At 44.3% G+C, this 143,052-nt stretch overlaps 4 protein-coding genes across 8 annotated transcripts in view; 1 reads left to right on the top strand and 3 right to left on the bottom strand.

Moving 5' to 3' along the window:
- The window catches only part of INIP (INTS3 and NABP interacting protein), a 21,780-nt gene extending 15,724 nt beyond the window's left edge, over positions 1–6,056 (bottom strand). For all 3 annotated transcript variants that reach the window (XM_057722676.1, XM_057722673.1, XM_057722675.1), the window contains exons 1-2: positions 5,910–6,056; positions 4,766–4,849 (exon numbers count right to left, since the gene is read on the bottom strand). Coding sequence is in view for 2 of the 3 variants with exons in the window: in XM_057722673.1 (XP_057578656.1) it covers positions 4,766–4,790 (25 nt within the window). In the remaining variant the exon portion in view is untranslated. The remainder of the gene's footprint in view (positions 1–4,765; positions 4,850–5,909) is intronic.
- Positions 6,057–21,366: 15,310 nt separating this feature from the next.
- SNX30 (sorting nexin family member 30) lies at positions 21,367–123,144 on the top strand. Of its 3 annotated transcripts, none has more exons than XM_057720285.1 (9): positions 21,367–21,811; positions 70,169–70,360; positions 78,895–79,005; positions 89,508–89,666; positions 94,160–94,277; positions 96,492–96,691; positions 107,910–107,996; positions 118,513–118,665; positions 122,288–123,144. In XM_057720285.1, exons 1-9 carry the CDS (start codon positions 21,656–21,658, stop codon positions 122,345–122,347), a joined length of 1,236 nt encoding a protein of 411 aa, XP_057576268.1. In that variant the 5' UTR covers positions 21,367–21,655; the 3' UTR covers positions 122,348–123,144. The 3 variants fall into 3 exon arrangements, with proteins under 3 accessions (XP_057576268.1, XP_057576267.1, XP_057576269.1); XM_057720284.1 differs by having other exon boundaries at positions 94,160–94,355; XM_057720286.1 differs by lacking the exon at positions 21,367–21,811 and adding an exon at positions 70,006–70,023 and having other exon boundaries at positions 94,160–94,355.
- LOC130846588 (fibroblast growth factor 13-like) lies at positions 47,175–47,909 on the bottom strand. Its single transcript, XM_057724919.1, has one exon. It carries the CDS (start codon positions 47,682–47,684, stop codon positions 47,175–47,177), a length of 510 nt encoding a protein of 169 aa, XP_057580902.1. The 5' UTR covers positions 47,685–47,909.
- A 10,019-nt stretch (positions 123,145–133,163) lies between the features above and the next one.
- SLC46A2 (solute carrier family 46 member 2) overlaps positions 133,164–143,052 on the bottom strand; it is a 12,609-nt gene continuing 2,720 nt past the window's right edge. The window contains exons 3-4 of the mRNA XM_057720282.1: positions 142,514–142,670; positions 133,164–136,268 (exon numbers count right to left, since the gene is read on the bottom strand). Coding sequence (XP_057576265.1) covers positions 136,211–136,268; positions 142,514–142,670 — 215 coding nt within the window. The 3' untranslated portion in view covers positions 133,164–136,210. The remainder of the gene's footprint in view (positions 136,269–142,513; positions 142,671–143,052) is intronic.

Raw genomic sequence — 143,052 nt, 5'->3', positions numbered from 1 at the left:
GCGCATGGGCTTAGCTGCTCTGTAGCATGTGGGATCTTCCCGGACCAGGGATCGAACCCATGTCCCCTGCATTGGCAGGCGAATTCTTAACCACTGCGTCACCAGGGAAGTCCTATTAGAATGTTCTAACCCTCCAGCCAAAGTGCAGTATGGGAAAACAGTGAACAGGGGACTTGGACACAGATTCAGTCTGGGTTCTCATCTCAGTATCACCCGTTACTACTTAATATTGGGAAAATTACCTCACTATGCAGGACTGAGGAACATGACAGTGACAACTTTGAAGGGTGGTTATATGAAATATAGAAAATATAAATAAAATACCTAGCACACTGCCTGCCACGTGTTAGCTGCTTAAAAAATACTAGCTATTCCTGTTATCATTACTTAGTGTTCTCTATCATTTAGATTGTTAACCTCACTAGAGTCTTGTCGGCCCCATTCTGACAATTCTCTTTCAGTAAATAGTTTTCCATTACACAGGGTACAACTGATTAGCACAGCTTTCTAGGTTACACTCACATGACAGACTTCCCAGGCCAGTCTGAATGGGGATCACAAGCTCTCCTCTACTATACAAACAATCTCATGTTAATTCACATCATATTCTCCCTCAACTCAGTTTCACTCCTATTTGAACCTAGGCCTACAGATCAGTCCTAGCAACAGAAAACTACTGTACTCTCTCTGCCATGGCAATGAAAAAATGAGACAAAAAGAAATCTAGCTTTAAAAAACCCAACTCCAAACTGTCTTTGCATCCACATTCTCATCTTTAAAAAGGTACAAATACAAGAATTTTAAGATGATTTTTATGTACCACTAGGATAAATTCTTAATTGAGAGGTAGCCTACCTTAGTACAAGCCTGAGGGTAAATCTGCTTTCCTTCTGGACCAAAGTGGTTTAGGTAAGACTTGTACTTGGGCCTGAGGTCAAGTAAGATACCTCCCAGGAACTATACTACTCCATTCTTACACACTACCCTGAAATCACAGCTAAGAGCATCCAAAGTAGCCCCAAATCAATAGTTCCCACCACTTGATCTGCAGGGCTTATAGTTATTACTCTAAACATTTTGAGATAACTATAATATAAAAGAATCAAAAGAATGTACATTCTTTACTCAGCTTTCTCTGTGTATCTGAGAGCAGGTTAGACCAGCCTCCCAACTGCCACATATCATCACAGGATCTCGATATTTACCAATAATGAGAGCCTCTTTACATAGGCATGGTACCCTGGCCAAATTCCAGTCTGACAATCTGCCTCTACATATAAAATTCTCAAGATGTTACTTCTTATCAGTCAAATAATTATTATGAACCTATCATATGTTCCACACTATGATGGATGCTAAGAAGAATATGACACTTCAGTAACTGTCTGCCAAGAGCTTGTGAAATTTAGCAGTTTAGATTACTACTATAGTATGAGAGGCTGCTAGATATGAAAGAGGGCCTGTCCCCTACACCAGAGACATTAATACATAAATTACAACACATGGATAAAGATTTTTTAAAAGTCATTGTTCTTTCAGTTATCACTATAATTATGGAACCTGGCATTCAATCCTCATTAATAAGTAGTTCCAATACACATAAATAGTACAGAAATAATTTAATATAGAGAGTAAAACGCAATAGATCCAAATAAATAAAAAATTTAAATTGTACTGAGAGTCTAGGAGTCTATCGAACATCATGTGGACTCCCTCTGCTGGCGTCCAACAGCAGCAGCTCCATGACACAAACAAAATCACTGACAAATAGCAACAAAAGCCAAAGGACTGACCTAAATTCGCTTCTATTTAGATTAGGGGATGTTTCATAGTGGATTTGACTATGGATCAATCAAACACAACAGTAAAAATGACTGTGCTTTATTGCAACTGCTAAGAAAAAAAAAGAGTAGCAAATTGTAAATCTCAAATATCTGTGCTATTAAAACAAATGGATAAAAATTTTTAATTTCTTTTTCATTTGGACTGCATTGTGTGATTTTTAGCAGCATATTTTCTCTCCAAAATAGATTTCCCTTAGTCTCATTTTGGTTCAAATTAAATTATTTTTAATCCGAATCCTTATAACTTGGTGAAAAGAAGAGGTCAAAGACCACAGGGGAATGCTGACCTGTGATTAGTCCACAGAGCACATAAATCACATTTGGTTATTTGAGAGAACACAATAGTATTAGCTGGTTACAATCAGAAAGGCTGTCACCACAGCTAGCTTTTTTTTTTTAATTAATTAATTTACTGATTGATTGCCTGCGTCGGGTCTTCATTGCTGCACAAAGGCTTTCTCTAGTTGTGGCACACGGGCTCAATAGTTGTGGCTTGTGGGCTTAGTTGCTCCGTGGCATGTGGGATCTTCCTGGCCCAGGGATCGAACCCAAGTCCCCTGCATTGGCAGGTGGATTCTTAACCACTGCGCCACTAGGGAAGTCCCCACAGCTAGCTTTTTACAAAATCACACTTCTATAAAACTCATGTAACCTTTAGTTTGTCCTAAATGCAACCAAAATACTAAAATAGATTCAGCAAGCTTCCAGCTTCCAGTACTAGCAGAATAGTTTGGTTAGAGTAATCCTGCCACAAATATAAATAAGTTCTAGGCAAAATATTAAACATGGTTTATTTGAAGGCAGTAGAGACTAACCAAAATCAGGCAGAAACTGCAACTGGTGGAATTTGGGAACTGGTGGCATTTTGCACTCCTCAATCCACCAAGAGCTTGCATAGCCTCGCCTTACTGGCTTGAGGTGTTAGAGGATGGAGTTCAGGTCTAGCAGAGTAACCAGAAGATTAGGGGAGAGACTTGAGAGGGAAAGGCAGAAGAAGTAAAGCCCAAGACATGTCTATAAAATCCACTCAAAGTTTTCACTTTCTGCTAAACGACACATACATGGGGGAGACAAATAAAGCACTGAAGCAGCAACTGGAAGCTGAAAAGAATAAGCTGCTGCCCCACGTTAAGGGAGACAAGAGTTTGGAGGACGAATTAAGCCAAGCCATCCACTAGAGCAAAAATCACATTTCAGAGGAATATAACAGAATCAGAGTCTCTACAATGTATTAGTCATAATATCCTGTATTCAATAATGAATCACTAAGTATAGTAAGAAAAAGGAAAATGTGACCCATTCTCAAAAAAAAAGCAGTCAACAGAACCAACTCCAAAATGATCTAGATGATGCAATTAGCAGTGACACAGGACCTGTATCTAGAGTCTTTAAAAAAAATTGATAATAAAAATAACCCGAAGTTTAAAAAATGAGCAAGGAGCTTGAACAAACACTTCACAAAGGAAGATTTGCATTGGCCAATAAGCACATAAAAAAGTGCTCAACATCTGTCATCAGGGAAATTCAAGTTAATACTACAATGAGATGTCACTTTACACCCTCTAATATAGCTAAAATGGAAAAGACCAACAATGCTATATACGAAACAACCAGAATTCTCACACTTTACCAGAGGGTATGTAAAGTACAACCACTTTGGGAAAAGGTCTGGCAGTTTTTCATGAAGTAAACTATACACTCAGCTGCTCCATTCCTAAATATCTATCCAAATGTCAGCAAAAAGACTTACAAAGGAATATTCAAAGCAAGCTTTACTCACAATGGCCAAAATTGATACAACCCCAAAGCCTCCAAAAAGGAGAATGAATAAATAAATTGTGGTAAATTCATACAATGGAATACTAGCCTGCAATAAGAAAGAATGAACTATTAATACACGGCACAACACGGATGATTCTCACAGACAGTACAGTGAGTGTAAGAAGCTGGACACAAACAAGTTTATGTGACGTTTAAAATAAAACAAGACTAAGGACTTCCCTGGTGGCGCAGTGGTTAAAAATCCACCTGCCAGTGCAGGGGACACGGAATCAAGCCCTGCGCTGGGAAGATCCCACGTGCCATGGAGCAACTAAGCCCGTGCGCCACAACTATTGAGCCCGTGTGCCTCAACTATTGCAGCCCATGTGCCTAGAGCCCGTGCTCCACAACAAGAGAAGCCACTACAATGAGGAGCCCGTGCACCACAATGAGGAGTAGCCGCCGCTCTGAGCAACTAGAGAAAGCCTGTGTGCAGCAATGAAGACCCAACGCAGCCAATAAATAAACTTATTAAAAAAAAAAAAAACCTTTGTTCCCAGCTTTTAAAAAAAAAAACAAGACTAAGATTAATTTAAAAATATGATGCGTCAAATAGCAGTTTAGACTTGATATGGAGAGGAAACAGAAGTTTGCTTCAAGTTTTTAAGCAGGAAACAACTTACAAATTGGAATTTAATACTTTCTAGAGATTAAATTTTTACTTTTGAAAACTTATTTTTAAATAAAAACTCCTTGTTTGGGATATATCTAACTTGATTTGCTTTTTACCTTTTAACACAGGTAAAACATGTATGAAAGTTCTTCAAGCAAATTAAAAGGCATGGAAATTGCCTAGTGACAATATAATTTGTTTAAAAGTGGTTCTGATCTCAAGTAAAAGAGCAAGAGAACACGAATGTCAGAGGAGGTCCTAAGGGTTACAATGTGAATAATATTAACACAGATTAACATATAGGGTTAATACCTATTAAGGATGTTACATATCTGATGAAACATTGGACTTGCTTCAAATACAGGGTTTTACTTGCTACTTTTAATTCTGGCTACAGTAACTGCCCTATGCTAAATTTTCTATCAAAATACTTTACTATATGGGGGAAAAGTTCCTAGTAATATAAGAAATTTCAGCACACATTTACCTTGTCCTGAAGGGTTTGCTGCCATCTTCCTATTTTCTGTTTCAACTATGTTCTGTGGGCAAGTGATCAGCACTTTGCAATCACCTGTAAAAAATAACGTGTAGACATATATCTTCATCTCTTCTGAAACATATGTCCGAAAGGCACACAGACTTAAACCAAGTGCCTCAAGTTATTTAATTAGAGGTGAAGGTTAAATGTTTATACTTGCAGATGGTGATACCAACATTTACCATTACTGTCTTTAACTACATCATTAGGTTGTGTTTACCAAATACTACCAAATGGATCAAATAATTGATAGCATCAGTATGAGCACAGGGCTAAGGAAGAAAAATCACTCATCTGTAGTGCCTCTCGAGTCATTTAAAAAACGTACCCAGCCACTACTGTGTATACTGAAAGAGAAAAAGGGCCAAATATGTATTGGGCACATACTTCACATCATACACTGTGTAAGATGATTGAAATTAGTTATTTATCCCCACTTTACAGATGGGGAGATCGTGCCCAAGGTCACAAAGCTAGTGCGAAAACTTTGGGCTGTTTCCAAACTTCGTGCTTTTGTACTGGGCCTTAGGGAGATCCCAAATGAGCAAGGCCCTACTCCTGCTCTCCACAAACACATAATCCGATGGGAAAACAGAGCCTCATTCAAGAAACCAGACTAAAAAAGTTTAACAAACGCGCTCTTTACAAGGCGTAAACAGTGCTCCAGAAGCAGAGAGGAATTGATTCTACTGGCGTGACGAGGGGATACCTTCTGGGGTGAGCGGGAAAGCACAAAACCTAGCAAACAGATGTCGGTTTCGAACGAGATAATGTTCAGTGTCTTCTGCGGCTGAAGCACAGGGCGAGCGAAGCCAGGTTAGGATAGGAGGGACAAGCGGGCCATCTTGTGACGGGGAACGACAAGCAGGGGTACGACAGGGCTAGGCTTGCGTCTCACAAGGGTCCCCGGGGCGTACGCAGAGGGCACGCCGAGCGGGGGCTGCGACCGAGGCCAAGGAGAGCAGGGCGAGTGAGAGATGCTGGGAGGCAAGGCTGGCGGGAAAGCCGCTGCCCAGTGGCAAAGGATGGCAGCAGCAGGTCAGCGCCAGGGCCACACACCTCCACCCCGGGGCCGCCAGGCGGACCTACTTACCGCGAGGCGAGAGAGCCCGGGAACGCCTCGCCCTCTGGTCGCGTTCTCCAAGGGGGCGCGACCACTTAAAGACCAGCAGCTCGAGCTCAACATGCAGCTCTACAACCTTCCCGCCCCCGCGGCGCTTCCGCCTCGTGATGACTTACACCCGAGTGAGCGGAATTCCCGCCTCCCGTCTGGACCCAACGGCCGCTGCTCACGGCGATTCGTACTTGAACTGCTAACCTCCTGCATACGCCACTTCCCTTCCAAAGAGTGGCAGCCGGAGAGGCTCATGGAACTTGCAGGCAGGGGCCCGAGTGGGCGGGGCGGGGCGGAGCCGGGGCGGGGCGGGGCGGGGCTGGGCGGGGCCGAGCGGGGCGCAGCGGCGTATCCTGCTGGCTCGGCTAGGTAGGGGCGGGGCAGAGACCAGCTGGGTCCCTAGCACCGCAAATGGCCTTTTCGTCCAGGCCGCTGGGGGGAGAAAAAAGCCACCAGTGCAGCCGGTCATGCGACGGTATGGGACGGAGGCAGAGCTGCGGGTGGGACTTGGAGAGCGAGCTTTAATAACCTCGGGTTGTGCGTCTTACACAAATCTCGGAAATACTTTTAAAGTTTAAATAATCATATGTAAGAAAAGCACTAAACTTGTAGAATTACAAGGTTAATAAAAGTGTGCAATAATCTGTATTTAAGAAATGGATATGCCACATCTCAGAACACGAAGTCTCTCCTAGTGGGATCGCCAAATGGCCTGATTCCAGCGCAACAGAGCTACGTATCTACGTTGAGCAATAACCTTGTATTGATGTGTCACCTGTTCTGTGATCGTTAACCATCTTAATGTCGTTCTTAATAATCGATATTTGCTCAGTAATAAATGTTTATGATGCACAATTTTGTTGCCCATGGGTCCGAGACTGAAATAATATGACTACCAAGCATTTATTAAGCACCTTGTACGTGTGAGGTGCTTACAGTGCATCATCTCGGGTCCTGTCAATCCCCGATTTATATATGACTTATATTTATTTATATATGTGTGTGTGTGTGTGATTTATTCATAAATTTCTTTATGATTTCTATATCAGACTCAAAAAGATTCAGTTATTTTATGTCCTTAGTTGAATTTCAGTGACTAAAGTTCTTTCTGATGCAAAGGTCCATGTTCTTAAATCTCACACATTGTCTCTGCTCTGGAGAAAAGAATTCCTTTGAGACCAGCTCAGGGAGCTCAGTAGTCGGCTGACTACTTTCTTTTATTTATTTTATATTTATTTTTAAATCTTTTTTTCTTAATATTTATGTATTTATCTTGGCTGCACCAGGGTCTTAGTTGCCACATGAGGGATCTAGTTCCCTGACCAGGGATTGAATCCAGGCCCCCTGCATTGGGAGCGCAGAGTCTTACCCACTGGACCACCAAGGAAGTCCCTGAGTACTTTAATCTAGGTATAAAGTGAGCATTTTGGTAGTTGACCAGGACCTCTTTTCAGTTTAGAGACCTTTCTGAGTTCTGGCCTGGCTAAAATGATGACTGGAATGTATATGGCTGACAGAACCTTAGGAGAATTTCTTGGGTTTAGGCTGCCTGACTAGACAATACAGAAACTAGGGCATAAGAAAACTCCAGTCTAAGTCCCAAATGGACATTATGAACAAACTTAGTTAAGCTGAAAAAAAGAGTTCTACCCCAGAACAATATTTTGTAATTTCCTAGTAAATTCAGCCTCCCAGGTTTCGAAGAACATTAGCAGGAGAAAGATAACTGTAACTTGCTGCTGATTGTTTTCTCTTGGTTTTTTTTTTTTGAGGAGACATCAATGTCTTCAAGAATCTTTTTTTAAATTAATTAATTAATTAATTAATTTTGGCTGCATTGGGTCTTCCTTGCTGTGTGTGGGCTTTCTCTAGTTGTGGCGAGCAGGGGCTAGTCTTTGTTGCAATGCGTAGGCTTCTCATTGCAGTGGCTTTCCCTTGTTGCAGAGCAGGGCTCTAGGCATGTGGACGTGGTGCGTGGGCTCAGTAGTTGTGGCTCGAAGGCTCTAGAGCGCAGGCTCAGCAGTTGTGTCCCACAGGCTTAGTTGCTCCGCGGCATGTGGGATCTCCCTGGACAAGGGATCGAATTCGTGTCCCCTTCATTTGCAGGCAGATTCTTAACCACTGCACCACCAGGGAAGTCCCACTGCATGTCGTTTTACCCTTTATTTGGGGGAGTGTTAGCTCTTGAACCCCCCTGTCTTCTTCTTGAGACATTTTGGGACTTCAGCCTTACAAGAATTTTAACATATTGGTTAATAGTGGGTCAGTTTACCTGAGTTCAGATCCCAGCTCTGACACTTAATGATTGTGAGCCCTAGTTTAATCTTTTGGTGCTTCAGTTCTATTATCTATAAAAAGGAAATAAAAATAAATGAGTGACTGCTTCATATCTGTTAGATGGCTACTATTGGGGAAAAAGAAAAAACAAAACAGAAAATAAAATAAGGTGTGTTGGCAGAGAAATTGGAACCCTTGTGCACTGTTGGTGGAAATGTAAAATGATACAGCCACTAGTAGAAAACAGTATAATGGTTACCCCCCCAAAATTAAGGTTTTTGGGGTTTATACACAAAAGAACTGAAAGCAAGACCTCAGAGAGATATGTAAACACCCACGTTCATAGCAGAACTATTCACAGTAGCTAAGTGGTGGAAGTGACACAAGTATCCTTGAACAGATGAATGGATAAGCAAAATGTAGCATATACATACAATGAAATATTATTCACCTTTTAAAAAGAAGGAAATTCTGATGTGTGCTACAGTATGCATGAACCTTGAGGATATTATGCTAAGTGAAATAAGCCAGTCACAAAAGGACAAATACTGTATGATTCCACTTATATGAAGTACTTAGTCAAAATCATAGAGACAGAAAGTAGAATGATGGTTGCCAGGTGCTGGGGGAAAGGGGACAATGAAGAGTTGTTATTTAATGAGTATAGTGTTTCAGTTTTATAAAATGAAAAGAGTTCGGGAGATGAATGGTGGCATGGGGGTAATTATGAAAGAGCTGTGTTTTACTGGATATCTTGGTACTTGATCAATAAGTCTGCTGATTAAGTATGTAGATCCTATATATCTGCTAGGGGAAAGTGCAAGACAAAAGGGATGCGTGTGACAGTCCTGTGCTCTGTTAACTGATAAGGAAATGCCAGGTAACAGTCTGTGACATGCTTACTCCTGAAGCCATTATGATTATTACAGACCTTCAACATCAAAGTAGAGAGCTGAGAATAGTCCCCAGATTCCAGTTGGAGCCACCCTAACCCTCTCTTGCTATTTTGTGATTAATTATTTATGGGAAATGCATTACGCCAGACAGCCTTTAAAATCCAAGTGCGTAGGAATTTGAGACAATTACTGTACAAGTTATCTCTTGCTTGTAACAAATTATCTCCAAACTTGGCAGTTTAAAACAACAAATATTTATTCTCTTACAGTTTCTGAGGAACTGGAATTAAAGCAGCATAGACACCATGCTTCTCTGTTCCTCAATTTCTTCATCTATGGAAAAGGGTAATAAAAGCATCCCCTACCATGATATGTATGGTTGGACACAAGAGCATTTTCTACCTTACAGGAGTACAAGGGAAGCTACCCTTGAAGGAGAAGGGGGTTTCAATTAAGTCAGGAGATAGACAGGTGATTCGATGGTTTGGTTAAGGAGAATTTGCTTACCATGGAACGAAACCTCTAGAAACTATATGGCAAACTTGGTCACTATGCATAGTGTGAAGAGGATGCCCTTAGGAACAGCATGCATTTCTTCGACTTTCCTTGCCTCTCCCACCAGTTTTCTCTATTCAAGACTGTAGCGCTTCCCTGGTGGCACGGTGGTTGGGAGTCTGCCTGCCTATGCAGGGGACACTGGTTCGATCCCTGGTCCGGGAGGATCCCACGTGCTAAGGAGCAACTAAGCCCATGCGCCACAACTACTGAGCCTGCACACTAGAGCCTGAGAGCCACAACTATTGAGCCCATGTGCCACAACTGCTGAAGCCCGAGCACCTAGAGCCCATGCTCCACAACAAGAGAAGCCACCGCAGTGAGAAGCCTGCGCACTGCAACAAAGAGTAGCCCCCGCTCTCTGCAACTAGAGAAAGCCTGTGTGCAGCAACGAAGACCCAACACAGCCAATAAATTAATGAATGAATGAATTTTCAAACAAATTGTAAACTTTCATCTGCGTGGTGCAGTGTGAAGTCATTTGGCTTTCATTAGGCCCAGGACTACCCTTAGGCCCAGGCAAAAGGAGCTGCTTCCCCTACATATTAGAGGGTCTCGCATAACACACATGTGTACACACACACACACACACACACACACACACACACTCACCCACATTTGTTAAGGAACAGATGAGAACCTCTGTCACTTGGCACTGGCCCAGCACAACTTAGAACCTTGAATATCTGCTCCTGACGCTACTTGGGCCCCATGGAAACACTTCATGTCTCTTGCCCTCTTTTCTTAAAGCAAAAGGCAGTTGGGGTGGAATTCTGTAAAGGTTTATGGGTTATGCCCCCATTGAGGTCTGGGTTGGAGAGAAACCCAGCCTTCCTCCTGTGTGTCTCCTTTACACAACGATCACACTCACAACACTCTGACACCAGAGGTGGGAGGGGGGGTTCCACAAAAGCCTGAGGCACTGGGTGAGTGTCCTACAATTTAACTCAATTCTGACACCATCCACCTGGAGATAGCATTAGATCCTACAGGTGAAGGGCTCAGTCCCATGAGACAGCCCTCCCCGCCTTCAGGTGTCAACTGTAAGCAGTAGGTCCTCAGGTTACCCACAACTTCTGTCTGACTTGGCTACAAACTGGAAATTCCAGGACCTCTTTTTTTTTTTAATTTTTACTTATTTATTTATTTATTTATTTATTTATTTATTTATTTATTTATGTTTTTATTTATTGGCTGTGTTGGGTCTTCATTGCTGCCCGTGGGCTTTCTCTAGTTGCAGAGAGTGGGGGGCTACTCTTCGTTGCAGTGCACAGGCTTCTCATTGAGGTGGCTTCTCTTGTTGCAGAGCACCAGCTCTAGGCACGCAGGCTTCAGTAGTTGCGGTGCGTGGGCTCAGTAGTTGTGGCTCGAGGGCGCTAGAGCACAGGCTTGGTAGTTGTGGCACATGGGCTTAGTTGCTCCACGGCACGTGGGATCTTCCCGGACCAAGGCTCAAACCCATGTCCCCTGCATTGGCAGGCAGATTTTTAACCACTGTACCACCAGGGAAGTCCCCCCGCCCCAAGACCTCTTTTCCACATGGATTCAATTATATGCTAGAACAACTCACAGAACTCAGGGAAACATCTATGTTTAGCAGTGTATTAAAGGATATGATAAAGGATACAGATGAGCCGCCAGATGAAGACATACATAAGGCGGGGTCTGAGAGGGCCCCAAGTGCAGGAGCTTCTGTCACTGTAGAGTTGGGGGGGCTCACCCTCCTGGTATGTGTGTGGGGGGCTGTTCACCAAGCTGGAAGCCCTCCAAACCCCATCCTTTGGGATTTTATGAGGCTTCATCATGAAGGCATGATGGATCATTAACTCCATTTCCAGCCCCCCTCCCCTCTCTGGAGACGGGGGAATGGGTCTGAAAATTCCAAGCTTCTGTTCATGACTTGGTCTTTCTGGTGGTGATTAGCTGCCATCCAGGAGCTCACCCAGAATCGCAAAAACTACTTCTATTACCCAGGAAGTTCCAGTGGATTTAGGAACCCTGTTTCAGAAAGCAGGGCCAAAAGCCAGCTGTTAGCACAGAAGATGCTCTACTGTTCTTAGCACTTAGGAATTCACAAGGGCTTCAGCGGCTCTGTGCCAGGGATGAGGTGGGGAGTGGAAGGCAGAAACCAATATATATTTTTCCTATTTTCTCACAAGGTCAAAAATGAACACTGCTTTTTAGCGCAAGGAAGAGCTGAGCAGCAGAAGTACTTAGGTAAGAAAAAAACCTAATTATTAACTTCTAAATACTTTCTGTCAGATCAGAGGAATTCAATAAATTCTTTTTTTTAACTATTTTATTTATTTAGTTAGTTGCGTCATATTTTAGTTGCAGCAGGCAGGCTCCTTAGTTGTGGCTTGTGGACTCCTTAGTTGCAGCATGCATGCGGTATCTAGTTTCCTGACCAGCGATCAAACCCGGGCCTCCTGCTCTGGGAGCACAGAGTCTTATCCACTGCGCCACCAGGGAAGTCCCGAATTCAATAAATTCTTGAACAACCAACAATTATTCCTCTTTAGTGCTAAAAGTCCATTCTCTTGCTTTTCTTCTTATTCTCATTTGTGATTCTGGAGTTGCTCATGAATTAGTACACTTAGACTGGTGGCTGAGGAATATTTCTGTAATATTAAGCAATTGGTATTTCTCTCATATTTGTATATATGTCAGTTTATATATACCATGACTGAAACATAATACTGATTCTTTACTGTATGACTCTAGATATAGCTTTAAGAGATGGTAAAAGTTGTAATATAAGTGATAATTTATGATAAAATTAAAATATATTCTATGATAATAATTTATGATATGTATCCCTATTTCAGTGTTTTAATATGACATATAAAGTTTGTGATTCACTTCTGAATCTATTACCTTAAGAATTTAATTGGCAATTTCAGTTGTTTACTTAGCAAAGAACACATTTTCTCCAAGTTGAAAGTAAAAAAAAACTAAGAAGTAGAATCACTTAAGAAACTTTGTCCAATTTGACATTACTGTTGTTAAATTAATTAAACAAGGAGGCCATTAGACTGAGGTGGCTCAAATGCCTTGGCAAACCCAAACCTAAGCCTGTAAATGACTCAAGGTTATGAAATTGAACAACCAGTCACTAACCGCCAAGTAGGCCTTAAGCCATAGACAATCCATCGTTTCTTTACTTTGCTTCTGCCCTTTCTCTACAGAAGTCTCTCCCCAGCTCCTGTCCATGGAGCACTCCTAACCACTTCTGGTTTGGCACTGCCTGCTTCAAACTGATTTTTGCTCAAATAAGCTCTTACAATTTTTAAGATGCCTCAGTTTATCTTTGAACACAACATTTATGTGAAAAATCTTATAACCTTATAATGCAAATAATTATTTTGCTTCTATACAGGCAAGAAAAAGAAACTTTATGAACTTTTATGTATCAATATTTATTTTATTACTCAGATCAAATATCAACAGACCACCCAGACATGAAAAATAAAGTTAGTTGTCTTTGATATTTAGCCAGCTTTCAGTCATTTCAAAGCCTGAGCTTTACACATATTTTTAGCTGGATGTATAACTTTTAAATATTTAGACATATGGAATGTGAGCCCGCATTTGTACTCTGGTCCAGGCCCCACAAATGCTCAGATGGGCGTGACTGGGCACAAGTTTCCATGTGTTAAGCCTGCTGCTATTCATTTGTCATTAACATAAGAAAATTGAAATTGAAATATTTGGTAGTTTCTTGATCTTAAACAAATGTAAATGTAGGAACCTGATATCTATTTCATTAGTCAATTAAATAGTGGTCATCCAGTCAACTCCAAATATGCTATGTTACAATCTATATTCAGAATGTATTCAGAATATTAAAAACACTTAAGATCATCATCAAAAGGAAGATGCTGGGAACATAAAAGTGCCAGTAAAAATACACATTATATATACAGTTAACAGCAAACAGGCACATAATTCTGAAGTGTGAAAAAGAATTCTGATAAGAAGTAAAATAGAAATTTTTTCTAAAATTGTAAATGCTTTTGTAGTGTGCCTCAAAATATATGACATGAATTCAATCTCGCTTGTTAACACGTTTCTCAAGACACATCTGACAAAAGTGAAGCTAGGACAGAAAGGAGTGAGGGGAACACAGCCGTAAGGGAGAAGTCTAGGGCTGTGCCTGAAAATTCTCTTTGTTGCCGTTGCAAAGCATATAAATATAATTTGAAATAGAAAGTGACATGTGATAAAGTTTTTTTTTTTAAGTGCTAAGGCTTGTTAATTGGGGTATAATGGAGGTTTCTTAAAATTCTTCCTGTCATTATATCACTTTAGGAGTGGAGAAAGGTAAGCAAAACATTGGCTTATAAAAGAATGTTGCTTAGTCTTGGAAAAGAAGTAGGAGACATTGTAAATATATTTAACTCAGGTGTTTCATATGTTTTGATTTAAAATTTTTCTTTATTAGAATTTTTAAATTACGAAAGAAATGAATGCTCATTTTAACGTGTGAAAATTAACAATATGAGGTTGTGGAAAGATAATGTTAATCCAGCCTGAACTTGCCCTGCTGTCCCATCAACCCAAGATGTAAACCTCAATAGCCCAGTGCATATTCTACCAAGCATTTTCCTACTTTCGTATAAACATATACACATATACATTCATATGTGTATAAACATATACATGTATACATTTACACATATGTATGTTCATATATAGTGATCCCACTATACATGTTACTTTACCACTTGCCTTTTTAATTTTTAATTCTTAAAATTTATTTTATTGAAGTATAGTTGATTTACAGTGTTGTATTAGTTTCCAACGTATACAACTTGCCTTTTTAAATTTAATATATCATAGACCTCCCAACAGGTAAAGCTCTAATTCATTTTTTATTGCTGCCTAATACAGTGTGTTTGTATTATAATTTGTTCAACATTTTCCTTTGTGATGTACATGTAGTTTTCCACTTTCCTTCTTTCTACAATGTTGCAATGAACATCTTTGCCCATATATCCTTAGATTAGGAGTGCTTTGGGTGAGGGGTATGTGAGAATTCTCTGTACTATGTTTGCAACTTTTCCATAAGTCTAAAAGTATCCAAAAATAAAACTTTTAAGTAAAAAGGGGGAGGGAAAAGTATTTTTGCTAGCCACATCCTTCCTGAAGGAGTTTATCTAAGGCCAAGAAAGCATCCTGCCTTCAGAAACACAGAGCTGGTATCTCTAAAACCTAGTGCTTAATTTGAACAAATTATGTGCATGGGTCAGAAAGGAGTTTTTGAGAAGTCATTTCCCCATCCAGATTCCCCCAGTTAGCTGAGAGAAGCCTTCCAGAACAGTCGATTCTGGATGTTCTAGTCATTCTGTGCATCCCATCCCAGAAAGCGCATGATTTACAATGACCACAGCACCCTGCCCCCACCCCCAAGATGCTGCTCAGGATCATTTTTAAGGGAGTAGAGACATGATTCAGTTTCTGGTGTCCCCTTAACGTTTCCTGATCCCCAGACAGTACTGGCCATGTGTCCGGATACCAACACTCCAGGCGGTTCTGGGGAGTAGTGGTGCGGATGGATGGTCTGAAGTCAGCAAAGCAGACCTAAATTCTGAGGCTGTACTGAACTCCAGTGGTCGAGGTGAGCCTAGAGCTCTGCCCTCATTTGTGTTAAATTACTTTCCTTGTCTCATCAATAACCTCTGAAGGCCCCATCCGGAGTGACTGGATGTGTGGCTTTTCCTAGAGGGAACTTAGGTCTGCCTTGACGACAAGAAGCTATCAAATGAGTTCATGTGGAAGACTTTACAAGGTCGGGAATCTGGAGGAGCCAAGATACACCATCCGCACTAGAAACTGGGAGCTGAACAAACCCCATTCTAGTGTGGGACAGGATGGCTTAAGAAGTCTCACAGAGGACTGGGTTTGAGTTTGGAGAAAATGAGTGTTCCTACAGATGAGACTTCTAGAAGTGTCCATTTATGGGCCCCAGCTCAAAGGCTGCTATTCCAGCAAGCCGAGAGAGTCAGATTAATGGCTGTGTGGTGAGTGCAGCTTCCTGCATCTCTCATTTTCTTCATGAGTATGGGGATAGTGTTCTGGCAACCATATCGCAGGAAGGCCTGAGTGCGGCACAGGGAATACCAAGCCTCCTGCTGGGCCAATCACAGAATCCTGGAACTCCAGAATAATGAACAACATTATCCAGCTGCGGTGGGCAGAAGCCCTGTCTCTAGCAAGTCACCTCACCTGGATCTATACTCTGGGTACTGAGTGTAACGTTCTTGCTGTGACCCCAGCATCGTCTTGCTACACTGCCCACCACTTATACAGAAAGACAAGACCTCGTGCCCGTGTAGTCTCACTACCTCTGTATTAGGAGGATGAGCCTGTGGGCCTGCGTGATCATTTTATCACCCCATTTACAAAGCACAGGAGGGGCTGGGCAGAGCAGGCCTGCCCGGAGCTACCACAGGGCCAAGGATCTGGGAAGATCCGCTGGAATTTCAAGGCTTTGGGGAGGCTCAGGAACTGTACTCTCCTTGGGTTTTAGAGCTTTTCCTGTATCTTTAGAGATTAGTATTTCTCCACCTTTCCCCCCCCCCCATTATTACTGCTCCTCTGTGGGAAAGGTTGATTAGGTTTACATTTTCCCTAACAAGAAAAATTAAATACTAAGGAAGCAGATTTTGTTGGGTGGGGCCGAACTTTGCAGAGCCACAGACATTGTGATATCGAAGACCTTTTTGCTCCTCTCATCTCCACCCCAAGGACCAGTTTTCACCTTGCCCCTTCTGAGAATGCCCGTTATTGAAGGATGCTGCCACTGCTGGGAACGCTGCTTCCCACAAAGGGGCACTCTCTTCTTAGACTTTCTCCTGCCTGCTTGCAGTCCTCGTCTTCTGGATTCCTAAAGATGAGTTCGACTGCATGTTAGCAGAGAGCCCCATTAAACTGCCTGAGGCCATAGGGATGTGTATTTTTTATTTAAGAAGTCTGGAGTTAGGTGCAGTGGCTCAATGACGCCATCAAAGCCAATGTCATGTTCCATGTATGCGCTCAGCTATCCTCAGGGAGTTGGGAATGTCTCACTCGTGGCCACCAGATGGCTGTAGTAGCTCCAGGCATCAGGGTCTCCCAAGGCTGTATGTGAAGGCAGAGCGAGGAAGAGAGACGGGACAACAGGCAGTCGATAGGGGCAAAGGAGTGGTAGGCAACTAACAGTTGCTCACACATCTTTCTCTTATTTCCTCACTCCTTTACCTTTTGGCTTTACCTGAACTAGCGTTCCCCAAACCCACATTGCACTGGTACGCATCCAGGTAGGAGGGAGCGTGGGCAGTAGAACTCGCTGGCTGACCTCAAGCAAGTTACTTAACACAGCTGGGCTTCAGCTTCCTCACTTATGAAGTGGGGGGTCGCAGACTAGATGCCTTACGTATACGTACACTTTTTATTGAAGTATCATATAAAGGCTCACAGGTCAGAAACGTACTGCTTGATGAAGTTTTACAAAGAACCAGCCCCCAGATTAAGAAACAGAATATTATCAGTACTTCAGAAACCCCCACAAAGGTACCAATGGTCGACATTTAGCTCAATACATTAGTTTTGCCTGTTTTTGAACTTTATGCAAATGGGATCAGCGGGAGACATTCTTTCATATCTGGCTTTTTTCACTCAACACTGTGAAATTCATTCACCACATTGTTTCTTTTTTTTTTCTTTTTCTTTTTTTTGGCTTCGCCATGCAGTTTGTGGGATCTCAGTTCCCCAACCAGGGATTAAACCCTGGCCATGGCAGTGAAAACCTGGAATCCTTACCACTGGACCACCAGGGAACTCCCCATCACGTTGTTTCTTCATTCTCCTTGTGGTATAATGTTCCATTGTGTGACTGCACCACTGTTGACAGTCACGTGAGTTTTTTTTCTAGTTTTGGGTACTATAAATCTCTGCTGCTGTGGACATTCTGGAATCCATCTTTTGATGAACATACATATGCATTTCTGTTGTGTTCTGGAAGTGGAATTGTTGGGCCATATGATGTCTGAATGTTCATCTTCTAGATGCCTTTAAAGATCATTCCTAGTGATGGAACCAAACACTGTGATGGGCACACAGCCAATAAACAGGCTTTCCATCCTATCCAGAGATTCACTAGTGAGATTCAATGCCAAGGCCTCCAGTACTTGTCAGCTCGATACCTTCTCCAGCCCAACCTCTGTAATGGGTTGCTACCACAAAGGAGTATATACACACCCACACACTCCAGAGCCAGCTTGTGAAGAAAGCCAGGTAACAGGTAGCCCTCTGTGCTGGCAGTAAATTATATTTCTGTGGCCAGATGAGGCCCAGCTCTTAGGAGCCTGCAGGGCCAACCAAAGAAGTCCGGGGGGATTTGGAAAACATCTACTCCGCTGTGAGGCTCTTTACAGCTAGAGCTAGGACATGAAGCTGTCAACAGATAGTTTAGCTCATCTGAACTCTTCTCCCAAATTTTAAGCAGATTCTGGGTCCCATCCCTGAATCAGAATCTCTTTGGTGTGTCTAGAAATTTGCATTTTCACAAGCTCACAGGTGGTTCTTAGGCACTGACTCCATGATCTGTACTGCATTCCCTGCTGCAGAGGGTCTCTATGCTTTCGAGGCCAGGAGCTTCTATAAGGAAAGGTAAAATGGTCCTATCACTTACCCACAAACTTCTCTGCTGGTTCTGGGGCAAATTCTAATTTCTTGTTTGCAAAACTCCTCAGATCCTGGCCTCAAGTGGAACTGCTGGCTTTTGCTTTTTCCTGGAACATCACTGGCTGAATTAAACGTGCACACAATTTTGCCTCTGTTGGCGATAGTGCCTTCTCAGTTGCCCCTCTTGTTTGAGGCAGCCCTCTGTGGCTTTCTACATGTCACTCTGAATGCTCTTTGAAAACCTCCTTTGTCCTCATCAGCCGTCCACTTCAGAAGCGGTGGTTTTATTTTGAGGCAGGGTTTGGGATGCCATATAAAATAAAGCTATGATTGTATTAAAAACCAGAAGAGGATAAGCAGCTAACACAAACATGAATAAGGCCTAAGCACATGCTGTACCAGGAGAAAGAAAGAGAGAATGCTTCGTTGTGACTCTGCTTTGTTTCTAAGGTCTGGGTGCTCATGTAAAGCCCTGATAGACTTGCTATGTAAGGTTTCAGGATTCTGGCTTGGCACACACAATGGAATTCTGGGGCCCAAGGCCCTGTCTTCTGAAAGGTTCCAGCCTAAGTGCCTAAGATTCCTTATGGACAGGAATGGGGGGTTGGGAGATAGGAGGTGGGGGAGGGTCCCATGCTGTGTTCTTAGGTTCTGGGGGCATCTCCCCCATACCCCATGCATACACATCCAGTGCATTTGCCTCAGAGTGGAGCCCTAGAAACCCAAGCTTCCCTCCATACATTCCAATAACACTACAACCTTTTGCTCTGATACAGAAACTTCACGTTTCCTCCTCACCACCATGTTGCTTTGAAAACTTTTAGTTGCAGTACAGTCACACAGTCTGGGACACTTGCTCTATTTCAGTGACAATTTCCCACCACAAGGAACAATGAAATACAACAGGAAATGGTGAATATGAATAGGCAGTCCTGGGCTAAATTTGAATGGTGGAAACTTTATCCCCAAATGTTTTCCATAGAAGTTCACTTTCTTTAGTTTTGATGACTATCCACTGGATCATTGTGGCCACATGCCATTGACCAAGGAGGAAACTGGAAAATAAACTGTTTCCTATGACCTTTTAGGAACTCTGTTTTGTTTTTGTTTTTTAAATGGTGGGAGCATAGAAAAATGATACTCTGACCCAAATGAGCAAACAGAGGAGCCTGGAGAGTAGCGTGTTTATTTATGAGAAATATACGATTATCATTTCATAAGAATAGTAGAGAAAGCAGGGACAGAGAGGGAAAGGAAGGGAATTAACATTCAGGGAGTGTGTATTCAAGGGTAGCATTTTGCTGGGAATGTTACATAGCGAATACTATTTTGTTCTCACAACCACCAAGTAAGATAAGTATTATTACCTGCTCCCTGTCCTTTTTGGGTTAGGAAGCGGGTTCATTTAGGTTAGGTAACTTGCTCACGGTCACCCAATTCTAGTTAGCAATCAGGAATTCAAATGTGGCTCTCTTTTTCACTCTTCCCTGGCATCTTGAGGTTAAAGTTATGTGGAATCTTAATAAAATAAGATCTTGATCGCGGGAAGGTGGCCTGGCTGTTAAAATAAATAACACCATTCAGTAAAAAATACCTATGTTATAACATGTATAGAACACTCATTTCTAGTTATATTCATGCTATTTGTTTTAATCGGAAGGACAGATAATAGGGTCTGTCATAGTTGTAAGCAGCCCTTGAATATAAAAGTATTCATTTTACTCAACTCCAAGAGGACTGGACACTGGCATTTCTGTGAGGGAGATGTAGCGTTTAAAATTGTTCCCAATGCCCTCGGAGTCGTGTTCTCCCCAACCAAGGCAGGCCCACGTGGGGGAGTGAGAAGACGGTAACTTGGGGACTAAGGTTGGATGACTTACACCAGGGGAAATAAGGGAAGGTCTCTGAAGCGCAGGGAATCCCTGGGTGATGTCTTGGGTCAGCTTCGACTCTCGGCCTTCTCCTCTTGCTGAAGTACCACTTGTTTCTTTAGAAAAAAAAGTGTGGTGGAGACCGCAGTGAATCCCTACTTCAAGATTAGCCACGTAAAAGTGGAGGAAGCTAAAGAGTTTGGGAACAGGTCGCGAAAACGTGCTGACAACAGGCCCCCTCCCCACTACTCTGCCAGCATCAACCTGTGCTTACACGGCCTGACGACCTCTACTGCCCTGGCCCTGAGCACAGAAGCGGTGAAGCCAGCTAAGATGGGAAAAGGTGAGCTTCCACCCTCAGATAGCCAAGTTACACCTTGACTATCTCCACCCTGCTCGCAAACAAAAGCTCAGAATCCAGCCCAGCCAAAGGCCTGGAAAGGAAGCAAAGCGGCACCAACAATAACAACGGGAACCTCACGATTCTTTCAAACGGCAGTTGGGTCAAGGTGTGAGTTTCCGAGTCACAGAGGATGTGTAGCACTCCCTCTTTACGTACGGGTGCTCACTTTCCTGAAGCTTCACCTTACGTAAACCCGGCGAACTGCGGAAGCAAGCCGGCAGGGGATCTCAGCGTGCATCTGAAGAAACTCCAGTGTCTCCTTGAATTCCCTTCTAGGTTCCCCGCCCGATGTTCTCTATCTCCTGCGAGCCTCCTAACCTTTTCTGTCACTCATAAAATGCGTCGTAAATCCTTCTGTCTTGGGTTTATTTTAGAGGCCTGAAGATCCCGACTCACGTGCGTGTCCTAAAGCCCCCAGCCCCCCGCGTGGCTGCCCCTGGCCGCAGCAGTGCACGCGGGTGGGACGGAACAGGATCCCCCAGCGTCTTCTTCCACCTCGGATCTCCGTTAAACATCAGCTCCGGGGTCTGCGCGCAGCCCCCGAGGGGCCGGCCTCCCGCAGGCGAGCTTGGGCGCCCGGCGGAGCGCGGCGGCGGGCCCCGGGCCCCGGGCGCACTTCCTGCGGGACCGCGGGCGGGGGCGGAGCTGCCCGCCCCCCCTCCCCCCGCGCCCGCTCTCCCCGCCCCCTCCCCTCCCCCTCCCGGGGCGGCCGGGCGCCGCGGGGGCGGGGCCGCGAGCGGGCTGGGCGGCGTGGCGGTGCGGGCTGGGCGCCCGGGCTGCGGTGCGAGCGGACCCGCCGCGGGCTCGGGTGCGGAGCAGGGGCGCGCGGCGCGGTGCAGAGCGGAGCGGCCCGGCCCGGCTCGGCCCAGCCCAGCCCGGCGCGGGCAGCCGCGAGCCGGCGGGTGGCGGTAGAGGCGGCGGCGGCTTCCAGCCCCGCTGGTGCTGGGCCTCCGACCGAGCCGCGGCCGAGCGGGGCCTCGGCCCGGGCGCTGGGGGAGCCCGCGGCGGCGGGCTGCAGGAGGAAGCGGCGGCGGCGCGTCCCGAGGCGTGCGCGCCATGTCGGGTGGGCCCCCCAAGGCCCTGCCGTCCACGGGGCCCCACTCCCTGCGCGACATGCCGCACCCGCTGGCCGGCTCCAGCAGCGAGGAGGCCGTGGGCGGCGACAGCACGCCCAGCCCGGACCTGCTGATGGCCCGCAGCTTCGGCGACAAGGTGGGGCGCGCGGCGCTGGGGATCGGGAGGCTCGTCTCGCTCCCCAGGGGGGTGGGGGATCTGGAGCCCCGCTGGGCACCGGGCCGCGCCCACCCTGGCGCCCCTTTCCGGGGGGCAGGCGTGCCCTCGCCCCAGAGCCTTGGGCAAGAGCCTCTCCTCTCTGCCGCCCCCGCGGGGTCGCAGCCGCCAGGGGAGCGGCCACAAGGGACGGGCTTGCCCGGCCGTGGCTGGCCGCGAGCGCCAGTGACAGCTGGTGGGGAGGGGTCCCGCCTGCCGGTTTTGGCTGGAGACGTGTGTGCAGTGCTCGGCGCCTGTGTCCTGGGATGGGGTCCCGGTTCCTTGAGATGCATCTCTGAAGGCTGAGCTGCCGAGTCACTTGTAGCTCCTTCAGTTTGCTGGGACTGCAGAGAAGCAAGAGTTAATGGTTTTCCGTGGTCTTTCTGCCAAAGAGGTTTCTCACCCCCGTCTGTCTTGTGGGGAGTGATCTTTAAGTTTGCTGGGTGCCCTGGGGAGTCACCTGACTCAGACGCCGTCGGCTGCGGGAAGAGAGTGCCCTTGTGGTTTTCTGTCTGGGGCTCCGTTTACCTCTGACGGTCTCCCCGCTGTTTAGGTTTGGCAGAGGCTGATTTTGTGGCTATTGGAAAGAAAGGTCGCCCTTTGACCTTCTTTGTGTCGAGGGAGGCTCCTGATTTTCTTAGAGCAGCGTGACCCTCCTGCTGCATGGAGAGACAGCAGAGGCCAGTGAGGGGTTAGGGGCGGCTTCTCCCCTCTCCCCACTGCCATTTCAGCTGTGATCAGGACTTGAGCTGTGATTGTATCAGCGCTGCTGTTGCCGTTTAGTCGCTAATTGCAGAAATTAGACTTGTTCTCAACACCTGTGATCAGGATTTTCTCCTGGTAAAAATACTAAGTGAATGACTCCTTGTCCCAATACTGAATGGAATCAGGGGACCCAGATTTCTTTCCCCCTTAGATAGGAGGGCATGTGGTACAGTAAAGATGAGCGTGAGTGCACTGAACAGTCAAAATAGCCAGGGAGTGGGACTTGATGTACCTTCCCAAGAGGGTTTGTGAAAGCAAAGAGTGGGGCAAGTGTGGGCGAGGGGCAAAGCATTAGGCGCGAGGAAACTTGAAAAGCTAATGAAATCAGTGGACTGAGCGGCTGGAGAGGGGTGTGTGTGTGTGTGTGTGTGTTTGTGTTTGTAAGTGTTTCTCTTTATAGAAGATTGTAAACTATATGAAGGCTTAAGTCTCTTGGAAATACCTTAACCATATTTGATATTCAATAAGTAATTGTTGAGTGACTGAATAATTTGTTGCTTTCTTATGGACAGAGAATTTGGTTCTGTGTGCATGTAGGAGAGGAATTGAGGTTACATTTCTGATTTCTTTCTCAGATCTGTGTAGGATAGTGAATTAATTATCTATTGCTGTGGAACCAATTACTCCAACATTTAGCATCTGAAAATAGTGTCTGTGGGCCAGAAATCTGGGAGCAGCTTAAATCTGGGTGGTTCTGACTCAGGTCTTTCATAAGCTTGCATGCAAGTTTTGAGTAGGGCTGCAGTCACTGAAGACTGGATTGGGGGTAGATAGGCTTCCAAGCTCACTTACTTGGCTATTGGCAGGCGTTAGTTCCTCTCCATAGGGCTGCTTGATGTGGCACCTGGTTTCCCCCAGAGCAAGTGATCCAGGAGATGGAGAGATCCCAAGATTCAAGCCACAGCCCTGTATAATCTAATCTCGGAAGCAACATACCTCTGCCATATTCAGTTGGTCACACTGGCCATCACTGGTGCAACCTGGGAAGAGGGTATGAATACCAGGAAGCGGGAATCATTGGGGCCGTCTTGGAAGCTGGATGCTACAGGTGGCTCTTTTAAATATCTGCTTAATTATCCACTCTTGGAGGACACCTGACTCAAAAGTGTGGGCATTTTGCTACTAAGTACTGGGAGGATAAATGCCCTATACCCCCAAGATCTAGTTGGTGGACAGGAAGTCAAGCCTAAGTCTAATTACTTCTGGCTTCCTTTATAGGGACAGTTCCATGAGATGGTCTTGAAGGCATTATTATTAATTATTGAATATTTAATGAGTCAGAGCTGTGAGGAGCATCAAAATGACATCACCCCCAAGGGCCTGATTTAAGTAAGCCACTTTTCCTTAGAGGCTTATAGAGCAATATAATTTCTTTCTCTGACTGGGCGTAACATTTTCCTTAAATCTTGGCATACCCATTTTCTCGTAACTGGGGAAATTTCTGCAGAGAGAAGCTACCAAGCAACAGAAGTGAGTCAGGACCAGTAGAAGAAAGCCTTCTCTTTGCTATGCTTTCTCTTGCCCAGGAAGTATGGGGGTCACTGGAGGGGAGGTCGGAGCGTTGAGTGCTATGGTCTGTCTTTAAAAAGAAGCCTGTGTCTTCTTGCCTTTTATAATGGACATTGGGGTTGTGATCCTGGATGCCTGATTCAGAGTCAGTTCTAGGTCTGGAGAACGAGGGTTTGACAGGCTGCTCATAGTGCAGGGTTATTGTGCAGAGGGGAATTGCTTTCTGAGGTGCCATGAACAGGCAACCCTTGTGTCTCAGTCCAGCAGGCATTTCTCAGTGGCCTCTGGGGTCCTGGGAAGGAGCGAAAGACCAAATATGATGGCCTCTTCATCCACAAAATCAAAAATCATTCAAACCATGGCACGAAGGGAAGAATCCTTTCCATCTACCAAGGGTTGCTAGGAATTCTTTTGATGCTGGCTAAACTCCCCCAGGCCTTCTAGCGCTGTATCTTTCATCTCCACCTGAAATGTAAATACACCACTTGGCCCATCCCTCTTTTTTACTTTCATCTGCAAACCACTTTGGGCTTGCTTCTCCCCTGACTCAGCCTCTGACTCCTGTGTACCTCCCAAAACTTAACACCAAGCCCTCTCAAGCCCCACCTATGGTTAACACCTCTACCCACATCCTCAACCTCTTCACTGAACTCATCCACCTACTTCCTGCCCCCTTAGGTCACTGCTTTCCCCGAAGTCTTCAAAATGGAGGTGTCTTTTCCTCCTATACTCCATTTATTTCAAGTTCAGGAGATGGGGTTCAATGTCTTTCTCTCCACTGCCCTTTTTTTTTTTAATTAAAAAAAATTTATTTATTGGCTGCATTGGGTCTTCGTTGCTGCAAGTGCGCTTTCTCTAGTTGCGGTGAGCGGGGGCTACTCTTTCTTTGTGGTGCGAGGGCTTCTCATTTTGGTTGCTTCTCTTGTTGTGGAGCAGGGGCTCTAGGCTCGTGGGCTTCAGTAGTTGTAGCATGGGGGCTCAGTAGTTGTGGCTCGAGGGCTCTAGAGCACAGGCTCAGTAGTTGTGGCGCACGGGCTTAGTTGCTCCTGGGCGTGTGGAATCTTCCCAGACCAGGGCTCGAACCCGTATCTCCTGCATTGGCAGGCGGATTCTTAATGTCTGTGCCACCAAGGAAGCCCTCCACTGCCTTTTAAAAACCGAGTGCTGCCCCTTTGAGGCTCATGTCATTGTATTTGCTCACTCAGCAAATATTTGAGGGCCTCCTACAAGCCAGGCACTGTTCTAGGAACTGGAATCGACCAGGTGAAAACCCCTGCCCTCGTTGGGCATATTTTAATGAGTACATAGTATTTTATGTAATGCTGTGAAAGGAAGGGAAAGTGGCGGGGGGGTAGTGTTCAGGATCACTGGCTGTAGGGAGGGGGCTTCGGTTAGACCTTGCTGAGAACTTGAGATTTGAACAGAGACTTGAAGGAGGTGAGGGAGGTAGTGAGCGGGTGTCTAGAGGAGTGTCCAGGTGGAAGGAACTGCCAAAGCAGAGGCCTGAAGAAGGCGCCTGCCCAGTGTGTCAGGGACTACCCTAGAAGCCAGTGTGGTTGGGGCAGAGTGAGCAGTGGGAAACCTTGGCCAAGGGCAGAGAGGGAGGGGGCCAGATGGTCTGGGGCCTGGAGGCCACTCAGAACTTTGGCCTTTACTTTGAGTGGCATTGCAGGGACTTGAGTAGGAGGGTGTGATTTGACTTACATACTGAAAGGATCACACGGGCTATTGAATTGAGAATCCTGTATTTGACTGTTCCACTGAATTAGGTTTCTTTTTAGTCAAAAGGACATAAACCGAATGCAGAGTGGTTGAAGAAGAGAAAAAATCTATTGGCTCGTGCTGAAAAGCCCCAGGTATTTTGGTTTCCGGAATGGCTAGAACTAGATATTCGAATGATGTTGGGAGTTTGTCATTTTCCGTCTCTTGGCTTTGCTTTCTTCTTTCTGTGTTAGCTCTATTCTCAAGCTGGTGAAGGGATATACTCTACAAACAAGCTTTGCAACTCCAGCAGAAAGAGAGTACTTCTTTCCTGATAATTCCAGCAAAAGCTCTGGGCCGCTGTCTCCTGGGCCTAAATTGGGTCAGGTGCTGCAGCCAATCTTTGTAACTCTGATTGCCCAAGACCTGGACTGGATCCTTATCTCTGGAGGGTGGAGAAGGGAATTTTTTGTGTGTTTGTTTTAACTGTGAAATATAAATATGTGAAGTATTGACATGTATCTGTATTGATAAAATGTATCTATACAGTTTAAAGAACAACAGAATGAACACAGACATGGAGTTAAGGCATAGACCCTTACCTGTGTTTTGGAAGCCCCCCTATGCCTAGAGAGGAAGGAGGTGTTTTCCAAAGCAAAGTCAGTGTGCTACTACTAGAAGGAGGAGGAATGAATCATTGTTGGACAGCATCTGTTGTTTCACAAATGTCCATTACAGACCTTCCACTACCACCTTCTTCCCGATCACTTCGTAACTTCCCTGCTTCTCTTATTCATTACAATCTTTAAACCCCCAACGAACTATCTTCTCAAATCGTGCCTTTACCTCAGGGGACTCTGTCCAGATCTCTAAAACTGTTAGTGTCTTGACCTTATATCTAGTCACCTTCACCTTCTTTTCTCAATTCCGTTGCCCTCTTCCATGGCCACACCCTTGTATTATAATACCCACAGCTGTTCCCACTCTGAAATAAATCAGATAGCTGTCTTGCCTTGCCCTCCTCCGAGTCAGTAAGAACTGCCTACACCTGTTCCCGGACCGCTTGTCTTCACCTGCCTCCTTTAGATTCCACGGCTCAACTTGTCAGTTGCCACTGCCACTGTCCTCTATGCAGTTCCCTTGCCCTCCTTCTTTTACATTCAGCTTGAGTCATTCCATTGGTTCCTGTCTTTTGCCTGCACCTCGGGTCCGGAGGTACCTTGAGGGTTGCTGCCACTGTACACTCACAGCTTGCAAGCACAGTCGGGGCCTCGGTGGTGCTAGACCATCCTTTCTTCCTCCCTCCCTCCCTCCCTTCCTTCCGCCATGGGGCATGTGGGATCCTATTCCCCTCATCCGCTGCATTGGAAGCGCAGAGTCTTAACCACTGGACTGCCAGGGAAGTCCCATGGGCCATCGTTTCTTTCCACAGAGGCTCGCATTCTGTCCTGTGGCTGATCTGAGCAAGCTTTTCCCTGCTCCTCACACCTTCCACACCCCCTGCTTCACCCTCCTGTTCTGCTGACGGCCTCACTTTCTACCTTAGAGAAGATGGAAGCCGCCGTGAAGAAACTTCCTTTCACCAAACTCAAAATCTGAATCTGTGGCCACCCTTTCCTTGCCAGCGGTCGCTAAGGCAGGTCCTGGAGTATATGGCCCGCCGCCTCTGGCCTCTCAGAGACCCTGCTCCCTTTGTCAGCCTAGCTCACGCGTGTGTCTTCAGACTCTGTCAACTGGCTCGTTCCCATCAAATTTTAAAAAAATTTTTAAATTGAAGTGTGGTTGAGTGACAATGTTGTGTTAGTTTCAGGTATACAACATAGTGATTCAGTTTTACATAGATATATATAGATAAAAAATGGAGTCACTTTGCTGTACACCTGGTGTGTGTGTGTATATATATGAGATATATATAAGATATATATAAATCTTTCAGATTTTTTACAAGTTATTACAAAGCATTGAGTATAGTCCCCTGTGCTATACAGTATGTCCTTGTTGGTTATCTCCTTTATATATACTAGGGTATATGTTAATCCCAACATCCTAATTTATCTCTCCCCCTGCTGCTTTCCCCTTTGGTAACCATAAGTTTGTTTTCTATGTCTGTGGGTCTATTTCTGTATTCCCATTAATGTTTAAACATGCTCAAGTTGCTCTCATTTCTAAAACAAACCAAGAGTAAAAACTCTTGGGATGCTCCCTTCTCCTCCGTATCATGCCCTGTTTTTATTTATTTATTTATTGGCTGCTTTAGACTGTGTTGGGTGTTCATTGCTGCGCACGGATTTTCTCTAGTTGTGGCGAGCAGGGGCTACTCTTTGTTGCGGTGCGCAGGCTTCTCATTGCGGTGGCTTCTCTTGCTGTGGAGCACCGACTCTAGGCGAGCAGGCTTCAATAGTTGCAGTATGTGAGCTCAGTAATTGTGGCTCGCAGGCTCTAGAGCACAGGCTCAGTAGTTGTGGTGCACGGGCTTAGTTGCTCCATGGCATGTGGGATTTTCCCGGCCCAGGGATTGAACCCGTGTCCCCTGCATTGGCAGGTGGATTCTCAACTGTGCCACCAGGGAAGTCCCTCATGCCCTATTTTGTGACTCCTCTTCACAGCCAAACCTTTTGAAAGAAAGGTTTGCTCCTCTTGTCTCTACTTCCTAACCTCTGGCTTACTTCTCAGCATACTGTTGTCTGGTTTCTGGCTTTACTACTCAAGGTTCCTCGTGACTTCCTTATTGCTAAATCCAGTAGACGCTTCACATCCTTGTCTTCCCTGACCTCTTGGTAGGTAACACTTGATCCTGTTGAGTAACCCCCTGCTTGAAACTCTCCTCCCTGGGATTTATGTTTTAGAGTGTGCACTCTGGAGCCAGGTTGTCTGGATTTGAATCCCAGCTCCACTACTTACAGTCTTTGTGACAGTAAATTATTTAGCCTCTCTGAGCCTCAGTTTCCTCCTCTGTGGAAAGGGGACAACAGAAGTACCTACATCACAGGGTTGACATGAAGATCCAGTGAGTTCATACTTAAAGTAGTGCCTGATGCATGGTGTGCCTTTAATAACTGGGAGGTGGTGGTGGTGGTGGTTGTTCTTCCCTGATATTGACCTCCCCACGTTTTTTTGGTACTTTTTTTTTTAAAGATGGCATTTCTTTTCTTTTTTTAAAATAAATAAATAAGTTTATTTATTGGCTGCATTGGGTCTTGCTGCATGCGGGCTTTCTCTAGTTGCAGCAAGTGGGGTCTACTCTTTGTTGTGGTGTGCGGGCTTCTCACTGTGGTGGATGGCTTCTCTTGTTGCGGAGCATGGGCTCTAGGCATGTGGGCTTCAGTAGTTGTGGCATGTGGGCTCAATAGTTGTGGCTCATAGGCTCAATAGTTGTGGCTCATGGGCTCTAGAGTGCAGGCTCAGTAGTTGTGGTGCATGGGCTTAGTTGCTCCATGGCATGTGGGATCTTCCTGGAGCAGGGCTCAAACCTGTGTCCCCTGCATTGCCAGGCAGATTCTTAACCACTGCACCACCGGGGAAGCCCTTTGGTACATTTTTGCCCATTCTTTGACAATTGCAGTATTGGTTGTGGTCTGGTCAGGGAATAAAAACCACTGTAGGTTTTTCAAACTGAGAGACTGTAATACAGGGAATTAGTTACATAGATGCTGGAAGACGTGCAAAGTCAAGCGGAGGACAGGAGGTAACCCAGAGAGTAGCAGTAGCGGGAAACCGCAGTCACCCTTTGGGCTGGAGGGTCAGTGGCAGGAGGGGAGGTTAGCAGAATCCTGAAGCTTCTGTGGGAACTAGAACCATGGCAGGGCTGCTCAACAAGAGCAGGGACCACAGGGGGAGGGAGCCCTGGAGAGGAAGCAGCTGTGGCCAGGGATGCAGTCTGAACCAGAGAGGAGGGGGTTGGGTAGGGGAGAAACACCCTGGCTTCTCTCCTTCTCTGCTCTTTCATCTGTATTGTCCATTGGCCCAAATAGCTTCCTCGGTGGACACATGACCCCAGCAGAGCCAAATAGCCAGACAGATTTGCTCAGGTGGCTGCTGGGGGAAAGGATCCCTCTTTTTGCTATATTGTGAGCTTTTGTTTCCTGTGATGTGGAGAGTGCCTGCTGAAGAATGAAGCCGGAGAGGAATGTGGAGCTGGAGAGGAATGGGGGGCACAGGCCCTGGAAGTCTCTTGAATCCCGGATCCACCTGTGTTAGAAGCTAGCACTGCTCTTGGGCATCCTGGGTACAGGAGGTCATGAATGCCCTTCTGTTTATACTGTTCTCAATTTGATTTTTCACTTGAAACTTAAAAAAAAAAAGATCAATATGTCGACCTTAAAATGCAAAGTGGAAATTAAGTTTTACTTTGGGAGCATCAAGAGGAGGGTGCTTAGTTCCTGTTGGTCAGCCCACTACCAGAGTGTATTATCTGCAGATCAGCTTTGATGGCCAAGGTGTGTTTTCACCAGGTCCTTGAAGTTTGAGGAGGCTTTCAGGTGCAGAGTGAAGAAGGCATCATGGGCTGAGGGAGCAGCTTGAGCAAAGCACCTGAGATGGAAAAGACTTGTGTCCCCTGGGGTTGCGTTGGGTCTGGTCATGTATGGGGAGAGGCTTTGGAGAGTCTGGAGGTGGGGATTAGTGAGAGGAGGTGGGAAGACACGGCAGGAGGAGGCTGAGACTGCTTTGGGTCCTCCGATGTGGAGGTTAGCTTTTATTCTTTAGGCAGTCGCCAGCCCTAGAGGGTTTTTGAGCAGGGAATGTGCGATCAGTGCTTGGGATGGGGAGAGACTGGCAGTGAAAGAGGTAGGTTAGAAAGGTGTCAGTTTGGTTTAGGTTGGAGTTGCTGCCTGAAAGAAGAAAGAACAGAAAATGTAAAGATGACTAGTTTTGGAGTGGTGGGGATGGTTTTCTAGTCTAGGAGACTGGTGGCTACTGGTGTCCTCATGGAGAGGAGGAACACAGGTTGGGAAGCAAGTGTGAGCAGGTGTAAAGATGACTAGACAGCAGTGTGAGGAGTCGGGACAGAGTTTGTCTGAACTCTGCTGTTGAAAGCCCACTCAGACTTCAAGGCTTAGCACACGTGCTGCCTATGGGCAGCCCTTCTGTGTTATATAAATGTGTAGCCCTGATAGATCCAGAGAGAGATGGGAGTGGAAGTTGCAGAGGTTGAGGTCAGAATTTAAACAAAGTGAATAGTAACAATCAAATGGAAGGCAGGAGGTTCTAGCAGTTTGTAGTAAGAAGGGTGGTAGCTTGGGGGTAAAACAGGGTTGAGGGAAGGTCTTTAGGAAGGGGAGAGTCAGAGGTTGGTGGAGGTTACAGGGAAGAAGACTGATGCAAGTCTCTCAAAATAAGTACATAAATAACAGCTTGGCGAAGGTGCAGTAATTCACACATGAGCAATTAGGTTTGTTTGCTAGTTAGTAGAGGGGTCGTATGCCGTCTGCTGTTTGCCTTGCCTCACAGAATTCTTCATTTTGGCTGCCACAGAGCAGGGATCAGGAGCGTGTGTGTTTGTGTTGGGGGCAGGAGGGGACAAGGGCAAGAGCGACATGCAGAAAAGGTGTTTCAGGGCTCCTATTTGAGAAAAGGCACCGAGGCAGGAAAAGCACATGACATGTTTGGATGGCAGAGCGCAGGCACTTTTCAGAACCTGAGTCTGTTGAGCATCTGCCACATGCCTGGCTCTGTGCTGGATGCTGGGGACGCTGAGAAAGATAAAAAAAAAGTTTTCCTCTTGAGAGGGTCATGGTCCAGCACAGAAGAGAGACATATACCCAGATGGTTGCAATAGAATGTGAAAAATGCTACAGGTATTTACTAGCTCTGAGGCCTTGGGCAAGTTTCTTAACCTTGTAATGCCTCAGTGTCTCCCTAGTTAAATTTTGGATTATTTTTCAGTGGTGTTCTGAAGATTAAACGAGTGTTTTGTTTTCTTTTTTAATGTTTGTTTATTTATTTGGCTGCGCCAGGTCTTAGTTGCAGCACGGGGGATCTTTGTTGCTGCATGTGAGATCTTTTAGTTGCGGCATGTGAACTCTTAGTTGCAGCATGTGGGATCTAGTTCCCTGACCAGAGATTGAACCCAGGGCCCCTGCATTGGGAGCACGGAATCTTAGCCACTTGACCACCAGGGAAATCCCTTAAATGAGTGTTTATTTTTTTTTAAGTTTTTAATCATTTATTTATTTATTATTTTATTTATTTTGGTTGCACTGGGTGTTAGTTATGGCAGGCAGGCTCCTTTAGTCGTGTCTTGCGGGCTCCTTAGTTGCAGCTTGCTGGCTTCCCAGCTGCAGCACATGTGCTCCTTAGTTGCGTATGGTCGACGGGCTCCTTAGTTGCGGCTCACTGGCTCCTTCGTTGTGGCATGTGAACTCTTAGTTGCAGCATACATGTGGGATCTAGTTGCCTGACCAGGGAATGAACCCACGTTCCCTCCACTGGAAGGCGGACTCTTAACGACTGCACCACCAGGGAAGTCCCATGAGTGTTTAGAATGGTGTCTGGCACACAGTAAGTACCGTGAAAATGCTCGGTGTTATTATTACCTTAGAAGTAATAACTGGGACCTCCGGAAGCCTGTACAGAACACGCGTCTCGATTATCCCCACCCCAGTGAGGGAGCTGGGGTCTTCAAACAGCAGCCCTTGTCAGTCATTGGTTGAGCGCTGCTTGGATGGGGTGTTTGGGCACTAATCCCTGGGCACTTTCCAGCCTACCCCATGGATGGGCGAAGCAGGTTGAGCAGCAGGGGAAGCAGTCGGGCCAAGAAGTGTGGGCACTGGCAGTTGGAAGTCAGGCCAGTGGGCGCTGAACTGGCCAGCGAGAGGGGATAGGTGGGCACTGATGACATCTACACGGTTATTATGGAAATAACATATGGGGGTGGGGTAGCGAGTGACCGTGCTCAGGAGGGTGGTGACTTTTCCGAAGGAGGTGATGTTTGAGCTGGAGAGTGAGGAAGTAGATGTTTCCCAAATGGACAGAGGAAGGAGGAGCAACTGGAGCAGAAGAACCAGCCTGTGTCAAAGCTTGGCAGTGTCAATTTGCAGGTGCGGCGGGCGAGGGGGAGGCAGTTTCAGTGGGGCTTTGACTCGCCCGATTCAGGGGGTGTACTGGTCAGGAGTTTCACTTGCAAACAACAGAAATCCAACTCATGCTACTTTAAGCAATACCCTACGCACACACCGTAAACTCCACCTTTAAAGCGTACAATGCCGTGATCTTTAGTGTGTGGCTTATCTAATTCCAGAGCGTTCTGTCACCGCAGACAGACGCTTCATACCTATTACTAGATGCTCCATTTTCCCCACTCCCGACCGCTGGCAGTCACTAATCTGTTTTCGTTCTCTATGAATTTGCCTATTCTGGGTATTTCGTAAAAATGGAATCATAGAATATATGGCCTTTTGTGTCTGGCTCCTTGCACTCAGCCTGATGTTTTCAAGGTTTATCCATGTTGTGTGTGTCAGCACTCTGTCCCTTTTTATGGGTGAATAATATTCCATTGTATGGATAGACTGCATTGTTTATCCATTCATCGATCGATGGGCATTGGGGTTGTTTCTTAGGTATATACAGTTGACCCTTGAACAGTTTGGGGGTTAGGGGTGCTGACTCTCAACACAGTTGAAAACCCACGGATAACTTTAGAGTCAGCACAGTTCTACATCCACAGTTTCAGTCCACCTCATCGTGTACTGCTGTAGTATGTATTTAGTGAAAAAAAATCAGAGAATAAGTGGACCCACGCAAACCCATGTTGTTCAAGGGCCTACTGTATACTTAAAAGAAAAGACATGGAATACAATTTATTTAATTTTCTACAATAATTTTGACATTTGAGGTTAATAGCTATTTTAGACATGAATGTATAAGATGGTTGTAAATAGCCTGATTTTTTTTTTTAACCATCTCAGTCATTTTTAGATATATAGTTTGGTAGTGTTAAGTATATAGTATTCATATTGTTGTGAAACAGATCTCCAAAGTTTTTCATCTTGCAAACCTGAAGCTCTGTACCCATTAAATAACAACTCCCATTTTCTTCCTCCTTCCCCCCTGCCCACCGTCCCTGGTAACCACTATTCTGCTTTCTGTCTTTATGAATTTGATACCTCTACTTTAGATTCCTCATATAAGTAGAATCATACAGTATCTGTCTTTTTGTGACTGGCTTATTTCACTTAGAATATTGTCCTCAAGGTTCATCCATGTTGTAGCATATAATGGGATATTCTTTTTTAAAACTGAAAAATATTCCATTGTGTGTATATACCACCTTTTTTTTAATCGGTTATTTACTGATGGACATTTAGGTTGCATCTACTTCTTGGCTATTGTGACTAATGCTGCAGTGGACATGGATGTGCAAATCTCTCTCCGAGATCCTGTTTTCAGTTTTTTTTGGACACATAAACCCAAAAGTTTACATATAAGAACTGGGTCATATGGTAATTCTCTTTTTAAATTTTTGAGGAGCTTCCGTACTGTTTTATATAGTGACTGCACCATTTTACAATCGCACCAACAGTGCACAAGGATTCCAATTTCTCTGCATCCTCACCAACACTTATTTTCTATTCTTTTGATAGTGGCCATCGTAATGGGTATGAGGTTATATCTCATTGTGGTTTTGATTTGTGTTTCTCTGATGACTAAGGTTGCTGAGCATCTTTTCATATGTTTGTGGGCTACTTGTATATCATCTTCGGAGAAATGTCTGTTCAAGTCCTTTGCTCATTTTAAAATCAGATTATTTGATTTCTTTTTATTGTTGAATTGTACGAGTTCTTTTATATTCTTTTATATTTATAACCCCTTATCAGATACATGATTTGCAAATGTTTTGTCTCATTACATAGTTTGCCTTTTAACTCTCTTATATCCTTTGCACAGAAGTTTTTAAGTTTGATGTAGTCCTATTTGTCTATTTTTGCTTGTGTTGCCTGTGTTTCTAGTGTCATATCCAAGAAATCACTGCCAAGTCCAATGTCATGAAGCTTTCCCCCCTATGTTTTCTTCTAGAAGTTTTATAGTTTGGGGTCTTAGGTTTAGGTCTTTAATTCATTTTGAATTAATTCTTGTATATAGTATAAGATGAGGGTGCAATTTCATTCTTCTGCATGTGGATATCCAATTTTCCCAGTATCACTTGCTGAAAAGACTGTTTTTTCCCCCTTTGAGGGTGTATATACTTTTAAATCTAATTTCTTACTAGTATTGGTAAACCATATTAGTACTTGAAGTGCTAACATGAATATTGTACACGCATTTGAGTGACTTCTCTATACTGTGTACTGTGTGAGGCATTATGTTCCTTGGGAGTTCAGATATCTACATTTTGGAAGTAGCGTTAGCCTGGGACAGGTCAGGTCTCAGACGTTCCAGGTGAAAGATATTTTACTGTGATGAGGATAAAAATGGTTGTGGAATAGTTGTTTTATCGCAAAAATGGAAACCTAGACCTCCTTTTGGGCTCTTTAATTAGGGCAGAGGTATGTTCTAAGGAATTGGGCTTGTTATTATCTTGCTGCATCAGCATCTGTGCTGCAAAAATGCAGCGTAGCAGCCTTTTTCTGCACTGTCCGGTCCAGTAAATCTTGTTTATTTCATGACTTGCATCAGCAATTGTGAAGGACACTTGGACTTTTTGTTCATTCCTCAAAGATGTATGTGGGCCTCTCATGTGCCATGTTCGGGGGTTATACAGATGAACAGATGGCCTTACCTTCTAGCCATCCAAGGTCCAGGGAGGGAGGCAGAGAAGTGCAAGTGAGTCGTTGCTGTTTAACGTGATGACAGGGGTGTGTGCAGAATGCCCTGCGGTAATCAGAGTGATTTATTAGCGGTAAAGACATTTTTGAGTGAAGCACATTGGAAGGAGGTCTTGGGTTACCTATTATAGGTGACAACTACATTTTGTCTTTTAAGTTAATGGTTAATGTTGAGATTTCAATGAGAATTTGAATAATTGTTTTCTGGTCTGAAATAATAATTGTTTTCAGCCCTTTAGCTTTTATTACATGTATGTTAATGCAATGACTGGTCTTTACCAGTGTATAGCTAGGATTGGCCACACAATTTGTGGGACCCAGTGCAAAATTAAAATTCTTATCCCCTTGTTAAGAAAATTATTAAGAATTTTACGATAGCCACAGCAGAGCAATAAACCTAGTGTGGAACCCCTCCGAGCGTAGGATCCTCATGAAGCTGGCCCTGAGCGTGTCCTTTGGAGGTACTGGTTTCCAGGTGCTGTTAAAATCACCTCTTACCCATCTCCGTGTTCTGGGTCAGGACTGCTGCCATCCTGTGGCAGTGCTTGCAGTGGGTCAGGGTCCTCAGGGCTTGCTTCTCGTATGGGTTGACTGTGGGGCTTGCCTGGAACATTCTGTCCCCCGTCAGCATCTAGACAGACTTAACATGGTCTCCTGTACGCCCGGCTTTTCATGTTTAACATATGCTTGGGACTGTTGTCATTTCCCTAACTGCTGGTTCTCTTTTCCTTTTGTTCTTCCCCATCGAGAGTGTCCAGCATATGCCCCCTCAGTTTTCCTTACCTTTACCCAGAGATAACAGTAATGTGTGTTTGCGATCCTTGTGACCCTTTTAGGGACCACATCCTTTGGTTGCGAGCTGTACTACGTCATCTTGGAGCACTCCTTAAAGTTACTGTCTCCTTCCCCTTCGCCCGCTGGGGAAATGCAGGTGAGAGTAACTTGGTCAAGGTCATAGAACTAGAAGAGAGTGGGGCTGGGATTTGAACTTGGGTCTGTCCGACTTTAGAGCCCACTGTCTTCACCACTGCTACAAATTGGCATCCTTTTCCAAACCCGCTCCCCACTTTTTCCAGCACATACATGCGTTAGGCACTGTAGGTTGTGTTTCTTGCGCAAAGCACAGTTTCAGGCCAAGGGAAATGAAACCAACCCCTTCTGTATCTTAACGTGTGTCTCTTCCCTCATCTCAGTTTCTGGTTTTTTCAGCCTCTTCCTCCTCACTGTACCAGTTTCCCTTGTGAGAGACGTTTCCCAAGGCTCGCTGCCTTCTGCGCGCTCACTCTCCCATCACCGCCAGGCTCCTTGGATGAGCGGTCTTTGTGCACCGCTTCCATCTGCCTCGCCATCTGCCTCCTCTTGCCTCAGCATTGAGCCCCAAGGGGCCAGGCCCTGCCTCTACCACTCATGGCTCATGGAGAACTGCAGTGACAGTTTTTCCGCTGTAGCATCCCAGACTTCTGCAGAGGGCTCAGTGGTCGCTCCCTCTAAGACCCTCTTTTTTCAAGGGAGGAAACTTGTGGTCCATAGAAAGAAGTGATTTATCAGGTCAGGGTCACCCAGCTGGTTTGTGGCAGAGCTGAGGTTAGGACCCAGGTTTCCAGATCTCTGGTTCAGTACTCGTTTCCCTTGACTGACATCATTAACCGACTTCTCCTCAATGCTTTTTTTTTTTTTCCTCTGTCTTTTTTCTGAGGGTCCTACTCTGTTCACTGCTGTATTCCCCAGCCCAGCGCCTGGCACATAGCAGATGCTTCATTCACGGAATGAACTGACTTGCTTCTCCCCCTTCGTCTGCCCCAGCTCCTCTGGACCCTCCTTTTTTTCCTCCTAAGCTCTAACTATGAGCCCACCCAGGCACTTGCTAATTCCTTATGTACCATCTCTGGATGGACTTTACTACTGCATCAGGGCTTGTGATTCCCAGATCCTCATTTCTAGCTTTAAACCCATCTTTCCAAGTATTTCTGTGATTCTTGTTTTTAGCACTGTATAGTCACTCTATGGTTGTTATTTAAAACCATATCTTCCACTGCCTTTCCTTTTAAATACCCCATTTTTGTATATAACGTCACTGTTCTTTAATGTCTCTTTTTGTTTTCATTGTTGTTGTGAATATTCTCATCAAGATGTATGATTGTCTAACTGGCTTTCCTGCTTTCAGCCTGTCAGGTCCCTCCTCCCCAATCTAATTTATTCTGAACACTGTAGCCAGAACCCGCTTCCTAAAATACTACCTTGTATGTTTCAGTCCCCTCTTTGGAGACCTGCAGCAACTTCCCATTGCTTACACAGTGATGGGCTGAGCCCTTAACCTCGCCTTCTGTGATCAGGTACCTGTTTACCTCTCTGATCCTCTCCTAGGAAGTTACGTCCCTGCCAAAGGATTATGCTTGTGAGCTGCCTGGCGTGTCACGTGAATTCTTGCCTGCCCGCCTTTGCTCCACTTGCGTCCTCCGTGTGCGTTTCCAGCTGCCTCTTGCTATTGCTGTAGACCTTTGCTGTTCAAAGCGTGGTCCGTGGACCAGTGGCATTTCCAGCTTGTTGGAAAGACAGAGTCTCAGGCCTGATTCCAGACCTCCTCAATCAGAACCTGCATTGTGACATGATCCCTAAGTCATTTGTATGCGCATTAAAAATAGAGAAGTACTGTTTTAGAACAAGGTTACCAGATTTAGGTAAATACTCATATCATTCGAGGACGCTGTTGCCTGGGCCTCACATCAAGAAATTTGGGTCTGATGAAGCCTAGGATGGCCCAGGGACCAGTATTTCCTAAAAAGGTTTTTCCAGGTAATTCTAACATGCAGCCAAGGTTGAGATCAATTGCCTTAAGAGAATTCTGATTCGCTCAGAGGGGATGTGCCATCAGACACGTGTATCTCCTGCACTGCTGTAAACGCCTTGAGGGCAGGGGCTCTATCTGATTGCTTATTGCTGTAATGTTAGTTCACGAGCAAAGCCTAGGGTGGGGTGAGTACCCAAATATTTGTTGCCTCAATCAATGGACATGTGCACAAAGGTATTTGTTGCAAGGTAATTTTTAATGGCAAAAGATAAGAGGGAGCCTACACATCACCAATAGGGAGCTAGTTTTGTAAACTATGGTCATTTTTAAAATGTAGTGTTAGAAAGAATATATATACATACACACACATACTGATATGCAATAATAGCAAGATATAGTAAGTAAAAAAAGAAAAATTACAAACCATGTGTGGTCTGCTATCATTCGTGTGCACGTATAAGAGTAGTACAGGTGTGAATGTGTACACTAGCCTTGGAAGGATGCACCGTTGCCTCTCAAAAGGGTAATTTTCTTCCTTCCTCCCTCCCTCCCTTCTTCCCTTCCTTTATTTTTGTAGCTCTTTATTGCAGTATAATTGCTTTACACTGTTGTGCCAGTTTTTGCTGTACACCAAAGTGAATCAGCTGTATTTATACATATATCCCCTCCCTCCTGCGACTCCCTCCCACTTTCCCTATCCCAGCCCTCTAAGTCATCACCAACACCAGTTGATCTCCCTGTGTTATTCAGCAACTTCCCAGTAGCTATTTTACATTTGGTAGTGTATATATGTCAATGGTCCTGGCTTCCCCGCCCCCCCCCCCCCCGCCCCCCGCCAACCCCGTGTCCTCAAGTCCATTCTCTACATCTGCATCTTTATCAGAAGGGTAATTTTCTGATCCTTTGAAAGTGTAGTCTTCCTTCCTTGGAGGCTCTTTGACCAAATTAGAGACCTCCTCCTCTCTTCCTAATTTGGTTAGTAATAGTATTGATTAAAAAGGAAAAACATGATTAACCAACCCCCGAGTAACTCTAATCATATTTCAAATAGACAAACAAGAAAATTGGGTCTCTCGCTTGTAGTCCTGTGGGGTGGGATGTGTATGTTGTTCTTCCGGAAAACTGAGTTGGAACTGCTCAGACCTAAAGAGGATATAGCTAAGCTATTAACTGAGGGGACAGAAGAGACAATGCTCTTCTGGTAGGTTTTTTTTTTTTTTTTTGAATTGTGATAAAGGACTTTATTGGACAATTGTAAATCCATGGAAAGGCTTGTAGATTAGGTAATAGTATTGTATCAATGTTAAGTTTCCTTAATTTTTTTTTAAATTTTAAAAAATTAATTTATTGGTTGTGCTGGGTCTATGTTGCTGCACGTGGGCTCTCTCTAGTTGCGATGAGCAGGGGCTCCTCTTCCTGGCTACTCTTCCTTGCAGTGCATGGGCTTCTCATTGCGGTGGCTTCTCTTGTGGAGCATGGTCTCTATGCGTGTGGGCTTCAGTAGTTGTGGCACATGGGCTCAGTAGTTGTGGCTTGGCTCTGGAGCGCAGGTTCAGTAGTTGTGGAGCACGGGCTTAGTTGCTCTGTGGCATGTGGGATCTTCCCGGACCAGGGCTTGAACCCGTGTCCCCTGCATTGGCAGGCAGATCCTTAACCATGGTGCCACCAGGGAAGCCCTTCTGGTAGGTTTTGATCCATTCTGATCAAATGTGGGTGAATACTGGCTCAGAGTGAGCCTTTACGCTTTTCTCCTGAAGGTCAGGGAATATTTTGAACTATCTTTTCTTCCCCTGGGTTAAGAAATTTTTTCTCCCCTGATTCAAGTCACTGAGGAGTGGCAAGACCTTCCCTTGTTTCACCAGTTGTCTGGACCTTCGTTTCACACTTTTGCCTCTGCCCTTCCTGACCAAAGGGCTGCCATGGGCCTTGCCTGTCTCCATGAAAAGAGAACGGGCGTTTTCAGCCAGTGACAGACATCAGCTCTTCTCCCTTCCAGTTTTCCTCATAGCAGTCCTGATCGTGGTGAGGGGTTCTGGGCTTCACTGCAGCTTCTTAGAGAGAGGTGTAGCCAGCTTTCAAACAAGTGGAAATGGAAGAAGTGGTACTCGGAGGTGGTTATGTTAGGGATAGACTGACCTTTTTCTAAGTGCATTTGACTCTTTTGTTGTAACCAAATTCTCCTCCCCAGGTCTACTGGGAGGCTTGGCACATTACTGTAGGTGTCTGTGGAGCTTTTTAAGTAACCTAGGAAGTACTTCTTTTTTTTTTTTTTTTAATATTTGTTTGTTTCCGCCAGGTCTTAGTTGTTGCACGTGGGCTCCTTAGTTGCAGCATACGTGTGGGATCTAGTTCCCTGACCAGGGATCAAACCCGGGCCCCCTGCATTGAGAGCATGAAGTCTTATCCACTGTGCCACCAGGGAAGTTCTGGAAGTACTTTATATAGTATTTTAGACCAGACTGTTTAGACTTTTAGATTGAATGAGATCCAGATTGGGGGCTAACGTGCATCTACAGATTTCTAAGCATGTCTCAAGTGCTGTGGTTTGAGCAAAATGGTCACCTCTCCACTTTCAACCTGACTGAAGAAGAAGGTAACCGCTTTTATTTTGTTTTTCTCAAATCAGTCTTCTCTTGGACATGTGAGTGGAAAAGGGTAACGTTTATTAAAGACACATTGCAGTGCTCCAAGATTATAAATTGTAGAACCAGTGTTTGCATTTTACATAAACCAGTTTTACATAAACCACAGGTGAATGTGTTTTTAGGTGTTGACCTTGGCAGGCTGGCTATTTATTTAAAACAAAAGCAGGGCACTGTCTATTTTAAACTCTCTTAGTGGTTAAATCATGATGAAACTGACAGAAAAGTCTTGCTGTTGACTTATTCATGAATCAAGGAAACTTCATTGATCTATAGGTTTATGCTGTTGCAGGAAACAGTAAAGAGGATCTGGTCCATCGAGAGAAACAATGTTGCTAGCAGAAGAAGGAATAAAGTTTATTCGCTCCCTTTGGTTCCAAATCAAGGAAGTACACTATATAAAGTAATTTAGAACTGTTACATTAGAGGGGTTAGAGTAATATGGTGTAGGTTTGAAGCAGGCACAGCTGATTAGAAAAAAAATGCAGCCTTTAGAGTCAGCCAAGGTAGTCCTAATACAATCACTTACTGGCTGGGAAGTCACTTACCTGCCCTGAACTCTATTATCCTGTCAATAAAATGGGAATTAGAGTAGTACCTGCCTAATAAGGTTGTTCTGATAACTTAATGAGATGTGCCTAGTAGGCCCCAAAAGCTGTTCTCATAACTGGTATGAACATTTTTTGGATGGCCACAAAGATTCCTTGCCTGTTTTTGATAGGTACCGATGTTAGGCACGCGTGCATCTGTGCATCGTGTGATATGTTAACATTCAGAACATTGCAGATGAAACAAAGGAAAAATGCTTCCTAGAATATAGCAAGGTTGTATAGATAAGATTATTATAAGACTGAACAGAAAAAGGAAGAGGAAGCAGACCCAGTTCTGCAGAAAGAATACATACATTGTGGGAAAGAGAATCTTGAGTCAGCCTCTAGGCTTGCTTTCTACAGTTCAAGGCCAGGTTATGGATAGCTTTAATAAATAAACAGCCCACAGTAAACATTCACAATCATATTTATGTTACCATTGATCTGATTATTACCATGATTTGATTATGGTAGATATTTTCACTTCCTCTCCTTTATTTGATTTTCATTTTATTTGAATAAGAGTAAATTACTCTTGGCTCATTCAGCTAAAAAGGAAAAGAGGAATCTTTCTGATATATGAGTTATATACCTTGAAAAGAAATGTCTGTTTCAACTGGCAAGAAAACAGAATTCCCTCCCAAAGGAAATCGATAAGAGGAACCAGACCTAATCAGAAAGTTCATATTCCATTCATTTATTCATCAAATATTTATCAAGTGCCCAACACTGTTCTAGGTGTTTCTAGCCAAATCCCCTTTAGACAGACCATTGCATTTCAGGGCTTTTCAGGTTCCTGTTTCTATTCCTCTGCCCCAAGATTAAAAGATAAATTTTTAAAATAAAAATTATTGTTCTTTGCAGTTTCTTATTGCCAGTATATAGGGAGGCTGGGTTTTTTTTTGTAATTTCATCATGCATTTAGCCACCTTACTGAATAACTAACAGGTCTTGAATCATTTTTCAGTTATCTTCTACTTAGAAATCCAAGAGAATCATATTTTGCTTCTTTTCAAAAATACATATTTTTTTCATTTTATTGCATTGGCCAAGACCTATGGAAATTCTTAAAATAATGAGGGCATTTTTATCTTGTTCCTTGTTGAAGGGACTATATTGAGTATTTTTTCATTAGATATGTTTGCTGTCGTTTTCTTATCAAGTTAAGAAAGTTTTTTTTTATTCATAGCTTACTAATTAAAAATATTAGGAATGGAATTTGGGTTTAATAAAATTCCTTAGCAGCTATGGAAATTATTTAATTTTTCTGCATTAGTATTTTAATGTAATTAATTTCTTAATACTGAACCATACTTACATTTATACTTAGGATAAGTCCTACTTAGTCTTGGGTTCAGTTTGCTGATGTTTTATGTGGAATTTTAGTTTTATTCTTTATTTTCTGTTTATTATGCTGTTTTTTTCTCCTTTTCTCCATTTCCTGACTCTGGATACATTGATCAAGTGTGCTTTGTTCAATTTTATTTTACCCCAGGTTCTATTTCCTGTTTCTGTTTGACTAATGTTTGTATTTTTCTACCACAATCAAGATTTAATTAGTATCTGTAACTTTCTCCAGAACAAAGAGAGACCTTAGGTTAGCATCTCCTTCCCCTTTCAGGCTTCAGTGAAATTACTGAGTTTGAGCTCCTGATGGTGACCCTTTGTTGTTTGTTTTTTTTTTTTTTAATTAACACCCCTTCTATTTTATGAAAATTTTTTTTTAACAGTTGAGTCAGATTTCACAGTAACATCAACTCTCCCTTAAACTAATGTTTTCTTTCTGGAACAAATCTTTATTCTGATTTATTTTTCAGTGTGCTGTATCCTGTCTGAAAGTAACTTAAGGAAAAACACACAACCACCCTGGATAGTATACCTTGTATAACAACACCTGAGTGATATTATGTTATTCTTTTCTTGTCTGAATGGTAATCTGGCTGAGTATTTCCCCTTGAGACATAGATAGAGACTTCCCCGTTGCCTTCTTTTACACTTTAAAAACATTTAAGAAGGTTAAAGAGTTGTTGAGAATTAACTTCTTGGGGTATAGTTTATAACTGTGTCATTTAAGTGTGGAATTCAGTGAATTTTGGCAGTCGCATACACCTGTGAAACTGTCACAATGCAGCTGTGGGACATCACCTATAAAAGTTTTCATACATTTTTGTAGTCTATACTTTCCTCCACCGTTGGCCTAGGCAACCAAACCACTAATCTGCTTTGTCACTGTTCGTTTGCATTTTCTAGAATTTTGTACAGTTGAAATCATAAAATATATACTCTTTAGTGTCTAGTTTCTATCACTCAACATGATGACTTTATATTGTTGCTATATCCATAGTTATTTAAAAAAAAATTACTGAATATATTCATTCATTCATTGAATGAATATATCACCATTTGCTTGTCTGTTCACTTATTAAAATGAACATGTAGGTTGTTTCCACCTTTGGGCTATTACAAATTAAGCGACTACGCTGAAAAAAGGAAGAGCAAACTAAGCTTAAAGCAAGCAGAAGGAAGGAAATAAAAATTAGAGTGGAAATTAATAGAATAGAGGATACAAGAACGATAGAGTAAATTAATGTGGCGAAAATTTTATTCCTTGAAAAAATCAACAAAATTGACAGACCTTTAGCTGAATTGAATTACTGAAGAGAAGATTTGAATTACTAAAATCAGAAATGAAAGAGTAGATATTCTGACCTTACAGAAATAATAAAGGATTATAAAAGAATACTGTGAACAATTCTTTGTCAATAAATTGTATGACTTAAATGGAATGGGCAAATTCTTAGACACAAATGAAGCTGCTGTGAACATTCATGTGCATGTCTTCACTTGACATGTTTTCATTTCTCTTGGGTAAATACCTAATAGCAGTGTACAAGAGTTCCAGTAGCTCCATCTTTGCCAAGACTTGGTATTGTTTGATCAGTTCTAGTGGATGCATAGTAGTATCTCATTGTGGTTTTAATTTGCTTTTACGTGGTTACTAATGATGTTGAACTTATTTTCGCATGCTAGTTGGCCATTTCTATATGTTTTGTGAAGTATCTTCAAATCTTTTGCCTACTTTTATTGGGTTGTTTTTCTTATTGAGATATATACATATCTATCTATATATTGAATATAACATATATACTGAATTATTTACATATTCTTCTTTTAAAACAATCACTTTGTTGAGGTATAATTGACATACAAAAAGCTGTGTATGTTTAATGTATACAACTTGATGAGCTTGGAGATGTGTCTGTTGAAACTGTCACCACAATCTACGCTGTAAACATGTCCATCACGTCCAAAAGTTTCCTCCTACCCTCTTTATATTATTATTACTAATATTATTATTTGTAATAAGACCTACTCTCTTAGCAAATTTTAAAGTATACAATACAATACTGTTAACTGTGGATACTATGCTGTACATTAGATCTCTAGGACTTCCCAACTGGCATAGTGGAAACTTTGTACCCTTTGATGAATACGGCCCCATCTTCCCCTTCCCCAGCCCCTGGCAATCACCATTCTGCTCTTTGCTTCTATGAAATGGACTATTTTAGATTCCACAGATAAGTGGAATCATGCAGTATTTGTCCTTTTGTGACTGGCTTATTTCGCTTCGCATAATGTTCTCCATGTTCATCCGTGTTGTTGCAAATGGCAGAATTTTCTGTTTTAAGGCTGAATAACATTCCATTGTATGTATATACCACATATATTCATATGAAGAGTTTTTGATATATTCTGGATACAAGTGCTCATCAGAGATATGTATTGTGTTTTCTCCCATTCTGTGGCTTATCTTTTTAAGGGAGAGAGGGAGAGAGAGGGACAGCGAGAGAGAGAGACAGCGAGAGACAGTGAGAGAGAGAGAGACAGCGAGAGAGAGACAGTGAGAGAGAGAGAGACAGCGAGAGAGAGACAGTGAGAGAGAGAGAGAGACAGCGAGAGAGAGAGAGAGAGAGAAAATTTTTGGTGTGTGGTGTAGCCAATGCATTCCCATGGCACAAAATTCAGAAGATACAAAATTTTATCTGGTGAAAAGTCTCCCCTTTGCCCAGGCCCCATCATTTCCCTTCCTCTGGCAGGAGGTTTCCCTCCCCAGAAGCAACCAGTGTTATCAGTTTCTGGAGAAACTTTCTGGAGATAGATGTTATGCATAAATATGAAAGCGCCTGCATGTAATCCTTTTAAAAGTCCCATGACAGCATCCTGTACGCAGAGTCTTGTACCTTGCTGTACGCTTAGTCATAGATCTTGGAGATCATTCCGTATGGTACGTAAAGCTCTTCCTTCCTTTCCCTCCACTCCCTTCCTTTTCTTTTAATGACCCCATAGTATTCCTTTGTTTCAGTTAGTTCAGCACTTACAGTCCCAGATGAGAAGTTTATGCCAGTGATTCTTTTTCTTCTTTACCCAGTCTTCCACATATGCCTAGAGTTTTCTTCTTAAATTGAGAAATTTACCAGCCAGCTTGTATTTAGGTGTGTATTTTTTCTTAGGTCTTTCTACTTTAAACACCTGAAGTTTTACTGCTTCGTCTACATCCTTCTTATTCTTCATTTCTCTTTTTTTAGGAGAAAGGACTTGTGGATATTTGGATTTTAGTCTGTCCTTTTTGGGGCTTCACTTTTTCTGGGCTTATTTTGTCAGGTTATATTTTCATTCTTTATGTTGCGAGATTTCCTTGATTTGATCTTCTGCATGATGAATTTATTTTTTATTTCATTCCATTCCATTATTTCTACTTCTCTATTTAATTTAAATTTAGTCTCACTTATGTTTATTTTAGCAATCATGTTTTCTTGCTCTCAGAACGTGATGTCCAAGATGATGATCCTGGCTTAAGGCAGGAGCTGACCACCTTTAGATGGCAGTGCACTGACCTTCTGGTCTGCACTCGTGGGCTCTACTGCTTCTCCCTTCTTGGGGAGGCACATGCTGTTGTCCTAAGAAGTGAGGTTTGCCCTTGGGCCTCCTCTGGGGCGTGTATTTGTGTGACCACATATACGTATGTTTGTGTATAAACATGAACATATGTGCACATAAGCAGTGCACAAGGACCCTGGAGTCGGCCTTTGTCTGACTTCAGTGGTTGGGATTGGGATGGGATGTGGTAAGAAGAGAAAGGAGAATAGATCCTTGGAATTGCTCTTGGGTAGGCTTCCTGTTGGGGTGTGTGACTGATAACAGGACAATAGGCTGAATGGACCCTTCTTTTTTTTTTTTTTTTTTTTTTATTTTTTGGTTTATTTATTGTCACAAAATATACCTATTTTGACTTTGCATTTAATTCAGCGGTACAACATCGTAATCCAAGTACAGCAGTTTTTCTTGATTGTTTGTTACATACACATACTGTGATGCAAGCAACAGGGCTAGGAAAGAAGAAATCACCATATTTGATATTATTTATTTTGATTTTATTATTACACTGGGTTGTCTCTATAATGCTACCCTTGGAGTCCTAGGGACAGGAAAAACAGAAAGAAAATTCCTTTTATAACAAAATTTCTTTTCCATGACACAAACCAAATTCTCTCAAATGGGATCCTCCTTTTCAGAAAGAGCACATTTATACCAAGGGTCCCCCATGAACTTTTGACTCCTCATGGTTTCTGGAAAAGCAGCTCTGTTTACGGCAGCTTCCGAGGTGTACAGGTATCCCTCGCTGTTCATTGCCAAATACAGCTTGGTTTGAACTCCTTGAATAGCCACCACTCGAAGACCCACAGGGATGAGGTTAAACAGAGTGTAAGTGCTGTCCTCATCTTTCGTGCCATCAATGGTTCCATCTGCCTGCAGCTGCAAGTGGTAACCTTGTCGGCTGTATAGTTTGGTAACTATACCCTTAAGCTGAGGCTCTGGTCTCCTTCTGCGCCTCTTCTTGGAGCCGAAGAGTTTGACCCGGGAAAAGACGTTTAACTTGTTTTTGTCGCAGCTGGTCTTGCCTTTACTGGGGCTGCTAACACACTTGCAGGCGTTCGATTTCTCGCGCTCCCGGGCTTGTCGCTTCTGCCGGATGAGCGAGCTGGCGATAGCCGCCGCCATGGCCACGACGCCCACCACCACCACTTCTTTCGCGGCCCCTCTCCGCGTTCGCCTCCTCCTCCTGCTCCGCCGCCGCTTGCCCGCTGGGTCTCGCGCCTCCGCCGCTTTCGCCTCCGGAGCCGGCGCTCGCCCGGGCTTCTCCGCGCTCGGGCTTCAGCCGAGGAGGGGGCTCAGCATGCCGGCCGAGCTCCTCCGGCGGTGCTCCGGCTCTCGCGCGGGCTGCCGGCTGCCTGGGTCGAGCAGACGCCACAGCCCCGGGCCGGGATCGCGGGCGAGACTGGCAGGCGGAGGCAGAGCTGCGCGAGTGCGTGCGCTCGGCCCCTGCGCCCCGAGGACACTGTGCGAGTCCAAGTGGCTCGGGTCGGAGTTTGGCGGCACCCCCCGCCCGGTGCCGCGCGGAGGGGGCCGGAGGAGGGAGGCGGGCGGAGGGAGGGAGCGCGGGCGGGAGAGAGGCCTGGAGCCTGGACCCTTCTTAATTGAGGAAGTGGGGAAAGAGTTGCCCTGAAGATGGAGAACTTCACAGCTGACCCAAAAATACACTTCCTCTTTTCTTTCTTCAAGTTGCACTAGAAACTCAGCACTCCACGGCCCTTTCCTCACCGCACCTGCCACCTCAGTGCCCTGCTCCTGTTCTCAGTCACTCAGTTCTGAACTGGGGGTTTTCTCAGACCCTCCCCATATCCAGCATTTCCCACGTGGCCCAATTAGATTTTGATTTCTCAACTCTGGATAATTTTTTCTGTAAATTTGATCCTATCTGTCACATTTCTTCCAGAAATTCTGCCAAAAAAAAAAAATTTTTTTTTTTGACTGATGGCATCCATCCCCATTTTACGGATTTTAAAAATAGATTTGTTCTTAATTTTGTATTTCTTTTGTCATTTCTGTGGAATTGGGAGGAACATGAGAGTCAAGCCCAGGGCTCAGCCCATCCCCACTGTGGACCTAGTGGATTTATTTTTCACTGGCAGGGAGGTAACGGCCTCTTTTACCAGTTTCTCTCTTTGTTCCCCCTCCGCATAATTTCAGTAATAGCAGCAGCTATTAAATTGAGGGCTTTGTGCCCTGTCTCATGTCAGAGCTGATTTAATTGTTCTTTCGCTTTGTACCCCCTGAGTATGAGGCGGACGTTGTTTTGGTTATACACTACTGCTTAACAAACCACCCCAAAAGGAGGTAGGTTAAAAGACACATTTATTCTTATCCCTCAGGACTCTTTGAGGGCCTGGCCTCAGCTATATGGTTCTTGCTTGGAGTCTCTCGTGGTCATCTGAAGGCTTAACTGCACTGGGCGCCTGAGTTAACTTGTGGCTGGCAGTTGACTCGAGTGACATCTCCATTGTAGTTTGGGCTGCTCACGGCAGGCTGGATGGGTTCCTGGAGGATGTGTCCCAAGAATGAGCATCCCAAGAGACAGGAGATGGAAGCTACCGGACCACGTGAGAGCTGTGTCCAGAATCAGCACAGCATCACTTCTGCTATATTCTTTTGTTCAAAGCATTCATAGAGCCTGCCCGGATTCCATAGGGTGGATTGATAGACTCCGTCTCTTGATGGGGAAGCGGCCAGGGCCCATTGCAGATAAACATGCAGGATGGGAGATATGGCCATCCTTTAAAATATATGAACTGACATAGACACCATACTGCAGATACAAAGATGACTGATCGCAGGACCATAGATCCCCAGACCTTATGGGGCAGAGGCAGGTATATAAACAGGCAACAACAGCACAGGTGATAAGTATTTTGAGAGGACTAGGCACAGGGGCATGACAAGAGCAGTGGGGGGGGGGGGGGGTATCTAACCCAGACTGGGCAAGTGCTGACAAGGATGGGCGTGTATGGGCAGGTCTGTTGAGAAAGAAGTCATCTTAGCGGGGGTATCTTTGGAGCTGAGTCTTGAAGCACAAGGGGACATTAGCTAGGTGAACAAGGAGGGAGGAGGCATCCCAGGGAGAGGAAACATCCCTCTCTGAGACGCGATGGGGTGTATGAGAGCTCATGGCACTTTGGGGGAATTGCTGGTAGACTGAGGATTGGCAAGTGATTGGGTGCTGCTGGCACATGTGTTGGGAGGTGAAACTATAGCAAAGATAGGTATGTTCTACCTTCAGATTCTGTGAATCCTTGGCCTGGGCTGTGAGCCCTCAATTGGTTCTGTATCCAAAGTATGTTAGGGGTGAGGGATGGGCTGCTGAGGAGGATGGTTGGAAGAGCAAGCCTCAGCAGCTCCACTCTGGGGATCCTCCCCTGGGTCCTCTCCATTCTCCATCGTTCAGTTCCCCTGTTCAGTTCCTTACGTGGTTCTTCCCTTCTCAACCTGTAGCTTAAGTGAGCATGTAGATAAGGATTATGTTCGCTGTTGAAGGATAAGGGCAGACACGGGAGGAGGAGATGGGAGCTGGAGCACCGTGGTGCTTGGCTAAACATTTTATTTTATTTTGGCTGCGTGGCGTGTGGGATCTTAGTTCCCCAACCAAGGATCAGACCCACACCCCCTGGATTGGAAGCACGGAGTCTTAACCACTGGACCACCAGGGAAGTCCCTTGGCTGAGCATTTTAGATTCTCTCTCATTTAACGCTCTCCAAGGCAGGCAGATGATAAAATATACATTATCTCTGTTTCACAGATGGACTTTCTCAGCTCATGAGGAGTAGACGTGGGACAGGGTTACTTGTCACTGTACCCCCAGTGCCTTCAGACACATGATTATCTGCATCCTGTGTGTCCAAGGTGATGATCCTGGCTTAGGGCAGGAGCTGACCACCTTTAGACGGGTGTGTGCAGACTTTCTGGTCTGCGTGTGTGGGCTCTGTTACTTCTCCCTTCTTGGAGAGGCACATGTTGTTGTCCCAAGCAGTGAGGCTTATTCTTGTGCCACCTGGGGTGTGTGTTTGTGTGTATAAACGTGTGTGGTTAAACACGCACGTGTGCACAGCAGGCAGCCTTGGGCTAGGGAGCACGTCCAATCATAGCCCCAAACTCCTTTGGTTAGAAAGAGAAGGTTCTGAAAAGAGTTCTGGAGATCGACTGTACAGCAGTGTGAATGTACTTATTTGAACTGTACACTTTAAAATGACTGAGACAAGTAAGTTTTATGTTATGTGTATTTTACCACAGTTAAAAAAAGAGAGAAAACGAAGGTTATAATCCCTGTTTGGCACAGCCAAAGGAAATCATTCTAGAGTCCTGAAAACACTTGATGTGTGGGCTCGCTGATGGCAGCTGGAAGGAGATCTGTAAGCCTTTTACTTGCATTTTTGGAAGCTGTTATCTTTGCACCAAAACCCAGGAAGAATGGATTTCCTGCCTTCTTTACATGGCCTCCTCCCTAGGTGTAGTATCACCATTGTACATGGAATTAAACATGTTCCTTACACCGAGTATTAGCACAGCATTTGGCTGGCCGCTCTTTGTGTCCTTTGCTTCTTTGGGTGATTTGGAAGACTGTGTGCTTTCCTGGGGCTTGAATTTCATAGGAAGATGAAATTCACTGGGTATAAATATTACCATCTGCTGTTAATCCCAAATGACAGAGGAAAAGCACTTGGGTCATTGAAGACAAATACATGTGGGTCATGTCTCCTGCAGCTTTGTTCTTGGCAAAGGCATTGAAGGCACCTAGGCATGGCTGAAGGTGAAGGAGGGGAAACCAGTTCTATTACCAACATTTTCTCGAAGCTAATGAAGGTAGTTCAGCCAGTCACAGAGTCCCTGAATCATAGTGTTGTCACCCAGCCCACAGTCTCTCTTCTTGTTTACAGAGTCCTTCCTTGCTCTTCTGGCTCTGAACAGAGCTTTGAAAAAGCCATTTTATTTTGTGTTATCCTAAAATTTTTTTTAGTGTGGTATAGTAGAAACACTGTGGCTTTAGACCCAGAGGTAATCTTTTTAACCTTTACCAATTTGATAGGAGAAATGATACCTCATTTTCATTTTCATTTTATTGTTTGCTGTTGAAGTTGAACAATTATTGTTATTTTTAAATTGAAATATAGTTGATTTACAGTGTTGTGTTAATTTCAGGTGTACAGCAAAGTGATTCAGTTTTATATATATGTGTGTGTATATATATATATATATCTCGTTTTTCAGATTCTTTTCCCTTATAGGTTATTACAAAATATTGAGTATAGTTCCCTGTACTATACAGTAGGTCTTTGTTATTTCTTTTATATGTAGTAGTATGTATATGTTTATCTCAAACTTCTAATTTATTCCCCCCCCCAACCTTTCCCCTTCGGTAACCATAAGTGTGTTTTCTGTGTCTGTGAGTCTATTTCTGTTTTGTTTATGAATTCCTTTGTATCTTTTTTTTTTAGATTCCACACGTAAGTGATATCATATATTTGTCTTTGGTTTACTTCACAAAGTACGATAATCTCTAAGTCCATCCATGTTGCTGCAAATGGCATTATTTCGTTCTTTTTTTATGGCTGAGTAATATTCCAGAACAATTATTATTTATTAGCCACATTTACTGTATTTGTCCATTTTTATGTCAGGCTCTGTCTTTAATATTGATTTTCAAAACCCTTAATATTTTAAAGCAAACAACCTGTGGTCATATATGTTCAAATCCTCTCCCCAATTTGCTATTCCTCTTTTCACTTTTATTGTTTTCTTGACATAGAGAAAAAATTGTTAAATCTGTTATTCTTCCTGTATGGATTCTGCTTTTGGTTTAGAAAGTTTTTCCCAAGCACAGGGTTTTATATACTATTCATCTAAATGAGCAATCAGCAAATGAATAGTAGGAATCAGCAGATGAAGTTCAAGAGGCTAAATCTGGCCAGCTACCTTGTTTTTGTACAACTCACGAGTAAAGAATTACTATTATTATTATTAATATTATTAACTTTTAAGTTTGAAATAATTATAGATTCACCAAAAATGTGTATAAGAAGGTGCCAGGTGCTCTTTCTCCAGTTTCCTCCAGTGGTAGCATCTTGCATAACAATACCAGCAAGTTGACATTGGTGCAATCCATAGAACGCCTCCAGATTTCACCCAGTTTACGAGCACTCATCTGTGAGTGCATGCGTGTGTGTAGCTTGTCCTGTGCGATTCTATCAGGTATGTAGATTTCTGTAACAGGCATCACCACGGTCAACATACAGACTGCTCCACCACAAGCATCCCATCCTCCATCCCCAATCCCCAACACCCATAGTCCTAAGAGTTTTCTAATGGCATTTTTAAGTGACTGAAAAAAAAAGATTTATATTTCATAACATGTGAAAGCTAGTGAAATTCAGACTTCTGTGTCCATAACTAAAGTTTTATGTGGCCACACCCGTTGGCCTACCTACTGTCTGGCTGCTTTTCCACATCAGCAGACTCTATTTGTTGCAACAGAGACTGTGACCCGAAAAGCCAGAAATATTTACTGTCTAGTCCTTTACCAAAAAAGCTTGTCAACCCCTGATATAAATCATCATCTATTTTTTTTTAATCTTGTGTTTCATTTTTTTTTTAAATTGAGGTATAGTTGATGTGTTGCATTTAATTCTTTACATGACCGGATATTTATTTTTGCATTTGGCATTAGAAAAGGATATAACTTACTTGTTTGCTAATTGTTTAACCAAATCCTCCATCAGTATTTATTGACTATTCTCTCCTCACTATTTGAGTTCCATAGGTATCGTATACTAAAGACTCAGCTGTTCCATCAATTTAGGAAATGACAGGGTGAATCAGACAGGGTGAATCATCAAGCTGATTGGGCAGGACATATATCACCCAAGAGCTCTGTGGGCATGAGTAGCCCTCACTCCAGGCATTGACACTAAATGTTGAAGCCAGGTGTGCCCGTGCACAGTGGCATCTGAGCACGCAGGTATATTTCTATGTGCAGACACTGTGGGGAGGTCTAGCTCTATTTTTCTGGAGTCCATGGAGATTGCTGATGGCCAAATGGAGCTGCTGGTTAATGGTTTCTGGTTCTTTATGTTGGATCTTCTCTGGAGCTGGCTGGCTCTTAAAAATCCTTTGAGAGGCGAGGTGACTTGGTTTATTTCTCTGGTACTGGTGGATCAGGAATTTAATTGTTTGAAGGAACACATGTGAAGGGTTGCTCAAGACCAGGCCCTACTGCAGATGCCGAGGTGAATGTCACGGTAGTGGGGGCGGGGTCTCTTGTTGGGTGGGTGCTTGTTCCGTGAAGTCTCCTGTGATAAGGGGGCAGGTGGTGAACAGCCACTAGCTCTGCTCTGGACTCTTGGGGCTGGGCTCCAGTTGTGCCTCTGCTTGTTACTGGCTGAGTGACCAGGGAGGTTAGAGGTCACTCTAACCTCCCTGGACCTGTTCTCTTAGTAGGAACATGGATAATAAAGCTCACCTCACACACCTCCACCCCTGTGCTGTTTTAAGGGTTGAGACATACTGTGTAACGTTTGCATAGTGTTCAGCAGAGAGTATGAGTTTAAAATATTTAATTTCTTTATTTTCCCTCGACTTAGAGGTGTGTGTGTGTAGATCGCTGTGGAAAGTATGGATTTTTGTCTCCAAGTCCTGTAATCTTTCTTAGCCCCAAGAATTTGCTTTCTATTCTGGAATTTTGTTGTGTTTTGAGTCACTTCATAGCGCAGGCTCCCAGGGCACTGAGCTGGCCACCTTCTGCTCTCTGTCAAAGGTGGGTTCAGAGGACAGGGAGAACCCTCTGGCCAGGTGCTGACGGCCTGTGGGCTCTTTGTTCATCTGGCCTTAGATGGACGGTGGTGCGCGATTCCCCACGTGAGTTCCTGCTGTGAGGGTGCTGGCTGTGATAGTGGACAAAACGATTTGAATCAGATATCCCTGAAGCAGGTGATGGAAGGTGAGTGTGAGGAGTCTGATCTAGAGCAGCTCCCATCTGGGTAAGAATGTCAAGTCCCTGGTGCCCTCGGTGTCAGCCTTTGCTGAGCACAGTCATTTTGACAGGACCTGCCCTCTCATCCCAAGGATGGGCTCTGTGGATTTAACCACAGCACACAGGGCTGTTGAACTTGTGTTTACTCGATTTTGCTAGAACTGCAGGAGTTTCTAATCCTCTGTAGTTTACCTGTGTTTGAAACATGACCCCCCAGTGTGGCCAGACTCTGTTTTTTTCTGCTGAGGAGACATTCCTCAGAGTCTCCCAGGCCACCCAACCTTACTGTTGGTGACACTTCTCGCCTGTCCTTTCCTCTCTGTGGCAGCTACCCCCTGGCTCAGGTAACATTCGGGGAAGGGGGGAGGTGTGCCTGGACAATTACAGTAGCTCCCCACATGATCCCTCTCTTGTCTCCTATTTCTTCTCCTTCCTATTTGATCTGTGTATTTTTTTTTATAAAGTCTTTTTGAAAAACTTACGTATGATTGCCACTTTCCTGCTTAAAAGCTTAGTCACTGCCTATGGGGCACACCTCAGATTCTTAAGTCTGTTATTTAAGATCCCTCAGAGTCTGGAGCTCATCGGCCCCCCAGGCCTTGTTTCCAGCCACTGTGCCGGGCGGCTCACGTTCCGTTCACCGTGTGGGTCCGCAGCTGTGCCCTCTGCACCTCATCCTGCGGCAGTCCTGCTGAGGCCGCGCTCCACGCCAAGAGCGCCTTTTCCCTGTCGCGGGTGGCTCTTCACTGTGGACAGGGGCTTTCATAGACGTTCTCCATACTCTCCGTGCGGCCTGGCCACTTTCCAGCGAACGTTGGTGAATTTAAGTGTTTTTTTGTTTGTTTGTTTGTTTGTTTTTAACTGCCACACAGCTGATACGAGAGCTGGAATGTAAGGCCAGGCCTTGTGCAGTCAGGTTGCCTCTCTGGAGCCGTCCTCAGAGGGCAGAGTTACTCGTACTTTCCCTGGACTGCAGCACAGCAGTATCTCCTTATTCATGTTTTTCATCTCATTATGTCATGTTGCTGTTTGTCCTGGGTCCATGCCACACCCGTGCGCCACCCCAAAACTTGATTCCTCAAATAAATCCCTTATTGCTTGGTTTCCCCTGCATCTCGAATAGTACCTGGCACTCAGTGGGAACTCGATAAATGTTTGTTTGGATGAATACATGAATGCGTAGATTTTTCTTTCCGTATCCTCTAATTTGTGGTTTGAGGGAGGATAGTACCCTGGTAATTAGGCTACTCAAAACTCCTGTGTGTTGGGAAACATCTCTCTTTTGGTCTCTAGAAGAAATAGAAAGTGATAATTACTTTGTCCCATTCCCTCTGCCATCTCATAGAGATTCCTTGAAGAAAGATGCTGAAAACATATTTAATTATATATATTGTAGGAATGTGATCTTTTAGCTACATTTTGTCAAGCAACAGCTGTCCCTAGGAGTGGCTTTGGGGAAAGCTAACTCTCCCTTCATCTGTCAGCCTCTGCCCCCCCCCCCCCCCCCCCCCGACGACAACCATCTTAACTAAAAAATTATAATCTTCACTTTGGAAAGTTGACACTTTTCTCTGTCATGTGTGAAGTGTAAATGAACGCATCTTGAGAAATCCTTGCTGTGTATTGATCTCTTGTATACTGGCTTCAAGGCAAGCCTCCACGCCTCCCCGTGGGGATGGATGGATACCCCACAGCCGCTGCGACACTGCTGTGTGGGGGCCGCCTCCTTTCTGACTTTTCTTATCCTCATAGTTTACAGGCAAATAAGGCTGCAAGGTTTTTTCCCTCATTCATTCCTTGACTTCCTTTATCTGTTTCTGCCCCCCTGCCGTTTGTACCTGGCCTGAACTCCTTCCACCCACCCTCAGACACAGGGCTCGTGTCTGCCTCTGAACTCAGAACACGCCTGTGAGAGGGCCAGAGTGACTGCTGTGACGCCAGAGCCCTTTTCTTGTTTGTCCTTGCTTCCTGCCTTTTTCCCACCTTCCTTGTCGGGTTACTTCCTTGTGAAACTCCTTTGAGCTGTTTTGGTTTAGGACATCCTGTTCCTGCTTTTTCTTTCCCTCCTTATTGTTTAAACTCTGATCAGACTCTTGGTTGTTGAGTGCTGCCTTCTTTTCCAATAAATCAGTTCACCGTGGAAATAAATTCCCCACATCCAGTCTGAGTTGTGTCAGTAGGAATGTGGGAATTAGATCTGGAGCAAACAGGTAGCCAGATGAGTCTCAAGCCCAGAAATCCATCTGCAGTTTTGGGTGGGAGGCGGGCACGCTTCAGGCTTCTAAAAATGATGTCATGGGGGGGGAAGGGGGGAGGCTGTGTCTCTGGCTTCAAAGAATTTCACAGAAAAACATCTCTTTTAGCTCCTTTGAGGTAAGATGCGGATTCCTGAATCAACACAACACTGTTTAATGCCACAAGAGAGACAATCCTATCGGGTGAAAACTTGTTTGAAGCAAGTGTCGCCTATTTGAATATAGTCACATATTTCATTCTAATTTAACAAATTCTCATCTCAGGTTAGTTTTAGGTTTGGACTGATGGTTTAAGGACATCCCTACCCTTAAAGGTAGAGTCTGTATGTCACAAATCATTGAATGTGAGAGTGCTCGACTAAGGGGCAATTTGAATTTGAGGAGCTCGTGGAAGTTCAAATATACTTCTGCTTCCTTTTTAAATTTAGAGAGACAGTTTAGAATCAGCAGTGCTTAACTTTTCTCCCCCATGGGTATTTTTGGGACTCTCAAAATGATAGGTTCTCTCCAAAGGAAGATTCAAATTCACAAGTGCACGTGCAGAATCTTGCACGTGATTTTTGGCATGAGGTGTCTTTGGATTCTAGAGAAAGAGTCCCTGTTATAGAGGAACGGTGAGCTTCAGGTAATTTTTGAGGCAAGGACACTTTCAGGCTTGCTCAACGCACAAGGCTTTGTAAAGCACAGCCGAGCGGTGTGGCCATAAGTGTGGCCTTCACAGTAACCACTTCACGCGAATTGGTCGTGGAGTCCTGCCCCTTCCTCACTTGATTGGTTTTTGCCCTTGAAAAGATTTGGTTTGAGGTGATGATTAATCAACAAGTATTTGATCACCTAGTAGATATTCAGCACTGTATAGTGTATTATTTTGTTTAGGTTCTTGTTCTGAAAACCAAAATGCTCTTTCTTTTAAACTTTCCATAAGCATCTGGCTCTTCTCATCAGACACCGAGTGCATTCCACACATGCAGTGCTGTGTCAGATGGTGGCACAAACACATGTCAGTTAGGACCAGGTTTGTAAGATGAGGAAATGGTACAGTTAAGGAGTGTCACATGAAAGGATGGGAAAGAACTGACATATGTTAAGGGATTATAGTAGCACATTATTTGTGTGTTTTCTTTAATCCTTACATCCTCTGTGTCATTGCTGGAGAAACTAGGGCTCAGAGAGACTGAGTACCTTACTCCAGGCCTGGTGAGGAACAAAGCCAGGATTCAGGCCCAGTCATTTGGACTCTAAGCCCAGATCTTCCTTCCTTCCTTGCCTCTTCTGTTAAAGACCAGAGGTGGGTGGAATGGGTTAGGGTTGGGGGAGCATAGAAATGAGACCCTTAGAGTATCCCCAGTAGGTTAACTTCATGGTCTTTATGAAACATCATTTCTTCTCTGTTGATTACTATCTGTCATGGAACTTTTTCTTAGTCTTTTCGAATTCTTTATCTGCTTGTGTGTATCACTCACCTTCTGCTGTGTAAGATACAAGGAGGGGCGTCTGGGTTGTGGTGTACCACAGCCCTAGGTGAGAGGCCAGAGACCTGGGGTTCTCATGTTACCACCTGAGTGACCTCATGCATACAGCTTCTCAGTCTTTTCTTGTAAGTGACACAGACAACTTGGATGATCTGAGGGGTTCTCTGCCCCAAACCCTTGTGTGATTTTGGTGCAGAAATGTCAAGAGGAATGCCTTTATTACTTAGCTTTCAATTGGCAGAATGCACCAAGGTGAAAAGGAGAGAGAGCAGGTCTTTAATTAGAGTCACGTGCTCTTTGTTGTGTATTTTTGGGGAAGGTTTAATTTGTGTCTTTAGAAAGTTGTCTGCTTGAGCTTTTGAGTCCTCCAGATCGTGCACGTACTTGACCAGCAACAGAGGCAGAACCTTTGTGCTGTGGGTCTTAGTTACCATTCAGTTAGGGACAAGCTTTTGGAAATACCTCTCCTCCTTCAGAGGTAGTGATATCTCAGCCTGGAACGTCCATGCCCAGTTCTCCCACCATCTTGTTTTTCCATTTGGCAAATTTTCTTGGTCTTCTCAGGTTGCCCCAGCATCCTTTGCTCGCCTCCCTCATCTTGTGTTTACCTCCGTTATAACCCATGTTGAGTTGCATCATAGGTAGACGTTTTTGTGTCCACATACCCAGCCAGGCTGAGTCATTTAAAGACAGGTGTCACATCCTGGTAGCTCTGTGTGAGCACTTTGGCTAATGTGTGTTAGGTGTGTCACTTTTTGGTTTAAACAAATATATTCTCTTTAGAAAGATGAAAAGAGAGATTGTTTAAATTCATCTGAGAGTGGGAGAAAAATCTTTGCTCCCAGGAATCACAAAAATGTCTGGAGAGCTGACTGCTAGTCTGGAGATTCTTAGAAAAAGCTAGTAATAGACGTTGGAAACTGAGCCAAGGAATGTGGATTTGCGTTTTCACTTCGTTTGTGATCTGGTCGGAGGGTCGTCTTTTGCATCAGGCCAATGGGTGAATTTTACTTGAAGGGGGGTTTCCTAGTAGAAATGCTGGGGAAACAGTTTTTTGTTTTTTTTTTTTCAAAATGACTTTATTAACCTACAAATAACTGAAGGTGATCTCTTAACCTATGTCTAAAGAAGAAGAAGATTTCCCTCCTAAGTGATGGTCTAGATTCGAAAGTGGGAAAATGTAAAACTGTTCAGAGAAGATGCTAACCTAGAAACCACAGACTGCTGGGCCTTGGGAACTTGGAAATACTTGTGCAAGCAATCTTGGAGGTTTTGGAGAATACTGGAGATGGGATTCTGGGGCAGGAGCTGGAAGGGAGGAAGATTGAACTTCTACTGATAAGCAAGTAGGGTCCTAGGACTTAGGACATATGGTTAAGATGCATTTTGAATGGAAAAAAAATAAATAAATCCTTACATCTTAAAATTCCATATTGTTTACTCACTATTTCCTACCTAGACTTTAAAAATTACATAGACATTTTAATAATTAGCTGTATTAGCCTTGCCATGGTAATAAATGACTCCAGAAATAGAAAGGTTTGCAGCGAACGTTAATTTCTAGGTCGAGTTATGTGTCAATTGCTATGGCTCTTTTCCACAAGTCTCCCCTCCTGAAGGTACAGCCATGTTTGGGACGTGCTAGTTTCAGGGCAGAGGAGAGAGAACATGAGAGCTGATGGAAACATGCAGTGGCTCTTAAAGTGTCTGCTCCCACCTGGTGTAGGTCACATTCGTTCATGTGCCATTGTAGCCAACAGTCACTGGAGTGGGGATGTGCCCTCCTGTGCAGTCACTTGGCGATAGAGAGCACGTTTAATCCTCTTAAAGGTACAGAGTTAATAATGGCAAACAATACTGCAGTCCACCGTATGGTTTGTGTCCTCTCCTTTTGTCACTGAACCTTATATAGTAAATACCTCCCATCAGTTTAAATTTGTCATTTTTCAAATATTTTAAATACATTTTCTTCCTATTATGTGTATTACAATTTTAGATTAATTTTGGAAGAAACCAGCCTCTTGCCAGGAAGCGATGTGGTAGATCACTGTGCATTTCTTCTTGAGTGATTGCAGCACACGGAGCTCTGTTGTACACCATTGCACTAGCTCAAGTCTCCAGAACGATTTGAATAATGGGGTCATGTTAGATATCAGTCTTGTTTCTGAATGTAGTAGACACGCCTCCAGTGTTTCTTATTACTTCCTGCTTAAAAAATATGTTATTGAGATCTAATTCACATACCCTGAAATTCACCATTTTAAACTATATTTACGGTTGAGTGGTTTTTAGGATACTCACAGCATTGTGCAACCATTGTTAACATCTAATTCCAGATTATTTGGTCACCCGAGAAAGGAACCTCATAGTTGTTAAGTGTTCACTCCCATTTCCCCTTCCCTCCAGCCCCTGGCAACCGAAAGTCTGCTTTCTATCTCTGTGGCTTTGCCTGTCTGGAGTCTTCATATAAATGGAATTATGTATGTGGCCTTTCATGTCTGGCTTCTTTCACTTAGAGCAGTGTTTTCAAGGTTCATTGCTGATGTTTTCTGATGTATACTCTTTAACATATTTAGGAATCTGCCTTTTATTTCTTAATTATACTTAGAGATTTTAATGGAGTGGCTGATATTTACCAATGAATGATACCAACAAACATTTTGGTAGTCGTGGACATAATTATATCCCACAAGGATTCTGTGATCAGTTAATGTAATAAATTGCATTGATAAATTTCTTAATGTTAAATCATTTTTGATTTCTTGGAGTATGTTTGACTCAATCCTGGTATATTATTTTTCTTTCTTTTTAAAAAAATTCTCCTAATGTACCATCTGCTGTTACTTTACCAACGAAGTTTACACTTACATCTAATTTCCCTTTTTGTCTTACTATTTTGATATCAGATATAGGAAAACTTATAAAATGATTTGAAAGATTTTTCATTTCTTAATGTGTCTTACAGTGTTGGAGTAAAGCAGGACTTGCTCCTCGAGGTTCGTTAGAGCTCAGCTGTAAAGCCATTGGGGCTTAGCTCACCTTTCAGGGAAAGTTCTCTGACAACAGTTCTGAGGTTATTTATTTGTTTAGGTTTTCTACCTCAGTTTAATTTCAGTTTGGCCATACATTTTCCTGCAAAGCTATCTAACCCGTAGAGACTTCCAGGTTTATTAGCATAGCCATTCATAGCACAGCCTTATAATTTGTAATCATACACAGAGGTAAGATTTAAATAGTTACTGCCTGTTCATTTCCCCCCTCCCTCTTTCTATGTTGATCCGGCTTCCTAAGCTTTACTTTGTCTAATTCATCCTTTAAAAGAATTAAATTTTGGTTTTGTTTATAACTTTTTTCTATTTTCAGTTTATACTTTGATTTTTCTATTCCCTCTTCCAGTTTCTTTTGACTTTTTTTATTTAGAAATGGAAGCACAAAGTAGATGTGCACTAAAGTGTAGAGTTTCAGAGGATAAATCTTTTTTTTTGAAAAAAAATTTTTTAATAAATTTATTTATTTTTATTGGCTGCGGTGGGTCTTTATTGCTGCCCGCAGGCTTTCTCTAGTTGAGATGAGTGGGATCTACTCTTCCTGGTGGTGCATGGGCTTCTCATTGCGGTGACTTCTCTTGTTGCGGAGCACAGGCCCTAGGCCCGAGGGCTTCAGTAGTTGCGGCACATGGGCTCAGTAGTTGCGGCACATGGGCTCAGTAGTTGTGGTGCGTGGGCTTAGTCGCTCCGTGGCATGTGGGATCTTCCCGGGCCAGGGATCGAACTGTGTCCCCAGCATTGGTAGGTGGGTTCTTAACCACTGTGCCACCAGGGAAGTCCCTAGGGGATAAATCCTTTCAAATGTATATATTTATCTGCTCTTAAGGACTGTGCTACTTTCCTCGTGTTTTGGTTTTCTTGGGTCTGAATGATGGGTCAATATAGGCTGGTATATTTTTTGGTTTTCTTGTGTCTGATGAGGTAATACAGGCCTGCTATTTGCCTCTCACCAGAGCAAGTGAATTATCGGATCCCCTGTTTCTACTTGACGTTACAGTTGTCTTCTCGGATCTTAGGCTGAGTTGAGTAATCAGTTGACAAATCAGTTGAGTGCTCTCTCCATGGGAAAAGGAATCAGAAGAAAGAAAGCCAGGGTCAGGGACAGTCAGTCAAGAAGACTTGGCCTGGTTCTTCTCTGTTCCAGTGAAGCCTGGCTTCCTTCTTGTTTTAGGTGCTCTCCCCATCTTGGTAGGGTCCAGCCTTTTCAACATTTGCGGTCTTGCCTCCTTTGTGCTTGGTGGACCCAGGAGGGCAGCTGACTTCACAAAGGGGTGAACAGGTACCTTCCTGTTCCTCTGACCTTTTTTTTTGCATCTCTACCCCTCCTGGCGAGATGAAGCCCTGGGGGCAGGGCACCCTCTGCTGGTGGTCCTCACGTGGTGCATCTGCCTGTGCTGACATCCCCTCGCTCACAGCAGGCAGGCACTCTGGGGTCCTCCTCTGCCCCACTGCGGGTCCTTCCACACCCTCGTCCCTTCAGGTGATTGCAAGTTCAACTTAGAGTGTCTGTGAGGGTTTGGGCCATTTCTACTGCTTAGGTAACTTTGATAACCCTGAGTAACCTCAGTGACAGGGGTTAAGGGTACCTCTCCCTCTTAGTTCTTTTCTCAGTTGCATCCCAGTCATGCCCAGCAGGAAGTCTTCGGAAGTTTTAGCATTTGGATGACACCCCTTCCTGGTTTCTAATCTGGTATGATGCCAGTCACTGTGGGTGTCCCCCCCGCCCCCCTGCTGCGCCTTCTCTCCCGTTCTCTAGGTGGCTATCATCTGGAAGGTGGAAAGAGGGAGCAACCAAAGGCGTATGCTTATTAATTCGCTGTGTTTATCTAAAAGTCTAGGTTTATAATTTTTCAGTGAGGATGTAACATTCTTATTAATGTAAACGATCATTTCCTGGTTAGTGCACCTTTGGAGATTTTCCAGGGTTCACTCTGTGTTCTTTGCTCTGTTATGAATGTCTTTGAACAGAACAGTTTTGAGATTTTCCCTTTGAATTTATTGTCCGAAGTTGGCCCAAATTTAACTGTACAGCAAAGTAAGTCGAGTGTTCTGTTCAGTTTGTGTAGGGCACATTCATTCTTCAGAATCTCCTGTGTGCCTGGCAGGAGGGAGGTCCGTTAAGACAAGTCAGGTACAGTCTGTGCATTCAAGAGGCTTCATTCTCCTGTAACTGTCAGGATGCTTTGAGAGGCTTTGGCCGGCTCTTCTGAAACGAGATCATTGTGTTGCCCACATTCCTCTAATAGCAATAAAAAAAGAAATTAGAGTGTTATAGCGTGACTTGTTTTCTATTAAGTCCATACTGGCTCCTGACATATACCACTTTCTTTTTATAAACCCTGTGTTTAATGTAGTATAGAATTTTGCTGGTGACTTACTCTAACTTAATAATCTAACTTGTGGCTGGCTGACCACGATGGTGGATCTTATAGCTGAAATTCTTTGAATGAGGGGAGTTTCCAAAGTGACCTAGTTATGCATTTCTCTTCCAAGGTAAAAAAGGGTGGTGGGGGGAAGAAATTCCCTTATAACTGAAACTGCATAGTAAGAATTGATACTTTGGAGCAACAAGGAGTTTTCATTTATTTATCAACTATGTAGTTGTAACTCTCACAAAGACTACTGTGGATATATCTATTGCTACAGTGAAATCATTAAGAAAGATATGGTTTAGTCACCGACTATGATTCTAGGTGCAATTTTAATTTTCAGCAGCATTTATGTCTACTGTGAACCCAGCCCTATAGTGTAAGGGCATGCAGGAATGCTTGCAGACAAGCTGACTTTTTGTGTGTGTGTGTGTGTGAGTATTTTAAGAGTGATATATCACCTACCATGTTCCAGACACGGTTCCAGTTGCTCCATATGCTAACTCAGTCCCATCATACCCATTTTATAAATGAGGAAACTGGGGCAGAGAGAGATTAGGGAATTTGCTTAAGTCACGCTGCTAGTAAATAGTGGAACCTGGGTTCAAAACAGGGCAGTCCAGCCAGGTTAGCCTCAGTTTCATTGTCATTCAGCAGGCATTTATTGAGTACCTTATATTGGCAAGAGATTGAGTTGGGTCCTTTCCAAAACTCATTCATCCATCAGATACTTACTGAGTGCCTGCTATGTGCCAGAGGCTAGAGGGGTGAACAAGCTACAGTCTCTGCTCTTGTGGACTTTACGCCCTGGTGGGGGGTCAGACATATAAGCAGTCCGTTCATATATAATACACTTTCAGACGGTGGTTAAGTCCTACGACGAAAATAAAGCCAGGGAAGGGACTGGAGAGTTATGGAGGGGTGCAGGGTATTTTTAGATTTTTGTGGGCTGAGAACACCTCTCTGAGTAGGTGTCATTTGAGCAGAAACCTGTTGAGGAGAAGAGCCAGCCCGGTGGCCGTTGGAGGGGAGAGCAGTGTTCCAGGGAGAGTGAGCCGCACGTGGGAAGGCCCTGAGGTCAGGACAGGCCGGGGCCAGAGCGTGCAGAGCAGGGCGAGCTGGGGTGGGCGGGGAGGATGTCTGCGCGGTGGTCCGAGATGGTGATCAGATCATGGTGGCCCTTGTGGGTTATGGGAGGGAGCCTGTGTTTTATTCTGAATGTGATTGGATGGATGTCTTGGAGAGTTTTGAGCGGGGGTGGAGGTGGGGGTGACATATGTTGATTGACATTTTTTAGAGAGCACTCCGGCTGCAGGAAGGAGGACTGCCTGTAGGACAACGACCGTGAAACAGGAGGCTTTTGTGTTCAACCGAGGGATTCTCTCACTTCTCAGGTTCCATAGTTCGTGTTAGCTGTACAGGTGCTGCTTTCCCACGATCCCTGCTCTAGAACCCCAGTCTCAGTGGAGCAAACTGACTGCGGGAGGATTCTGAGCGCAGAGGAGCCTGGGTCACGCTCCCCTTTCCTCCTAAGATTTTCCTGCATTCCCTCCATGTTTGTTTCTTTTAGGGACCTTATCTTGAGGTGAGTTATCTGGGAAATAACTTGTATTCAGACCCTACGGGAAAATGTTAGCATTCTTTGACCGGCTTTAAACACAGAAACTTCGTGTTACCCGAAAGGATTAATGGCCAGAGGATGGAGACGAGGGACAGTGTCGGGTTGAGAAACACCACGCCGAGGGGATTCAGCTTGATAACACCCTTGAACTAGGAACCGGAAACCTGGGCTCCACTCAGCAGAACGATGACTGGCTTCGTGGCGTTGACGTGGTTCTTAACCGTTTCGAGTCCGCTTCCTCGTCGGTAGAGACGGCACCCGTCTGCTGACCTCTGTCCGCTCACCTCACAGGGTTAACGTAGGGAGGAGTGAAATAAGAATGTGGAAGCCCTGTGTACAGATGTGCCGTGGAAATGGGAGATGGTAGCATCCCTTTCTAGGAAATTCCAGGCCCCTGAAGCGCGTTAGCTATTGATATATGCTCAGATAACAGTCTGGGAAACACCATGTAGTAAGGGTGCAGGTGTTTCCCAGGTCGTGCAGTCCTAAAGGAAAGAATCTGCTGTGTGAGAAGGTCTGGTATACTCTGTCCTCCCCAGTCGCCACTAACTGGTTTAGGAACTAGTTAAGTTCCCACTGTCTGGCCAAGACTTCTTAGACCTTTTTGTGGGCTGTTCCTGGAGGGGTATTGGCTGAGGTCCCCAGAGCAAAGGTTAGGGAGGTTGGCCTGGAGTCACTGGGAGACCTGCAAACGGACAGATAATTACACACACACACACACACATGAACAAGGCGCAGTTACAGTTGTTGGGGATACACAGTGCTTGTGGATAAGTTATATGTGTAAATAAATGATTAGAGCTGTGAAACTTGCTTCAGTGGAAGTATCTTCAAGATATTGAGAAGTCAGTGACTAATTCTGCCAGGGGGTGGATCCAGGGAGGATTCCAGGAGGAGGGGGCATTTGAGCAAATTCCTGTGAGATCCTTGGAGCCCTCCACATAAAGAAGAGGGGTGTGTGCTCTGTAAGCAACGATGAGGAATGTGAAACAGCGTAGTGGGTTCCAGGATCAGTTCAGGACAGACTGTGGAAAATTGCTGTCTGAGTGGATGTTGGCTTATCTGACTAAAGGTTTTGAATTCTTTCTTCTTTGTGTGTGTGTGTACAATGTTTAACCATTGGTGATGGAGCCCTTCTGCGGCCCAGTGAGCTAGTGTTAAAATGTAAGGGCAGGCCCCTCAGTAGTTAGCATGGTGCATTGCCTGAGGTCAGTGTTTAAATATTTACTGAAATGATGAAGAAATGATGTTTGTCTCAGAGCTCCAGAGAAGATGTCCCCTTGCCGATCCCTAGACCCTAGCGTGTGGACACCGCACGCCCTGTGACGTCAGTGTGCCGAGGAGGCAGATGGCCAGATGCTGCTGGAGCTAGGCTCTGTGGTCCACATGGAAAGCAGCTGTTGAGGGGCTTGTCTTCCACACTGACAAGGCCCTGGGCTGAGGAGACGTGGAGGGGTGGGGTCCACTGCCATGAGTACCTTCTGTTAAATGGTACCCTGCCAGTAATTACAGAAGTATTTTTGATATTGCATAAGTTAGGATGTGATTAAGTATCTGTGGTCAGGGAGACAAAGGAAGGTGCCTTTTTTGTTTACTTTGCATCACCCATTGAGTTGGGCGATATTGCCCTTGACCCCAGGCCATGCTCCCCTCTGTCTTGTTGCAGACCCTCTTCCCAGATGTGCCGTGTCCAGCTGGAGCTCTTGGATGTCACTGCTAGCTTGACTTCCCATTTCTTGTAAGTTCTTTTCTCTGGGGGCTAAGTCATAGCCAGCCTGCAAACAAGAAGAGATCATTCTGGGGAAAGCACCTCTCCACCCAACCTTGGTCAGAAATGTTTTCTGCATTCCTGACCAAGGACCTTTGCTTAGTATTGTGTCACTTTCTTGCCATATTCCTTAGTCTTTGGCATCTAATGATTCCATGGTGACGTTCAGAGCTTTTCACATCTACTGCTAGACACGGCTTTGTTCTCTCTCTCTCTCTTTTTTTTGTGGCTGTTTTGGGTCTTTGTTGCTACGCTTAGGCTCTCTCTAGTTGTGGCGGTCAGGGGCTGCTTTTTGTTGAGGTGCACGGGCTTCTCATTGTGGTGGCTTCTCTTGTTGCAGAGCACAAGCTCTAGGCTCGTGGGCTGCAGTAGGTGTGGCACCTGAGCTCAGTAGTTGTGGCACTCAGGCCCTAGGGTGTACAGGCTTCAGTAGTTGTGGCGCGCGGGCTCAGTTGCTCCACAGCATGCGGGATCCTCCCAGACCAGGGATCGAACTCGTGTTCCCTGCATTGGCAGGCGGATTCTGAACCACTGTGCCACCAGGGAAGTCCCTGTTCTCTTGGCAAATCTTAAAACCAGAAAAGGTAACTGGAAGACTGCATCTTTTTTGGATATTGTAGGGACATAACTGATTCAAGTGGCTTCTTACTGAGGCCTAAGAATAAAGAGGTCCAGAAATTTTTAATCTTTCCTTCTCTTTCTTTTCTGGTATTCGTTCCCCCCTCCCCTTTTAAACTTTTTATTTTGGAAATTTTAAACAAATACGAAAGAGGAGAGAATTTATAATGAACCTGCAGGTACCAGCTTCAACAGTGGTCACCTTTGGGGCATCTTGTATCGTCTATATCCCAACTATCCGACCTTAATTATTTTGAAGCAAATACCATACATCCTATCATTTCATCTGTGCGTACTTTAGTTACGTGTTACTAAAAGATGAAGACTTTATAAAATCATCATACTTCATTGTATGCTAACTCACATATACGGAATCTAAAAATGGTACTGATGAACTCAGTGACAAGAACAAGGATGCAGATGCAGAGAATGGACTGGAGAACTCGAGGTTTGGGGGGGCGGGGGGTGAAGGGGAAGCTGAGACGAAGTGAGAAAGTAGCACAGACATATATATAGTACCAACTGTAAAATAGATAGCCAGTGGGAAGTTGTTGTATAACAAAGGGAGTCCAACTCGAGGATGGAAGATGCCTTAGAGGATTGGGACGGGGAGGGTTGGGGGGGACTCGAGGGAGGGTGGGGGAGGAGTCGAGGGAGGGAGGGAATATGGGGATATGTGTATAAAAATAGATGATTGAACTTGGTTCACCCCCCAAAAAATAATAAATTAAAAAAAAACACTAAAAAAAAATCATCATACTTCCATTATCACACCTAATAATTCCTTCATGTCATCAAATAATTGATCAATATTCAGATTTTCCTGAATATCTCTAAATCTTTTAACCCCATGTTTTAATCAGGACCCATTGCAGTTGTTGATATATCTCTTAAGTTTTTTTACATTTATAGGTGCTCTTTTCATCTCTCTCTTTTTTTTTAATTTGTTTATTTTTTTTGGCTGCGTCGGGTATTAGTTGCGGGACTCCAGATCTTCGTTGAGGCATGCAGGATCCTTCGTTGCGGCACTCAGGCTTCTCTCTAGTTGTGGTCTGTTTTTTTTTCTCTCTCTGGTTGTGGCACGTGGGCTCTCTCGTTGGGGCACTCGAGCTCAGTAGTTGTGGCACTAGGGCTTAGTTGCCTGGTGGGATGTGGGTTCTTAGTTCCCCGGCCAGGGATTGAACCCATGTCCTCTGCATTGGAAGGTGGATTCTTTACCACTGGACCACCAGGGCAGTCCCTCTATCTCTCTTCTTTCCTTGCAGTTTATTTATTGAAGAAACTGAGTCTTTGGTTCTCTTTAGTTTCACATGGTGTAGATTCTGCTGATTGCATCCTTGTAGTAGTATTCATTTAACATGTTCCTTACTCCTCTGTATTTCCTAAAAATTGGTGTTGTGTCTAGAGATTTGTTTAGGATTTAGATTCAATTTCCTGGCCAGCATACTTCATAGCTGGTGATGTGAACTTATTCCAGGAGGCACATAATGTTTAGTTGTCTCTTTGTGACGGTTAAGTTTTTTTTTTGGGGGGGGGGGGGCAGGGGAGGCAGACAAAAATAAACTTTCATTTTTGACTATTAATATAAATCTAATTTTATCTTCAATGTGCTTTAATCTGTGATTATATACACAATGCCAGGTATTTTATATATGTGTCTTATTTGACCCTTACATGAATTTTCCTTAAATGAGTTACAATCTCTTGTTTAGATCCCATATATATACATGTTGTTTGAATTGTTTAAGTGGTGTGTATTAGTCAGTGTGTACAAGGTTATGCTGCAATAACAAACAACCACAAAGCTCTTTGGCTTATAGTAAAGAAGGCTTATTCCTCATTTGTGTGTCTGCTCTGAGTTATCTTTGACTTTACTCTACACATTGTCTTCATTCTGGGATCCAGACTGAAGAATATGCCCCTTTTGGGGATTATGATTTGTTCTATCCTTGTGGCAGAGCAAAAGAAAAAGATGCAAAACCTAGCAATGATCCCTAAAACTTCTGCAATAAACTTCACCCGTTAATACCTAACTGGCATATGTGATGGTTAAGTTTTTAAATATGTTAGGTATTTAAGAGTGTTCCAGCCCCTTAATGTTTACCTGGGCCCAAGTGGCGAGCTTGAGAAAGCAGGGAAAAGAGACAGTGTGGTGTGCTCAGGGGTTCGTTCTTTGTCAAAGTCTGATGATGTTGGTGGTTGTTATGTTCTCTGTCCCTGAACTGTTGGTTCCTGCAGCGCTTGCTGGCAGATGAATCGACAGGATTTGGTGTAGAAAATTGCCTGTTGTGCGTTTCTCTTGGTTATAAAAGACTCGTTCACTTAAGAAATGGTAAGTAAGGAGAGAATCAGATTCTTTGAAAGTTATTTTTGTATTTGGAGGTGTTTCTTGGTTTGGCTAAACCAGCCACTTTGGCTGGTATTCTCCAGGTGTGTGTTTTCAGCTAATATGGAAGGTGATTCTTTTCTTCTTTCAGGATCTCATTTTGCCCAACGGCGGTACTCCAGCAGGCACTGCAAGTCCGGCGTCTTCATCTTCCCTTCTCAACAGACTTCAACTTGATGATGACATTGATGGTGAGACCAGAGACCTCTTTGTCACGGTTGATGATCCCAAGAAGCATGTCTGTACAATGGAGACCTACATCACCTACAGGATCACCACCAAAGTAGGTCCCTTTGTTATCTTCTGCCCGTGTGGAATGTCGTAGAGAATTGGAGTCTTGCTGCCATGATTCCTGCCTTTGCTTTTTCGCTCCATTTATACAACTCTGTTCATCTTTATGACAACTGTGGGTATAGCTTTTTGGGAGAGTGGTTATATTCATACTTAAGAGGATTATATGTAAGTTTAAAAAAAATCTTAAAATGAAGGAGAAATTGTGACGTCTTTTTTTAAATTAATTAATTGGCTGCATTGGGTCTTCGTTGCCGCACACGAGCTTTCTCTAGTTGCAGTGGACAGGGGCTGCTCTTCATTGTGGTGCACAGGTTCCTCATTGCAGTGGCTTTTCTTGTTGCAGAGCATGGGCTCTAGGCGCACGGGCTTCAGTAGTTGTGACACATGGGCTCAGTAGTTGAGGCGCATGGGCTTAACTGCTCCGAGGCACGTGGGATCTTCCTGGAGCAAGGATGGAGCCCGTGTCCCTGGCATTGGCAGGCAGATTCTTAGCCACTGTGCCAGCAGGGAAGTCCGTGACTACAGTCTCTCAAATGAAACAATCCCTATACTTTCACTTTTCTATCGTGATACTGTTTAACATGTTAATATTTCATTACTCTTGAAATTTATGAATCATTGTCTCAATGATCACGGCTCTGTGATGAGACTGTGATTATAAGCTGGTGTAATTAGACTTGATGTCAGGGAAAGAAGCAGTAAGAGAAGGATGGGAACTAGTATTTATTGACTTTCTGCCACGTGCCGTTATATCACTGCCTTGTCTTTTCCACACCTGGCTCACATTTGAAAATATGTACATGTGCACACGCGTGTGCGCTCACACAGTCTGCCCCTGTCCCTTTTGGCACTGGTAATATTTCTCAGCATCGCTAGGTACTTAGATGTGTATTATAGCCCAGAGGTCCCAGGTGGATATATATATTCCCGTGCATCATTTCTAGTTACTTATTTTTCCCCCCCTAGGGTCAGCTTATTTTTTTACCCTGTAGTCAGTGAAGTGCAAAACCTCGTTTTCTTGAATTTGTGCTCTAAACAGCCGAATGACAAGGTGACCACCTCTCTGGCACAGCGGTGCCCGCCTGTCTTGATGTTTCCCCACCCCCGCTTGTCCTCCACCCCGCAGTTTCCCTCCCCTTCAGTGGATTGTCAGGCTGGGGCGGTGCTGCAGCTCACCACTCTCTCCTCTGCCACCTCCCTGTCCTTCTTTCCCCTTTCTTCTTTGTGCGCTTATTTCTATCTCTTTTCTTGGGGTTGTTTGATTTCCTCTAAGTCAGATAATATCTTAGGGTAATCTTTTCCAAGTACCAATCCCACATTTTCACTTGGCTTTGAGGACAACACCTCAAGGGTAAACTTGTTGCAGGATTAAGTTTTACTTCTTACTGTGAATTCCACTTCTGATCTCAAACCAGAGTCCGATTCTTTTCCTGTTTCAAATAGCGACACCAAGTTTAATACCTTGGCGATGCATCTGGAGCCTTCTTTCTGAGTGTTGTATTAAAGGATGGGTAGAGATGCGTGGGGATGAGAGAGAGGACAGATGGGAATACAGGGTCCCAAACACCTGATCTTGTCCCAGGACCCTCACTCCTGCTGAGGTTCTCGAGCAAAGTTAGTGGTCAGAGGACGAGGTTGTACAAATACTTACTTTATTACTTTGAGCTTTGACTCCCAGGCCTAATTCAGATTCCTGATGACAAAAGCTGGACAAAGTACAGAGCTGCTTTTGGCTGAGCTAAAATGAGCCTAGAGCCAAGAGCCAATGCAGGGAAAGGGTCCCCCCCCACCATCCCACCTTGGTCTAAGTCGTGGGTACCTTTTCTCTCCAGTGGTGGAGACAGGCCTTTTCAGGGCTGGCAGATCCTGGCTGTTTTCTCTGCAGCTTCTAGAAAATAACATCATAATAATAGTGAATAATTGAGCATTTACCACATGCTATACTTTTTTTTTTTTGCAGTAGAAACCCTTTAAATTTTATTTTATAGAAGTAATATGTGCTGATTGTAGAGAAATCAGAAAACTCAAGCTAAAACAATAAAAGAACACATAAGCTCACCAGCTAGAAATCATCATTTATAATTCTCTGAACTATTTGTCTCTATTCATTCACAAAAATGAGTATTTTGCATGCTGCCAATTCACTTAGTATGTTGCAAATGTCTTTCTCTGCTAGTAAATGCCTGTGAGCACACTTTTATGCCATCATTTCTGAGACCGCAGTAGTGTTCCGCTGTGTGGATGAGCTGTCATTTATTCTGTGCTCAGTGCTTTAAATGTGTCATCAGTTAATCCTCACACTCAGTGAAGCAGGTACTGGTAGTTTCTTACTTTTGCAAATGAGGAAACTAAGGTATTAAGCAATATTAAGAAAATTGCTCAAAGACATGCAGCTAATCCATGTTAGGACTTGAACCCAGATCTGTTTTGTGCTGTGCTTTCAAAAGACATGATTTTCAAGAAGGGTCCCCCCAACCCCTAGCACTGTGGCCTCTACCATGGCCTGACTGTTGAAATTGATGGTGGTGTGCAGGTAGACTGGAGGCTGGGGAAACAGAGGGGAGCCTTCAGCTCCCTTTAGAAGCCATCCTCCTCTTGTCTTTTAACCCATTTAGATAGTCATCACCAAGGCTTGTGCCCCAGTTCCTCTTTTCCGGTATCTCAGTGGTCAGTGGAGGCCTAACTGCTGCTGAGGTCAAGCTATATGTAAGGATTACAAAGTGAATGTTGGATTTAATGGCGAGAAGATTGTTGATGACTATGGTGAGAGCAGTTTCATTGGGGTGATGTTAGGATGAGTGGGAAGTGAGAAAGAAAAGACATGGTGAGTGTTGGTAGTTTGGCAATGAAAGTGCCAAAGAACAGTAGCTGGAAGGGGGGTTGTGGCTTTGAGGCGGAGAGGCATTTTGTTTGTTTTTTAAGGGTGAAAGAGACTTAAATGCCATGTGGCCAGTGTAGAGAAGGAGACACTGGGTTGAAGATTGGAGAGTAGGATGGAAGCCTCTGAGAAGGTGGGAGGAGAGTGTCCCCGCAGAAGTGGAGGGAGGGAGTGGCCTCTGATGAGGGAGGTGTACTTTTTCCATTGTTTCTGGAGGAAGAAGGGGAGTGTTTTTTTTTGTTTGGTTTGGTTTGGTTTGTTTTGGCGGGGAGGGGGCAGGAAATTGAGGGGTTCTTTGCTTATATCTGCAGTTTTCTCTATGAATAGATGATGAGGTCTTTATGAAGAGTGAAGGGGGAGGTTTTGAAGTTGGGCTTAGAAGCTTTCAAAACTTCTACAGACTTTGCATTAACTCATGGAAAATGGGGAAGTGAGTTGACTAAGGAAGTATCAAGAGATTGCTTGGCAGCGTTGAGGGTCCACTTGTAGAATTTACTGTTTCAGTCAGTGTGTTTCCCTGATTTTGTTTTTGCTGCAGACCGTGCCTAAGTCTAGAAAAGCAGGCAGCCAGTGGTTGCATTTTCGCCAGAGTTGTGTGAATACCAGTGCGGAAGGGGCATTAGGGTATCGGCTAGTCAGAGGTTGGAGTGATGGATCGCGGAATTGATGCTGAGTAAGGAAGAAAGTAAAGACAGGAGTGGGTGGATTGTCAGGAGCTGTGGGTCCTGGGAAATGGAAGAGTGTGAAATATAGGAGGTGCTGGTTAGAGAAGCAGATGTCTGAACTCCTGCGTGATGACAGAGTCTGGGGAGAGGCCATGGGAGCGGAGTGAGGTGGTGTTGGCTTAGAGGTGGGTGCTGTGTGTGGGAACCACCTGGGTCCGGAGGGCACCCAGATTATGAATCCTGAGAACCAGGTGCCCTCAGGGGAATCAGGAGAAAGGCCTGAGCTGTCAAGCAGATGACAGGTGTGAGGAGGGGTAGAGATGTTTATATCCCAACAACCATGAGCCTCAAAAGGCCTTCCTGGGGCTGTGGAGGAGCTGCGGGAGGGCTGGTGTGGAGTGGGCAGGATGTCCACAGCAGCTCTCGGTCTTGGTCTTAGAGGTTTGTGAAATGTAAGAAAACCAGCAGCTTTCCACTTGATGGGACAGGAAGGGGCTGTATTTGCAGGGGAGAGCCGGCTTTCAGAATTTTGAGCAAGTTGAGGAACTACAGGACTTTCTTACTTATGGGACGGGTGTTCCGGAGAGCTGGGTGGGAAGATCTGAGGAGGAAGAGATAAATGGAAGCTCATGTAAGAAGAAGGAGGCCAGAGACCTTTTCAGGCATCACTGTCGGGTGCTCTTAGAGCTGCGGGGCTTTGAAACAGAATGGGATTAGCCAGCCAGTATTTGATAAGGGAAAAGGTTCTTTTGGGGGGCAAGGGGGTTACTCAGACGTCTTCGGATCCAGCTGTGGCCTGGATGGATGGCATTTCTGACAAAGACAAAATCTCTCTAGAGTGAGTTGACTGTGTATTTTGGATTAAATGAAAATTCTTGGGAAGGGCTTCAGGCCACAGTGACTGGGCCGGTCAGCTCCTAGGGAATAAAGAGGAGTTCTTCTGTGGGAGGGTGAGGCCCAGGGGACTGAGTGTGCTCCTGGGTGATTGATTTCACTGTGGGTCTGTGCTGGGTCTTCCAAAGTGTTACACTTCACAGAATTTGGCAGAGATGCCAAGAGATGACCAAGGAGATATGCATAGGGTGCAGTGGTGAAATGAATATTCTTCACTACAGCTTTTGTGCGCAGTTGCCTATTTGTAGATCTGACTTTAGGTGTGCACGCATGCCCTTGTGAACGTTGTGCGACATTCTAGAGTGTGGGACACAGTAAGGAAGGACACAGAACAAAACTGTAAAGTGGTCGCCTCTGATTATGGAATTGTGGGTGTGCAACTTTCTTTTTTATTTTTTTGTTTACCACAAATACTAGAAAATAGAGATAAACACTTAATAGTACTTTATTTTTCTTTCTAAGTCAGACCCTGAATTTCACAGAGGGAAATTTCACTAGAGACTCATAGTTGGTGATTTATTGGCCTTCATATTTTATGAGCACTATATGTGTTATAACGGACTAGATTTCTCTCCAGAAATTCACAGTAATGTCTGTGGCCCAGTTTTAACAAGTGTGCAGAATTCCAAGGTGAGTGCATTTTGCTAGCCTCATTCCTGGCTCAACTTTTTTTTCTCTGTCCTTGTTTTTCCTTTCTCTTGCTCACCTACTTCTAATTTATGTCACTTGATCGTATTCCACATATCACTCTGTCTTTTCTAGAACAAGTGGTGGTAAAAATAAGTAAAATAAATATTGGATCAGAGAGTGTGCACATCCTTCTGTTTCATGGTGATTATTTTTTTACATTATTGCTTTCCAAAGTGTCAAGGACAGGGGATTATTAAATCCCCTGTCCTTAAAGGAGCTGTTTTAAAAAATGAGCCGTTTTTTTGTGGGACTGTAAGTATTGTATGAGAATGTTAGAAAGTTTGGAAATAAAAGTTGAGTGTAAAGGAGACAGTGGTCATTATCAGCTCTAGATTTTTCTTCTGACTTTTTGTGTCCAAAATTTTAACACCAGTGAAATCATAATATATGTATAATTAATTTTGTATCCTGCTATTTTTTCTTGAAACTATATTGAAGCCTTTTTCATTAAAAATGTCTTATAGACATGATTACTGATAACCATAGAATAAATATACCATAATTTCCTTGACTGCTTTTTATTGTTGGACATTTAGGTTGCTTTGAATTTGTCATTTTCAATAATATTGCAGTGAACATCATTACACAGGTATCTTTGCCACAGTTTAAAAATTATTTCCTAATGACAGATTCCTAGAAGTAACATAGCAATTATACACACATACAAACACACGCGTGCGTGTGCGTGCCGTAAATAAAGGCGATAATTCAGGTGAATATTTTCAAAAGCTTACAGTGAGGACAGACTTCTTATCAATGAGGCTAAAGGTAACAACCATAAAGGGGAAAAAATGGATGAATTTGAGCATATAATAATTTTAAAACCCTTTATAATAAAAGCCACTTGGCAATTGTAATAGGTAAATGGCTATAAAGAGCTCTCACAAGTGGAAAAGACTAGACTCACAAATATAAAAAAAGACTTCTCACAAAAGAAGAAAAAATATACAGCCAACAAACACTTGAAAGGATTTTCAGCCACAGCTGTCATTAAGGAAACAAAACAAAGACGACATATTTTTCAGTTATAATTCCATCAAAGATAACCAGTATTGAGAATATATGCTAAGAATATAAATCAGTCTATATCTGGAAACAGTTTGTTGATTAAAGATATGTATACTCGTTCATCTTTCATGTATATTCTTTCATAATTTCAAGAGAATTACCGTTGATGTTTCCTGTAGTATGGTTTATTGATTGAAAAATTGGAAAAAACCTAAATGGGAATTTGGTTTATTATGGAATACCCACATGCATTAAAGATGATTATGTGGATCTGCACTTACTGACACAGAAAGATGTCCAAGGTATATTAAAGCGATATAGAAAATAGGAGTACCTGTGCATAGAAGAAACGTGGAAAGATATAAACCATAATATTAATTGCATTTTTCTCTGTTTAGAGGGATTATGGCTGATCTTTTATTTTTTTATTTCTATAATTTTCCTGAAGTTTTAAAATAAACGTGTCTGACCTAAATAAATAGAAGGGAGAAAAAAAAAAAACAGTTGCCCAAAAGTAAAATTGGTTACAGCAGAAACAAAACTTGTGTTTTAATCATACATACTGCTTTTTGTAGTTGCCAAAGATTGATTTCAAGGTTAGATTTGAAATGTTACATAAACTATAATTTAATGAAGTGGTTTTGCAAACCATAATAAAGAGAAATGACCAGCTGATATCATGTAACATTTAGAAGCACAGAAAGTAGAGCCCTCTATCAGTTGTTTACAATGAAAACAAATTGCATTCCTTTGTCACTCTTCAAAATCTACCTTTCATGAGCCGTAATCATCGACAAGTCCCCAGACAGAGCCTGCTGGGGGACTCTGTGGGGTCTTGAAGAATGTCCCTTCCAAACCGCCTCCTTACTGTTGAGGAAACCGAGGCTCCTGGAGGCTTGGTGGCCTCTCAGAGATGCTAGGACTGCTCATGCTGCTGCCTCGGGGGGGTGCCAGGCTACTGCTGCCAGTATTTCTGTCACCCGTATGCCTAAAGATTCATCAGTAGTGATTTGGATTCAACTGTTCTGGTTTTGTTTTTCCCCTTCCCTCTCTCCCTGTCTTCCCCTCTCCCTCTCCCTCTCCCCGCCTCTCTCTCTCTGCCTCTCCCTCTCCCTCTCTATCTCTGTCTCTTCTCTCTCTAGTTCTAAAACAGTAATTCCTTTGCAGAGTCTTCTAATAAATCACAGATGCCTAAATTAAGCAAATTTCCCCATGTCTTCCCACCTTTACCCCTGCATCATACTGTGTTTCATGGGCACATGCTGGTGCATGGAACTTTGATAAGAGAAGAGGCAGAAAGAGTTAGTTGGGGTTAAGTCCAAGACCGAGTCCTTTAACTACACAGTTTTGCTCAGATGGTGAGCCTGGCTTCTGGGGAGGATGAAATCATAATTTTTGATGCCAAAGCTGTTCACTGGCTGCTTCCTTCATGGATGACTCTTGTTCATGTGTTTTTAAGATTTTTTTGGTGCCATGGATTTAAACAGACTTTTGGCTTGAAAGATTTCAATAAATTTATAAAATGTAGCTTGAGCCATTTTTATCTTGTGCTTTAATTTCTGAGAACTGTGACTGTCATAGTCGGTCCCCTCATAGGGAAAATTGGTTTATCTGAGACATAATTTTGATTTGGGTAAATTAATAGATAAAAATCTTGCTTTAGTACAAATTAGTTTTATTTAATATTGGTTTTTGTTATCAAAGTGCTGCAGTCGTATTTCAGAAAACTTAAATTCAGGGAAGGGGATGTGATTAGTATTTTTTTTTTTTGCAATGATATTTTAGTCTTATTTCCTTCTAGATTGAAAAAGTCATCTAACATACAGTATAGTTTCAAGCTTATGGTCCTGGCAGAACATGGCAGAGTAGGTGAAACCTTTTCTGTTTTCATCTAGTCTGTCCCTAAATGAGCAGGTGATCTGTTATCTCTGCTTTTTGTTTGTTTCCTCTCTGCCTTTGGCAGAACTTGTCAGCCTATTTAGCAGAAGATGGAGACGTATTTTTTTTTTTTAACAGATTCACAGATTTGGATTCAGTAGCAATATCCTCAGTGGAATTATTCTGCTAAAAGAAATTCTCAGGGTTAAATTTGGAGGAAATGAATCAAATGTTTCTAAACACGGTTCTGAGGGATAGTTCCATTTCCTGAGACGGGGGAAATGAAACCTCAACATTTTCATTCTAGATCCTTGAAATTTTTAACTGGACCCTGTGGCCTGGACTTGTTCCGTGTTGGTAAACCCTGCCATTTGGCTGGTGCGTTTGGTGGAAGAAAAGTGTGTTCTTGCCCAGTTAGGTTATTCATAGAGAGGTTTTTTTCCCTTCCATTCTGCCAAGATATGCTACTTTTCCCTTACCCTGATTTTGTTCCACTGTCCTCATTTGCAGAGTACTCGGGTGGAGTTTGACCTGCCAGAATATTCTGTTCGTCGAAGATACCAGGATTTTGACTGGTTGAGGAACAAACTGGAAGAAACCCAGCCCACTCATCTCATTCCCGTAGGTACTAAGTCAGTACAGCTTGTTACTCACTTTTCCTGCATTCTCTTTCCTGATGATGTTCACTCAACTCTCACCCCTTAAATTACGCTCAAACTCTGCCTTACATTTTAAACCATATTCACCCATCAAGTGTACATTTTATGGATGCTGTATAATATAGTTCACCTTTTGGGTTTTGATTTCTGATTTGCTCTACGATATGCTGGTTTCGGGGGTGGGGTAGGGTAGATTTTCACTTTCATTATAACAATTTTTTGAGGAATGGAGAATCCTAATTCTCATTTGCTGCCTCCTTAAAGACTGTTTTACCCTTTCTAGGCACCATTCTTGAGGTTTAGATAGCAGCCACCAGGTGGAGAAAGATGCCTCAGATTACAGCTGGCTGGGCTTTCTTTAGACGTGGGTGATTCAGGGAGCAGGAATCTAGCACACAATCCACTCAGCCACAGTTTTTCCTCTAAGAAAACAAACCAAAAGCCACCTAACTATATACTGAAGAAGCATACTATTTACCTGTTACTTTAGCTGCATATTAAAAAAAAAAAAAGCAAAACTAGAGCAAATAAAATTTAAAAGAGTACTTAAATCAACATATTGAATACATATTGAGTACTTCTCTGTTTTTTTTTTTTTTTTTTTTTTTTTTAAGTATAAATAACTATTTTGACCCCAGATGTTTCTCAGGCTTTGGGGCTTAAGGCAATTTGGGTCATAAAACTCTTCAACAGGACTTTATCTTTCCGTTAAAAGCCTTGGCTGGATGACTTCTTAGCACTGCCAGTTTTCCTGCTACCACTGCTTCTTCCAGTCTTCCCCTCATGGTTGGAAAGGCTGGATATGCTGTGAGCACTCTAGCAGTTTTCTTAGTTTTCAAGGCAAAAGTGGCCATGTTACTATTGCTGTGATGGGAATGATGGGTCTTGCCTGGGACTCCATTCTTTCTCAGGGACCCGCCCCCCAACTCCCCATCTATTCCCTCTGCTCTCCAAGCCTGAAGTTTTTCTTTTCAGTCTTCTAATCACTTAAAAATGCGCCAAAAGAGAAACAATAGTTTTTAAGCAGTTGGAACTATTCCTTAAAAACTTAATTTGGCAAAATTGGCAGCTAGTGAATTTTTTTTAAAAATAGGCTTTTATTTTAGAACAGCATTAGATTTACAGAATTATTGTGAAGATAGTACAGGAAGTTCTCATAGACCCCACACCCAGTTTTGCTTATTATCAACATTTTCTATTAGCGTGGCACATGTCACAAGTAATGAACCAGTAATGATACATTATTATTGACTGAAAGTCCTTTTTTCAGATTTCCTCGCTTTTGGCCTGATGTCCTTTTCCTGTTCCAGGATCCCTTGCAGGGTACCACGTTACACTTAGTTGTCATGTTTTGTCGTCGTTGCTGTGCACAGGCTCTGTAGTTGTGGAGAGCGGGGGCTGCTTTTTATTGTGGTGCTTCAGTAATTGTGGGCTCAGTAGTTGTGGCGCACGGGCTTAGTTGCTCTGTGGCATGTGGGATCTTCCCAGACCAGGGATCGAACCCATGTCCCCTGCATTGGCAGGTGGATTCTCAACCACTGTGCCACCAGGGAAGCCCTCAGGCTCTTCTTGATTTTAACAGTTTCTCAGGCTTTCCTTGTTTTCGATGACCTTGACAGCTTTGAGGAATACCAGTCAGGCATTTTGTAGAATGTCCCTCGGTTGAGACTTGTCTGATGTTTTTCTCAGTTAGTCCTGGGTGATGTGATTTGAGGAGGAAAAGCAGAGGTAAAGTACCCTTCTCATTACATCATATCAAGGGTGCATACTATCATCAACAGTATTTACCACTGTTGATGGTAACCTTGATCACCTGGCTTGAGTAGCGTTTGTCAGGTTTTTCCACTGTACAGTTACTCTTTTTCTCTCTCTCTCTGCACTGTACTGGAAGGAGGTTGCTCTTTACGTGTAGTCCACACTGTGCGTAAGGGGGATTATGCACCATGTCCTGGCAACTAGATGTATTTGAAGGTTGGAACTTAAAGACCAAAGGTTAGACAGCGACACCTGCTGGTGAAACATAGTAGCCTCATGCGTAGACACTGAAGTCAGAACAGAGAGTGGAAGTCTCCAGAATGCCCAGGGTAGATCTTTAAGTCTGGTTTCCTGCAGTCTGGGTGGAAGCAGTGAGTAGAAGGTACTTTCTACTTAAATGTAGAGACTTAAATTTCTTCATAAATTCTTAGTGTATATCTGGGGTGGAGAGAGATTTAATATAGGAGAGCATCTCTGACGTAAAGATGAAAGACAGAATGGAAACAAACTCTTCCCCCTCCCCCCCAAAGAAGTTCATCTCACAGCAGCTTTGCTAGGAGGTGTCTATCTGTTATCAATAATCAACTTTGTGTTGGTTCTTTTACTAGGCCTTTTTATTGCCCTTGGGAAAGTGAGGGGTTATAAGATAGACAAGAGACTCCTACCCCGGGGGAGTTTATTATCAGATGGAGACCTAGAAAACCTGTAACATAATTATTGTTTAAATTTTCATTTCTTTTTAAAAAACAAAACAAAACGCTGTATTAAGATATAATTCGTATACCATTCAATTCACCCATTTGAAATGTACAAGTCAGGGGCTTTTAGTATGTTCACAGAGTTGTGCAGCCATCAGCACAATCGATCTTAGAACCTTTCATCACCCCCAAAGGAAACCTCTTCTTGTCTCTTATTTCCAAACCCTCTATCTTCCCCATTGCCTGGCAACCAGTACTCTCCTTGCTGTCTCTATAGATGTGCCTATTCGGGACGTTTCATATAAGTAGAATCATACACAATGGTCTTTTGCGACTAGGTTTTTTTTCGTAGCATAATGTTTTCAGGGTTCATTCATGTCACAGCTTGTGTCAGTACTTGGTTTTTATTGTTGAATAAGACTCCATTCTATGGCTATATCACATTTTGTCTTTCCTCTCACCTTTGCTGGACATTTGGGTTGCTTCCACTATTTGGCTGTTATGAGTAATGCTACTGTGAACATCCATGTGCAAGGTTTTGTGTGGACACGTCTTCATTTTTCTTGAGTGTGTACCTAGGAATACGATTGTTGAATCATATATAACTCTATATTTAACCTTTTGAGGAACTGCCAGACTGTTTTCCAAGGTGCTGCATCATTTTACGTTCACGCTGGCAACATATGAGGGTTCCATTTTTTCCACATCTCCGTCAACACCGGTTATTATCTTTCTTTTTGATAATAGCCACCCTAGTGGGTATGAAGTGGCATCTCTTTGTGGTTTTGATTTGCATTTCCCTGACAGCTAATGATGTTGAATTTTTTAAAAAAATGTACCTTTATTATCTTCCTTGGAGAAATATGTATTCAGATCCTTTGCCCATGTTAAAATTGGGTTGTCTTTTTATTATTGAGTTAAAATGGTTCTTTGTATGATCTAGATACTAGTCCCTTCTCAGATATATGATTTGCAAAAGTTTTCTCCCATGTAATGGGTTCTCTTTATTTTCTTGATGGTGTCCTGTGAAGTACAAAGTTTTAAAATTTTGATAAAGTCCAGTTTACCTATTTTTTCTTTGTTTGCTTGTGCTTTTTGGTGTTTTAGCTAAGAAACCATACCCTAATCCTAGGTCATAAAGATTTACACCTAGGTTGTCTTCTAATTTTTACAATTTTAGCTCTTACATTTAGATCTTTAATTCATTTTGAGTTTGTTTTTGTATGGTTAGTTTTCATTTCTTTAACCAGTGAAGCTGCATATTTTCCTATGACTTTATTGAATGTTGGCATTTCTTTTATGAATTGCCTCTTCATTTTTCTATTTTTTTTCTTAGTGGTTTGTAAACACTCCATATTTGTGAAGGAAATTAACCCAGTTGAGAATATCTATTTTTTCTCTAGTTGTTTTTTGTCTTTGACTTGACTCCATAAAAGATAATGCCCCTTCCCTCCCAGCCAAGCTAATTTTTCCCTTACAGTTTCTTTGAAGCTTGTTTCTAACCTAGGATGTTAAAAAAATGTTCTGTATTTTCTTCTCTTGCTTTTATGTCCTCCTGTTTTATATTTAAATCTAGAATTTATTCTGATGTGAGATGGGAGGGTCTTATTTTTTTTGGATAGTGAGTTGTCCCAGAACCACTTAGGAGTAATCAGTCACCTTTATCATAGTTTGTGTATGAGACTATGTCATACATTAGATTTGTATATTCTTGGGCTGTTTATGAACCTTTTGGTTCATCGATCTCTTTAGTATCATATCCCTGCTACACTACTGAATTATTATAAGTTTACAAAATGCTTCAGCATCTGGTTGGATAGGCCCCCATCTCTTCCCCAATATACTTTGTTTTCCAGGTTTTCCTGGCTGTTTGCATATGTTTTATTTTTTCAAGTGAGCTTTAGAATCTTTTTTTTTTTTAAGATTTATTTATTTTTAATTAGTTTATTTTTGGCTGCATTGGGTCTTCATTGCTGCGCACAGGCTTTTCTGTACTTGCAGTGAGTGGGGGCTACTCTTCGTTGTGGTGCACGGGCTTCTTATTGCGGTGGCTTTTCTTGCTACGGAGCTCGGGCTCTAGGTGTTCAGGCTTCAGTAGCTGTGGCTTGTGAGCTTTAGAGCGCAGGCTCAGTAGTTGTGGTGCACGGGCTTAGTTGCTCCGTGGCTTGTGGCATCTTCCTGGACCAGGGATCGAACCTGTGTCCCCTGCATTGGCAAGTGGATTCCTCACCCCCCTCCCCCACACTGTTGCTGATTATATTACAGGAACTTTGTTTTTAAGCTCTTTATTGGAGTATAATTGCTTTACACTGTTGTGCTGGTTTCTGCTGTACAACAAAGTGCATCAGCTGTATTTATACATATATGCCCACATCCCCTCCGTCCTGTGACTCCTTCCCACTCTCTCTGTCCCTCCTAAGTCATCACCAATCATTGAGTTGATCTCCCTGTGTTATGCAGCAGCTTCCCCCAGCCATCTATTTTACATTTAGTAGTGTATATATGTCAATGCTACTCTGTCACTTCGTCCCAGCTTCCCCTTTGCCCCCCCACCCCGTGTCCTCAAGTGCATTCTCTACATCTGGCAGGTGGATTCTTAACCACTGTGCCACCAGGGAAGTCCCTAGAATCTTTTGAGTCAGTAGGAAAACTGGGGGGGAAATGGTGGTGGGTTCTTGAAGGGGGGGATGTGGGTTTTTTTGTTTTTTGTTTTTTTGCCGGTTTTAGTTAGCTATGGTTAAAATTACGTGAGAATTCCTTTAGAGCTTTCAGAGTCCATTGCTTATGTTTGGAGCATGGAGATAAAAGTTCCCACTTTTGGGGGGCTTCATTGGAGCCATGTGAAATGGTAGGTGAACAGCCAGCCAGACCGTGGTTCTGGGGAGGCCCCCAGAATTCTTTCATTTGCCTCTCCCCATTGACTGTCCTGAGACCTGCCCTTTTCTGGCCCCTGGGGCTCTGAACTTGGCAGCTTCTGGGGCTCTACTGGGGAAATCCAACCCCTCGCTTCCTAAGCCGACTGTTCCTTTGCCTGAGTAGTGTCACAAAATGGCTGATACTGATGATTTTTCTCTCTATCCAATCTCTTCTGCTTTGTGTCTTTAATGAATTCTAGCCTGTGAACAGTACTTTTATATTTTCTGGTGCTGCAGCAGATTTTTCTCTTTTTATATTGCTTTGTTTTTCTGCACTTTTAAAAGCAGAAAGAAATAATCATATGTTCTTCAAATGCCATCCTAAAACTAGAACTTGCTGGATGTGTACGTTTGTGTCATCTCGCAATGACAGTTCACCTTGTTTTTCTTTGTAATCTAATAGTTGGAGCCACCAGAGAGTCTTCATTGTGACATGGTTTTTGCTTTTTAATTTATTTTTTGCCTCAGAAGTTGGTTTAACACCGCTTCATTTACTGGGGCACAGCTAATTACACAGCAGAGAGATTTAATGACCGAGGGACACAGATTTTGGAAATGAAGCAAATACATTTATTAAACTCTTTAGTTTTTAATTTCATTTAGGAATTTAATGTTTGCTTCAGTTTTTATGAAGGGAGCTTTGCTGGAAGGATGCATTTGTATTTATTATGGACCCAGTTTTGTTTTGGGTAGTGGTAAGCTCATAGGAATTAATAGCAAGGAATTTGTAATGCAGTATTTATATCTTAATATGAAATAATCAGTAAAAAGTCTAACTTCACTTTCTAGTTTGTTCCTTTTTTTTTTTTTGTACTGTTAAATATACGTGCTTTTAGCATACCGAATAGGTAAGTTAATAAATAGTGAATCTTTGGTTGAACTTTACAGTACCTTGAATTAAATCAGGCTTGGTGACTGTTCTTTATAGGGACAAAGTCTTTTTTTTTTTCACGTTTATTGAAGTATAGCTGTACAGTATTATATGTTACAGGTGTACAGTGTAGTGATTCACAGTTTTTAGAGGTTATGCTGCACTTGTAGTCATTACAGAATATTGGCTGTATTCCCTGTGTTGTACAGTGTATCCTTGTAGCTTATTTTATGCCTAATAGTCTGTACCTCCTTATGCCCTACGCCCTATCTTGCCCCTCGCCTCTTCCCTCTCCCCCCGGTAACTGCTAGTTTGTTCTCTATGTCTATGAGTCTGTTTCTTTTTTTGTTACAGTCACTAGTTTGTTGTGTTTTTTAGATCCCACATATAGGTGATATACAGTATTTGTCTTTCTCTGTCTGACCTATTTCACCGAGCATAACACCCTCCAAGCCCATCATGTTGCACATGGCAAGATTTCCTTTTAATCTTGATGCTCTTTAATTTGTTATTTATTTTTGGTTAGGAGCAGTATTTTCTGTTAGTTTGATATAAATAGGAAAAATAGTTTTTGTTCACGTAGAGGGTATGCAGTAAATATTTGTTGAATTGTATCGAAGGAGCAATTTAAAAGCCAACAGGAGGAAATTGGACATATCAAGACTGAGCAATTGAAATCTTTGTCCAGAGAGATTTCCAAATACTTTGTCCGGATACTGTTTCCAGATTTCCCACCCAGAAGTAGTAGCTTTTCTGCGACAATCTACTCTACTTTCGTTTCATAGGTTATGAAATACTTTCTTATCAACTATTATAAAACACGATATATGTGAAAGTGCTTTACCAAAGTATCGAGTGCTATAAAATGTAAATTTTTTAAGGTTAAACCTTGAAATATTTAATGGGTTATTGTACTGCTTTGCAAATAGGATTTTTTGAAGGTTCCAACATATATATGCATATAATTAAAAAAAAAACTTTTTCATTATGCAAAATGTCAAGCCATACCAAGGTAGAGAGATTCAGTGCAGTGTATTCAACATCTAGTTTCAGCACTTATCAACTCACGATCAATCTTGTTTCATCTCTGTCCCTACACACTCATTTTTTTTTAAGTGATATAAACAACAAAAATTTTTTATCTTATAGCTCTGGAAGTCAAAGGTCCAAAATCAGTCTCAGTGGATTAATATCAAGGTGTAGGCAGAACTGTATCCCTTCTGAAGGCTGTAGGGGAGGATTTGTTCCCTCCCTTTGCAGCCTCTAGAGGCCGCCTGCGTTCCTTGGCTCAGGCCCCTTTCTCCATCTTCAGAGCCAACAGCATTGTATCTCCTCTCCTCTGACATCCACTTCCATCCTAACAACTTTTTTTTTTTAATTGAGATAAAATTCATGTAACATAAGAGTCACCAAAGTTTACATATAGTTCAGTGGCTTTTATTACATTCACAGTGTTTTGCAATCACCGCCACTGTCTAATTTCAGAACATTTTCAACACCCCAAAAAGAAACCCCATACCCATAAATAATCACTTCCCATCCCTTCTTTTCCCTAGCCCAAATATTATGAATAATGGCTTGAACATTTGTTGTACAAGTTTTTGTGTGAACACTTGCTTTCGTTTATTTTGGCTCTATACCAAGGACTGGAATGGCTGGATCTTGTGGTAATTCTATGTTTGAGTTTTTGAGGAACTGCCAAACTGTCTTCCCCAGTGGCTGTGCTATTTCACATCCCCGCCAGCCATGTATGAGGGTTCTGATTTCTCTACATACTTGCCAACACTTGTGATTTTCCTTTTTTTTTTTCCCCTTATAGCCATCCTAGTGAGTTTGAAATGGTATCCCAGGTGATTTAAAAAAATATATTTTGGCTTAAAACATATATGAAAGTTTTACCTTTAGTCCATTTCCCTTTTTTGCTTTCTGTTCTCAGTATTTACAAATACAAATAGTTGGCATTCGTTCGACATCTCCCATGTGCTGGGAGCTGTGTTGAACTCTTTCTTCACTTGTATTATTTCATTTACAAGGAAGGTATAGATGCCCTTGATTTTACCAGCAACCCAGATTCCTATGCATGAACAACCCAGAAAGTAATTATAAGGGTCAGAGAGTAGGTGTACCCCTTTAAGGAAGCTTGAAATAGGAAGAAACAAATGTATGAAGCCGCGTACCTTTGGCAATAATGATGCTTATTACAGAAGGAAATTCTGTTTGCAGAAGGATTCACCCAAGCGTTCCTTTAAATAGCAGGCTTCCCTGATTCATTAAAGTTCAATATACTAAATCTGAAAAATGGATAACTCTTTCCAGAAGGTTATCTGTTATGGGAAATGAGGCATACCTAACTACTTATTTGCTCATTAGGCCTTTTTCCTAAGTCCTGTTCAGCATAAGCAAATGAGAATATGCTCAACAGGACTCATGAGATAAAAATACCCACTGGATTTGGTAATTACAAAGTCATTAATCATCTGTAGAAGAGCTGTTTCTGCATTCGGCAGGGGTAGGGCAGAGAAATGCAGCATTAACGGCAGTACCAAAGATGGCTTTGTCTTGGGGTGAAGAAAGGTTAGGGGTTGAGAAATCAAGGGAAGGAGTGGAAGTAAAGGTAAATGAGTCATTTCAAAAAGGTTGAATGAGACAGGAAGGAGAGTGGAGAAGATGTAAGGTCAAGAGATAGATTTTTTTTTTTTCAGGTAGAAAGAGAACCAACCATGTCTTTGTAGACTCAGAATAGAGCTGGACGAGAGGTTGAAGGTAAGCAGCAGAGAAGGTATAATTAATTGATGATGACAGATGTATGACAGTGAACTACGTGAGTCAAGGACACAGCCCCCTTTGGGGAAGGGCTGTTCTCTACAGCCACCTGAAGCACGGAGGCGGAGGTGGTACCCGGTAGAGGCTTTACTCTTGAGATCTAAAACATGTAGGCTTTCCAAAGCTCTTCAGGTCGAGGCTGTTGAGTTCTCTCATACCCAGGAGTGCTGGTGTTGCCAATTCCTAAATATTTGAAAGCTTTTGTGTTATAAATTGGGTTGCTCCTTGGCTTTCTCACTCTCAGTACTTAGGATTCCACTTTGCCTAAGCCCTTGTTCCTATATCTTATTTCAACATTTGTGTGTGTGTGTGTGTGTGTGCGCGCGCGCTTGGAGGTTTATAATTTAAAATTGACCTATTACAGAGTTTAAGGAGGTTGCAGACTTAAGTGCTTGCCCCAGTTTTTCCATCTCCTCATCAGTGCTTGTCCTTTGCTGTCCTGTCAAGTCTTTCTCTGTCTGTGTCTGTTATGGCCATGCTAGTGGGTATGAAGTGGTATCTCCCTGTGGTTTTGATTTGTATTTCCCTAATGACTAATGGGATGGCGAGCACCTTTTTGTGTGCATTTTGGCCATTTGTATATCTTCTTTGGAGAAATGTCTGCTGGGTCGCTCGCCCCCCTTTTAAATGTAAATGTTCTTTTAAAATTTCATAACCAAAACATTTCCAAATTGTGCATTAGCGGTTACTCTTTACCTGCGGCGGCAGTACTGAGGAAGGCCTTTTAATCAAGCTGCTGCGGAAATAGGTTAAAGCTCAAAGATCCCTTGGCCGCCAGGTAGTTTTAAATTACCCACAATATTGGCTCAAAGTAAATACGATGGAGAGATTTGAGTAAGGAGTAAAGGAAGTTACAATATTAAGAACTTTTAAGCATAAACCTAAACAAAAAAAGAATGGCTTAGGAAAGGTATTTTTTTTAGATACATGGGTTTCCCGAATGTCCTATTTTTTCATTCACCAAATTCTTTTACCCCTTGAACTGGGAGTGGAATCTTAAGATATTTAAATTTTTGTGTGGCTGCTGTTGTGTGACCCCTTTCTTTAGACTGTCTTTCTTATCTTGCCCCAACTTTCCCATTATATCACCTGTGCATCAAGAAACATAAAGATAACTATACTATCAGATTTACCGGTAGATGTTAGCCGACTGTTTTCTGTGTTCCAGGGACCATGCTCTGCTGTTTTATTTCTTTTATTGTAAAATTGACAGGGTAGTTGTGATTTATGCCATTGGTATTTTTTCAGAAGTGTTTATACTGATGATTACATAAAGATCTGACCCATTAAGAAAGACTGTTCTTGACAGATGGGTCCTAGGACTTATTTGCTAGCCTGGTTTTTTTTTTTCTTTGCACCTTGTTATCAATTACTTTGAATATTTTTCTTCATGTCATCGTAGCCACTCCCTGAGAAGTTTGTGGTGAAAGGTGTTGTGGATCGTTTTTCAGAAGAGTTTGTGGAGACCAGAAGAAAAGCTTTGGATAAATTCCTGAAAAGAATTACGGATCATCCTGTGCTCTCTTTCAATGAACACTTTAATGTTTTCCTCACTGCTAAGGTAAGGCAGAATTTTTCATATTCCTCCCCTAGCATTCTTTGGGCTCTTTTTTAAAATTGATTAAGTAATTAATTGGCTGCATTGGGTCTTCATTGATGCGTGCAGGTTTTCTCTAGTTGCAGCAAGTAGGGGCCACTCTGCTGCTGTGTGCAAGCTTCCCACCGCTGTGGCCTCTCTTGCCGCAGAGCACGGGGTCTAGGCACATGGGCTTCAGTAGTTGCAGCGCATGGGCTCAGTAGTTGTGGCTTGTGGGCTCTAGAGCACAGGCTCAGTAGTTGTGGTGCACGGGCCCAGTTGCTCCACAGCATGTGGGATCTTCCCGGACCAGGGCTCGAACCCATGTCCCCTGCATTGGCAGGCGGATTCTTAACCACTGCGCCATCAGGGAAGTCCCTGGGCTCTTTCTTAAAAGGTGTTTCAGTCTCTCACAAGCCACCCCTATAGTGGGTGTCATAGAATTGCTCTGGTTTTTTTTGTTGTTGTTGCCGCCCATCTGCCCTGGCATGGTTTCCGTGTTAAAATTTAGGAGCAGTATCCCCTTGCAGCAGCTGAGGAAGTTAGAATATTTTCACTTGCCAAAAGCAGGGATAAGTGTTTCCATAAGCACTTAATAGCAATATTACTGGGTAAGGCCATTCTGACCAACAGTGGGCACCAAAGGGAAAGAATGTTTATGGAGTGTTTAGTAAAGACATTTTTCACAGGATCCCTGTGAGTAGTGAGGCTCACAGCCTCATTTCACAGATGAGGAAACTGAAGTTCAGGGCTTGTGTACTACTAGTTCAGCTGGCATCACTAGGATGTGAAATTGGGTCTGTGTGGCTCCTGAGGCCACAGTTTCCTGACCAATTCCTTGCCCACAGCCAAGTTCCTAGCAGGTGGGCATTTTCCAAGCGCTTGCTAGGGAAATAGTGGAGGGCTACATGGCTGCCAGATTCTATGTATTCAAGCTCAAGTTGGCCATCCCTTGACTTTTCTCCAAGCTTCCCTGTTGGCGGAACTGGCCAAAACCCTGAGGTGCTCGACTCTGATCGTTTGCAGATATGGGAGCTCGGGTTCAGACTCTTGGCCCAGCTTCCTTCCAGCCCCATCTGTATACTTTCGTGTATCCTATTCTGATATTCAGGCCATATGTAATTCATTCCATGTTGGCAAGGATATCGAGGCCCAGGTACTTTCCAGTTTTCTTTTTCAAAATGGCAAAATGGAGAAATATTTACAGGCAACATTGGTTGACATAAAGACTTTAGAGGGGATGCCATTTTCCAGACAATAAAAACCACATGGCAAAGTCCTCCAGTGTTGTGAGGTTGTATTTTTTTTTTTTTTCCAAACCTCAGTTGGCACTTAGCCTCCTTGATGACATTCCCATTCACCTTCTCTTTTTCCTGGAAGTCTTTCCCCCACAGATCAAACTTGTGTTCTTTTTAAAAATAGCTATTTCCTGGTGAACTGCTCCTTAGACATAGTTCTTCCATAAACGCAAAGTAAAATCCACCCTGTTCTCCAAAAGTGGAGCTCACTGCTTCACCCAGATTACGGGTTCGTCGTCCAGGCAGGCCGTCAAGTTAGTCATTTTTATTGAATAGAGAGACAAAGGGGGAGAAAGCTTGGACCCCTGGTCATTAAGAATAGTAGGAAAGTTTTTTTTGTTTGTTTGGTTTTGGTTTTTTTTGATATGTGTGGTATTTATCTGTGGGCCAAGCAGTATCAACTAATTTTTTAAAAAATTTGTCGGGGACCTCCGTGGCGGTCCAGTGGTTAGGATTTTGCCTTCCAGTGTAGGGGGTGCGGGTTCGATTCCTGGTTGGGGCGCTAAGATCCCACATGCCTTATGGCCGAAAAGCCAAAACATAAAGCAAAAGCAGTATTGTAACAAATTCAGTAAAGACTTTATAAATGGTCCACATCAAAAAAAAAAGAATCTTAAAAAAATAAAAAAATTGTTAAATTTTGTTACTGAAATACACATACAGAAAAGTATACAAATCATAGCTCAGTAAATGATCACACAATGACTATACTTTTATGATTGCTACCCGTATCAAGACAGAAAATCCCAGCACCCTGGGAGCCTCTCTCATCCCCACTCCCCATCACTACCACCCGCTCCTCCCCAGAGGAAACAGTATCCTGATTTCTTTTTTTTTTTGGCACACGGGCTTAGTTGCTCCGTGGCATGTGGGATCTTCCTGGAGCAGGGATCGAACCCATGTCCTCTGCATTGGCAGGTGGATTCTTAACCACGGCGCCACCTAGGAAGCCCTATCCTGATTTCTGACATCATAGAGAACTGATTTCTTTTAAAGCCCTTCAATGTCTTAAAACCTAACCTGATGTGAGTGAGTACAGAGGAATTGGCTTGTTTAAAAAGAACAGCTTCCTGCCTTAGTTCAGTTTTACCTGCTGAACTAAATGCACTAAATAATCTCATCTTTTTTTTTTTCTTTTTAATTGTGGGAAAATGCATATGACGGAAAAGTTACCATCTTAACCATTTTACAGTGTATATTTGGGAAGTGTTAAGTATATTCACCCTGTTATACATCTCCAGAACTTTTCCATGGTGCAAAACCAAAACTTTGTACCTAGTAAACAATAACTTCCCTTCTCACCCACCCCCATACCCCTATCTTTTCTTGTAACATACTTTGAATAACTTGGTCCTGTCCTTAGATGAGCCACTGACATGTTCTGCCACAGAGAATGCAGAAGCTTTCCTCTTCCTTGTGATGACACGGTCTTACCACAAGCTAGACGTGTCCTTAAGAAGAGCCACTGAGGCCAGGGGAGGTGGAGATGCTTGGTATGAGCTGTGTTCCAGTCAGTGTTTTTGTTGTTGGCAGAAGGGGTGCAGCAGTCAGATAGGTGTGACTAAATAACTGTACTCAGTATGTGAATGAACTTGGTTAACTGGGGGTTGTTTGTAAAGCTCTACTTGAAGTAGAGTTATTTAGTCCAGTGAGCCTGCTTGGATCAAGCCCTGCTCCAAAAAACATTGTCTATGGAGCAGTTCCTAGGACTCCAAGCCTTCAGTTATGGTCTTGTGAAAGCCTGGTGCCTACAGGGATGCTTTTATCTAGTGTATGAGGTTAGAAGGGGAGATGGATCTTTATTTATTTATTATTTTTTTAGTTTTTGTCCACACCACGTGGCATGCGGGATCTTAGTTCCCCTACCAGGGATCAAACCTGCGCCCCCTGCAGTGGAAGCATGGCATCCTAACCACTGGACCACCAGGGAACTCCCCGAGATGGGATCTTTAGAACACTGTCTCACGTTGGCGGGGTTGAAAGGAAGGACAGAGATGGAGGAAGGAGCTTGGAGGAGGCTGCTGGTGTTTTTAAGATGGACGAGCTTTGGGTATATTTCACATGCTGAAGGATTAGAAGTTGAAGATACAGACAGGAGAGAGGGATGGTTGAGAGGGCAAGGGCCTTGGTTGGCGGGGGAGGCGTGGACAGGAGAGGGCAGAATCGAGAGCAGAAGCGAAGGCCTTTGCTGCCCGAAGGACGTGAAATCAGGAGGATCTACATTTCAGGCACTTTTGGAGACCTGAGCCTGGGATGGTGTGTGACATAGGGGGAGGGGCTGTCCGACAGCTGTGTTAGCCGTGATTCCCGGTCCTCTGCTCTATCACTACACAAGGCTAGGTCACCAGAGAGCAATGGCCTTGTGCCATGTTCCCTTCTCTCCCTGTAGACCTGCCCCTCTACGACTAGGGATTAGCATTCTGTTAGCATCGAGGGTAGGTATAAGGAACAGACACCTGCATCTTCCATAAAACCACTTTTGAAGGCACCCTTAAAGTAAGTGACACAGAACAACCGAAAGGCACTGCAGACTGCTCTTGGAGTTTAATGATAGGAAGAAATTTATTTTGCCTGGCAGGCTAATATGCTGTTTAGATTTCGATTTAGTGGATTATGCAGCCAAACATATTTCCCGTTTATGCCTTGACCGAGAAATCCAGGGTAAGATGTCTTGTTGTTTGCAGCATCTGTCCTTGGCCTGGGTTTTGTAGCACTGCCTTTCCCGTCACTGTCTCCTGCTTCCCATCCTCTGCTTCCCTTATATGGCTTTGGTTGGGATATAAATAAATGAATGGAATGAACCATAGCTCTTGAATTGCGCTCCTAAAGACAATTTAGGATGTGTTGTATAGGAGAAAAGGACACTTTAAAACAAACTTGTATCTAAACAGTTGTGTTTAAAGGAAAGCGTGCTGGGTGAGTGAACCTGATTGGACAGGTAGGAGTCCAGCTCTGTAGAAAGAGACCTGGGTGTAAAGGCACGGGAGTGTGAGCGTGGCAGCTGCAGTGGCGAGGAGAGGAGACGTGTGTCTGTATGGTGAGGTCCTTAGCTAACTCAGCTCTGTGTTTTCGGAGTCCTCCATTTCCAAAAGGAAACTGCCTAAAGGAGTTGGTTTACTGAGTCCTGGCCATGTGAGCGGTGGAGCCCTTTGAGTCTGTTTGTTCACGTGTCCTCCTTAGGACCTGAACGCCCACAAGAAGCAAGGGATGGCGTTGCTGACGCGAGTGGGTGAGTCGGTCAAGCACGTCACTGGCGGCTACAAGCTGAGGAGTCGGCCTCTCGAGTTCGCAGCCATAGGCGAGTACTTGGACACATTTGCGCTTAAGCTGGGAACCATTGATCGAATAGCCCAGCGGATCATCAAGGAAGAAATAGGTGAGCGCTGCGCTGAGGTCTTGATCAGGCCCAGCGACCACGTCTGCAGACATGGCATTTGTGTGCGGTGAGCAGAATCAAACTGCACAAATGCTGGAGCCGCAGAACCAGGCCACGCTTTGCTTATAAAACTAATACATAAATGCAAGGAGTTGTGAGCAGAGTATGATTTTGCACTCCATCCCTTGCCCTGCATTTCATCCTTGTGTTTGCTTTCCCCACAGCAAACAAGCACTCAGAGCCTCCAGGCGTTTCCACTTTTCTCTCTCTCAGCTTCCCTTCATCCATGGGAATAATCGTTTAAAAAATAAACCTAAGTATCTTTTCTGGCAGACCTGTGTTTGCCAAAGTTACGATCCTGACGAGCCTTTAGACTTGGAATTGACTCACCCGCCTCACCCTCACTTCTTTTCAGACCTACTCTTCCTGACCTGGGGAGTTAGGAGGCCTTTCTTTATTTTTTATTTTTTTGAGAACTTTTATTGAGATATAATTGACATACAATAAACTGCATATATTAAACGTGTACAATTTGATTTTTTTTTCTTATTAGTAATGTGTATATGGCAATCCCAATCCCCCAATTCATCCCACCTCAACCCCACCCCCCACTTTCTCCCCTTGGTGTCCATATGTTTATTCTCTACATCTGTGTCTCATTTCTGCTTTGCAAACTGGTTGATCTGTACCATTTTTCTATATTCTGCATATATGCGTTAATATACAATATTTGTTTTTCTCTTTCTGACTTACTTCACTCTGTATGACAGTCTCTAGGTCCATCCATGTCTCTACAAATGTCCCAGTTTCGTTCCTTTTTATGGCTGAGTAATATTCCATTGTATATATGTACCACCTCTTCTTTATCCATTCATCTGTTGATGAACATTTAGGTTGCTTCCATGACCTGGCGATTCTAAATAGTGCTGCAATGAACATTGGGGTGCATATGTCTTTTTGAATTATGGTGTTCTCTGGGTATATGTCCAGTAGTGGGATTGCTGGGTCATATGGTAGTTCTATTTTAAGTTTTTCAAAGAACCTCCATACTGTTCCCCAAACCTCCATTTGGGGCTCTATCAATTTACATTCCCACCAACAGTGCAGGAGGGTTCCCTTTTCTCCACACCGTCTCCATCATTTATTGTTTGTAGATTTTCTGATGATGCCCATTCTAGCCGGTGTGAGGTGATACCTCATTATGGTTTTGAGGAGGCCTTTGTTTAACCTTCTTGTTGCCACCACTTCCTCTCCACCCCTCTCATGGCCACTTGCTTTTTTGTATCCCAGAATGTTGGGGCCCTTTGTCTTCTTACCCATGTGTAGGCCAAATAAACCTGAACAGTGTCAGTGATCTTGCTGGCATGTGATGTGAAACACGTAGAAAAGGATTCTCCAGTAGTCGTCATCCATTCGTTACTAAGAAATGGCAACAACATTTTATTGTAACGGCAAGAATCCTGGTGACAAAAGATAGGCCAGATTTTCTTTGGCAAGATTGGGGGCGGGGGGGGGATAAAACAACATTTTTCCTTGTTCCCTGTGCTTTAATTCTGCTTTCCCTCTGCTGGTATCATGTGGGGCCTGCAGGTTTTGAAGATGGCTTTAGGTACCACGTACACCTAAGGATCATGTGGGGTAAATTCTGATGGGACCAAGGTGTCGGGGTGACCCCTGAGTGCCTACGTAAGATCACATTTCTTGTATCAGGTGTTTCTTAAAATTCCATTATTTTTCCATTGTGACTGATTTTTTATTCTCCTTTTAAAAACATTCCCCTAAACCTATATGAAACTATGCCTCTATTGCCTGTTAAAATATGACTTCAGTGTAGGGGTAGGTGAGTAGGTTTTGGGGAAGATATTCGGTGGATGTAGCTCCCACTGCTTTCCCGCCGAAGGCATTGTGGTCCCCATTATCCAGAGGCATGACATTCCCATTATGGAGTAGAGTTGACTGATGTTACAGTGTTAGCTGTAATATCAGCTTTTGGAGATTAAAAAAATTCTGTTATAAACAGCATTGTGTTTAAAGGCAAGCGTGCTCAGAGAGCTCTTGGCTGCAGCGGTTATTGAGTCGGTAATACCAGTGATTGCTACCCAGCCACATCTTAATTGGTTTCTCTCCCCACTTTAGAGTACCTTGTAGAGCTGAGAGAATATGGGCCTGTGTACTCCACATGGAGTGCGTTAGAGGGGGAGCTGGCCGAGCCCCTGGAGGGTGTGTCAGCCTGCATTGGCAACTGCTCTACAGCCTTGGAAGAGCTGACAGATGACATGACAGAAGACTTTCTACCTGTGCTCAGGGAATATATTTTATACTCTGACTCCATGAAGGTAAGCTGGCTCGCTTCTTGTACACTTAGGTCCTTTCTTTGTTGTAGTCATTAATCAAAAAGTCATTGGTTGTAGCCTATTTGCATGTGATACAGGTTTCTTTCTTCCTGGATGGGCAGGATCAGACATGTGGACTGAACTCATGAACATGCAAGAAGAATACATGGTGAACCAAGTATATGAATTAAAAAAAAAGTTTGCAAGAAATTCTTATTAGTGTTCTCTGAGAGTTTGAGATATAACATCTACTGATTAAGAATAGTATGCTGCGGAAAAAGAACAGTTGGATAAGTAGAGCTTTTGGAAGTTGAAATACAATTGCTGAAATAAAATCGAAGAGTAAAGTTGGAAGATGAGGTTGAGATCTTGGAAAGTAAAACATTTAAAAAGTAGTTGGACAGCAGAACAAAAATGCAAAATTACTGAAAATGTGAAAGAATGATGAGACGTGGAGGATTAATCTCAAAGGTTCAGCATCAGACTGATAAGCGTTCCTGATTGAGAGAACAGAGAAAACTGAGCAAAGGAGATTGAAAGAAAAGAAAATCTCCCTGAGCTGAAGGATGTGACAGGTTAGTTACCGAGCAAAAGGGATGGACAGAGAACCAACGCAAAGCACATCATTGTAAAATTTTAGAACAGAAGTGATCAGGATCAAATACAGGATCAAACTCTTTAAATGTGCACATTAGAAACTGCCCCAGCCTGCACTTACACTGGCTGGAGGGCATAGCTGCAGGGACTCCTACGATGGTAGACAAGGTTCATCCTGTCTAACTTGCTCATTTTATAGATGAAGAAGCAGAGCCCCATGGAGAAGTCTTTTCTCTGTTCCATGGCCCCACGTCTAATGAGCAGCCAGCTTATATTTGTGTCTTTACTGTTGGTGAGAGAAACTGGATCAGTTCCTGCTTCTCAAGGCTGAGGCTCAGATTGTCTCTCTTTAAGTGCCGTTGTGGCAGGGTACATCCTGTTCCCTTTGGGGGTAGAGAGAAAGCACAGAAAAAGAAGGGCTGTTATCAGGCCATGTGGAACAGACGAATAACGTTTAGTGAACAATGAGGACACCTTGTACTGGAAAGATGGTTGAAGATGTGTATTCCGAGGATGCTGTGGAGTGAACAGTGCTTTAGAGAGGGGGTACCAAAGTTACCCTCAGGCTTGGGACTCAAGTTAAACACCCTACAGGCATCTGCAGGTGAGCCCTGATATGGACTCACATCCTGTACACAATGTGTGTGTGAAATGTAATTATGATAGTGATGGGCTGGGAGAGAACACTTTAGAGTCTTTAGCAAAGTTCTGGCAATGCCTTTTTTTTTTTTTTTAAAGATTATTTATTTATTTATTTGGCTGCGTTGGGTCTTCATTGCTGAACGCATGGGCTTTCTCTAGTTGTTACGAGTAGGGGCTAGTCTTCGTTGTGCTATATGGGCTTCTCATCGTGCTGGCTTCTCTTGTGGAGCACGGGCTCTAGGCATGTGGGCTTCAGTAGTTGTGTCACGTGGGCTCAATAGCTGTGACTCACAGGCTCTAGAGTGCAGGCTCAGTAGTTGTGGTGCACAGGCTTCATTGCTCCACGACATGTGGGATCTTCCCGGACCAGGGTTCAAACCCATGTCCCCTGCATTGGCAGGCAGATTCTCAACTGCTATGCTACCAGGGAGGTCCCTGGCAATGCTTTTTTTTTTTTTTTAAAGCTCTTTGTTGGAATATAATTGCTTTACACTCTTGTACCAGTTTTTGAGATACACCAAAGTGAATCAGCTGTATTTATACATATATCCCCATATCCCCTCCCTCCCGCGACTCCCTCCCACCCTCCCTGTCCTGGCCCTCTAAGGCATCACCCATCATTGAGTTTATCTCCCTATGTTATACAGCAACTTCCCACTAGCTATCTATTTTACAGTTGGTAATGTATATATGTCTATGCTACTCTTTCACTTCGTCCCAGCTTCCCCTTTGCCCCCTGCCCCAACCCCATGTCCTCCAGTCCATTCTCTGCATCTGCATCCTTATTCTTGCCCTGTCACTGGGTGCATCAGTACCATTTATTTAGATTCCACATATATGAGTTAGCGTACGGTATTTGTTTTTCTCTTTCTGGCTTACTTTGCTCTGCATGACAGTCTCTAGGTCTATCCACCTCATTATAAATAGCTCAATTTCATTCCTTTTTATGGCTGAGAAATATTCCATTGTATGTATGTGCCACATCTTCTTTATCCATTGATCTGCTGATGGGCATTTAGGTTGCTTCCATGTCCTGGCTATTGTAAATAGTGCTGCAATGAACATTATGGTACATGTTTCTTTTTGGATTATGGTTTTCTCTGGGTATATGCCCAGTAGTGGGATTACTGGATCATATGGTAGTTCCATTTTTAGTTTTTTGAGGAATCTCCAAACTGTTTTCCATAGTGGCTGTACCAACTTACATTCCCACCAGCAGTGCAGGAGGGTTCTTTTTCTCCACACCCTCTCCAACATTTCTTGTTTCTAGATTTTGTGATGATGGCTATTCTGACCAGTGTGAGATGATACCTCATTGTGGCTTTGACTTGCATTTCTCTAATGATGAGTGATGTTGAGCATCTTTTCATGTGTTTGTTAACCATCTCTATGTTTTCTTTGGAGAAATGTCTATTTAGGTCTTCTGCCCATTTGTGGATTGGGTTATTTGCTTTTTTAGTATTAAGCTGCATGAGCTGCTTGTATATTTTGGAGATTAATCCTTTGTCTGTTGCTTCATTGGCAAGTATTTTCTCCCATTCTGAGGGTTGTCTTCTTGTCTTGTTTATGGTTTCTTTCCCTGTGCAAAAGCTTTTAAGTTTCATGAGGTCCCATTTGTTTATTCTTGATTTTATTTCCATGATTCTAGGAGGTGGGTCAAAAAGGATCTTGCTTTGATGGATGTCATAGAGTGTTCTGCCTATGTTTTCCTCGAGGAGTTTTATAGTGTCTGGCCTTACATGTAGGTCTTTCATCCATTTTGAGTTTATTTTTGTGTATGGTGTTAGGAAGTGTTCTAATTTCATTCTTTTACATGTAGCTGTCCAATTTTCCCAGCACCACTTATTGAAGAGGCTGTCTTTTCCATTGTATATTCTTGCCCCCTTTGTCAATGATAAGGTGCCCATATGTGCTTGGGTTTACCTCTGAGTTCTCTATTATATTCCATTGATCTTCCTTTCTGTTTCTGTGCCAGTACCATACTGCCTTGATCACTGTGGCCTTGTAGTATAGTTTGCAGTCAGGAAGCCTAATTCCTCCAACTCTGTCTTTCCTTCTCAAGATTGCTTTGGCCCTTCGGGGTCTTTTGTGTTTCCATACAAATTGTAAGATTTCTTGTTCTAGTTCTATGAAAAATGCTGTTGGTAATTTGATAGGGATTGCGTTGAATCTGTAAATTGCTTTGGGTAGGATAGTCATTTTCACAATGTTGATTCTTCCAATTCGAGAACATGGTATGTCTCTCCATCTGTTTGTGTCGTCTTTGATTTCTTTCATCAGTGTCTTATAGTTTTCTGCGTAGAGGTCTTTTGCCTGCTTCCTGGCAATGCTTTTTGAGTGTTGGCATCATTGTGACCAGGCCAGGAGTTGGAGAAGCTTTATTTAAGAAGGGTAGGGAAGGGCCCTATACTTCATATCCCACACTGCCTCATTCATAGTTGGCAGATATTTAATTGAAGTTGGCAGTGTGGTGCATTTAGAAAATTTACAGATGTATAACTGTTGTATGTCATGTATCTTGTTATTTTTAAGAGATAGGTTTATCTACAAGTCAAAGAGCGTGCTTATCTCAGAGGTCTTGGTGATGACTAGTGAGGTGAGAGTCAGAGGAGTGGGTGATAAGGTAAAGACCCGTGTGAGTGGAGCCAGTTGAGCAAGGGAGCAGGTGGGAGGTGGGGAGGTCAAAGAGAGAAGTAAAGGCTAGGAAATACGCTAGTATCTTAAAGGCCACAGTTGGTAAGAGTCTGGATTTTGTTCTTAGGAGTTAAAGGGAAGCCATTTGGTTTCATGCAGGGAAATGACAGGATACAGATTTTACTTTAAGAGTAGTAGTGCTGCAGTATGGAGAATGGGTTGCGGGGGAGGGGAGAGGAGGTCCAGAAACCATTAGGAGACTGTTGCAGGGAGTCAGGTGGCAGATAACTGAGACAGTGGAGCTTGGAGAAGTGGGTGGATTTGGGATATATTTTGTATGAAGGGCCAGTTAGACTTGCTACTGTATTAATGTGCAGTGAAAAATGGAGGAATTGAGGATGGCTCCTGGGTTTTTGTCTTCAGCATCTACGTTGATCCTGGTCCCGTTTAGTGAGATGGGGAAGTTTGGGGTCGGACAGGTTGGGCAGTTGGGAATCAAGGTGTTGTGGCCGTATTCAGTTAAGAAGATGTCTGCTAGTCGTTAAAGTGGAGATGTCCTGGCAGCTGGTTATGAGTTCAGAGTGGGAATAAAAATTTGCGGGTCATTTGTGTATAGATGGTGTTTAAATCTCTGAGAGTTGGGGAGATTATCTGGCGAGATGAGATCAAGGTAAAGAGTCCACGACACTTCCTGAGGCATTGGCAGTATTTAGTGGTCCAGCACCTAATTGGGGGTGCGGGTGGGGGATGGGGAACAAGTAGGAAAGGAGCCTGAGAAGGAATGGTCAGTGTAGTACGAAAAAAAGAGTAGAGGATGACCTTAGGGAAGCCAAGAGAAATGCTTTTAGAAAGAGCACGTTAAAACAGTGGCCATCAGGTTTAATAATATGGAAATCATTGCTGATCATTATTAGAGGTGTAAGATGTGGATGCAGAAGTTTGGGTTTGAAGACAGTTTGTCTTTGAGTTGGAGATACTTTGAGCAACATTCCAGGATAGCTCTTTTCAAATGCTGGTCATTTAATTGCCAGATGGTTTTTTTGGCCTGCCCACCTTTTCCCCTCAGGGGCCAAAAGGTGGGGCTAGTGAGTCAAGTGACTAGTCTGTGCCTTAGGTTGCCTACTTCTGGTGCCTTTCAAAAACTAAAAAGGAGATTTTCTGGAAGATTGATTTGCGGGAGAAAAGTCCTCAAAAGTGATTGTAGACTGAGGGCCTAATTTCTTGAAAATGTGAAGAAGCAGGATGTAGAAATGTACACGATGATCTCAAATGTTTTTAAAAATTAGAAAAATATAAAAAGGGAAACTCTGAGATTCCGAGTTAGGGCAGACTGGATACACATTGAAACTTCCTCTTTTTCATGAAACCGAAATGACACTAGGATGATTTTTTTTTAAAGACATAAGTCCACAAAGGCAGAGGAGCAGGAAGGAAAACAGTAGCAGCAGGAACTAAAAGGGAGCTGAGAGGTGATGGGGACTCAGGTGACTCAAAGCTGCCTAAGCAGACTGTGGGGAAAAACCGGGAAGCCACCTGGTTTACACCGTGGGCTCCTTCAGAAAGGTCAAGAATTGGCAGCACCAGGTACCTCTGGGACTGAGGGGAAGATGCAGCTGAAGAGAAGGATTAGTCAGGAGTCTGTTTAAGAAGCAGTTAGCGCTTCCGATTCTGTCCTCCCTCCTCACACGGGGGCCACTGTCCCTTTCCCACTCAGGCGGAGCTGGAGGTGTATTCTCTGGAGGGGGTAATAACAAATAGAGGGTCTCTAGGCCAAGGGACACCAGGCACCGCTGAGGGTGGGGGCTAAAATCCTAAAATCAAAAGCAAAAGGTTTCTGAAAGTTGAGACTTTCAGTCATCTTCCTCTGCTTGGCTCTCAGTCTTATGCCTTCCCTGCAAGGATTAGAAGAGCCTTTTAGAAAAAATCTAAACAGGCTGGGAGAAGAGACTAGAATACACTGATATTGAGAGGAATGGGGAATCCTTAGTGACATGACCCAGCAGAGTCCCTGTGGAGAGCCGTCAGCAAGCCCTCGATGAGAGAGAACTTTCAACCAATTTTTTAGTGTTTCCCTCTTGGGCAAGTGCAGATAAGGGTCACCAGATATTCAAGGGAAGATTCTAATATGAACAATCAAGTAAATACAAAGAAGGAAAAACATAAAGCATCATTGAGGTACAAGAAAATTTCCAGGAAAAAACAAGCATTCATATCTTCAGAAAGAGAAGAGATGTCACAGCCAAAAAACACGCATTTTTAAAAATCCAGAGAATAAACAAAGAGCTCATGGAAACGAAGATCATGATAGAATGGAAAAAAGTCAATAGAAGAGTTGGAAGAAGTTAAGGAAATCACTATAAAGTGAAACAAAAAGACAGATGGAGGACTGGAGAGAAAAATAAGAATGAGATTATATTTCAAATATCCAACATCTGAAAATCAGAGGTACCAGGAAGAGAAAACAGAGAATTCGGAAACAACTGAGGAGTCATTCAAGAAGAGACTGGAAATGAAGATAAAACGTGTTACTGGTTGTCCCTGAAAGATGAGATTGTGGGTGCTTTTTTCCCCCTCCTCTACGTTTTCCTTTATTTTTTAAATTTTCTGTAACAAATATTTTTAAAAACTAAGGCAAAATGTGTGGTTTTAGTATTGCCAGCATTGTCCTAGGAAATTTAACTCACAGGTTGTCTGTCATCAGAGAATGAATGTGTAAAAAGAGTATGTTGAAAGGGGCAACCTAAGTAAGTGCAGTCATTTAATCAGAAATTGTGTCACCAAGACCGAATTCAGACTAATTTTCCTGCCTGTAGGAAAATGCTCTCCTAGAGAGGGGCACCCAAAGACAGGCCACAGGGCTGTGTTGGGTGTCAGGTGTTTTTTTAATTATTAAAAAATAAAAAAATTGAAGTATATTTGACATGCAATATTATATTAGTTTCCAGTGTAGAGCATAGTGATTCCACATTTGTAAACGTTGCAAAACGATCACCAAAATAAGTTAGGTACCCCCTCTGTCACTTTACAAAGTTACCACAGTACTATTGGCCATGTTCTCCATGTATACAATACATCCCATGACCTATTTATTTTATACTTGGAAGTTTGTGCCCGTTGATCCCCTTCACCCATTTTGTAACCCTCCTAATAACCCTTCTTCCCTCTGGCAACCACCGATCTGTTCTCTGTCCCTGTGAGTCTGGGTTCTGTTTGGTTTTTGGTGTTTGATTTTTATTCTCATTTGAGCTTCCGTATTACTGAACACTCGTTATTCTACACAGATTCCTCCTGGGTCTTTCTGGCTGTCAGCCCTTGGTGTACCAGAATATGAGCCATTCTGTACTGTAATTCTCTCCGTGTGGCTGAGCTGTTCCTGCTGCTCTCATATACTTTCTCAATCCTGCAGCCTAATGTTCCTCTTACAAATGGATCTGACACTTAAAAACCTTCTGGACCCAGGGAGGCTTTTTGGTAGCTGCTGACCATTTGCATGGGGGCTGTTTTGGGGCTGCCTTTTCCTCCTCCTCCAGGTTTGTGAGCCCACAGCCTCCTCAGGGGGAGACGTGAGCATGAATTCTGGGGGTGGAGACTCTCCTGTTTCCTGGGTGTTGGGCTTTTTTTGTTGATACTGACCATCCTGGCACTTGCTTGGAAAAAATCCAGCGCAAATGTTGTGAGCCAAACCACAGGACATATCTATGATCTAACTTCCAAACGCTTTTGTTTTATGGCTGTTATTAATTTGTAATGTAAACATGTTGGATGACAGGTGGTATGTTTCCATTGCTTAACTTTTTTATTATGGAAAAATTCAGATATGTGCAAAAGTAGAGGGGAAGTATAACAGTCCCCCACGTACCCAGCAGCTGGCTTCAGCAGCCGCCCACTCTCGGTCCATCTTGTTCTAGCTCTCCTCCCACCCGCTCCCAGCCCCCACCCCCTGGGTTATTTTAAAGCAGATCTCAGGCATCACATCACTTCATACAAAAATACATATCTCTAAAATACGTTCTTTTAAAAAAGAAAAAGGACCACATTATTATCACATCTAAACAGATTTTTCCCTTAATATTTCTTCAGATATCCAGTGTTCAGTTTCCCCAGTTCTCTCAGACACTTTTAATATTTTTTTCCAAATTGGGGTGTAAATAAAATCCATACATTGCTTGATATGTTTCTTAAATGTTTTAAGACTCCCTCCCCCTCTGTTTTTCCTTGCAATTTATTTATTAAATGAATCATATTTTTTCTCTGCATTTGGAAAGAAGCGTAGTGAAGTTCCAGATTCCTAGGACCATTTTGAAACCGTGATGAAATGCTCTACATTAAAAAAATATATATAGTGTTCGAGAGAAATTTATTCCATGTCTCTAATTAAAAGTCACCTCTCATCGAGGTCCTCCCTGGCCACCCAGGGTACAGTTCGCCATCTCCCAAACGCTCAGGGCTTTACATCCTCCTTTCCTGTTTTATTTTTCCCCTTGGACACCGAGCACAACTTACACGCTCTATATGGATGTATTTTACTTGTGTATTATCTGCCTCCCGTCTAGAATGTAAGCTCCATGAAGGCAGGGGTTTTGTGTGTTTTGCTCTCTGCTGTATCCCGAGCACTTGGGTAAGTGAAGGAAGAAATGTTACGGCAGAAGCAGGGTGAGAATGGCTGTGTAGCCAGGAGCAGAGGGACACAGTGTGGGACGCAACTGTCTCCGTGCACTTCACCTTGTCGATTTCTGGTATCCACTAGAATCCGAGATCCCTGCAGATCTCTGCGAGAAGCTCAGGTGGTAAATGTCTTTCGCTTGTCACTCGGTGATGGAGGAACTTCTCTGCAGATGCTGACTCAGTATCTTGGCCCTTTCACTCCATTGCAGGCTCAGGCCCCCTCAACCACAGGCTCGTGTGGCCAGGTTTATCGGCAGAATTTGTGCCATTTCGGGTGGGAGGCCAGTCCCTTCAGGACATCGCTCACGGTGTGCAAAGGTGCTCCCAATAAGGATGGTAGTCCTCACCAGTTTATCTTGATTCATAACAGGTTTCCCAGCCTTTAGCCCGGTTGGATTGCCGTCGGCTGGGGAACCACGCTCTGTCCTGGAATGCAGCAGGAGAAGCCTGAGCGAGTCACCACTGTGCTCTTAGCCCGTGGTGTGGCCTCAACGAGGTCCCTCCACGATGCCTTAGTGTTCTTCCTGTAGAATGGGAATGGCACCCTTTCACCTCTGCCGGGTAGTTGTGAGCTTTTGTTGTTGTGAGTTTTTTCTGCTGCCCAGTGAGGTAGGGATGTTAGACCAAATCCTCCAGTTAGGCTGCATGAGAAGGCAGCATTCTGGTTGCTCCAGGTGAGGCTGGGGCTGCAGTGGCCGATAGAGGTAAGGGCCGGGGAAAGTATGGCTGAATCTTGGGGGTCGCCCCATCTGCTTTGGGGGTAGAGAGAGGAGATACTTTAGCTGAGTGGAGCTGCCAGGGCTCCTCTCACCCCCCTGCCTGCCTGGAGGCCTGGGCAGCCTCAGCAGAGAGACTTGGAGCAGAACCGGGTGCGACAACTCATCCTCGTTCCTGGAACCCTATTCCTAGCTTGGATACGTGTGCTTCTCCCAGGAAGATGTGCAGCGTCCTGTGAAGCGAGCACATGGCAGTGCCGCTTTCTCCTCCCACCCCTCGTCCCCCAGGGAACCACATTTACATCTCCATGGAGAGCAGCTACTGCTGATACCAGACCAATAGATTTAGAATACTTGCGGCTCTATGATATCCAGGAAGGACCCCTGGTTTTTTCTTTTGTTTTTACTTTTTTTGTTCTTTTGTTTTTACTTTATTGATTTGTTCTGTCCCATACGGCAGCGAACTTGCCATAGGTGGCTATTTCAGTTTAAATTCAAATTAGGTAAGATTAAATAAAAATTTAAATCCAGTGCCTCAGTCACACCAGCCACATTTCAAGAGCTTAGTCGGCACATGGGACTAGCGGCCGCTGTACTGGACAGTGCAGATCGTGGAGTGTTTCCATCACAGCAGAAATTTCTGCAAACAGCACCGTCAGCGTTCCTGCTCGGAGGCTGATGAGTGTGCAGAGGGAACCTCAGAGCACCTAGAAAGCCAAGTGGCAAACTGTTGCGAGTTTTACCTCATGTTCTTCTCGTGGTGAAACACTTCGCCAAGTAAATACGTATTCAGGGGAGACTTGAGGTCCCATGTTGACGCTTTCCATTAGAAGGCTGTCCCCAGAGCATTCTCAGTGATTCAGTCACTCATCACCTTTCAGCACATGGTAGGGACACAAGGTGTCCACTGCTTTAGCCAAGGAGTGGCGCCTTCCTGCCCCGACTGCACGCGCTGCTGGAAAATGGGAGAGTTAGAAACTCTCAGAGCAGTTTGCGTCTTCTGAGTTAGTGGCAAAGAAAGTTCTTATAACTTTCAGTTTGCCACTTGTGGTTCTACTAAAAGAAGGAAAAAGAAACCCTTAGATGAAGCAGATGCTTTTCTAGAGGGTCGACCGCAAGCTTTCCTGTTCCACCTGGTGAGGTCTTAGCGGCAGAGCCAGGAGCAGGTAAGGCCAGGGAGGCGCCCAGGGCACAGATGTAGGGAAACACACTCAGGCGCCAGCCTTGTACTTGCACAGGCCCAGGACTGAGTGTCTCCTGAAGTTTGGCGTCCTGGGTGCCTGGCTTGCCTCCCCGCACCATCCCGCCCAGGCTGGCTCCTGAGCCCGGTCACCGCTCACTCTGGCAGGCTCGCTGCACGGTTGCAGGGATCCTGGCCTCGTCCGAGGCTCTGTGAGCCCAAGCAGCCTCTTCCCGTGTCTGCACCTCTCCCCTAGCCAGAACCCCTGAGGTTCCAGCCGTATCTCTTTGCTCTTTGTATACCCGACCCAGAACAGAGGACGGAGAAGTAGCTAATAGTGGACCAGTATGCAAATCAGTCCACCAGGGATCAGCTTGATGAATTAAAGAGACAAGAACTCTCTCACTTAGACTTTTCCATGAACAGTTCAGAGAACGTCCCGTCTTGTCACCTGCCAGGCTGCACATCTCCGCACAGCTGAGTTCTCTGTGCACAGAGGTTGAGAGCCCTCTCGTCCACCTGCCTGGTGGTGGGCACTGCTCCTCCCATCCCCCACTGGCCCTTCCCTGGGATTCTGTCACTTTCAGCGTGAGGCTGAGTTACTCGCTAGAAAGCTCCATCTCTGAGCGTCGTTCTCCCTCCTCCACCTCTGCTGCCTCCGGAGCCTGTGTCACGCCGCAGCCAGACCGTCCTAGGAGCACGTGGCTGGGGCTGGGGCCATGATTCAGGAAGGAACGGGGTATAGAGGCGACAGCTGTGTTCACGCTTCCCTTTCTCCCTCCCACAGAGCGTGCTGAAGAAGAGGGACCAAGTGCAAGCCGAGTACGAAGCCAAACTGGAAGCTGTGGCTCTGAGGAAGGAAGAGCGGCCCAAGGTCGGGGGAGCCCCCCGGGGTGGGCGGTCTGCTGCGGGCGGTGAGGCCCTGCCGATGCCACGTGAATTCATGTCCCTAGATCCACATGACCAAGGTGGTCAGTGCCAGCTGGGCGGGGTCGATGCTGTTCTTTTCCTCTGTTTGGTCCCTTTTATGTCTAGTGTACAGTGGGGGTTGAGTTGTCTGCTGTTTTCCTGGGATTTTTTTTTTAAGGTTTCCAGCTCTGTCATTCATGGGCAGTTCCTGTGAGGAGAAAGGGGAAGAACAGTCTCGATCAGTGTTCTCAAAAGTGTGGTTCGCGGACTGCTCCACAAACTGTAACCAGCCCAGGAGGAGAGAAACACGGAAGCTGAGAGTGAGCCCTTTGCAGCACCGTGTGAATGGCTGCCCTCAGCCTTCAGCTGCCTGTCCCGCTGGCCAGCTCCTAGCTGTCCCTCTGAAATTTTGGAACACGGTACTGCCTGCTGGGCCCACGTCTCAGTCCCATTTAAAGGAATGACATGGAATACTGTGTTTAAAAAGTTCACTCTTAACAATTTAGCTTCTAAATATAAGCATAGGAGTCACTTTTCCTGGCTAGGGACGGAAGGAGAGACAGCAAGTTCTGCACTAGCCTAGTTTAGAAGCTGAAGATCCTGTATTTAAAAGATGTCCCTTAAATAGTTCTCTCAGCATTTGTACCTGCTCAGCACCAAATACAAGCTTTCTCAGGGGCTGGTTTTGGCATTTAGTATGTGCCCAGCCCTGTTTGGGACGGTTGCTTTCCAAAGACAGGAGCTAAAGGTTATGAGTAATAGGCCGAATTAAATGTTGACTGCGCCCTGGCTTGGTGGCTGCCTGTAGGTCACACCCACCTTGGAGCGGATGGAGCAGAGGAAACAGCTGTTTCTGGCTCCCGTGTTCCACCTGGCTGAGCCTCGGGGGCTCCCGCCTCGTGCTCTCCCCTTCTTGCTCGCCTGGGTGACTTCCCTGCTCCTCCCCGTGGGTGTTGCAGTCTTTCTACTGCTGCTGTTCTCCCCTCCCTGGAGCATCACTTACCCATATGACTCATTCTCTTGGCCACAGGAGTTCTTACAAGAGGGGGAAGGATTTCTCTCCAGCCAGTGAGACCAACCAGTAGGTCTCAAACATGCCTGCACTTTCAGCACACCGTGGGGAGGCAGTGCTGCCTTCCTTCTCTCTGGTGGGACAATGAGCCACGCCAGAGTAAACGTGGCTACTTATTTAGCACTGGTGATATTTAACGAAACAGGGGCTGTCACGACCATGTACCAGTGAGTGTGATCCAGCAGTGGGGGGCAGCAGAAATTGCGTTTCCAGTTTGGGGTCTGGAGCAGCCACTACTTTGGTGGGCAGAGGAGGGCTCGGGCGGCAGCCTGTCCAAGTGGACCACAATTTGGTAGACAGGGCACAGGATTTAGCATCACGTGGCCGTGGGTTTGAATCCCAGCTCTGTCCCCCAGCTTGGACTGGTTTGCTCATTAGCCTTTGTGGGATTGCTGTGACGATGGAACGTTGAGCCCAGGGTCTGATGTAGTAACCGGTGCTCCACTGGTGGATCCTCCGTTTTCCAAACTAGCTCCTGTTGCCTCTGGTAGGAATGCTGAATGAGAGCTTCGTTCTCAGAGTTTGTTGCCACTTACGGTTTTTGTTTTTGTTTTTTAATTATTAATAATGTTTTTTCTGACTGCACTGTTGGGGGCATTGTTTTCTTGTGTCCCAAAGTGTCCCCTGCTTCCGAATGCCTCCCAGATGTCTGTCTGCCCTGATCATCCATCAGCGGGGAGAGACCTGCTGTAGGAAATGAGTAGCTTAAGATTTTGCTGTGCTTTGTTTAATGTTTTATGTTTTGAGCTTCACTTTCCAGAGCTGCTGGTGGTGAGAGAAAAGCCAGGTCTCAGGAAGCGGGTCAGGGGTGACTCTCCCCCCAGGACTCAACGAGTTCTACTGTTCCTCACTGTCCTGGGAGCAAGATTGCTCAGAGGTCCATCTCAGGGCTGCGGGAAGGAGAGGATTCCCACCGAAAGATGGGGAGTTTTTCCAGGGGACGCCCCAGGTCTGGGCATGTTAACAGAAGATCTGAGGGAGTCTGGGGGCTGACTTTGTTTTGAGGTGAAATCTTGAAAAGTTGCTGTGACGAGTGAAGGAAAGTTGATTTTTTGTGAAGCCATGGAGAGATATCAAAATGTCATCACTGAAAATAATCTAGAGGGAAGGGAATTCCTTCAGAAGAAAAGGACTTTTCAGGAGAAATGTGAATTTGAGAATTTCAGTATCAAGCTTCCTTTTTTTTTTCCTGTTTAGAGAAACAAATATGTAATTGTTAAAATTCCATTTTTAAAAATCGAATTTATAAAATGACAGTCTGTTGTAATGAAAACTTCATATATGTGCGTCTAAACTGTCACTCCCGGTTTTCTCTAAGGTTTGATTGTGTTGTATAATTTAAAATATGTAATCTTACATGTAATTCAAGCAACAAGATGTTTACAAGTTTAACATTGTTTGTCAGTGAATGTATAACATTGGGGGAAAAAAATAATCTGATCATGTCTCCATAACCCAGAAGAAGGAAACGGCCTCTTGGCTCTCCATGTTTCTCATGGGGATTTCACACTGGAGTGGACGTCTTAGGACGGAGGCCTGAGCGCCATGGCTGCCGCTTCTCAGTGTGCGCTGAGAACAGGCAGCGATGAGGCCCCTAGAGCCGAGGGAAAATGTTTGTATCATAGAACTTGAAGTTTTGCTTTGTTTTTAAGTTGAGGAAACTCAGCAGACCCTGAAGTGGTTTATACTCAGGCAGATGGAGCTTTGAATGTGCAGACTTGGCTTTCCTCATTTTACTTTTGAGGTTAGAGAAATTATAGGCACTTAGTCGGGGGCTGGCTGCCTTTGCTGCATCTGTCAGGACCGCAGACTTGGGGAAATCTGAGAATTTTCCCCTCCTTAGAAGCTAGAAACAAAGCTATTACCAGAAACAAAGGGGCCGAGGGATTGCATTTAAAACTAGACGGGAAGCGTACTCTGACGTGGGCTTGTATGAGGGTGAAGCATGGGAGGACTGTGCACATTTTACTCTGTTCTGCCTTCGACGCTTTTTAAATGCTAATATATTCGTGTGTCACTGGTTCAAAAAATTTTCAAAAAAGGGATGCCAGGAGAGAATGTTTTATAAAAGGTTAAAAAAGAAAGAGAGGGGCTGTTTCAGGCCCTGACCCACTGGTAGCCTTGTACTGGGTTCGGTGCCGGGTGAAGAGGCTGTTGGAAGAGGGTCGCATCACCGTGAGGCTGAGGTGTGTGGTGTGGAGGTGGGTGGAGCAGAAACAAGGTGTGCTCACGTGTTGCTTCTCGGGGTACGCATAGGTGAGGAGGGGAAGGAGCACTTGGGGTCACTTGGATGAGCCTCTTGAAGGCTGTGGACCTTCAGGATCTCTTAGACCCATGAGAATGGTGACCATTCTGGAATGGGGAGGATGTGGCAGACAGCAGGAGCTCCGGTTCTGCAGTAGCAGATAGGAACAGGGAGACTTCTTAATATGGAGCTGCGACAGACCTGAGAGTTTTGCAGGGGTATCTGTCATTTCCAGGTACTTTTGACAGATCTCAGCCTGGCTTAGAAAGCCAGACTTATCAGTCACAGAAGGGCAGGGCTCTGTCACCTCCCTTATTTAATTCCTACAACTGCCTTCTCTCAGTGTGGTTCCCATCTTATAGATGAGGAACTGGGACTTGGGAATCATATGACTTACACGCCAGCGCTCACACATGGTGGAGCTGGAATTGGACCTCGGGTGTGTCTGGTTCCAAAGTTAGAGCTCTTTATCTGCACTACGAGGGCTCCCAGCAATCTCAGCTTCGTTGAGGGGGAGGCTTCCGGCTTTTGTAAGATATGCGGCTGATGCTAGAAGGACTGGGGAGAGAACAGGGGCCTGCCTTTGGCTCTTCAGCCCGTGTCTGCGAGTCCGTTCAGCGGGTGCGGGGAGCTCACGGCTCCTCTGTTCCCAGCCTATCTGCTCTCCACGCGGGCACTCACGTTTCCCTCCTCACCTGCCATTCTCTGAAGTTTGTTTCTTTTGATCTTTTTTTTTTTTTTTAAAGCATTCTTTCAGGGCACCAGTGACTTCCTGTTTGCCAAAGTCAGTAGCTTCTTCTCAGTGTTTACCCTGCCTCCGTGTTTTCTGGACTTCTCTTCACCGCACAGCTCACGCAGGAAGTGGAAATGTCTGTATGGCATACTGGGATCAAAGGCCAGGTTGCTTGAAACTGGAGGTGACCCGCCTGGAACTCTGGCTTCCCAGAGGGCCGGGGGGATAATCCTGCCGGCGCTCACACAGCATCCGTTAGGAAGCTCTAGCTGGTCCTGGCACTTGTCCCCCCAGTACTGGGATCACGTCTGCCTTATATAATCTTTGGGGACTTTATTAACCTACTGTCATCATGGGAGCAGACAGTGTGACGCCTCCAGCCTAGTTCTGAGAAGGATGCTTAGGTAGAGATTTATGTCATAGGGCCGAGAAATGCCTGGTACATGGAAAGAGCTCGTTAATACATTTTTCAGTGAATGTTGAGTGAATTCACATTACCCCCTGCTCTCCAGCACACACGCATGCTTCCTCTGGTGCCGTGTTCCCCTTCTCCCATTGCTCCACAACCCGTGTTCCGTAATGGAACTTCTCACGAGAGACAGGGGAGTGAGTGTGAAGGATGCAGGCTTGTCCTCTATTTAGAAGTTGTTGTCTTTTGAGGTCTTTTCCGGAGGTTCTTTTCCCTTCTTGGTGTCTTGTGATCAGCCACACGTGACTGTTAGCAGTGGATACTCCCGTCTCTACCCGCTGCAGACACAAGGTAGCATAACTAACAGTACCTCAGTCAGAAAATTACAACGTTGAGATAAGAAGGAATGCGGGGTGTCAGTGGTCAGTGAATTGGCTGTCACAAAGACACCATCCAAAAAGAAGCACAAGCGAGAGGAATGCCCGCCCAAGCGTCTGCCGCCAGCAGCCTGCTGTAAGTCGGGCAACTTACTGCAGCTGGTCAGTGCGGACAGCTCACCCAGCTCCTCTTGTTCTCTTCTTTTTAAGCCCTGCCCTCTCCTGACTCCCTCCATCCTTGGGCTTCTGTGGCTCTGCGCTGACTCACTTCCTGTCCGTATTTCTTGGTAACTTTGGCTGACTCCTTCGTTAACCCTATACGTGCAGGCTTTTCCATGACTTCCACCCTTCGACTCTCCCCTCCTTAGCCCCCTCTTTTATTCCTCCATATGGGAAACAGTTTTTTAAATCATGGCGAGATACACACAACATAAAATTCACCATCTTAACCATTATTAATTGTACAGTTCAGTACTGTTAAGTAATTTCACATTGTTGTGCAACCAATCTCTAGAATTCCTTTCAGCTTGTGGAACTGTAACCCCATTTTCATTAAACAATAAGGCCCTGTTTCCTTCCCTCTGGTTCCTGGCAGCCACCATTTGACTTTCTGTTTCTATGAATTTGACTACTCTAGATACCTCTGTTGTATTCATAATCATGTAGTATTTGGTTTTTTGGACTGGCTTATTTCACTTAGCGTTTAAGTGTTCTTAAATTCTCACTCTCACCTTATTAGTGATTTTTTTTTTCTGTGTGAGATTTTACAGTGACAACAAATAATATGTATATAATTATAGACTATTTTTTTTAGGATTTATTATTTATTTATTTATTTATTTTTAGTTGCATTGGGTCTTCATTGCTGCACACGAGCTGTCTCTAGTTGTGGTGAGCAGGGGCTACCCTTCATTGCAGTGTGCAGCTTTCTCATTACAGTGGCTTCTCTTGTTACAGAGCACAGGCTCTAGGTGCACGAGCTTCAGTAGTTGTGGCACGTGGGCTCAGTAGTTGTGGCTTGCAGGCTCTAGAGCTCAGGCTCAGTAGTTGTGGCACACGGGCTCAGCCGCTCCGTGGCATGTGGGATCCTCCTGGCCCAAGGATTGAACCCGTGTCCCCTGCGTTGGCAGGCAGACTGTCAACCATTGTGCCACCATCGAAGCCCTTAGACTCTTCATAGTGATAAGACTCTCCTAAGAAATTTTCAGAAACACTTAAAGGAAAAGCCACTTTCTGTGAAAGACACTAGTTTGATAGCCATGGTCTTATTACTTGCTGCTTTTAATGAAAGTCTTTGCTTAAAGACTTTCAAGTTTCATCCATGTTGTAGCATGTTTCAGAATTTCCTTCCTCTTTAAAGATGAATGATATTCCATTGTATGTATATGTCACATTTTATTTATCATCTGTGGACAGACACTTGAGTTGCTTCCATCTTTTGTCTGTTGCAAATTAACGCTGCAGTGAACATGGGTGTACAGAGATTTCTTTGAGGTCCTGCTTTCAGTCTTTTTTGTTTGTTTGCTTTTCTCCATTTCATTTTCTACCCTTTTTGTTTTTTGGCTGTGTTGGGTCTTTGTTGCTGTAGTTGCAGCAAGCGGGGGCTACTCTTTGTTGCAGTGCGCGGGCTTCTCATTGCAGTGGCTTCTCTTGTTGTGGAGCACGGGCTCCAGGTGCACAGGCTTCAGTAGTTGCAGCACGCAAGCTCAGTAGTTGTGGTACACGGGGCCCTGGAGCTCTCGGGCTTCAGTAGTTGTGGTGCACAGGCTCAGTAGTTGTGGCTCACAGGCTCTAGAGCTCAGGTTCAGTAGTTGTGGCCCACAGGCTTAGTTGCTCCACAGCATGTGGGATCTTCCCGGACCAGGGCTTGAACCCATGTCCCCTGTATTGGCAGGTGGATTCTTAACCACTGCGCCACCAGGGAAGTCCCTAGTCTTTTGAATATATACCCAGAAGTGGAATTGCTGGATCGTATGGTAATTCTGTTTTTAATTTTTTGATGAACTGCCACACTTTCTTCCACATGTGCAGGGGTTCCAGTTTTCTGTATCCTCGCCATTACTTGTATTTTCTGTTTGTTTGTTTGTTTTTAATAGTAGCCATCCTAATGGATGCGAGGTGGTAGCTTATTTTGTTTTGGTTTGCATTTCCCTAAGGATTCATGATGTGGAGTATCTTTTCATGTGCTTGTTGGCCATTTGTATAACTTCTTTGGAGAAATGTCTTTTCAAGACCTTTACTCATTTTAAAATGGGCTATTTGGTTTTTTTTTGTTGTTGAATTGTCTCAGCCCCCTTGTGGAGGGAGGTCTCACCCTTCCCATGGCTGCAGCGCCCTCCTTTATCTGGTCTGTGAACCTGTCCTTTACTGTGAGCCATATGGTGGTCTGTTGCCACCCTAGTCACCCAATCTAGAGAAACTTTAGGCTCCTCTCTGACTTTCTGTGTGTTACTTCTCACGTGCTGTTAGTTGCCAAATCTGTCAGTTCTGTCTCCCCCAGGTTGGTCTGATCTGTCCTCTCCGTTCTGGTATTCCAGCCATCACCCTGGCTTCAGGGTGCTGCGGGTGATCTCAGCCAGTATAGTTTGGTGTTGACTCATGTCTCATCTCTGGTGAAATCTTGGGGTGAGGTAGCACGGGTGAAGGGTGGCATGAAGTTTGAAGGAACATATTTCACAGTATTATAATGTTTTATATTTGGAAAATGAAAAAGAAACCTTTTGATATGACATGGAAGAAAGTTCAGTAAAATATTCTTGACTTGAGGGCTTATGCAAATGACAGATTATCTTCCGTGAACAATGCTTTATAATATTGATACTGATCAGAGCTAACAAATATTGGTTGGGCGCTTAACACATGCCAGGCACCAGGAGTTTCATGCATATACTTACTCATCTAACCTCATTCCAACCTTATAAGGTGGAGAGCATTATCCAGAAAAAGAAGCTGAGGTGTAGAGAGGCCCATCGTCACCCATCTAGGAGGTGGTAGGTGCGGTATTCACACCCTGGAAGTCTGGCTCTAGAACTGTTTCTGTAGTGAGAGGAAGCACAAGGCTTTTCTATTTTCCAAAAAGGATGCGGGAGTTAAATGGGCCTCAGAACCACTGACCTTCAGAAAGAGGCCCAGGTTTCTCATCTTCTCCCCGCCAGTTGGGGTTCTCTCTCTCTCTGCCTTTGGCCTGTGAGCTGTTCCTGAAGTGGGTCCAGGAGTGGTCTCACTTCTGTCACTTGCATGTACTGTCCCTCTGTAGTCACAGGTCCCACTTCCATCATCTTTTGAGTCGCCTCGGTGGTATTTCTTCAAGGAAGCTGGCTCCCCCATCCAAGTTGTCCTCTTTCCCAGCTCCTCCTCCTGTGTGCGTGTCACAGGCTCCGAGTGAAGTGAAAGCACTTGAAACACCTCCCCTCAGTGTGAAGCCATGTTCATTTTCTTCCCAACTAGACTGTGGGTGACTTGAGACAAGATTTGCCAGCTGAGACCTAAGCACGTACCCCCATGCCCAGCGTGGAGTGTGTTGGGAAAACAATAAGCTAAATGTATTTCCCACGTCGAGGCTCAGGCAGTCATGAAATCCAGAGTTTCCATCCCCAGGCGAGACCCAGGAATCTTGCCTAGGTGAGCACTCCTAGTCCCCCTCTCCTCACCATGTCCTGGGAGGTTTTCCTTTCAGAGCTTTGCTCTCCTCCTTGCTGCAGTAGTTTTGTTAAGCAAACAGGAAGTTGTTCGTGGGCACTTTTCCCCAGATGCTAAAATGAGCAGTGGCCAGGAGAGGAGTAAAGGAACTGGACTGTGCCTGCAGGGAGGGAGGGGAGGCCGGCCCGGAGACTGGTCTGCTGGGTGCCTGTTGAGGCTGGTTCCTGCAATGTTTGTCAGGGATGCTCTGGAGAGACAAAGCCTGGGCACTCTTGTTTTCACTTCAGTTTCCCCCGCGGTGGCCAACAGGAGCAGGTCAATCGAGTTCTTTTAAAAATTTCTTCCAGAAGTTTAAGTGCTTTGGAGAAAGCTTCCCCCTCCCTCTTAAAAGTTTTTTTTTCTTTCTTTCTTCCTTTCTTTCTCCCTCCCTCCCTCCCTCCCTCCCTCCCTCCCTTCCTTCCTTCCTTCCTTCCTCTCTCTCTCTCTCTTTCCCCTTCCTTCCTTCCTTCCTTCCTTCCTTCCTTCCTTCCTTCTTTTTTGGTGGCACTGAGTGGCTTGTGGGATCTTAGTTCCCAAACCAGGGATCGAATCTGGGCCCACAGCGGTGAAAGCACCGAGTCCTAACCACTGGACCGCCAGGGAATCCCCAAAAGTCCTGTGCTTTTAAGTTGCCCAGGATGCCTGACCACATCTTCCTCTCTGACTCATCCTTGTCTCTCCCACGTTTAGTGCCCATGCCAGGCACACACATTTGCATCCCCTCACCCGTCACCTAGGCAGCTCCACTTTCCCTGCTCCTGCGTACTGCAGCATGGCCAAATGGCCTGGGTGGCAGACGGCCAAGTGCCCTCAGCACTTTGGAAGCCCTGAAGGGGTCAGCTCCCCCAGGCTAGGCCTTGCCTGAGCTGTTTCTGGGTCGGCTCCTTGCCCACAAGGTCTGGGTACAAAACTTCCCTGGTTGGTAGAGCTTGACCTTGATGGTTACATTTGGGATCAGAGGCCCCAGCATACAAAATGTACAAGGCCTCACTTGTTTGGGGAAGGCATTTGGTAGGGGGCTGTGTGTCCCAGCTCTGGGCGTGTTGACACCTCGCCCCCCCCCCCCCCGCCCCCCCCGGCCACCATCAAAGTCCAGTAGAGCTCTTGAATTAGGAGGGAAGCCAGCTTTGGGCACCAGGGTGATCTTTCCCCGTTACCTTCGTATAACATCAGGTCGTTTCTTTCTAGCTGTGCAGGATGGATGAAACTCACCAAAGCAAAATGAAAGTTGTGAAAATCAGGGGACCTAGTTCCATTTTGAGAAAGCCTTCTAAGCTTCCTTAAGAAAAACTAGAAATAGCCTGTTATGTATTTCTTCTTTGCATTTCATAGTTTTTGACGTGCATAAACAACTTTCCTCCCATTTCCCAAGAACTACCCAGTTTTAATTCTTTGGTTGTCTGTTATCTGGGGGTACGTGGAAAAGTCTCCAGTTGATTTGTAAAGTGGGCCAGTAGTCTCCTTATTGCAGTGGATTCTCTGGTTAATGAGGGTAGGTGTCGGCAAACCTCACAGGTAATGGAACAGTTCATGTGATATGGAAAACCCTCTTTCCTAGTTTCAGTATGGGACATGGGAGAATAGCAGCGTGATACCAGATACTGCTGTACACTTGCAAAATCTGCGCACATTTTCACTTACGGATGGGTAACTCCTAAAAGGAACCAAAGACATATGACTCTGAATCATAGTGTTTCTCCTTCCTGTTTGTAAACAGGCGGGTGTTTCCCCCACAAATCATTGTTTGGCTTGGATATGTTTGAAAAGTTGGGTCAGGATAACACTTCTCAGAATTCCTTCTTACACCTGGAAAGCCAAGGCAGTGCCTGCAAATAAATGTCTCCAGAGGAGGGAGTGTGTTCATGGCCTTTTAAGGCAGTAATCTGGCCTCTCACAGATGTGTGAGCGCAGGGGCATGAGGTTCCCGTTACACATGCAGAGCTCCCATGTATGTGTCCCCCTCCCAGGTACCAGCAGATGTGGAGAAGTGTCAGGATCGGATGGAGTGTTTCAATGCTGATCTGAAAGCCGACATGGAGAGGTGGCAGAACAACAAGAGGCAGGACTTCCGGCAGCTGCTCATGGGAATGGCCGACAAGAACATCCAGTATTACGAGAAGGTAATGAGCAGGCTGCCAAGGTGACAGTCTTCTCCTTAAGGAAGCATTTCTGACAGCCAGAGCCTTTGGTCATGGCCTGCCAGAAGTCCAGAAGGATCCTGTCAGGCCCATCTCCTTCCCTTAATTTATGTGTTTAGTCTTAGCAACCCCTGTGTGTCCTCACCCTGCTGCGCTAGGTGTGGTGCTGGGTGCCCACAGGGGTTTCAGTGACACACCCTGCTGATGGAAGCAGCGGTTTTATCCTCCAAACCCTATAGTTCTTCCCATTCGGTCAGGCCTGCTGCGCAGGGGTGTCCGCAGTTGGTGGGGGCTCTTCCGTGCGTCTACACATGGGGTTCTTCCCTCTCATCGTGCCACAGATCCCTTTGGTCATCTGGTGAAGCCTAGAGACCCCTTATCGGAATATTGCTTGTTTTTAAAAATAGACTTTAAAATACTGTTTTTAAATACCTAAAACAAAGGGATGTAGGATTACAAAGGAAAACTATTAAAAAGTTTTTTTCATGAGTCCCCTTGATCTGTGGACTTCAAGTTAAGCACCCCCAACACACACACACACACACACACACACACACACACACACACACACACACACACACACACACACACACACACACACACACGGCTGTCATCAAGCTGCAGCCGAGTATCCTCAGTCAAAGTTTGCTGCTAGCACATCCAATTCTAGATCGTTTCTGCTAATGAGTCCTAACATTTCTTAAAAGCTTAATGAAGATGAAGAATGGCCCAATTATAATTCAACAGGTAACCTGTGGACTTGAAATCAAGCTGAACAAGCATTAACTCAGCTACTCCTACCACAATTCTAGAAACATGTCCTTGTTCCAAACTAGAAGAATCCATCTTTTCCAAAAGCTTAGATGGTTCTGGCTGCTGTTCAGAGGCAGTGTGTCTGCATCTTGATTTGGAGGAGGGTTACGGAAAAGAGTCATGGAATGGCCCTTTCTTGCCAGGTCTTAGGAAGGACCGTTTCAGAGGGAAGGGAGTGGTGGCATACTCCTTTCCTCAGTACCTTTCTCATGGGGCCCCCGCTGGGTGTCTGTGGGCCCTGGGCTGGATGCTTTGCATATGTTATCTCATTCAGTTTAGACTTAACCCTCGCCATGGCACCATGAAGTGGGTTATAGGGGCTCTCAATTTAAAGCTAAAGAAATGGAAGCTTGGCAAGGTTTTAAAACTGCCCAAGGTCACTCGGCTTGTGAATGACTGAACGAGGATTCAGCTTGGTTCTGCTGGGTCCACAGGTCTGAGAATTTCCACTGAATTGTCAGTGAGGGGGACAGAGATCACGGATCTTTGGGGACAGTCCTCACTGCCCAGAGTTGGAAAGATCATTCCATGTGCAATCCTACATCCCTTTGTGTTAGGCCTCATTCTCCTACTGACTGTGCCCTTAGACACTGGGTACCTCTGTGTGCCTTTGTTTCTTCATCTGTAGAGTGGGAGAGATCCTCCTTCTCCACTGAATGCTAATGAAGGAACCGTGAAATGATGCCTGAGCCCCTCGAACATGCCTGGCACATGGTAGCCGCTCAGTGAATGGTGCTTCCTTCCCTCATGCCCTGACTCTGCCCCCGCTTTTCGCTGCACCAGAGCTGACTCAGTTGGATGTCCATTCCTCCTCTTGGTGATTAATTCCAGTGTTCCCACGGCCCGGGTCCCAGGACTCAAACCCAGGGGCTTTATCTGCGTCCTCCCACTATCCCACAAACAGGGCCACTGTCTCAGGGGCTTGTCTTGGCTCCTACGTATGTTTTACAGATGTTTTTTGTGTACTGTCTGTGTGCAAGGGACCAGGTACACATGGGTAAGCAAAGCAGCAGGACTCCTGCCATTAAGGAGCCATCCGTCTAGCGGAGGACACACGTTACTCCAAGAATCCCACCTCCTCAGAGAGATACGTGCCCTGCAGGAAAAGAACAGGAAACTGGGAGAGAAGACGAGGGGGCATCATTCAGATCAGGATGGAAGGGGCAAGCAGAGCGGGCAGGAAAGTCCAGTCTGAGGAAATAACATTTAACCTGGCCTCGGAGACAAAGAGCAAGTAATCCAGGCGAAGGGGGCAGCATACTTCAGGGTACTGGGGCGGGAAAAAGCTTGAGCGTTTGTCCAGTAGTTAACTTTGTGAAGAAAGCTGGTATTTAGTTGGGTCTGCGGTCAAGGGGACCTTTTGCTTCATTTGTAGCTTTTGAATTTTTTTACAGTGAAAATGTTTCCGTAATAGTTGTATAGTAAAATACATTTGAAAAACGCTAAAAAAAAAAAAAAAAAAAGAATGCTGGTGTGGCCTTGGTTCCCATCACTGACATGGAAGAACCTTCCAGATCAGAGATGAGGCCGAGGGAGGGAGCAGGACCCAGGATGCCATGGACCCCACACTGGGTCTGTCACTGACAGCAAGCTTCTCGAGGCTCCTCGGGCTTCCTTCTGTAGGGCAGGGTCTGAGTCCAGCTTCTTCCCCAACCTCAGAGTCACCAAGGAAGGAGGCAGGGAGCCATTTCACCACTTCCTTCCCCCGGCTTGACCTAGGGATGTCTCTCCCCTCCCCCATCCTCAGGTCTCTGCCCCAAATGACTTAGCACAAAGTCCTGCTTCACCCTTGGGCTGCTTCTAAGAAAGGCCTTGTGTAGTTCTTCTCTCCTCTTTATGCAAGAGACTGCTCAAAGGGAGGATCGTTTCTGCTGAGCAGCGGAGAGGGCTAGCATCTTCCAAGCTCTTGGCTCTTCTGAAGCATCTGGAGTGAAAGGGATGGGTGTAGTGGAAAGAACATCCACTATGGAGTCACGAGCTCTGCCACTTATAAGCTGTGTGTCTTTGGCAAATTTTTTTTTAACCTCTCTGGGTCTCATTTTCCCCACCTATGAAATGTGTGTTTGTGTAATAATAATAATAATAATAATTCTACTTCCTAGAGTTGTTCCAAGGACTAGTTATGTAAAATACATAACAGTGTTTGGACAGGATAAAACTCAATAGAGTTTCCTTTCCCCATTTTCCCTTCTGGGAGATCTGGAAGTGACCCATACAAGCAGATCCGAGGTGGCTGAAGAAGAGTGGGTTTTCCACCCCCTCTGAGTCAGGTGGCTGGCCCATTCCAAGAAGACTTATTGGGTTGGCCAAAAAGTTCATTCAGGGTTTTCCGCAAGATCGTATGGGGAAACCCGAACGAACTTCTTGGCCAACCCAATACATCCTCATGCTGGCACCACCCACACCTAGAGCAGTGTCTCCATCCTGGCCGGGAACCTAGGGCCTCACCAGGGGTTTGCAGCCCGCAGTCTCTTCTGCTTTTGGAAGGGAGGGAATTTCTTTCAGTGAATACATTTCCACTCACTGGTATGAGCTTTATGGACCGTGCATGTAGGCCTTGTAGAGATGCTGCGGTCTTTTGTAGAGATGGGGTGGCGGGAGATGTAGTCAAAACAAACACCTGTTGCCTCCCTTCTTTCTACGAGTTCTGGATAATACATGTAGGTGTCATTAGACAGAGGTGACCCAGCAGGACTGACAGTGTGAGGGTAGATCAAAGCAGAATGGAGACGCTGACCCTGAAACCTGGACCTCGGCGCTGATGCTCTGTGTGTGTCTGTTGTCATTGCAGTGCCTCATGGCGTGGGAGTCGATTATCCCACTACTGCAGGAGAAGCAAGAGGCCAAATAAGCTCCTTCCTGGGACAGAGACCCTTCTACCTACGCAGGGCATGGCGCCCACACCGGAACGTCCCTGCAGGGCTAGTGAGGTGGCACGGAGAAAACAACCACAGAAACATCTCTCCTTTGTGTATTTCTTTCCCTTCTCCCCCACCACCTTTGTCTGACAGTTGTTTTCAATGAGTATTTATTCCTTGATGGAGTCTGTAAGGCTGTCATCATCTCTCGGCGGAAGACGTGTACCTCCGTGGTGTGAAGGCACCTGTCCGTTGGGCCACTGTGAAGATTTGAAACCGAGGGACAAGACAGCTCTCAGCTGCCGTTCTGACATCTCATTACAGTCCCCTCTGTGGGGACAGCAGAGTTGCCTGGCATGGAGGAGAAGCCGGGCCCTGCTTCACGAGGCCGTGAGGAAGGCATGAACAGAAGGCAGCTCTGGCTTTCCGCGGATGCACGGCAGCTCTGGAATTGCCCTCCGTGGACCTTGACTCGTCTGGGCCTAGAAGGAGGTGTCGGTGTCTCCGTGGAAAGCCCTTCACGTTCCGTGGCCTGCAGCTCCGAGGGTGGCCTGCTGCCTTCCTGTCATGAGTGACACCTGTATTATGGTTTCCGGTTCGCGTAGGACCGTTTCAATCCGTGTCTAGGTGCATCCGTGCTGGAGCGAGCAAGCCAGCATCCTTGTCCTTATGCCTTGGGAAGCTGAGGGGACAGCACTCCCTGAACTTGTTTCTGACACTAAAACGTAATAGATTGGAAACTGTTTTGCGTAAAATGAAAAAAAAAAAAAAAGGTGCATTTTTCTGTGTGGTGTTCCTCAACGTTCTTTTGCTTGTTTAATGTCATCAGGGTGGAGCGGTAGGCCTCGTAGGGGTTATCTGTTGTCTTGAAGTCGGAGCAGCTCCGAGGTGTTGAGCTCCGCGGGCGAATACGAAGCCCCACCTCCTGTGTCTGCTGTGTGCAATTTGCCTTTACCTCACCAAAAATTCCTAGTTTAACGTTTCCTGCTGTGTCCACTGAATGGGCAACCGTTTGGGGAAAGGCTGGCGTGTTCTTATGATACAGTCGAGATTTGTAAACTCAGTGTGAATGTTCTTCGTGAAGTGCTTTAACTTTACTCTTTCCTAGTCAGGAAGAGGGGTCTCTATCCAGATGGGCCTCGAAGATGACACGTGTGACGGCGAACCCTTTGCTTCTAGCTAAGCGAAAACCTCCTCAGTTTGCAAGTACATTCCTGGGGACAGCTGGCTGCATCTAAAGTCTTCATTTCAAACTATCAGCAGGTTTCTTTTTCACGTGCGTCCACACAAAACAGACAGACAAAAGAATCTCTCTTCCAGCTCATTTCTCCCCCCTTGAAGTGAAACTACCTATGTCGTGTTTGTGTTCTTTCGTCTGTGGCTCATCTCTATAAAATTCCAAATCTGAGCCTCAAGTAAGCAGTAGTATTATTTTTTCAACAAAGCAGCTGTGCTGAGACAGTGCTGTGTTTGCAAGTGAACTTGCAGATACTGGTCAGCGTGCAGCCTGCTGAGGTCACTCATTCCGCTTCCAGCTGCAGAGTTGATCTGGGGGCAGCCATGGCTGTGATGCTGGGGGCGGGGGAGGGGGAGTAGGGGCAGCTGTTGGACAGCCCAGGACAGTTTGGTCCTGCTTTCATCGTGTCTGAAAAAAGTTGCGGTTTAAGTGATAATTTGTATATCAGTTGGTCCTTGTGTGCACTCTTAGACCCCATTCGTGCCATCCTAAAATCCTTTGATGTGAATTTTCTGTTTGGTACAATTAGAGATGAAGCATTGAAGCAGGAGGGGAAGAACAGCCCATGGACCCTGAGTTGTGATTCAGTGTTTCATTCTACCTCTAAACCATCCTGTTGGTGTGGATGTGGATGTCTGGGACTAGCCTGACAGCTTGCTGGTAGAATCGGGGCATGTATCTATCTGATGCTGGGTTGATGGCCTTTTATGGATGTTTGGCGGAAGACACTAGACTGACCCAGAGGTGGATGCTCATCTCTGGGAACGTGTGAAGTCTTGTCTGGTGGAACACATGCTTTAAAAATGCTGTCCATTGTGACGAATGCTTGGAAAGAGCTGTGGAAAGAGTTATAGGGAGACCAGACTCTAGTCTGCTGCTAGTTTCCAAAGTCCAGGGACATTCCTGTGGAAGGGTAGTTGGGCAAGAAGGCAGCCCTTCAAAAAAAAAAAAACCCATCAGGTTCCTCGCTGGGACCTGTGGGGAAGGGGGCGGGGCACACAGTCATCCCCTTCCATAACTGGAGGCAGAAGACTGGTTCCGATGGGATACAGGCATCTTGGGCTTTTGTCTTTCTCTCTTTGTTTGGTCCCCCTGTGATGTGCCTGTGCTTTAAGACACCAGAGAGAGCTGGAACAAGGCAGACCGACCTCCAGCATGCCATTGATAGCAGAGCTTGGAGGACCAGGGTATCGTGCAGCCTTCCTTGGAGAAATGGTCTTTCCAGAAAAAGGACCCTTGTCCCTTACTTCTGGCCGGCATTTGATGTGGTAAGGAGGCTGGCCAAGAAGGCAAGGGAAAGTAGGCAGTGGAGGAAGCCCTCTAGCCCTTCCCACCCCCACGGCTCCCTCACAGCCCCAAGCCGTCACCTCCTCATCTCCATCAGCACGGAGGTGATTCCCTGTGAGAAGCATAACCCAGAGACTTCTGTGCCAAAGACTGCCTCCTAGAGGTTTCGTCACCCCATCCTCCTTGGCTCCACAAAGTCGTGGTGCTGAGATCACCGACTCCTCTCATGTTTATTTTCCAGGATGTTTTTGCTTGAGGAAGTGTCTTACCTCAGGCCGACACACGTGGACAGGTTGAGACTTGAGCACGTGGCAGTGGAGTGGAAAGTCACCCAGCTGTCCCTGGGCCGGGGAAGTTGAAGGTTCCATTCACCTGGGTTAGAAATCCAGGCTAGGGCAGAAGAGAGAATTCCTAGAAACTGAGCAGATCTCAGATGCAGATGAGGTTGAAGAGAGAGCAGTTGCGATTTGCAGCAAATACGGACACTGCTTGTGCTTAGCACATACCGGATCTTCAAGAAGACTGTAGGCTGCTGTGCTCAAAGCAAGGAACCACTGCTTCTGCTCGAGCCAGGTTCAGGGTTGGTTTTATCATTTTTTTTAAGACTTAACCATGATTCCTGGTGACCTCAGATAAGTGCGATTATGGACGTGATGGGCTCGTATTTCACTGTGCTACTCATTGAACCCACCACACACCTTTCTGTAGCTGAAGTAACAAAACCAGCACAATTCTGGGGGTGGTGGTGAATGTAACCTAAGGTTGGCTTCATGCCAAGTTTCAGCCACACCCAGAGTGCATCCTACATGTTGTTGACTTGAATGTGTTTTCTTGGTCGCCGTCCACATGAGGGAATTAAATGCACACCTGCTGCTCGTTTCTTGTGAGGCTGCGATTTGTGTTGGGACGACAGGCAGTTATGTTCAGAGAAGGGCACGATGCCGTGTGGCAGTCTCTTGGGACGGTATCAGCCTAAGAGGCACCCAGAGGTTGTGTGACTTGGCCCTGCCGTTTATAGCATTGAAATTATGGGCACCAGGCTCTGTTTTGATGCCATTCATTGGGTCGAACAAGAGTCATTCTCTGCCCTGAGTCCTGAGCGTGGAGGGAGAGCCAGGTCCCGAGCAGCCCGTCTTCTAGGAGAAACGCCCTTTAGAGCAACCAGCGCGGAGCCCAGTTTTGACCCATCCCAAGACCCAAACAAATGAGGCCAACACGGGTCTGCCTGGGGTCAGGGTGGGGCACACCAGTCCTGGTCCCTGCCTTCCCAGGTGCCTACGTTCAAGGTCTGTGGACACCGAGTAATCTCATCGTAAGGCTAGGGCAGCACTACTTTGGCCATCCCTGTCTACAAAATCATGTTGGGAATTTGGGTCTACCATCTCACAAAAGTCCTCAAGGTACCACCAGATTGAACATGCCCTCTCACTTACTGTGTTTTCTCTATTCAGATGGCATTTCCCTCAAATTTACCTGCCATCCCCTGGGCCAGACCTACAGATTGAGCTGGGTGTGTTGGGAGTTGCTTACCTCTGTGGTTTTTTAATTCCGTGAATAAACCAGGAACCTGATTTTTCATCAACGCATCCAATAAGTGGTTAGCTTTTTGTGTTAAGGAATCTGGTCTCCCCATCGTTGCACAGATCAGAGTGGGCACAGGGCTGCCTACATTAGAAAAGGTTTGGTTGGGGGGCTGTTACAGGGGATGTGACTGTTCTTTCTTAATCATATGTGTTTGAAATGCTCTCTGGGTGTGACTGTCTAATCCTTTCTGTGTGGCAAAAAAAAAAAAAAAAAAATCCAGGTAGTTTTTGCTACTATAGATAGCCTGTAAATAAGTTCTTTGAAAAAATAACTACCAAACAAGTAAGATACTTGTCTCATTCATAAATATTCTGTGTTTCTAGCACTTGAAAATCAACAAATCCAGACTTTTAGAAATGCCACAGACTGTTAAAAGCCTAACTCTACTTTTGGAGAAGTTGTCAACACTAATATGCCTTATTCTTCAACTGCTGTTTTTTAGATTCTGGAAAGAAAGAGTTTTTAGAGATGTAATTAGTTGTTCAGTTTAAAGACTTGAGGCCTAACATAGCCAGTCTTCATTCCTCTTAAAGAAACAAGCAAGAAAGTGAGGTTCATAATTAGGGCTGCCTTTTGGGAGGAGAAAGTATCACTATTGCCAAATGATATTTTTGATAATGTAAGGAAACACAGGGACCACAAAACCTTTTTTGGTTGTTGTTGTTGTTTTAAAGTGTGAAAGATTAATTTAGTGCCTTTCGGCACATTTTTGATTGTAGAGGATATTATGGTATCAGCATCGACAAATCACATAGATACAGAGAACTCTATAGATTATGACAATAGTAACTGTTTACCCCGATTCTGCAGAACAGCTTTTTAAAAGATACTGTGGGGGCCTCAGAGCAGCATATTTTAACATAGAAATTCTCCACAGGTTGAAATGCCAAAAACATAAAACATATGGTATCGACTCACATAATTTAGTCCTGTGTCATAGAGCTTTTACTATTAAAACCAGTGATTGGGTATCGCACATGTGCCTCTCCGGACAGCGCTGCCCTCTCACCACGTGAGTCTGGGCTCCCTGTAGGCCAGATGTGAGCAGGTAACACCTGCCAACACCTGTGTGTGACAGCCTGGCTCACAGTCTCAGACCATCCCTCCCGTCACAAATGATGCTGGAAGGAGGGAAGGGGCATCACTTTTTCCCCAGTGGGGAAGTGAGGCGGGGAAAGTACATTGCAAACAAAAATGTGACTCAGTGGGATAAACCGAGGCCCCTGTCAGCTGGGCCCTCATTGAATACCAAACCAGCAGCTCTTAGCGGTCAGCACCGTTCCCCTGGGCACCCCTGAAGTTTTGGTCCTGTCCTAGCGCCCTGTCCCTTGTACTAGTGTGACTGTTCCCTTGATGTCCGTTTGTCGGGAATGCGTTCAGACATGATGTACATCTGATATATTCCCATGAAATAAACTGCCAGCAAACTTTCTAACTTGTATTTTAACTATTGGAAAAAAAAAACACTTTTGCTTAGGTTATGTCCAAATGATAGATTGTTTTTATTTTAGAAATCATTCTTTACGTTCTGTTGAAAAATTTACGTTTAAAAATTTTAAAGGAAAACCCTGAGGGTATTGATAAAGTCCTCCATGTAAACGTGTTCTCTTCTCTCCATGCTGCCATTAAGCCAAATCAAAAGCTGTGAAAAAAAAAATGTGCTTGAGAATGTGTTGTAGACGAGAAAGTGATTTATTTACAGATCAAAGTCTTTGTTTCATGAAACTACCAAACTTTAAAAAGAATGTCACCTTTTTTTTTTCCCCTTTGTTACACAACCCAGAGATTATAAAAAAAAGTTCTTGTTGCGTTTTTGATGCTGGCATGAGGTTTTTGTCCACTTTTTTCCATATATCTGTGTATAAAAAATTCTGTCTTTTGTTTACGATGGGATTAGTATTACATTTCAAGGTAAACAAAATAATTTGTATTGCTTGATAAACTATTAGCTTGTAAATTTAAAAAGGTTTTCTTTACCTCAATTAAGTTAAAGTAATGGACCAATAAACCTATAAAAGATGCTTTCTTTACCTTGAGTGATGTTCCATTTGTACGGCTTTATAGGACAGGAAAACAGGCGTGCCTCTTATTCTGTTTTCTTATTTTCTTTGAAGAGGTATCAGTTTGCCTGCAAGAATCACGATATGCAGAACAACAGGAAAAAAAATATAATCGAACTGTTTTTATTCTTCATTTCCTTTTGGATTTACCCTCACCTTGCCCTCTCCTACATCTTACAAGGTGGCACCGATCTAAGGAGATGAAGAAACCACCTAGTGTCCATCCGTAACCATGACTGGCAGGAAGGCTGGCAGCTGGCACAGGTAATTACATGAAGGATTTCTTCCTACTCTTTCCCATAGCAAAGCACAATGGCATATTCTGAATCAGAGCCCATCATTTCCTGATTTTTTTTTTGATTGCTATGTTTTTAAAAAATCTGTAAAGAAAGAAGAAATGTCTGTGGTTCATTAGAGCATCTGAGTGTGTTGTAAATTAGAGACAGAATGCTCAGTTAAGCTTACCTAATGATGGCAATGCCCTGGAAATGGACTTAAACTGGTGCTAAACTTGGCTTACTGAGAGAAGACATCATTAACATAAGACTTCAGTCAAACAAAGTGAGGCAGCAAGGTGTGGGATCAAATCTCAGCTTCTCTACTTACTAGCTATGTAGCTTTGGGCAAGCCACATCTCTCTGGAATTCAATATTATGATCTTTGAAATGAAGACATGCCTTTCCTGAAGGGCTGCAGATAGGACTAGCAATAACGTATACAAAGCAGCTAAATGTCCGCTGGGCCCTCATTATGTGATAACCCTTATGGGAATACTTGTCCTATTACCTGTTCAAATACAGCCAACTTACATATCAAGGGTGTTCCCGTAACAATCCTTCCTGTATGCTTTGCCAATTGAAAATTTAAAGGGGGGATATATCGTTTATTAAACTGTTTCCCTTTTAAGAAGATTATGAAAGTAGTATGCTAGAGGATTGTAGTCAGACTGAAGGTCTGTGGGAATAGATCATAAACAAGAAGTGACAGAAAGGGAGATGGATTTCTATTGTGAGGGGAAGGGGTCAGAGATGACTTGGAGGTTTCCAGCCTGGGAGCCGGGAGGTAATTCCATTTACTGAAATATGAAATCGGGAGAAAAAACATAAAAGATAGAGTAGGCTTAGATGCTAGGGTGGGAGAAGAATTTGGTTTGGGCTTAATGTTTGAGGAAACCCAGAGGGAGGTGTTGACTAGACTGTTGGAAAGAGAGTGCTGGTTGACTAGATTACCTGGGAAGAGAACCAAGGGCAGGGCTTTGGGGGCCTCAAGAATTAAGGATGCAGGGAGAGGAGGAGGGGGACTCAGGGAAAGCTTGTAAGGAGAAAAAGGGCCACAGATTAGAGCAGTGGTTCCTAAGCTTGAGAGCTTGTGAAAACACCAATTTGGGGGCCCCACCCCTAGAGTTTGATGTGGGTGGGGCTGAGAATTTGCATTTGTAACAGGTTCCCATGGGATGCTGATGCAGGAACCGCACTCTGGGAACTGATGGGTTGGCGCGTCTGCTAGAAGACCTGGAGAAGGCTGAGAAGGTTTGACACTACTATCCTGGTGACAGGTGGGTTGACAAAGTCAATACTAGGGTATTGTGAGCCCAGCTTATGTGAAAACCCACAAGTTTACGGCAGGGTCAATGTGGACAAATAAGGAAATTTTTCTAGATGTTGAAAGCAAGCTTTTTAGGACAGGAATGGAGACGCCAATGATGAGATTCATTTAGGTTGGGGAACTAATTGGTCAGGGGCTGGGGTGGGAGGCAAGGAGTCAAGAGGAATGAGCATATTGGTGAGAGTTTGTTTAGAGAGGTAGAGCATGGCCTTGAACTCATTTTCCACACCCCAGCTTCTCTGCTCATGTTGCCTGTCTCAGCAAGGAACTCTGCCACCTTCCTAGTTGCCTGAACCCCAAATCTGACTCATTCTTGCCTCCATCTGCCTCACCCTCTGAAGTTCATCCATCACCAGCCTCTGTTGACCTCTGGCTTCCGAATATTTCTCTAAGTCCATCTAACAGTTTTCCATCCTCATAGCTTCTTACCCAGTGTCGGTCCACCACCATCCTTCACCTGGATTCATTCAGAGTTCTCTCTGCTTATTTCCTTTCTGCATGTCTTGCTCACTCCTTCCTACACCAATTCATTCTCAGTGCTGCCAAAGTCCTGTTTCTAAGGTACAGGTTTTAGTGTTACCAAGTCGAAGCTTGCCCTGCTCGCCGCACAACAGACCAGTGAATCGGAGAAGAGGCGTTGAGGCAAGGAATACGACTTTATTCGGAAAGCCGGCAAACTGAGAAGATGGCAGACTCGTGTCTGTCAAAAAACCATCTTGCCTGAGTTAGAATTCAGGTTTCTTTTATACTAAAAAGGGAAGGGGGTGTTGTTGGTTATTGTAGACTTCCTGGTGCCAGAATCCTTTGTTCTTGCAGCTGTCCAGGTAGGTCAGGTCATGATGTTCCTGTAAACCTCCAACAAGGCAAATGCTGTTCTTTGATCTGCAACTGTAATGAATGGAAAATTGTTACACCTTTAAAGGTCAGAGGTTCAGGGAATGGGCTATCCTGTATATTTCAGCCTATAAAGCAACATTCTAAACTTGTAGCAAAAGCAATAGAATACAAAGGTAATGAAAAACAAACAGATCTAACATGGAGTCGATTTAGCTCTGTCCTGTAATATAAGCATTCTGTGTTCCTGCTTAAAACCTTTCAACAGGGCTTCCTAGGTGGTGCAGTGGTTGAGAATCCGCCTGCCAATGCAGGGGACATGGATTCCATCCCTGCTGCAGGAAGATCCCACATGCCGCGGGGCATCTAAGCCTGTGCCACAACTATTGAGCCTCCGCTTTAGAGCCCGTGAACCACAACTGTTGAACCCATGTGCTGCAACTACTGAAGCCCACGCGCCTAGAGCCCGTGCTCTGCAACAAGAGAAGTCACGGCGATGAGGAGTCCATGCACCGCAATGAAGAGTAGCCCCCACTCACCACAACTAAAAAGAAAGCCTGCGCACAGCAAAAAAGACCCAACACAGCCAATAAAATAAATAATAATTAATTAATTAAAATATAAATAAAAAATAAAACCTCTCAACAGCTATCCCATTACTCTAAAGAGAAACTATTTTTTCCTTTAAAAAATTTTTTTATTGAAGTATAGTTGATTTACAATGTTAATTTCTTCTGTACAGCAAAGTGACTCAGTTATACGTATATATTCTTTTTCATATTCTTTTCCATTATGGTTCGTCCAGGATATTGAATATAGTTCGCTGTGCTGTACAGTAGGACCTTGTTGTTGATCCATCCTATATATAATAGTTTGCCTCTGCTAATCCCAAACTATCATTCCTTCTCTTCCCCCACCCCTCCTTTGCCTTGGCAACCTCAAGTCTGTTCTCTATGTCTGTGAGTCCGTTTTTGTTTCACAAATATGTTGATTTGTTTTGTATTTTAGATTCCACATATAAGTGATATGGTATTTGTCTTTCTTTGTCTGACTTACTTTGCTTAGTATGATAATCTCTAGGTCCATCCATGTTGCTGCAGATGGCATTATTTCATGCTTTTTGATGGCTGAGTAGTTTCTATTGTGTATATGTACCACACCTTCTTTATCCATTCACCTGTCAGTTTCCATGCTGTGACTATTGTGAACAGTGCTGCTATGAACGTAGAGGTGCATGTATCTTTTCAAATTATATTTTTGTCTTGGTATATGCCCAGGAATGGGATTGCAGGATCATACTGTGGCTCTATTTTTAGTTTTTGAGGAACCTCCATACTGTTTTGCATAGTGGCTGCACCAATTTACATTCCCACCAACAGCGTAAGAGGGACCCCACCCTCTCCAGCATGAGTTGTTTGTAGACTTTTTAATGATGGCCATTGTGGCTGGTGTGAGGTGGTACCTTAGTGTAGTTTTGATTTAATAGTTTTTTTATTGTGGTAAAAGTCACATAATATAAACTATACTATTTTAACCACATTTAACTGTATAGTTTAGTGGCACTAAGTACATTCACCTTGTTGTGCAACTCTCATCATTATCCATCTCCCGAATTTTTCATCTTCCTAAGCTGAAACTCTGTCCCCTTTAAACACTAACTCCGCATCCCTCCTCCCCATCCCCTGGCACTTGCCAGTGTATTTTCTGACTATGAATTTGGCTATTCTAGATAGAAACTTTTTAACGGCTCTTTTTTTTTAATAAACAGCATAAAAGTTTATTACTGCCCAGTCTGTCTCAATTTTTGTGGTAGCATATATTTCACTGACCAAATCAATGTGTATTTGTTGTCAGATTCTTTTTTTTTTTTTTTTATTGTTTTCTTCACATTTCTTACTATGGTCAATCATAGGTATTTTTTTAAGCTCTTTATTGGAATATAATTGCTTTACACTGTTGTGCCAGTTTTTGCTGTACAATAAAGTGAATCAGCTACATCTACACATGTATCCCCATATCCCCTCCATCCCGCGACTCCCTCCCACCCTCTATCCAGCCCTCTAAGTCATCACCCATCATTTTTTTTTTAATTATTTTTGGGGGGGTACACCAAGTTCAATCATCTGTTTTTATACACATATCCCCGTATTCCCTCCCTCCCTTGACTCCCCCCCCCCTCGAGTCCCCCCCCCCCTCCCCGTCCCAGTCCTCTAAGGCATCTTCCATCCTCGAGTTGAACTCCCTTTGTTATACAACAACTTCCCACTGGCTATCTGTTTTACAGTTAGTAGTATATATATGTCTGTGCTACTCTCTTGCTTCATCTCAGCTTCCCCTTCACCCCCCGCCCCCTCCCAAACCTCGAGTTCTCCAGTCCATTCTCTGCACCTGCGTCCTTGTTCTTGTCACTGAGTTCATCAGTACCATTTTTAGATTCCGTATATGTGAGTTAGCATACAATATTTGTCTTTCTCTTTCTGACTTACTTCACTCTGTATGACAGACTCTAGGTCTATCCACCTCATGACATATAGCTCCATCTCATCCCTTTCTATAGCTGAGTAATATTCCATTGTGTATATATGCCACATCTTCTTTATTCATTTGTTTGTTGATGGGCATTTAGGTTGCTTCCATGTCCTGGCTATTGTAAATAGTGCTGCAATAAACATTATGGTACATGTTTCTTTTGGGATTATGGTTTTCTTTGGGTATATGCCCAGTAGTAGGATTACTGGATCATATGGTAGTTCTATTTGTAGTTTTTGAAGGAACCTCCAAATTGTTTTCCATAGTGGCTGTACCAAGTTACATTCCCACCAACAGTGTAAGAGAGTTCCCTTTTCTCCACATCCTCTCCAACATTTGTTGTTTCCAGATTTTGTGATGATGGCCATTCTGACTGGTGTGAGGTGATACCTCATTGTGGCTTTGACTTGATCACCCATCATTGAGTTGATCTCCCTGTGTTATGCAGCAACTTCCCAGTAGCTATCATTTTACATTTGGTAGTGTATATATGTCAATACTACTCTCTCACTTCATCCCAGCTTCCCCTTCGCCCCCCCACCCCATGTCCTCAAATCTGTTCTCTACATCTGCATCTTTATTCTTGCCCTGTCACTGGGTTCACCAGTACCATTTTTTAGATTCCGTATAATAGAGTTAGCATACGGTATTTGTTTTTCTCTTGTAAGCCAGGTCCATCTACCTCACTACAAATAACTCGATTTCATTCCTTTTTATGGCTGAGAAATATTCCATTGTATATATGTGCCACATCTTCTTTATCCATTCATCAGTTGATGGGCATTTAGGTTGCTTCTGTGTCCTAGCTATTGTAAATAGTGCTGCAGTGAACATTGTGGTACATGTTTCTTTTTGGATTATGGTTTTCTCTGGGTATATGCCCAGGAGTGGGATTGCTGGGTCATATGGTAGTTCTATTTTTAGTTTTTTGAGGAACCTCCATACTGTTTTCCATAGTGGCTGTACCAACTTACATTCCCACCAACAGTGCAGGAGAGTTCCCTTTTCTCCACACCCCTCCAGCATTTATTGTTTCTAGATTTTGTGATGATGGCCATTCTGACTGGTGTGAGGTGATACCTCATTGTGGCATTGACTTGCATTTCTCTAATTAGTGATGTTGAACATCTTTTCATGTGTTTGTTAGCCACCTGCATGTCTTCTTTGGAGAAATGTCTATTTAGGTCTTCCGCCCATTTTTGGGTTGGGTTATTTGCTTTTTTGGTATTAAGCTGCATGAGCTGCTTGTATATTTTGGAGATTAATCCTTTATCAGTTGCTTCATTGGCAAATATTTTCTCCCATTCTGAGGGTTTTCTTCTTGTCTTGTTTATGGTTTTAAAGGCTCTATCTTAATGTTGTTCCTCCTCACTGTTCCAATCTCACCTGTTGATTCCACCCCCCTGAATACCGCTCCCTCTGTCCTTCTTTTCTCCCCTCACACTGATTTCCTATATTTGGCGATATTTTCACCTTCAGGCCTTCCAGCGTGTTCCTCTGCCTGGAATGTCCCTCGAAGTTCGGCCTTGGTAACTCTTTATCTTTCCAGTCTTATCATTTACCACTGCTTCTGAGAAGCCCTGCCTGCACTCTTGTATCTGGATTATGTGCTCCCTTATGTTGCTGTTGCTTATAGGATATGCCATTGCCTGCTGTTCTGTCTGCCCCAGTCATTGGATAATACACGGGTAGGGCAGGAGCGGTAGTGTTCTCGCTGTATCTCAGCACCTAGTGTGCTGCTGGGGCCTTAGGAGATATGCTGTGAAGTTTTGACCAGTCCCTACAAGGGATCAGCAATACAGATCAGCGCAAATGCTCTGAGATTTAAATGCCTTCTCTAGCTTGAAGTTTTACCCTAGTCTAAGAATGCCATGTCTGGGTTCTAGTGGGAACCTGACCAAAGAGTGATTCACACACGCATGCTGTGAATGTTGATTTTGTTAGGAGGTGAGTCTTTTATACACATAATTAAAATAGGCTATAAAAATAAGTACCTGAAAATAAAATGGCTCTTAGTATATCACCCTTCTCCCTTCACATCTCTCACTTTGGGAAATACTGTTGACTGAAAGTATCCAATTATAGTCCCTTGAAAAAAGCCTTTTGCTCTTTGCTTCTTAAAAACAACAGTAACAACAAAACTACCCTGAAGTCAAATGCCTGAGCTCCAGATTTCTCTGGAGTTGTTCACAGCTAACAAGGCCTCAGGGAAGAAAGCTAACTTTTTTCCAAGTTTCTACTTTAATTTAAAAAATACTGACTGATGTTCCCGGTAGGCAGTTCTTACAAAACATCCATTCCACATGCCCCTCAGGCTGTCGAAATACGTGCCTTTGAGTTCCCCCACTCCTGGGGGACTAGTCACCATATGTTGGAGCCCCCAGACCATTCCTGAAAGAAAAGGGCTTCAGTGTCTGGTAGGGCTGTGTGTGCAGCCTTCATGTCACCCTTGAAAGTTCGCGCTCTACTGTCTGCAGAACCCAACCTCTGCCTAATAGTGATGTCTGAAAGCTGAGAAAGTTTCTCCATCACCAGGAAAGTGCTTTTGCCCACCCACCAGGGACCCTTGAGCCAGAGCCAGTCATTCTGAGGCCAACTCTGGCTGGAACTTGGGTTTCTTGAGCACTGGGTTGCTTCAGTCACTAGTTCCTGGTCCCTTCCTTGGTCTTCAGAGGAGCCCGGCCGTCGCTGGCATCTCCGGCTCCCGCAGATCAGCACCTTCATTTCTCTGCGACGTCTCCATGCTGCGGCCACGAGGCTTGCTTGTAGGCCACAATGCTGCAAGAATTTACAACAGAGAATTACAAGAGAACAGCTGGAATGGGGCGGGCAGGTCTCTAGCCACCTCTTTAGCACCGATAGACTGGGAGGCTCTGTGCATCATGGCGGCAGAATGCTGTACTGCATGGATTCCCTCACTCCAGCCTCCTTCCTGTCCCATAACATCGAGAGCCCTTTGCGTCTACATTTTCCTTTCCTTGGAGTCTCTTTCCGTCTCACTGCTGCCTGATGATGAGCTCCCACATGGACCTCAAGAGCAAGTTTTCTCATCCCGAGCAGAATTAGCTGCATCCTCGCCTGCCTTTCCATAGCCCTGTTCTCTCTTCCAGAAGCCATTACATTGTTTAAAAATATTTGGAGATAAATGGACGCATAGGCATGAGGAGCTCTATTTGAAGTCTTGGATCTGTGTGACCTTCAGCGTGTCCTTTGACCTCTGGTGTCCTCGGTTTTCTGAACTGTTGGAGCTCTAGGAACCTGAGGTTCTAAGCTGGAACATAGTTACTCCTGATGGATGGACCACATCTGGAGCTGCTGGATGGGGTATGAGCATTAATCCAAACTCTTCTAAGGAAAAGCTTAGTGGAAACTTCCAAACACTGATTCCCCACCTTCCATGAGCCCCAGGGTTCTCCAGTGGGGAGCACTTACTGTATTTAAAGCTCATTGTATGACAGAGTTGGTAAGAGGAGAGCTGAGACTTAAAGGCCACCAGCCCAGGACCATATGAACTCTGATTCCAGGCCTGACTCCACAGCTCAGCCCTACTGTGGACCACGACAGCACAGCTGATGAGTTAAATTATTTTAAGGCAGGAGAAGAAAACGTTTAAACATAAGATTCTCTGCTCATTTGAGTAACTACCTCCTCCCCTTTAGTGTACATTTTGTGCCTACATTATATGTTACCTAGATCCCCTTAGAAGACACAGGAATTCCTACTCGCCAAAGGAAAAAAAAATTTCTTCCTGGTGCCAGCCAGGTAACTCCCTAGGAGATCACATTCTTTTCTCAATCCTGTAAGGGGTCACAATGACCCACTGCTCGCTTTCTTGGATTGTGTAAACTGTCAATATGTTTTTTTTTCTGGTCCATATTGGGAAATTTTTTTTTTAATTGAAGTATAGTTAATTTACAATGTGTTAGTTTCAAGTATACAGCAAAGTGATTTAGTTATATATTTTTCGGATTCTTTTCTATTATAGTTTATTATAAGATATTGAGTATAGTTCTCTGTGCTATATAGTAGGTCCTTGTTTACCTGTTTTATATATAGTAGTGTGTATATGTTCATCCCAAACTCCTAATTTATCCCCTGCCCCCCACAATATGTTACTGTGATGTAAACCTATTGTCTCAAAAACTTATATAACTGTGCCTTGGGCTCTGACAGGTGGAACAGTCCTCAGAGTTTTCTGAAATACTGTCTCCCGGGTTATAATCCTTGGGTTAGCGTGACTAAAATTTTCCATTTCTTCTTTCGGTCAGCTGTCGATCCACGTCTGTTGATACGGTGATGGCCAACCCCTGACTTCACGGCAGGTCAACAGGCAGCTCTGGAACATGGATAGTCAGCAGTGCTGGCCTGCGGGTGTCCCACCCTTCTGACAGATTTTTCATTCGTTAAATGCTTTGAGTACTTCTTATACGCTAAGCTCTCTGCTGGACACAGGATATGAGGTGAGCCAAAGAGGCGTGATTCCTGCCCTCAGGGCGCCTACAGTCTAGTGAGCAAGCATGTAAAACACGTCAATCACTAAATAATCATCAACCATCATGCTATGAAAGAAAAATATAGGGAGCTTGGGGAACGTATAATAAAAGGATCTAATTTAGATTGAGAAGGGGATTTTTCTCAAATACTCTTTGAGAAAATGGTGTTCAAGGTAAGACCACAACTAGCTGTGTTAGGAAAGACGTGTAGGCAAGGAAGGGGGAAGAGCATGAGGGAGGCTCCTGGGCTCAGGCATAGCGAGGGGAGGGTGGTTAGTGGTGGCAATGGGAGGCTGGACAAGTTCGTGATGCTGGCTTATGCAGGGCCTGTGGTCCACGGTCAGACATTTGGGTCTTAAGAGCAGTGAAAGCCAAGCACAGAGCTTTGGGCAGGAGATGATGTGAACCGAAGTACACGCTAAGGAAATTGCTCTGGCCACCTGGTGGAGAGAGGAAGGGAGGGGAACACATGTGGATGTGGGAAGACTGGCTCAGAGGCTAATTTGGTCCCCAAGTACTTTGGACGAGGAGTGGCAGCAGTAGGGATCAAAAAAAAGGATGAATTTGAGGCATATGTTGGAGGGAGAATCAACAAGGCTTGATGGGTGGGAGGTGTGGGAAGATGAAGAAGAGGGAGGAATTGGTGAGTACTGATGGCATTTAACGAGATGGGAAAGACTGGAGGGGAGCAGACTTTAGGAGGGCATCAAGGACCCAATTTTGGAAATTGAAATGGTAATTTGCCATTTTGAAAATACTTTAGGTTGCTTAGAGAATATGAAGTGAGATGACACGCCAGAGCAGAGCCCCAAAGAATTCTTCCATGTGGGGGTTTGTAGAGAAGTCAGAGAAGTAAGAGCAACCCAGGAGGGAAGGTGTGAAGAAAGCCAAGTGACAGTGATCAGCGCCTCCAAGGAAACAGTGACCAACAGTTACAAAAGCCGAGAAACAGTGATCAACAGTGTTGGGGGCCGCTGAGAATCCATGTGGGAGAGGATGGCAGGGAGTCCACTGCATTCAGCTGGGGGGAAGTCAGATCCGAGGGCAGCCCTGGGGGCATTAAGGGGGAAGGCTGCCTGTAGTGGGTTGAAAAGTGAACGGGAGGTGAAGACGAGACAGCAGGTACAGACCAGCACTGGAGAATGTGGCCGTAAAGAGGAGGAGGAGAGAGGGTGGAAGATCACGTGTAAGTTCTGATAGGAAGAATTCAGAAGGAGGAGCAGTGAAGTAGTGCAAGTAAGCCCTCTAAGGAGAGGTGGCACCCAGATACCCAGTGACTTTTCTAAGAAGCAGTGACAAGTAGTGGCTGAGAACCAACTGCCTGGGTTCAAATCCTGCCACTTATTAGCTATGTAACCTTTGGCAAGTTACAGGACATCTTAGAGTCTTTCTTCATCTGCAAAATGGGGATAAAATAGTAATTGCCTCAGAGGATTGTTTGAGAAGGTGAAAATGTATGAAATACTTAAAGTAGTGCCTGGCAAGTAATAAGGGCTATTTAAGCGTTTGCTATTATTATCTTTCAGAGAGAGGTTGAGGGGAGGAGAAGAACAAGATGGGTGAAAAATAACGTAGGCTAGATCTACTTTGGAGAGGATGAGCCCATTCTATTTTCTCTGTGAAGCACGAGGCAGCAGCTGAGTGCATGTGTGTTGGCCAGTGGGTTGCAGATGGGCAGAGCCAGACAGTTATTCCCTTAGCATCTCCCTGTTGCCTGTAAAGAAGAGCAAGCAGGAGAGGGCAGGTTCTCACAGTGACATGAAATCGGCTCACTTTGACACCAAGAAAGGGTGGGGCCACAGTCCCTTCTGGCAAACAGGCTGTTAGCAGCTCAGTCCAGGAACCTCTCCTCCCAGCCTTCTGCCCTCCACGGCCTCCTCCACTCCCTGCTGTGACATGTCTTCCTGGGCTTTTATGTCATTGGAATGTAGCTTTTCTTTCTACAGTTAGAGAGTCCTACTGGTCTTTCCTGCTGATCGCCCTTAATGATTGACGGTGCAGCCTTGGCCTCGAATAAGCATTTTTCAGGATCTTATTTACTTAGTGACTTCGTGGGAGGGAAAGGTAATAGAAACACTCCCTTTATACCAGAGGTTCTCAACCTTGGTTGTACATCCGAATAAACTGGAGACCTTTAAAAAATTCTTGTGCCCAGGCTGCATCCCAAATCAACTGAGTCAGAATCTCTGTGGGTAGGACCCAGACATCAGTAGTTTTTAAATCTCTCCCGGTGATTCCAATGTACAGTTACTTATGATTGGTTCACGATCCTGTCCCTGCTTCTGTGATATAAGATCGTGAAGATCACGCGCATCTTCATCAAGATTCCATGCACACAATGCAGGACTGGGTCCAAGTGCATCTTACATAGTACACTGGGGTGAGGTGTCAAGGGCAGTGCACCTGCTTCATGTACCGCAGAGTCTCTTAACAAAGGCAGAGCATCTCCTTACCACACGTATGAAGCAATGAAACTAGAAAGGAACCAGTTATCACATTCTCACTCCTTTCATTTGTCTGTTTGTAGCTCTAGCTGTGACACACATTAACTAGTCAGACTTGTTTTCTTTTGTTGTTTTTTGGTTTTTGTTGATTTGTTTAGGTCAAAGAGACTATTTCAGCCAACTGCCAATCAAACAGGACTGGATAACTTCCAAGTGGCTCGACTACTAATCCATTACTCACTTAGATAAAGAGCTGGGTCAGGACAAAGAGAGTTTCAGCTGAGACTCTCATGAAAACGGGGGCACGTGACAAGGCCTAAGGGCTGGGCAGTTTGAGGACAGGTCTGGCTCAGTCCTACACAATGAGAAAATGAGAACTGGCCCAAAAAGGCACTAGTAATCAAGTCTGCTGTTTTGCATAAATTCTCTCACCTGTTTGAACTTCATATCTTATTTTCTCATTTAGGAAATAAAGAGCCTTCATGATTGATGGCTCCTGTCTCAGGAGACCCAACCTTCTGTGTAGGCAGGGACCTATACGATGTGATGTGAGAATTCAAAGAAGGCCCTTTCCACCATCCATTTTCTACTTCTTCCAGCCTGCCTTAAATTCTCGTCTACTCGGCTGCCTGTAACGCCACCATTACTGATATGTAGGGCTCTGGTGTGCTACTAGGCAGGTCCCTTTAAAATGCAAATCTAGGGACTTCCCTGGTGGTCCAGTGGTAAAGAATCCACCTCACAATGCAGGAGACTGATGTTCAATCCCTGGTCAGGGAACCAAGATCCCACATGCTGCGGGGCAACTAAGCCTGCATGCCACAGCTAGAGAGTCTACGTGCCGCAAACTACAGAGCCCACATGCCGCGGGGCAACTAAGCCTGCATGCCACAGCTAGAGAGTCTACGTGCCGCAAACTACAGAGCCCACATGCCCTGGAGCTTGCATGCCACAACTAGAGAGAAGCCCGCGTGCAGCAACTAAGATCCAGTTCAGCCAAAAATAAATAAATCTTTAAAAATAAAATAAAATGCAAATCTATATCAAGTGCCTTGTATCTTGTTGTGGATATCATTATTGTATTCCTTTCTACTCTGATGGGATTGATATAAGTGTGAAAGAACCTCACCTTAGGAAAGGATAAAAGAGCCCAAATAGACCAAAACTGAATTAATATTAGCCACTAGTTACGTTGGCTACTGAACACTTGAAATGTGTTCACATAGAGTCCAAATCGAAATGTCGTCAGTATAAAATACATACCAGATTTCAAAGACTTAGTTTAAAAAAAAAAAACTCATATTTGTAAATTGATTACAAAGATATTTTGGATCTACTGGGCCAAATCAAATGTTATTAAGATTATTTCACCTGGATTGCCCTTGTGGCTTGTACTGTATTTCTCGTGGATGGGGCTGGTTGAAGACCAGACTATTCCAGGGGGTCCATTTTGGAGATGACCTCGGCTGGCATTCTGTGCATGGGCCTGGAGTACCCCTCCTTTGCTTCCCCAGCCTTCCTCCTGCCTGTCATCTTCCAGACTTTAGCGCTCTTGTTTTACAAACGAGACAATTCCCCCAGAGAGGTCAAAGGAATTGCCCACGTCCTACAGGGGAGCTCACAGTCCAGTGGCCATGAGATTTCAAGGGCACTGAGCACAGAAGCTGCCAAACCCTTGGAAGGTACAGGGAAGGAAGAGTCCCTGGAAGTGAGGCCGGATGACTCTCACCCAGAGGAGACTAAACAAAAAAGGTCTGAGTGGTTCAAGAGGGTTTCTGATCCCAGCGTCTGATTACAAGGAAGTATATGAGGCTCACAAAAATAAATTGTGTTACAAAACTTGCCAGGAAGTGAACCAGCTTGTTGGGGCCCAGTTTATTACTTATGACTTTAGGGGATTCCCAGATTGCCAGATTAGTGGTTTGGAGGAACAGAACTTTTTCTTTGTGAAGGTGCCTACTCAGAACCTATTGCGTAAATGTTGAAAATAAATAATACTTTATGATAATGGACTGGAAATGCTCCAGCAGCCCTTGACCTAAGCCCCAGGCCCCGGCCCAAAGAGCCGACACTGCTCCCATCTTACCCGATCGGGATGATGGCCAGGAAGGAGAGAAAGGAGGAGAGTGCAAAGCAGGTGCCGGCGAACTTCTCCATGGTGAGCTGATAGATCTTGTTGTACACTGTGGACGTCACCACCCCGGTCAGAGCCAGGGACAGCTGCAGGATGACGAACACCTTTCCTGTGGAAGGGACCGAGGCTACCAAGGTTACTTCCATGTTCCCTGGTAGCCGAGTCTCTGGGTGGGTGGGGGGGGGGCACTCTCAGGGGACCCCTCACCCTTCCCAGACTCCTTGTCTTCATGGCTCATTTTATAGGATTCTTGCCTCCATCCCGCTGGCTCTTCCCACGCCCGTGGATGGTAGTATTTCCCTTTACTGTGGCTGCCTTTCCGAGTCTCTCCCACCCTCCTGCTTTCCCTCCCTCTGCCCTGGATGGACACCAGTGTGTTCCTAGTGTCTTCAAGGCTGCTTCTGGAACTCTCTCCTGCGCCTTCTGCCAGTCCAAACCCTGTGCCTCAAGCCGAGTGGCTCTGAAACCACCCAGGCAGACAGAACCGCAGA

This window comes from Hippopotamus amphibius, chromosome 2 (genome assembly GCF_030028045.1).
Source record: "Hippopotamus amphibius kiboko isolate mHipAmp2 chromosome 2, mHipAmp2.hap2, whole genome shotgun sequence".
Classification (NCBI taxonomy): Eukaryota; Metazoa; Chordata; class Mammalia; order Artiodactyla; family Hippopotamidae; genus Hippopotamus; species Hippopotamus amphibius.
Note: the sequence above shows the minus strand (reverse complement) of the source record. Positions and strands in the feature narration are given on the sequence as shown.

Coding starts and splice junctions, on each gene's coding strand:
- LOC130846588 (XM_057724919.1), bottom strand. CDS start 47,684: ATGGCGGCGGCTATCGCCAGCTCGCTCATCCGGCAGAAGCGACAAGCC.
- SNX30 (XM_057720284.1), top strand. CDS start 21,656: ATGTCGGGTGGGCCCCCCAAGGCCCTGCCGTCCACGGGGCCCCACTCC. Junction 70,361..78,894: donor CCTACAGGATCACCACCAAA/GTAGGTCCCTTT, acceptor CCTCATTTGCAG/AGTACTCGGGTGGAGTTTGA. Junction 118,666..122,287: donor ACATCCAGTATTACGAGAAG/GTAATGAGCAGG, acceptor TTGTCATTGCAG/TGCCTCATGGCGTGGGAGTC.